Source organism: Carcharhinus amblyrhynchos, chromosome 1 (assembly GCF_965287045.1).
Source record: "Carcharhinus amblyrhynchos chromosome 1, sCarAmb.v2.hapA, whole genome shotgun sequence".
Classification (NCBI taxonomy): domain Eukaryota; kingdom Metazoa; phylum Chordata; class Chondrichthyes; order Carcharhiniformes; family Carcharhinidae; genus Carcharhinus; species Carcharhinus amblyrhynchos.
The window spans coordinates 178,108,789-178,237,633 of NC_137324.1; the positions used below are offsets into that span (position 1 = coordinate 178,108,789).

The following is a 128,845-nucleotide window of genomic DNA, read 5'->3' on the forward strand; positions in this document are numbered from 1 at the left end:
CAATATTCATCCTCTGGCGCTGTCTGTGGCGCTGTTGGTGGAGGTCAATTCCCTGTCTCCCGCGTTGAGGGTGACGCTGTTTGCGGAGGTCAGTGTTCAACCTTCCGAGCCGCTGGTGACACTGTTGGCGGAGGTCAATGTTCAACTCCTAAGCTGCGGGTGGCGCTGTATGTGGAGGCCAGTGCTCGAGCTCCCGAGCTGCGGGTGACGTTGTGTCTGGAGGCGAATTCTCGACCTCCCGAGCTGCGGGTGACGCTGTGTGTGGATGACAATCTCGACCTCCCAAACTGCCAGTGGCGCTGTACGTGGAGGCCAATTCTCGACCTCCAGAGCTGCGGGTGACGCTGTGTGCGGATGACAATTCTCGACCTCCCGAGCTGCGGGTGGCGCTGTGTGCGGATGACAATTCTCGACCTCCCGAGCTGCGGGTGGCGCTGTGTGCGGATGACAATTCTCGACCTCCCGAGCTGCGGGTGGCGCTGTGTGCGGATGACAAATGTCGACCTCCCGAGCTGCGGGTGGCGCTGTGTGCGGAGGACCGTAGCCGATGCTGGCTTTCAGTGAGTGCGGGGAGCGGCTGCTGGCGGTCGGTCACCGGCGAGAGATTCGTTCCGGGCTCCGATCCGGTCTCCATGGCCGTCAGCTCCAGGCTCGGGGTCTTCCTGAATCTGCGCGCCCTGTCCCGGGCTTATAGCCTTTTGGTGGCCGGAGGCCGGAGTCCCTGCTTCCCCTCAGTGTCAGTGAAGGAGCCGCAGGCCCGGAGCGGGGCCTCGGCCTCGAGTACAGTCAGGGCCGGGCTCCACCCGCGGTACTCGCATCAGGTAAGGATCTGCCACCGGAAATCTGAATTCAGTCCAAATATTTGCACCAGGCACAACCTAATCATTACAACACAAAGAGGCACCTTTTAAATCCATAGAAACATGTTTTGAAATATATAGTTACATTTTACATCTGTATGTTTGTACACAAGAACATAAGAACTAGGAGCAGGAGAAGCCCATCTGGCCCCTCGAGCTTGCTCCGCCATTCAGTAAGATCATGGCTGATATTTTTGTGGACTCAGCTCCACTTACCCACCCGCTCACCATAACCCTTAATTTATTTACTGTTCAAAAATCTTTCTATCCTTGCTTTAAAAACATTCAATGAGGGAGCCTCAACTGTTCACTGGGCCGGGAATTCCACAGATTCACAACCCTTTGGGTGAAGAAGTTCCTCCTCAACTCATTCCTAAATCTGCTTCCCCTTATGTTGAGGCTGTACCTGCTCCCCCCCCCCCCCCCCAACAAGTTCCAGTTTCACCCACCAGTGGAAACAACTTCCCTGCTTCTGTCTTATCTATTCCCTTCATTATCTTATATGTTTCTATAAGATCTGCCCTCATTCTTCCGAATTCCAATGAGTATAGCCCCCAGTCTACTCAGTCTCCTCATAAACCAACCCTCTCAACTCCAGAATCAACCTAGTGAATCTCCTCTGCACCCCCTCCAGTGCCAGTATATCCTCCTTGAAATAAGGAGACCAAAACTGTACACAGTACTCTAGGTGTGGCCTCACTAGCACCTTATATAGGTGCAACATAACCTCTCAGTTTTTTAACTCTATCCTCTAGCAATCAAGGACAAAATTCCATTTGCCGCCTTAATTTGGGGTGGCACGGTAACATAGTGGTCAGCACTGTTGCTTCACAGCTCCAGGGATGTGGGTTCAATTCCCGGCTCAGGTTGCCGTCTGTACGGAGTTTGCACATTCTCTCTGTGTCTACGTGGGTTTCCTCTGGATGCTCCGGTTTCCTCCCACAGTCCAAAGATGTGCTGGTTAGGTGGATTGGCCAAGCTAAATTTCCCCTTAGTGTCCTGGGATGCATAGGTTAGAGGCATTAGCAGGTAAATACAGGGATAGGGCCTGGGTGGGATTGTTGTTGGTGCAGACTGGATGGGCCAAATGGCCTCTTTCTGCACTGTAGGGTTTCTGTGGTTTTTAATTACCTGTTTAATTAAATGTGTAAACAGCCTTAGAATGCATTTACATTGTTACAAATATATAACTATTAAGTGAAGGATTTCCTGAACTAAATATTGTATATTTAATATAGAATCATCGAATTCTACAGTGCAGAAGGAGATTTTTTGGCCCACTGAATCTGCACCAACCACAATCCCATTCAGGGCCTATCTCCATAACCCCGTGCATTTACCCTGGCTCGTCCCCCTGACACTACGGGGCAATTTAGCGTGGCCAATCTACCTAACCTGCACATCTTTGAACTGTATATATGTTTAATATATTTAAGCATTGTGTGTAATATCTATTCTTATTCCTGTATGTTTGATAAATGTTGTTTATATAACTGCGACTTGTATTTATGTATAAACTTAATGTTGTAACATGTCAGAGCACCCCAACAGAGCAAATATCAAAGAAAATTGCACATGGAGCTACAAAAGGAGATAGTAGGACAGACAGATGGTCAGAAGTTTGGTTAAATGGGCAGTTTTTAAGGAGCCTCCTAAAGGAGGAGAGGTGTTCAGGGAGCATGTTGTGGGGTTTGGGCCCCAGGCAGCTGAAGGCATGGTCGCCAATAGTGGAGCAATTAAAATTATAGAAGCCCAAGAGGCCAGAATTAGTAGAGTGCAGAGATCTGAGGGTTGTGGCATTGGTGGAGATTATTGAGATAGAGAGAGAGTCAAGGCTCTGGAGGCAGTTAAAGACAGGATGAGCATTTTAAAATAGATGTGTTGTCAGACCAGGAACTAATGCAACAAGTACAGGGGTAATGTGTTAATATGTTAGTGTGTTCATTCGTGTTGTTATATAACAGTAGCTAATGGATGCAGCAACCTGACTATTTCTGTGTAAGACCCTTCGCCTGTTTGTCAAATTGTTGCAGCTTTTCCTCCTGATCTACATTTGGTTTACTCCAGGGCTCCATCCTCCTTCATCTCCTCATTCCCCTCTGCACTATTGTCCGGAAGTACTTCTCCGTGTAACACTCAACTCTAATTTTTTGCCTTCTTAATTCATTACCAATCCTTTTTATTTGCCCTTGGGATGTGATTGTTTATTGTCCATCCCTAACTGACCTTGAGAAGGTGGTGGTGAGCTGCCTTCTTCATACGCTGCCATCTATGCGGTGTTGGTACATCCACAGCGCTGTCAGGGAGGGAATTCCAGGATTTTGACCCAGCAACAATGAAGGAACGGTGATTTTTTTTTTCGAAGTCAGGATGATGAGTGGCTTGGATGGACATTTCAGGTGGTGGTGTTCCCAGGTATCTGCTGCCCTTTGATTGTGGGTTTGGAAAGTGCTGCCTAAGGAGCCTTGGTGAGTTGCTACTGTGCATCTTGTAGATGGTACACTTTGCTGCTACTGTGTGTTGATGGTGGAGGGAGAGAATGTTTACGGTGGTAGCTGGGGTTCCAACCAAGCGGGCTGCTTTATCCTGGATAGTGTTGAGCTTTTTGATTGTTGTTGAAGTTGCACCCATCCAAGCAAGTGGAAAATTTTCCATCACGCTCCTTCCATTTTGAGATGCTATGCATAAGTCATGACTCTCAAACCCACAAACTTCAGCGTATTTCCACCATCAACATCTAAGGCTCTTGGTTCAAGTTAAGCCCCTGTATATCACCAAATTCAGCTTCCTCCCCCAAATCTGAACCCTTACATGGAATGCCTTTATTCAAGCTATCTGAGCTGTAGTCTGCCTCTGCCTGATTTATCAGTCCTAATCTACGCCTTTAACATCTCCAAACTAAGTTTTGTTATCCTCTCCCCTTCAGTTGTCACCCTCCATAAACTTCAGTTTGTTCAGAATGCCTCACTTAATGTGTTGACCCACACTATACCTCACACCGATTACATTGCCCTTTTGGATCCAGTTCAATCTAACATTCTTGCCTTTGCATTCACTTCCCTTCCTGATCTCTCTCCCTGACCTCTGAGATCTTGCATGTTAGTACACCAGCTCTCTCACCACCAGCTTCCTGATCATCTCCTGCTGCATTGTCAACAACTGACCCTTCTACAGCAGGACCTGGCCGACGCAAAGTTTACATTCAGTCTGGATAAATGATGACATCTCTGAACTAGGAATCCAAAGGTTAATGTTCTGAGTTCGTATCCCATTGTGGAATTTAAATTCAGTTAATAAGTCTGGAATATACAGCTAGTCTCTGGATTCTGGAAAGGTTCCAGGTGGTTTGAAAAGGGCTAATGTAATGCCCGTGTTCAAACAGGGAGGGAGGCAGACAGTAGGAAATTGTAGACCATTTAGTTTAACATCTGTTGTTGGGAAGCTGCTGGAATCCATTGTTAAGGCAATAGTAATGGGGATTTGGAAAGTCAAAACATCATCCATCAGAATCAGCATGGCTTTATGAAGGTAAATTGTGCTGGACTAATTTTCTGGAGCTCAGAAGATGTAACAAGCCACATGGAGAACAAAGTGGAGCTGTAGTATATCTGGATTTCTAGATGGTATTTGATAAGGTACTGCACAAAATACACAGGGTAAGATTCTACAGGGTTGAGGGTAATATGGATTTAATGGAGAATTGGCTAACAGACAGAAAGCAGAGAATCGGGATGAATGGGTCTTTTTCTGGTTGGCAAGATGTAACAAGTGGAGTGCCACAGGGTTCAGTCCTCGGGCCCCAACTATTTGCAATCTATATTAATAACGTGGATACGGGGCTAGGAAGTACTATAGCCAGGTTTGTAGATGACACTAAAATAGATGGGATAGTAAGTTGCAACGACGAAATCAGAAATTTACAAATGGATATGGATAGATTAAGTGAGTGGGCCAAAATTTGGCAGTTGGAGTTTAATGTTGATAAATGTGAGGTTATCCATTTTGATCAGAGGAATAAAAAGCCAACTTGTTATCTAAATGGAGAGAGACTTCAAAATGCTTCAGCGCAGAGGGATCTGGCTGTCCCTGTGCACGAATCACAGAAAGGTGCAGCAGGTAATAAGCGGATGTTTCCCCTTGTTGGACATTCTGGATCGAGAGGCCACGGTTTTAGTCTAAGGGGTGACAGATTTAAAACAGAAATGAGAGGAATTACTTCATCCAAAGGGTGTGAATCTGGTGTGGTGGACGCAGAACATTAAACACATTTAAAGAGGAGATGGACAGTTTTTAATTAGTAACGGGATGAAGTGTTACGAGGAGCATGCAGGAAGGTGGAATTGAGGCCAAGATGAGATCAGCCATCTTCAGCAGGCGCGAGGAGCTGAATTGCCTCCTCCTGCTCCTAGTTCTTATGTCTCACTAATGGTGAGCATGAAGACATTGTCAATTGTAAAAACCCATCTGTTTCACTAATGTCTTTTAAGGAACAAAATCTGTTGTCTTTACTTGGCCGGACCATGTAACTCCAGACCCATGGCAATGTGGTTGACTCTGAACTGCTCTCTGAAATGGCAATGCCTGCCACTCAGTTCAAGGGCATTTAGGGATGGGCAGCAAATGCTAGTCTTGCCAGCGATGCCCATACCCCAAGAGAGAATAAAGAAAAACAGAATCTATAATGACGGAATGTGAGGGGTGATCTACGTCTCAGTGCGTCCGATGAAACCCATTCCTACGCAGTTTGATTGTGAAGTTTTAAGTCAGCACGTTGCAGAACAAGCTTCTATCTCCTGGCATTGTTTGGGAAACTTGTTAATGCAGCACCATGGCTGCCCGCTTATAATGCTCACTTCCGTCCCTACCTTATCTCTACTGCTGCCCAAGCACTTACACATACTTTCCTCTCTCTAGACTGAATTTCATCAGAGCACAGCTGCCCAATTTCCTGTTGGCTATCTTTCCAAATCTTCAAATCTCTGCTTCCTGCAACCTGTTCTGAATTCCTGTTTCCCCATCACTGTCTTCACTGACTGACACTTACTCCAAGGTTGAGTTTTAAACCTTCCCTCAACTGCAAATCCCTTTGTAATCTTGTCGCCACCTCCCTCACCCTCTGACTCTTTCATCATCATAGAATCCCTACAGTGCAAAACAAGGTCATTCAGCCCATCGAGCCTGCACTGGCAACAAGCCCACCCATGCCCTATACCTGTAACCTCATATGTTTACCCTGTTAGTCGCCTTGATGCTAGGGTCAATTTAGCATGGCCAATCAACCTAACCCACACATCTTTGGACTGTGGGAGGAAACCAGAGCACCCAGAGGAAACCCACGCAGACATCTTCCCTTCAGTGTTGTGGTAATTTGATTAGTTTGAAAAGCAAAATGGATGCAGTTACAAGAGCTGCACTTTTCAATCCACACAAGTGTACCCTGGAGATCAACTGGCCACAAAGTTTGGATGAATTATGGGGCTACTCTCGGTATTTGTAACTGTGGTTGGCGAATGGAATGAAATGCTGGAGTTGTTGACTGTACGTTGGCAGTTTGCTGTGTTGATTGTTGATTGTAGCCAGTAGCCGTGCTTTATTTCTTTTTTGTGTTTTCTTTTAATCTCACGCAGGACACATTCCAACCGTACCAAGACGAAGAATATCCCCCACTTTCTGACTATGTCCCACCTGCAGTAGAAATGGAGAGCAATGTGTTTGTAGTGAGGGCGCGAGGTCTGCCGTGGTCCTGCTCTGCGGAAGATGTGCTGGGGTTTTTCTCGGGTAAGGTATTCACTAAAATCTAGCTACCTTATTTACTTTCCCTCCCTTGAGACTGGTGGCAGCTGGTTAATGAAGAGCTGTTTTTTGGATTCTGTTATGCCGTGTAGTTTTTCTGGTGATGTTTTGCTGATCAATGTGTAAGCACCTCGCTGTCTAACTAGGTTCCTGTTCCAACAATGTTATCATTCTTATCCATATACACACATCTCATCAGACCCTTACCCAATACAATTTTCTGAAACTTTCTCCAGCCCTACAACCAACGTTCCCTCTACGCTTCTGGGGTTTTGCATGGGCAGGGTTTTTTTGCAATTGAGCATGATTCAGAGAGGCTGACCTATGAGTGCCCTGTGTGGGGACATGCAGTTTATACTCTATGGCTGCACGGCTCGAGAGGACATTTCCTACAACCTGCTAAGCTCCTCTAGTTTGCACTTTTGAGCATTCCCCACTTTGTTCATGCAACTATTGGCAGCTGGCTATACCTTTAGCTGACAAGGCCCCTGACTCTGCGATTCATTCTTGAAAGTCCCCTTTCTCATAAAAGATAATGTTTAAAACTTACTCTCTCTGCCTCTGTGTGCGTGGCATGGTGTCAGGTTTTGGTCACGTTCTTGTGAAGCTAGATAAATGCAGGCTTTCTGACACTGCTAGCAATATTTAGACATTTATAAACCAGGACTTTTTGTTGCTCCCAGAATTAGCTCGGCATTTCGGAAAGTCCCAGCGATAATCATCAATCTCTGCGGAGTTGGTAGATCTTTAGTCCTCTATTGCTCTTGGTTCTCCTTGGCTAATAATCCAGATTACTACCTAATAACGCATGCTGAAATTCAACAAGATACGTGGGCAAATAATTGAACGTTTTGATTTGATTTATTATTATTGTCTCATGTAGTAGTGTACCGTGAAAAGTATTATACAGTGAAAGGTTGACACGTCAGTGAAGTAGTGAGGGAATGCTGCACTGTTGAAGGTGCTGTTCTTATCAAACAAAACTGAGGCCCTTGTAGCTTCCTTGGGTGCTTGGGAAAGGTCCCATGGGTGATAAGAGCAGTAGAGTTCTTGTGGTATCCTGGCTGAAATCTATTCCTCAACTAACACCACAAAACAGATAAACAGTTATTTATCACCTTGCAGTTTGTGGAATCTTGCTGTGCAAAAACTGGTTGCAACATTTCCTACATTACAACAGTGCAAGTATTTAATTGGCTGTGAAGCACTGTGGGACATCTTGAGTTTCTGATGGGTGCTATATACAGCACTAGGGATCTGAGTTTGATTCCAGTCTCAGATCACTGTCTGTGCAGAGTCTGCACTTTCTCCCCGTATCTGCATGGGTTTCATTCGGGTGCTCTGGTTTCCTCCCATGGTCCAAAGATGCGCAGGGTAGGTGGATTGACCATGCTAAATTGCTCCCTTGTGTCCAAAGATGTGTAGGTTGGGTAGATTAGCCATGCTAAATTGCCCCTTAGTGTCTAAAGATGTGCAGTCTGGGTGGATTAGCCATGGTAAATGCTTGGAGTTACAGAGATAGAGCAGGATGGTGGATCTTTCAGAGAGTCAGTGCAAACTCGATGGGCCAAATGGCCTCCTGCACAGTAGGGATTCCGTGGATAATATGCTGTTTGAAGATAATTTGTAAATTTTTTTATACAGTGGAGATCATGAGTGATTTCCTCAGTCTGCAGGGTGCAAAACAAGGGACGAAAATTTAAAATTTCCGGATTAGAAGCCAATGTAGACCAATAAGTCCAGGGAGTAATGGATGAACAGGACTGTGTGGGTTAATATAGGGATGGCGGAGTGGGCAGGCTGTCAGAGAGCACTGAATAGCAAACACGTGCATGAGGATTTCAGCGGCAGATGAGCTGAAGCAAGGGCAGAATTGGTGCTGTTTCAGAGGTGGATATGGGGTGGGATTCTCAGTCGGAGATCAGACAATGATATCAAGGCTACAAACAATTTGGTTCAGCTTCGGACTGTGGCCGGGAGAGAGGTGGGAGGCAGAGACTGCGGAATGGAGTTTGTGACGGGGATCAAAGCCAATGGATTTGGTAAGAGAAGTGCTCACCAGTCACAGTACTTAATGGGGAACTCCGTTGGCTCTGTATCTTGTCATTTAGTTCTTTTGCATTAATGATTTCTGGCCATCAGTGTGAGTCTGCAAGCAATGTGCTAGCTATATTAGATATGAATGAGCTTGGTTTGATTAATTTTGTGATCTGATAGTCAATTTCCTGTCCAGACTGTAGAGTTTGTTCCTGTTTGCTACCATTGATAATAATGAGAAAAATGTACACTGGATAAACCAAGCGAGTATTAGGCAGACTGAGGACATGGTAGGAAGAGTGTCTGCCAGGCAGTGCAGTACGGTGCATAACGGTGTCAATCCTACAATTGAAGAATTTTGTAGAATTTATAGCATCTGCACATTTATAGCTCCACTGCTCAGTATCCATTCTCTCTTCAGCTTATCATATCTGTGTAACTTTCCAAACAACCATCATGTTACTCCCAATTAGTCATTAATAATCTGTGTACACACATTTGGATATTTATAAATATATAGATCTTATGTAAAAGATATTTCATTGTAAAATCTGTTTTGCTTGCTGGGTGTCTTGTTGTATGCTGGATCTCGATGTTTAAAGTTTATAAGCTGTTTATTAAAGTGAGAAGTAGGCTTATATTAACACTGCAATGAAGTTTTTATGAAAATCCCCTAGTTGCCACACTCTGGCATCTGTTCGGATATACTGAGGGAGAATTTAGCATGGCCAATGCACCTAACCAGTACATCTTTCGGACTATGGGAGGAAACTGGAGCACCCAGAGAAAACCTGTGCAGACACGGGGAGAACGTGCAGACTCCACACAGACAGTGACTCAAGCCGGGAATCAAACCCGGGTCCTTGGCGCTGTGAGGCAGCAGTGCTTGCCACTGTGCCGCCCTAGATGTTATAGAATGGAATCATGTTTTTCTTCATGTTTCCTTTTGTTTGTGTGAATTAGATTGCGGTGTTGTGGATGGTGTGAAAGGTGTGCACTTCCTGTGCAGCAGAGGTGGCAAGCCAAGTGGAGAAGCAATTATTGAACTCAAATCTGCGGATGATGTGAAGAAGGCTCTGGAGAAGCATCGGAAGTACTTGGGGCAGCGTTACATCGAAGGTACATTCAAAATGTACTTCAGAATGTTGGATTACCTGAGCCGCATGTTTGTGAAATCTGTTCTTCTCCATTAGAACCACACAGCACAGAAGGAGGCCATTCAGCCCACTTTTCTGCTTTGTAGCAGCCATCTAGTAGGTGCATTCTGGTTCTTTTGTCAATTACCATAACACTACATACAAACATAGAAATTACTAGCAGGAGACGGCCACTCGACTTCTCGAATCTGCTCCACCAATCTGATTGTAAACTCAGCTCCACGTTCCTATCCACCCTGATAACCTTTTACCCTCTTGCTTATCAAGAATCTATCTAGCTCTGCATTAAAAATATTCAAAGACTCTGCTTCCACTGCCTTTTGAGGAAGTAATCCCATGAGCACCTTAAAGAAAATACTCACTGTCTTAAATGGGCGACCCTTTATTTTTAAACAGTGACCCCTAGTTCTAGCTTCTCCCACAAGAGGAAACATCCTCTTATGCTCTGTCCTCCTGTATAGTTACAATTCTGGAGCCTATACACCACTCTCACAAGTGACTCCTTGCCTTCATTGCTTCTCATCTCAACCCAAACTGCTTCTACATCCTGGTTTTCTGAACTTTGCTCTCTAATGTGCTAATATTATCTTTAATTAGCAGAGCCATTTTTAGTTGGTGGCATGGAGTAAAAGGCTGCCAGAGACCAGTTGGACTGAATGGCCTGTTTCTGTTGTGCTGGTATTGTCATGGATTCAAGTAGAGTCACCAACAAACGCCTTGCTTTGGAACGCAAAGCATTCTGCTCAACAGTAAAGGGTCAAACGTACACAATCTTTAAAACAGAAACAAGATGCTAGAAATGACATAAAAGAATGTGCGGCTCTAGGTGTGGCCTACAACAGGCAAGGCAGATCTGTCGAGAGAGAACCCTACAGATGTTGCCTGATTTGCTGAGGATTTCAATTTATGTTTGAGCGTTTCACCATCTGTAGTATCTTGCCATTGTACAGGATATCCACACCACTGTGGTGGTATTTTGAACGGGGGAGCTTTACGCCTGACCCGCATTTAAACATCATTAACCACTGGTCACATTAAACTGCTGATGTAACATCAGTACTTTAATATCATTGCCTAGTCCCAGTACAGGTATGCTGTTGCCTGGACACTAATAGAATGATACTGAAACTGAGAGGATATGAATCAGTTATTTATCACATTGCCGTTTGGGCAGTGAATATCAGGAATGACTGTGGGGGAAGGGGCTCATTCCTATCGAAAGGAGCAGACCAAGGGGGATGGATCCAGATCTTTTACAATTATGAAAAGATTTGATAGGGTGGATGTGGAAAGATTGTGAGGAGTGCAGAACCAGGGTTATAAGCATGAGAGTCAGTAATAAATCCAATCAGGAATTTAAGAGAAATTTCTTTACCCAGAGAGAATATGGAACTCACTCCAACAGGGAGTTGGGGGTGACAAAAACAGAAAATGCTGGAAAATCTCAGCGGGGAGAGACTAGAGCCAGTGTTTAGGGTCAGGGTGGCCTTTTGTCTGGATGACCCTTCGTCTGACAAAGGATCACCCAGACCTGAAATGTTGGCTCTATTCTCTCTCCACAGAGGCTGCCAGACCCACTGAGATATTCCAGCACTTCCTGTTTCTGTTTTGGATTCCAGCAATAGCAGTATTTTATCTTCATCTGAGTGGCTGAGGTGAGTTGCTTTGATGCATTTAAGGGAAAGATTGATAAATACATGAGGGAGAAAGGAATAGACTAATACACTGAGGTAAAGAGGGCGTGCGAGTAGGCTCGTATGGAGCAGAAATGCTCAGAGCTGTTGGACCAAATGGGCTCTTTGGGTGCTGTACATTCTATGAAGTTTCGTTCAAGGGACATGGGTGTCGCTGGTTGGCCAGCATTTATTGCCCATCCCTAGTTGCCCTAGGGCAGTTGAGAGTCAGCCACATTGCTGTGGCTCTGGAGTCACGCGTAGGCCAGACCAGGTAAGGACGGCAGATTTCCTTCCCTAAAGGACATTAGTGAACCAGATGGGTTTTTCCAACAAACGACAATAGTTTCATGGTCATCAGCAGATCCTTAATTCCAGATACTTTTTATTGAATTTAAATCCCACCATCTGCTGTGGCAGGATTCGAACCCCGCTCCTCAGAACATTAGCTGAGTGTCTGGATTAATAATCTACCGATAATACCACTAGGCCATTGCCTCCCATTTATGACAGTAGGCCAATTCCCACAAGAATGTGGCTGCATTATCCGCTTAAATCTTTAAAGTAGTTCAATCTCTCAGATATTGTTACGTTTATCAATTCTCAAGTATATTCAAGCTTCTGTTTAGATAGTGATTATATCAGAAAACCTCAAATCTTCCAATAAATGTTTCTGCCAGTGTCCTTAATACTTAGTCAACATCAACATGTGACTGGTTCACATTCTCAACAAATAGCAGTTTATCACATAAACTATCAGGTGATATGGACCGTGCTACCTTTAAAGGTAAGTATTTCAGATAGTTGCACTGAAATACATTGCCTTTACGCTTCTTCAGTTTATTTTGTCCTTCTTTCTGTTGCCCTATTTCACAAGAGAATTAAACTCTCAAACCTTGAAGCACAGCTGTATTTTGGTGGGAATTTCAATTTTGAACCTCTAAGATGCCACTGAAAGTGAGTGAGCTGGAGTGAAGCACTGCACTGATGATATTTCATCCGCATGTGGGGAATAATAACAACATTAATTTTCTTCCAAACTCTTGGGTTTGATTTAGTAACGCCTGCAGGTTTTGTTGCTGTAATGTCATATTGTTCTCTATAGATTTTTAATTGTTCCTCCATTGACGCGTGTGCCATCAGCCATCTGGGCCCCCCAAGCTCTGGAGCTCCCTCCCTAAACTGCTCTGTCTCCCTCGTCACCTTTGAATCACTCCTTAAAACCTAGTTCATTGAGCATGTCAGCTGTCCCTAATCTCCTTATGTGGCTTAGTGTCAAATTTATGCTCCTGTGATGCACCTTGGGGTATCTTACTGCTAGCTATATGAATGTCCCAAGTTGTTGCCTAGCTCACTGTAATCAGAGCAAAGCACGAGTGCCTGAATTCCTCACTCTTAGCTTCTCCTGAGCTCCTTATCTCAGCCATGTGGCTGTAGGGGGAACACTGATCAAATTGATCCCTCTATTGTTCACTTTGTAAGCAATCATGGAACAAGGTGGGAGGAGCATGTTATTTATTTTCAGGGTAAAGCAGAGAAAACAAAACACAAAAAGGAGAAATGTTGAGAGTGAGACATGAAGCATGCATAATAAAAGCAAATTACTGCGGATGCTGGAACCTGAAACCAAAAGAGAAAATGCTGGAAAATCTCAGCCGGCTGTGACAAAGAGTCATTTGGACTCGAAAGGTCAGCTCTTTTCTCTGCTTACAGATACTGCCAGACCTGCCGAGATTTTCCAGCATTTTCTCTTTTGGTTATATAAAATATATAGACTGGAGAAAAGCATTTGTGTCTGAGTGTAATTCCCACGTGAGAGATTTAAATAATCAGACATTTCATCTCACTTTAGTGTTTGAACTGAGTAACGATGATGTGAACACCCTTCTGAAACGTCTCCACTCCAGTGAAAAGGAACTGACAGATGGTTGTGTCGTGCGTCTGAGAGGATTGCCCTTCAGCTGCACCGCCGAGGATGTCACTCAGTTCTTTGCCGGTTTGTTGACATTTTTTACATGTCCTTGTCAGTACTTAGCCTGTGGTTGTCCTTTATGTTCACTGTCCTTTGTGGACCTCCTCATCATAGAGCGAGGAGGCCATTCAATCCCTCATGCCTGTGCCAGCTCTTTGTAGGAGATATCTGACTAATCCTCGTATTCTTTCCCCATCACCCTGCAAATGACTGCCTTTACAAATATTTATCCAGTTCCCCTTTTGAAAGTTACTGTTGAATATGTTTTTAATGCTCTCTATGCTGTTGCATCCTGGATCATAACTAGTATTAGTAGGTTTTAATTTTGAAGTGGAATTATTCTGATTGCTGCACCATTGTGTAGTCCTGAGATTCAGGGTGCCCTGGCCATTTATCCCTTGGTTCATTATTTTAATGTGTTCTTGTTTAAAGTGAAAGTACTCTTTAGTCTTTTATGTATCACACCCATTGTACTGGAAACCTCTTCAATCCTGTCTCTGAAATGAGAATTAAAAGAGGGAGGGTTTAAAGTTTCTTTATTGGTGTCACAAGTAGGCTTACATTAACACTGCAATGAAGTCACTGTGAAAATTCCCTGGGAGAGGGAGACTTCAAGTCTCTTTTTTTATGCAAAGAACCGAGTCCAATTCAGAGACAGGAGAATAAGGGGAGTTATTCTGTTTAAGAAAAAAGATTGAGAGAGCACAGCAATTTTGTTCAATTTTCTTACGCAAAAATCAGTTCATTAAAATAAGCAAATTGTATCTGCTGACCTAGATTTTCCCACCTGTTCTAAATAAAACAACCAAACAATTTCTATTGAGTCCCAACTCACTAATTATTCCCACAGCATGCTTCTGGAAAGATTGAAGATGTAATTATTGTCTTGCAGTCTGTATAGTTATTGCACTGTGTACAGGGAACCTAATTAACGTTCTGTACATCCAGCACAATTAATGTTGTGCTGATCACATACTGATTGATGTTTTTCTAATTATAGCACCTAGTGCTGTTATCAATCAATCCCAATTGTGCCGATTAGATTAAAGCACCCTTGCTGATTCCCAAAATTACAATCACACTTGGTCATGGTGCAGGCCCTCTAGCACACCTTTTGAGAAGTAGCCGCCTTCACAAGCTCTAAGTATGCACTTCCAGAACTTTAGTGGACGTATATATGTGTTCCAGGCTGTGTTCCCACTGGGACCTGGCTCAAGTACGTCCAGACTCACTTCACTTGCAGTTAGCAGAGGGTGAAGTCTTCAAACTCTCTGTATGAGCAGGTTCCAGAAGACCATAAGACATTGGAGCAGAATAAGGCCATTTGGCCCATTGAGCCTGCTCCGCCATTCAGTCGTGGCTGATGTTTTTCTCATCCCCATAAAGAGAGAGGAAGCTTTTGTAACCTGGTTTATGTCACTGTGTTGTCTGCGAGTGAAGAAGTTTCTTTACTGCATGTTATTAATTGTAGGGCTGGAGATTGTAGAAGATGGTGTAACTATAACGAGGGATTATCGTGGAAGGAATACTGGGGATGCTTTTGTCCAGTTTATGTCTCAGGAAGCCGCAGAGCAGGCCCTGACTAAAGACCGGCAGATGATGGGGTCCAGGTGAGTGGATGAGTGAAGTTACACTTTGGGTGGAATCACCTTCTGTTCTCAGGTGGTTATGAAGTGTTTCAGAAACAACAAGTAAATCTTTTTTTGAAGTGTTGAAGTGCAGCTAGTTTGTGAACATCAAGGACCTACAGACAAGAATAAACTGAGAGCAAGAATTAATTTTAGATTTGACACCCTGATGTGGGGTGTGAGGAGGTGGGGTCAGTTGTCTCACTGCAGATGAAAGGCAAAATCCTAAGGAAGATTCGTGCCTGAACCCTGAGTCTACTGATAGCGAGCTAAGCAATATGGATGGGAGCAAACTGGACATCTTTACCCCACCAGGACTAGATGATCTGAAATAAAAGCAGAAAATGCTGATGGGCACTCTGGATCACAAATGATCTGTGAAAGAGAAGGAAACAGGTGAAACATTTCATGTCGCTGAGCTATTGTCAAAACTGGAAGCTATTGGAGGGTGAGGGAATAGAAACAAACTGAAACCCCCATTGTCTTCAAGGTGGAAGAGAAATATCAAAACAAAAATGGAATCCAGCCACTGCTGATAGAATATACTGTAGGATCTGAAGCGGCATTGGAAAATTGCATCAAAAAATAGCCATTACCTTTTTCCAATATTTACATTTGTCATCTCACTAATACCCTGACTAAAGTTAGAAACTCATGGTTTGGGGAATTATGGGCAAATAACTATCCTGTAATTTCTTGTCTCAATTCCTGGCAAGAGATCAGTGGGGAATGGCATAACATTACTGGTGAGGGTGGCACAGTGGGTTAGCACTGCTACCTCACAGCGCCAGGGACCTGGTTTCAATTCCAGCCTTGTGTTACAGTCTGTGTGGAGTTTGCACGTTCTCCCCGTGTCTGTGTGGGTTTCCTTCGGGTGCACAGGTTTCCTCCCACAGTCTGAAGATGTGCGGGTTAGGTTGATTGGCCGTGCTGAATTGCCCCTTACTGTCGGGGGGGGACTAGCTAGGGTAAATACATGGGTTGTGGGGATAGGATCTGGGTGGGATTGTGGTTGGTGCAGATTTGATGGACTGAATGGTCTCCTTCTGCACTGTAGGGATTCTCTGATAGTGTACAAATATCCTTTTTAGCAATTTGCAAGAAACAGTTTCAACTTTACTGTGGTGTCAAAACTGTGAAATTTTTCACTGTTCCCTCAGCGTGATTTGATCAAATGAAGAAGTAAGAAAGAATTTGTAACTAAATTGTGCCATTCTTCAAATTGCTTCATGACCAATGAGTTATCTACCTCTGAAACGTAGTCACTTGTTGTGTAAACAAGCAGGGAAGCCACTTTCACAATTATATCTAATTCTGCGTAATCCTTAAATTGAATTCTGCAGCCCCTCAACTCTGTGTAAAGAGGTCTTTTTCTTGTCCTTTGTTCTGAATGTCACATCTAATGTGTCTGCCTAAATGTCCTTGATCCCCATAACTGCTGAAACCCATCTCCCATGTCTCATCTTTTTGTATTTCTAAATATTTCTGCCATATCACTTGGTAGTCTTGGTTCTAACAGCAAATGGCCCAGTTTTTTAACAAAGCAGCATTTGAGTGAACTAGTGCTGTAGTCCCTCTAAAGATTCCATCCATCCTATAGTGCAAGATGTATGAGGCAAGTGTTTTTACACACTGGGTGCCTGAAACACTCTGCTGGGGGAGGTCGTGGAAGCAAATGCGATATTGACTTTTAAGGGGTGTCTGGATAGATACATTAAAAGGATGGGAATGGAGGGATCTGGTCCCCGGAAGGGTCGGGGGCTTTAGTTCAGTTAGCTGCAGGGCCTGTTCCTGTATTGTAATTTTCTTTGTTCTCTGTTCTTATTCTCACTGAGGTCTTAATTAGGTTCACAGGCTCATCAATACCTCTTGTACTCTGTATGTCTAGAAATAAGAATTAAAACTTTCTTAAAATTTTGTTAGTCTTATTAGCCAGTGTACTGCCTTCCAAGTCTTGTAAGTTTCCAAATTCCGCTATTCTCCCAGAGCACCAACCCTGCTCCTGTTCGGCAGAAGTCTCGGGGTAGGTAGACAGAAGATTAATTTGCCAATAAGGGTGACAACAAACAAAAGAACAATATGGACCCTTTTGTATCTCTTCCCTCTCACCTTAAACCTCTAGTTTTAACTCCCCTACCTTTGGGAAAAGATAGTGACTAGCTGATCTTTCCCCCTTGTTATTTTATAGACCTCTATAAGATCACCCCTCTACCTTCTATGCTTCAAAGAAAAAAGTCTGTCTATCCAGCCTCTCCTTATAACTCAAACCATCAAGTCCTGGTAGCATCCTAGTAAATCTTTTTTGCACTCTTTCTAGTTTAATAATATCCTTTCTATAATAGGGTGACCAGAACGTCACACAGTATTCCAAGTGTGGCCTTACCAATGTCTTGTTCAACTTCAACAAGACATCCCAACTCCTGTATTCAATGTTCTGATCAATATGGCAATGGTGGCAGAGAACCACGTGCCAGAGAAAGCATCATTTTAGTGTTCTGTAAGCACCACTGGTTTGGAATGATCTCCTACACTGTGTTTCTCTGTTTTCGGTTAGGTACATTGAAATATTCCGAAGCACCAGGAATGATCTCCGTTTGTACATCAGCCCCTCAAAGAGGCTGCCTCGTATTCCTATGGCACGGGATATTGTAACGGAGGATGAGAGCTGTACTGAAGCTAACAGTAATAACGGTGTTATTGAAGAGACTGTCCAGAATGGTAAGAAATGTTAATAAGCTGAATGAGAAAATGAACAATATGCTGTAGCGATTGTGCATCAGTCAGTCGGTTCTGAGAATCTCATGAACTTGCAAGAGCATTACTGTCATTTGAGCTGTGGGTTTGGATTATATGCTTGACAATGGGCAGCACGGCGACGCAGTTTTAGCACTGCTGTCTCTCAGCGCCGGGGACCCGGGTTTGATTCCTGGCTTGGGTGACTGTCTGTGGAGTCTGCACGTTCTCGTAGTATCTGCATGGATTTCCTCCAGGTGCTCCAGTTTTCCCCCACACTCCATAGATGTGCAGATGGATTGGCCATGTTCAATTGCCCCTTAGTGTCCAAAGATGTGTAGGTTAGGGGGATTAGCCATGGGAATTATGTAGGATTATGGAGATAGGGTGGGGAAGAGGGCCTGGGTAACACTCGATGTGGAGATGCTGGCATTGGACTGGAGTAAGCTCAGTAAGTAGCCTCACAACACCAGGTTAAGAACATAAAATAAAAGAACATAAAAGAACATAACATAAAATAGGGGCAGGAGTAGGCCATCTAGCCCTTCGAGCCTGCTCCGCCATTCAATAAGATCATGGCTGATCTGTCGTGGCTCAGTTCCACATTCCCGCCCTCTCCCCATAACCCTTAATCCCCTCGCTTATCAAAAACCCATCAACCCGCGTCTTAAAAATATTTAGCGAGACAGCCTCCACCACCTCAACGGGCAGAGAATTCCAGAGATTCACCACCCTTTGAGTGAAGAAGTTCCTCCTCAACTCCATTCTAAACCGCCCCCCCTTTATCTTGAGGCTGTGCCCCCTAGTCCTACTGTCCTTTCTGAGCGGGAAGAGTCTCAACAGGTTTATTTGGCAGCACAAGCTTTCGGAGCGCTGCTCCTTCATCACGAGTGAGGACTTGTGTTCACAAACAGGGCATATACGGACACAAACTCAATTTACAAGATAATGGTTGGAGTATGAGCCTTTATGGGTAATCAAGTCTTAAAGGTACAGACAGTGTGAATGGAGAGAGGGTTAAGCACAGGTTAAAGAGATGTGTGTTGTCTCAAGACAGGACAGTTGGTGAGATTTTGCAAGTCCCGGCAAGTCATGGGGGTTACAGATAGTGAGACATGAACCCAAGATCTCCGTTGAGGCTGTCGTTGTGTGCAGAACTGATAGCAAACTAACTGTCCTGTCTGGAGACAATACATATCTCTTTAACCTGTGCTTAACCCTCTCTCCATTCACATTGTCTGTACCTTTAACACTTGATTACCTGTAAAGACTTATATTCCAACCATTATCTTGTAAATTGAGTTTGTGTCCGTATATGCCCTGTTTGTGAACGCAAGTCCTCATTCACCTGATGAAGGAGCAGCGCTCCAAAAGCTTGTGCTGCCAAATAAACCTGTTGGACTTTAGCCTTGTGTTGTGAGGCTACTTACTAACATAGTCTTGTCAGAGAGTTGGCGCAGACTTGAAGGGCTGAATGGCCTCCCACACTATAGGGATTCTATGATAACCACCTCTGGAAATCTTCATATTTTAAGCAACAACAAAAGTTTTCAATCTATTTTGGATCCTTTTGTTCAGAGGAGATGTGGAAAGGCAGTGGAGTTGATACTAACTTGTGCTGCTCTGTTTGAACAAGAAAATACCAGGAAACCCCGGGCCCATAATGTGTCGTAACTGAGTCTTGTATTTGTTGGGTGAGAGGATTACGGGGTTTGAGACCGAGGTGGGATGTATAATTATAACATGGATCAGCCATGGTCTAGCTGACTGGTGGAACAGACTTGATGAGCTGGACATGTATTAGATTGTACTGCTGCATGATGACTTCCCCTGTCTTGGTGCATCACCTTTGTAACTTAAGTAAGAACATAAGAATACGAGCTGCAGTAGATTAGATGCCCCTCCAAGCCACTCATCATCCTGACTTGGAAATGTATCGCTGTTCTTTCTGTCGCTGGGTCAAAATCCTGGAATTCCCTCCTTAACGGCATTGTGGGTGAACCCACAGAACGTGGACTGCAGCGGTTCAAGAAGATAGCTCATCACTGCCTTCTCAAGGGCAACTAGGGGTGGGCAATAAATGATGGCCCAGCTAGCGACACCCATGTCCCATGAATGAATAAAACATGATGCCTTTCAAACCTGCTCCAGCATTCGACAAGATCACAGCTGATTTCTGCCACTACTCCAGTTTCCAGTGTGGAACTTGGTGCTGAATGTACTCAATGACTGAACATCCATGGCTCTCTGGGACAGCAAATTCCAAAGATTCACAATCCTTAAAGAAATTCCTCCTCCTACCAATCCAGCAGATGACTCCTTATCCTGATCCCTGGTTTTCGATCCTGGAGCCTGGAGAAACATCCTCCCCAGCATCTTCTCTGCTAAGCTCCTAAATAATTTTATATACTTCAGTGAGATCAACCTTTGCCCTTCTAAAGTCTAGGGAATATAGTCCGAGTCTACTCAATTTCTCCTCATAGGACAATCCCTTCATCCTAGAAATCAGTCCTTTTGCCACGCTCCCTCAGGGTAAGGAAACCAGGAGTTATCATACCAAGGCCCCAAGTCCATAAGACTTCCTTACTCCAATCCCTGTGGAGTGAAGGCTATCATTGCGTTTGCTTACATGTTGCCCCAATTCCTACCTTTGGTATTTTGCAGATGATTTGATAGGTAGTTTTATGGCCAGTACAGTGGTTAGCAAGGGACCTGGGTTCAATTCCGGTCTTTTGACTATCTCTGTGGGCCTGAGTGGGATGCTCTTTTGGAGAGTTGGTGCAGACATGATGGGCTGAATGGTCTCCTGCACTGTTAGGGTTCTATGGAGAGTGTGACCAACTACATTTGTAAGATGTTTGACATTTTAATATTCATGCTCAGTTGGTAATTATTATTTAACCAAATCGTGATTTTTTTTTTCTTTTTAATAGTGCAGCTGTCTACAAATGATTTGGTATCCAATCACTGTGTTCAAAGATCCGAAGTGCATAATGTTCATATGCGGGGCCTCCCATTTCGTGTTAATGGACAGGACATTGTGAAAGTAAGTGTCTGGTTCATTAAAAATAAATTCTACATTTGCCACGTTCTGTCACACACTTCCAATCTGCTGTCTATTCAAATGTTGATCTGCATCATGGCAATATTTATCTCAGTTCAACTTAATGAACTGAGTGCTACAGTGCCCCATCATTCACGCCGTCTCTGCCTATCCAAGAACGCTGCCTCTTTTGTGTGAATTGTGCTCAGAGGTTTGCTATCAGCTATTTGCTGTCAGTTACCAAAATGCAGCTGGAACCATATGAACTGTGTGGGCTATTTTGGGCAGTTTGGCATGTTCATACCTCATGGTTACCTTTGTTGTCCTAACCCCACCTACTCACCCCCACCCAGTGGCCTCCTGCCACTGCTGTGAGCCTTTCCTGCCAGCTGTGGATCTGACACCTCCTGATCCCAAAGAATAGTGCAGTAACAGGCCCTTCAGCCCACCAAGTCTGCTCCAACACACACTTTAATATTTTCTTACCTCTACTTGGTTCATATCCCTCTATTCCCTGCCTATTCATGTATCTGTCCAGATGCCTCTTGAATGTTGCTATAGAATCTGTTTCCACCACCTCCTCCAGAAGTACATTCCAGGCATTCACCACCCTCTGTCTGAAAAACTTGCCCCATACATCACTTTAAACTTTCCCCCTCTCACTTTCAACCTATGCCCCCAAGTAATTGTCCGTTCAGCCCTGGGAAAAAGACTTCGACTATCCACTCTATTCAAGCCTATGATAATCTTGTAAACCTCTATCGGATCCCCCTCATCCTCCGATGCTCCAGTGAAAACAATCCGAGTTTGTTCAACCTTTCTTCATGGTCCATATCCTCCAAACCAGGCAACGTCCTGGTAAATCTCTTCTGCAACCTTCCCAATGCATTAACGTCCTTCTGGTAGTATGGCAGCCAGAATTGTACACAATACTCCAAGTGCAGCCTAACCAAAGTCTTATACAGTTGCAACATGATTTTCCAACTCCTATACTCAACACCCCGACCGATGAAGGCCAACATGTCATACACTTTTGAGACCACCTGAGTTGCCACTTTCAGGGAACTGTGGATCTGTACACCTAGATCCCTCTGTATGCTAATGTTTCTAAGAGCTCTACCATTTACTGTATACTTTCCTTCTGTGGTAGACCTTCCAAATCACATCACCTCACACTTGTCCATCTGCCATCTTTTGGCCTGGTCTCCAGCCAATTTATATCCTGCTGTATCCTCTGACAATCCTCCTCACTATCTGCTACTCCCCAAATTTTTGTATCATCTGCAAATATACTAATCAGCCAACTTACATTTTCATCCATATTACAAACAACAGAGGCCCCAGCACTGATCCTTGTGGAACACTCTTGTTACAGACCTCCAGTTGGCAAAGTACCCTTCCACTGCTACTCTCTGCTTTCTATGCTCAAGCCAGTTTTGCATCCACTTGCCAGCTCATGGATTCCATATGACTTCACCTTCTGTATCAGCCTGCCATGGGGAACCTTATCAAAGGCTTTACTAAAATCCATGTATACAACATCCACTGCCCTGCCCTGGTCAATCTTTCTTGTCACTTCCTCAAAGAGCTCAATCAAGTTTTTGAGACTTTACCCCTCCTTCACAAAACCATGCTGCTATCGATAATAAGCTATTCTCTTCCAGATGAGTGTACATCTTGACCCTAAGAATCTTCTCTGATAATTTTCCTACCACTGATGTAAGGCTCACAGGCCTTCTTAAACAGAGGAACAATGTTAGCTGCTCTCCAATCCTCTGGTACCTTGCCCTGGCTGAAGACGATACAAAGATTTTGGCCTAGGCCTCAGCAGTTTCTTCCCTCATGCCTCTCAGTTTTCTGGGATAGACCCTATCTGGCCCTAGGGATTTGTTCACCTTAATGTTTTTCAAAACCTCCAATACCTCCTCCCTTTTTATCTCAGCATGTCCTAGAATGTCAACTATGGCAGTGTTGGGGAGGCAGGGGGAGGTGAAAGTGACTGGGAGGCAGGGGGAGGTGACTGTAGGATGGGGCAGGATGAGACCATAGAGGTGATTTGAAAACTAGGATGAGAATTTTAAAGTTAAGACTTAATTTGACTGCAGGCCAGTGTGAGTCAGCAAGCACAGGGAGTGATGGGAGAACAGGGTTTGGTGCAAGTTCAGACTTGGGCAAGTTTGGACGACCTCAAGTTTAGGAAGGATAGAATGTGGCAGACAAACCAGGTGTTGTGGTTAGAGATAACAACGGCAGGGGTGAGTTTCAGTAACGGTTAGTGCAGTGAAGTAAATGACAGAGATTGAAAACACTGAGGCTGATGAGGCTTATTCCTGCAGGAGTAAGGAATGCAGCCAGTGAGTGGTGGCATGTTCATTTCATGCGGGGGTGTGTGTGTGTGTGTGTGTGTGTGGGGAGGGGGGGGGCGCGGGGCGGTGTGTGTGTGTGTTTATGTTTCTTTTAATATGCTATAAACTGAGAGGCATTTTTTTGTGTGGGAGCGTTAGTTTAAAAAGCCTCTGGAGGTTGTTATGATGTAGAGTTGCCGGCGTTGGACTGTAACTGTGAAACTATTTCTCCTCTAGTTCTTCCAGCCTTTGAGGCCAGTGCGGATTATTGTGGAGTATGGCCCTGATGGAAAAGCTACTGGAGAGGCTGACGTCCATTTTGCTACGCATGACGATGCTGTTGCTGCCATGACTAAAGATAAATCTCATATGCGTAAGCACATTCCTCATTCTCACACATCAATAATGCAGTGCCACAGGGGAAAACCATCTTGCTGAATGTGTACTCATTCATAGCAGACCACACGATACTGATGTTCAGTAAAGTGTAGAATTGTACAGCACAGGAGGAGGCCATTTGGCCCATCATTTCCTGTGCCGTCTGTTTGAAAGACCTATCCAATTAGATCTTTCTCCCAAAGCCCTGCAGAGTTTCCCAGTACGAGTATTTATCCAATTCCCTTTGGAAAGTTGCTGTTGAATCAGCTTCCACTGCCCTTTCCAGTAGCACATTGCACATCACAGCTCATTGCATAAAAACATTCTCATCTCCAACCTGTTTCTTCTGCCAGTTACCTTAAATCTGTATCCTCTGGTTAGAGTCAGAGGTTTACAGCATGGAAACAGGCCCTTCAGCCCAACTTGTCCATGCTGCCCAGTTTTTACTATTAGGTGATTCCCAATTGCCCACGTTTGACCCATATCTGTCTACACCAATCTTACCCACAGAACTGTCTAAATGCGTTCTAAAAGATAAAATTGTACCTGCCTCTACAACTGCCTCTGACAGCTCATCCCAGACACTCACCACCCTTTGCGTGGAAAAAAATTGCTACTTTGGACCCTTTTGTATCTCTCCCCTCTCACCTTGATCCTCTTCCTAGTGGAAGCAGTTTCTCCTAATCCACCTGTTAAACTCCATTGTAAAACGCCTCTATTATTGTAGATCGATTATTCTGAATTTTACTTCTGGTCTTGACTGAGAACTGACCTGGTTTCCCCTCACAAGTGAGCAGTGAATTGCGTTGGAACTTGTATCTCGAGAGTCAGCCCTAGGGCGTGACCAATCTTTGAAATGCCCAACTGTGTGTGTGACGAAAGCACATGACTCCCAATACAGATTCCACTCTGCAATAGAATTTCTCCACCCTTTTCCACTCTGATACTTATTGTAAAATTGATTTTCTTTTTACATTTTTTTTTGTTTTAAGAACTAAGCTTAAATTCTTGTAATAAAAGTCAAGTTCTTTTAGTTTTGTAGTCTATAAATGTTTCTGTGTGCACATGCCAGCTCAGTTATTTGTCTAAAACTCAAGCCACAATCTGGAAATGTGCCTTTGGTCCTTTGGAACTGGCTATTAAAACGATTGTGAACATGTAAAGGGGAGTAGGCCATTCAGCACCATTTGGTGTGATCATAGATAACTGTGTCCACCCAGCTTGGCCCTACACCCCTCTCGCAAAAACCTATCTTAGAATCCTTATAGTGCAGAAGGCCATGCAGCCCATTGAGTCTGCACCGACCACAACCCCACTCGTGCCCTATACCTGTAACTTCACATATTTACCCCGCTAATCCCTGACACCAGGGTCAATTAAAGTTAAAGTTTATTTATTAGTGTCACAAGTAAGCTTACATTAACACTGCAGTGAAGTTACTGTGAAAATCCCCTCGTCGCCACACTCCGGCGCCTATTTGATACACTGAGGGAGAATTTAGCACAGCCAATCAACCTAGGTGTCCTCCTACAGTCTTTGGACTGTAGGAGGACACCTACACACACGGGGAGAACGTGCAAACTCTACATACACAGTGACCTAAACCGGGAATCAAACCTGGGTCCCTGGCGCTGTGAGGCAGCAGTGCTAACCACTGTGCCGCTTGGCCAATGAACCTAACCCACACATCTTTGGACTGTGGGAGGAACCCAGAGCACCCGGCGGAAACCCACGCAGACACGGGGAGAACATGCAAACTCCACACAGAGTTTAGAATCTCTGCCGTGCAGAAGGTGGTCGTTCAGTCCATTGAGTCTGCACCGAATCTCCGACAGAGCATCCCATCCAGACCCTCTTCCTGCAACCCCATTAATCCCCCTAACCTGCACATGTTGGGACTGTGCGAGGAAACTGGAGCACCCGGAGGGCACAGATCTCGGATTCAAAATGATTTAATCAAGCTGCTACCTTTTGTGGGAGAGCATTCCACTCCTGTCACCTTTTGGTTCTGAGAATAACACCTGATGTGTTGACCAGGGAAATCAAATAAAAAGATAAGGCTTCAGTTATCTTTTGGTAGCTGTCAAACTGCTAACATGCAAAGTAATTCCAGGGATATTATCACCAGGTTAATTGGCTGCATGAGCTGGCTCAGATTGTGCCTCCTGCCCCCTAAAAAGGAATTTGAAAAGAAGAGTAATCCCTTAATTATTTTCTGTGATTATTATTTGATAAACTTTGTGTGGAAACTGAAGTCTCTTTTCACCGACCTGGTGGTTTTATTGAGTGGAAATGTGATGTGTTTTCAGGAAGACAGAACTTCACTCCTGGAACCCATCAATTGCAGTTAAATTTGTATGGGTTTGGGTATGTTAGACAAGACACAAAACTTCCAGTCACAGTGCTCAATACCACACCTGCTAACTTCTGATTTTGTTTGCTGCAGAACATCGTTACATAGAACTTTACCTGAATTCATCATGTGCTGGGATCAGCACCGGACACACTGACCAGGGAGATCAACTAAAGGGTAAAGTTTCAGTTATTTAGTTAACCGTTAAACTGCATTTCATACAGAAATTCCACAGACCCAGTGCTGAGTAAATATTGCTAAGGTTCAGATTAATGTATTGATGCAGTGCTGGATTTGATCTTTATTTGTACGAACATGTTTTGATGTCAGTTACTTGTTTTTGTAAATGAGGAGGTTGGTGTGCGGTAATTTTGCTGTAGAGTGCAGCAATCAGGAATGTGCCTTGCAGAAGACAAATGGCCTGTGTCCAAGCAGCTATCCCTTTAAGACGCACTGTCACATGGCAATCTGAAAGGGATCACACATTCTGGGGGAATGGGCAGTGCGTGGTGAAGGGAAATTAGAGGGAACGTTGTTTGACGTCAATAGCAGGTAAATTATTGGAAGGAGTACTAAGAGATAGGATCTACGAATACTTGGATGGACAGGGGCTTATTAGGGAGAGTCAACATGACTTTGTGCGTGGTAGGTCATGTTTAACCAATCTATTAGAGTTTTTCGACAAGGTTACCAGGAAAGTGGATGAAGGGAAGGCAGTGGATGTTGTCTACATGGACTTCAGTAAGCCTTTGACAAGGTCCCGCATGGGAGGTTAGTTACGAAGTTTCAGTCACTAGGTATACATGGAGGGGTAGTAAATTGGATTAGACATTGGCTCAGTGGAAGAAGCCAACGAGTGGTAGTGGAGGATTGCTTCTCTGACCGGAGGCCGGTGACTAGTGGTGTGCCACAGGGATCAGTGTTGGGTCCATTGTTGTTTGACATCTGTATCAATGATCTGGATGATAATGTGGTAAATTGGATCAGCAAATTTGCTGATGATACAAAGATTGGAGAAGGAGTGGACAATGAGGAAGGTTTTCAAAGCTTGCGAAGGGATTTGGACCAGCTAGAAAAATGGGCTGAAAAATGGCAGATGGAGTTTATTGCAGACAAGTGTCAGGTATTGCACTTTGGAAGGACAAACCAAGGTAGAATATACAAGGTAAATGGTAGGACACTGCAGAGTGCTGTAGAACAGAGGAATCTGGGAATACAGATACATAATTCCCTAAAAGTGACATCACAGGTAGCTAGGGTCGTAAAGACTGCTTTTGGAACATTGGCCTTTATAAATCAAAGTATTGAGTATAAGAGTTGGAATGTTATGGTGAGGTTGTATAAGACGTTGGTGAGGCCGCATTTAGGGTACTGTGTGCAGTTTTGGTCACCAAATTACAGGAAGGATATTAATAAGGTTGAAAGAGTGCCGAGAAGGTTTACAAGGATGTTGCCGGGACTTGAGAAACTGAGTTACAGAGAGAGATTGAATAGGTTAGGACTTTATTCCCTGGAGCGTAGAAGAATGAGGGAAGATTTGATGGAGGTGTATAAAATTATGATGGGTATAGATAGAGTGAAAGCAAGCAGGCTTTTTCCACTGAGGCTAGGGGAGAAAAAAAACTAGAGGACATGGGTTAAGGGTGAAGGGGGAAAAGTTTAAAGGGAATATTGCTGTTGGTGGGGGGAGTTGGGGGTGGTGGTTCTTCACACACACAGTAGTGGGAGTGTGGAATGAGCTGCCAGATGAAGTGGTGAAAGCGGGCTTACTTTTAACATTTAAGAAAAACTTGGAGGGGTGTAGAGGGATATGGTCCAGGTGCAGGTCTAGGCAAAAAATGGTTCGGCACAGCCAAGAAGGGCCAAAAGGCCTGTTTCTGTGCTGTAATGTTCTATGGTTCTACTGGGGTGCGGCATAACACTGGCACGGATCTGGGTGGAATGGGTGGTTTCTGTCCCTGCTATAAATATAATGTAACCTGTGTCACAGGTTGAAAATAGACCAACTTCTGTTCAAAGTCTGGGACAGCGAGACTAGAAAAGGTATTTTTCATGTTTCATGTATTTTTCTCATATACACAAAATCGGAAATCACAGAAACACCATAGTGCGGAAGGAGGCAATTTGGCCCATCGAAATCGCACTGACAGCAAACCCATCCAGGCCTTATTCCCTTAACCCCACATGTTTACTCCACTAATCCCTCTCACCTACACATCCCAGGACACTAAGGGGCAGTTTAGCATGGCCAATCCACCTGACCAGCATGTCTTTCAGACTGTGGGAAGAAACCAGAGCATCCGGAGGAAACCTACGCAGACACGGGGAGAATGTGCAGACTGCACACAGACAGTGACCCAAACTGGGCTTCAAACCCAGGTCTCTGGAGCTGTGAGGCAGCAGTGCTAGCCACTGTGCAACTATGCCGCCCAGTCTCAGAGAATCCTTGGGGAGATTGAAGAGGCAATTACGCCCATTGTCTGGGTTTAGGGCTTTAAATAAATGTCACCAGTAGGCTTACATTAACACTGCAATGAAGTTACTGTGAAAATCCACTAGTTGCCACACTCTGGCGCCTGTTCAGGTACACTGAGGGAGAATTTAGCATGGCCAAATAATCTAACCCGCATATCTTTGTACTGGAGGAGGAAACTGGAGTACTCAGCGGAAACCCACGCAGACACGGGGAGAACACCACACACGGTGACCCAAGCCGAGAATTGATCCCAGTGCTCTGGCACCATGAGGCAGCAGTGCTAACCATTTTGCCACCGGGATGCACTATAAACTAAAATGTTAAATGGCTGATTGACTTAGTAAATCTTTTCCTTCCAGATCCTCAAACAAGTTAAAATAGTCGATGCTTTCAGAACATCACTTGTCTTGGAAATTAAACTTTCTGATGAAGCAACTTAGCCAAACACTAGGACAACTAATGGGAAAGTGGCGCAGGAGCTCATTGCTGCATTGAGGCCTGATACAGCAATTGTGATGGACCCACTGACAGATGAATTGCACTGATGTCATCACTGGTAATGAAGCAGGAATCAAGGTCCTTCTCTTGCTGCCCAAGTGTAACCTGTATTCAGAATTATGCGTCTTGTAACACGTTTTAATGTTACATTACCCGATAAAAAAATGCAGGTATTTTAACAAGTTACATGCTTAACAGTTTGAGTGCATGACTGTAATCTGTGATTGGCAGCAATGTAAAATATTTAGGATGAAATTGTTAATTTCTGTGTCCTTATTATTGTGAACTAACACTTTTTAATGTATTGAAATGTTAGTTGGACAGGGCTTATTCCGGCCGTAATCTTATTTGATTAGAAAAGGAAAAGTGGATTCGATGTGATTCCCTGTGAAGTACCTTGTTTTTTTTGCCGTGAGTAACTGCAAGGTGCAGCGCACTGACTGAAGAAGATCCCCAGCAGTGATTGTTTAGTCTTTCAAAATCAATTAACTGGCCAAAAAAAAAGGAATTAAGTTTGTAAACTCAATAAAATGTTCATTGCGTTTGCATTTAAAACACAAAATGGTGTGTTCCAAGTTGGTCCTCTGGTTCTGAAATGGCTTCCCCAGCTGAAAGAGAACGCCATCACATTCAGCTCCAGTGGGCTGACTGTGGTGTGTCATACCACAAACAATATCACAGCCATGGATCCAGTCCCCTTGGAAAAGAAAGACCAGCATTTACATAGCACCTTTCACCACCTCAGGACATCCCAGTGGAGCAAGCCAATCTGCACACAGCAAGCTCCCAGCTGGGGGGGTGGCAGTGTGAAAAATAAGCAATTTTTTGGTGGTGATAGAGGTGTGAACATTGGTCAAGGCACTGGGGAGAACCCCCACCCCACCCCACCCCTCCCCTCCCCTCCTCTTGCTGTTCAAAATAATGTCTTTTGATCTTCTGTTTCCAACCAAGTTATTATAGTCTCAAGTTGGCTTATATTCACACTGCAACTAAGTTACTGTGAAGTTCCCTAGTCGTCACACTCTGGTGCCTCTTCGGGCACAGTAAGTAATCTCACAACACCAGGTTAAAGTTCAACAGGTTTATTTGGTAGCATGAGCTTTTGGAGTGTTATCCCTTCATCAGGTGAATCCTTGACTCATCTTTGAAAGCTCATGCTACCAAATAACCAGTTGGACTTTAACCTAGTGTTGTGAGACTACTTATTGTGCCTACCCCAGTCCAATGCAGGCAACTCCACATCTTCAGATACATAGGGAGAGTTTAGTATGGCAAATGCACCTAACCAGCATGTCTTTCAGAGTGGCTTAGTGTCTGATGTGAAAGATAGCACCTGGGACAGTGTGGCATTCCCTCAGTAGTGCACTGGGAGTGTCAACTTGACTTTTTGTTCACAGTCCTGGAGTGAAACTCGAATGCCCAAGCTTCACTTGAGTGTGTTACCTCACTGAGCCACAGCTCACTTAAAGATGAAACTGATCTCTTCCTAGTTTCTGTGTATTGAGGGTCCCCTATAATTTTTTGACTGTGTAACTCCTCAGATTAGTGATTTTAGCTCTATTTATGGCAGTCACCTGAGGCATATAAAAGTACCCTCATATCATCCAATACAGTATCAAGATACATTGTTCCTTTCTCTGTATGTTTATCCAACTTCTCGGTTGGTGTAAAGTTTCTCCAGAATGCCCTATTGGATTTTTTTTAGTGGTTATCTTATTATGACTTCCTAGTTTTAGTGTGTACCACCACCCCAAAGTGGAAGTATTTTCTCTACATCAAACTCTCATATTCTTAGACATCAATCAGATCACTCATTTGTTTTGTTGTTCTAGCAGAACAAACCATAGCCTTTCCTGATTGGTATCAGCTCTCAGTTCTGATATAATCCTTGTTGCAACACCTCCAGTGTCTCTGTTTTAGCCCAGAGTTTCAATAATAGAGATCAGAACTATCCACTGTACATGATAACTTAGGAATGTATAAATACATGCAAATCAAATGCAATCAGTAAGATGAACACAAGAGCTCCTTCTAACCCCCATTGTATTCTTTTGTCTGTTTCTCTAGCTTTTCAAGTATCTATACTTTCATCTCACACACTCCCTGTGGTGAAGTGTTCCACATTCTCACCACTCTGAAGAATTCCTTTGCAAGTTTTCCTTGGGAAGTTTTAATTATTTAAGGTAATGCCTCCATCAGGTTAAGCTTGGCAGTGACCCTGTATCCTCCCTCAAGACTGTGATATGTATAAATTGCACATTAGATTGAGTGCATGCCCTAAACAGTCGAGCTTTATTTAATTAGCACTCAAAGGTTTATTAGTGTCACAAGCAGGATACATTAACACTGCAATGAAGTTACTGTAAAAATCCCCAGTTACCACGCACCGGTGCCTGTTCACATACACTGAGGGTGAATTTAATGTGGCCAATGCACTTAAGACCTCAGCAGGTCTTTTGGACTGTGGGTGGAAACCCATGCAGACACAAGAAGAACTTGCAGACTCCACCCAGACAGTGATCCAAGCCAGGAATTGAACCCAGGTCCCTAGCAGTGAGGCAGCAGTGCTAACCACTATGCCTATGGTTTCTTTACTGAATGTTCTGGAAGTTTGAGTGTGTGTGTTTGTATTGAACTGGATTGTGCCTCATGACGCTATTGTTCCATGTCAGGGCCCTGACTGTTTATGCTGCTTCCCCCCTCCCACTGACTGTACCATAGACAAAACTTGCACTTAGCATGAAGAGAGAAACTCTTCTTGGCTTAGATTTAGCCTACCCATTAACAGCACAATGCTGTAAGATAATTGGAAACAACATTCAGAAATGGGTCACAGAGGAGACTTGGTGTTTAAATACATTTGATGAGTTCCTGCAGAATGTAAATACCGCAGTAACATGAGGGTGAATATTCAGAGTGTTCAATGCTGGATAGATGTTGCACTGGTGTTCTGTTTTGCTGCCATCTGCCAATGCAAGCAAACTGCCTTCCAAACAACATTTTGAATGTACCCACAAGTGGTTCGAGGGCAGCTCACCCTTCTCAAGAGTCAGAGGAGAGGGCAATGTGCACAAGTAAACATTTATTCAAATACTATTAACAGAAAAATAAATCAGGCGATCCAGTTAAATCCAGACAGTAAACAAACAAAATTCTATCATATTTTTCACACAGACCAATACTCCAGACCCCAATACAGTTCAGGTTTCTTTACCAGATGATAATGCAACAATTGCCTGATGCTGAACAGCCAGTGTAACAGGTTGTGCATGACCGTGGGATATACCAGCTACTTTCAAACAACAAGAATTGACCGAGTAGAAATCCAAACTGATCACTGTATCAAACACAAGTCATTAAATCTTATAATAAATTGGCCTGTGTACCTTCAGTGTGTGAGCACCCTGGAAAAACAGAAACATTTATCACAAAAATACCTTGTGTTTTAGAACCTACTTGAACCACAGATTGTAGTAAACATGGTTATCAGTTAGATATAGCCTCTGAAACTGATAAATCATGTCTGATCATCTCATTAAAGAACTTCCATCTTCTATCCCATATCTGGTTCATCAAAATAAAACTCTGATCACAAGATTCAGTTTAATTAAACCCAGGCCATCCCAGTTCTAAACTTGAAGGCTTGTATACATAAACATAAATAATCAATTTCCCTGATGCGCTAAACCATAAATTAGGATTGTGGAACGCTATTCAAATCACAGTTGATCAAAGGATTATCTATTGCAACACAATTTTCCAAAAGCACTGCCCATTCCAAAAGGATGATTACAGCCTCCTCGACACCCCAGATCCACGGTGCAGCATGGGAGGCATAAGTGGGGTGTTGGCGGGGAGGGGAGTCTGAGGACCTCCAAGTCTTCAGCACCTGAGTCAAGGTGACTAACCCCAGGTTGGGTGTGGGGACCACAGCCTGGACGTTCTAGCTGCCTGCTTCTGCACCTAAAGGTGGCCCCCAGAAAGCGAGCACGAGGCCTCCTGTTTCTAACTGTAGCGGGGTGGGGGGAAGTGCTATAACAGGCAGAGGCAGTTTGATGGGACACTAATAATAACTGCTCAAGTTCTTCATTCATTTCCTTCCTTAAATTATTTGATCCCTTTTTAAGAAGGGGACACTCCTATTTGATGACCCTGATGGAACCACCAGTGTCCCTTTATCCTTTACATTAAGAAAGGTAACTAAGAAACCACACTGTGGACGGATCTCAGATGTCTATTTGGTTTTTTTTGCCTACCATTACTATTGGCCGCACACAATGGCTTCTGCATCTGCAGATGGTCTCGATGAAAAGAAGCACGAACAAGTGTGCAGCCACATCACCTGGAACAGAATCAAGCCATGATCTTACGACTGGGGAGGAAATGTGGAATGTTACACAAATTTGTGCGTTATCGCATGAAAAAACAAAAATCGAAGGATGCCCCTGGTTCCCCAGGCTCCCAGGTTATTGGCTGGTCAGGTAGATTCACACTACCTCAGGGCGGAGGGGTTGTTGAGTACTGTTGCAGCAGCAGCCTGTGACAAGGGTTACACACACACACTGGCTGGATGGACCATGGGAGCGGCAATTCATTGATGGCACACTGATTGCAGAAGATGGCTTGGCAATTGTTGCAGCGTTTCTGTAAGGAAATTGAAACCATTGTTTAGATCCACAGAAAAGAGAAGACACGGAGGACTGGAGATCAGGTGTCCCAGTTTTGAAGAAACGCAACGCTTGGGAGTCTAGCAGGTAAACCGATCTAACAGTGAGTTATAGTAAGAGGTAAGCTTGTCCCACTATTTCCATGGGTCAGGTATTCAACATAAAATTAAGTAGCTGCAATGAGAAGGAAGGGAGGTTAGAAAAAAACGTTTACACAGCATATCAGAACGTGCAATTTACTGCAAACTGGAGAACCAGGAGAGTGTTTGCTGTAAAAAGGGAATCAAGCAGAAACGTAAGACTAATTGGATCATGGAGGAAAACTAACGCACACTTGAAGGGCCAAATGATCTGATCTCAATGTGTTCTCCATCAACAAACCAGTTATATTCCATCGAAAACAGCTAATGTGGAATTCTCTCTAACTTGGATTTTCCACCCAAAGGAACCATCTGGGTTCAGCTTGCAAGCCTAATATGCTGGAATTTTAAAACACTGCACCAGAATCTCCTCAATTTTTAACACTCGCCACCTGGACGGCATTTGGCCTTTCCCTTTTCTCTAATCTCCTGCCCCACGATCTTTGCAATCCCCTAATTCATCCACATTTCCAATTTCCTTTGCTCCACTGAGGGATTGTGTCCTCCGCTGCCTGGGTCCTAAACTCTGGAGTTCCCTCCCTAAACCTTTCTCATGCCAGTGCAGATGAGATTCACGAGGCTGCTACCGGGACTTGATGGTTTGAGTTATAAGGACAGGCTGGATAGACTGGGACATTTTGCCTCTGGAAAAGGCTGAGGGGTGATCTTATAGAGGTTTATAAAATAATGAGGGGCACAGATCAGCTAAATAGTCAATATCTTTTCCCAAAGCTAGGGGAGTCTAAAACTAGAGGGCAGAGATACAAAAGGGTCCAGAGGGGCAATTTTTTTTTTTACGCAGAGGGTGGTGACTGTCTGGAACAAGCTGCCAGGGACAGTAGTAGATTTTTGTCTTTTAAAAATTTAGACAGTTACATGGGTAAGATGGGTATAGAGGGACATGGGCCAAATGCGAACAATTGGGACTAACTTCATGGTTTTAAAAAAAAGTGTGGCATGGACAAGTTGGGCCGAAGTGCCTGTTCCCATGCTGTAAACCTCTATGAGTCTCTCCCCCACAACACTCCTTAAAACCCAGCACTTTGACTTAGCTTTTAGTCATCGGTGGCACAGTAGTACAGTGGTTAGCACTGTTGCCTCAGCGCCAGGGACCTGGATTCGATTCCCGGCTTGGGTCACTGTCTGTGTGGAGTTTGTATGTTCTCCCCTGTCTATATGTGTTTCGATGTGGGTATGCCGGCATTGGACTGGCGTAAACACAGTAAAAAAGTCTGACAACACCAGGTTTTAGTCCAACCGATTTGATATGTGTTTCCTCTGGGTGCTCCAGTTTCCTCCCATAGTCTGAAAGTTGTGCACTGACTCAAATAGGCACCGGAGTGTGGCAACTGGGGGAGTTTCACAGTAACTTACTTGTGACACTAATAAATAAACTTTAACCTTTCCTAATATCTCTCCTTGCGTGTCTTGGCGTCAAACTCAGTTTATTGGTCTTCAAGATGCTTCACAAGTTAAAGGGTGCTATGTAAGTGCAAGTTGTTGCCTGCCAACACCACCATCCCACTCACTGATTCAGACATTTGCCTCTGTGTTATGGGCACTGAATACTGCAATCCAACAGATTTCTCCAACAGTGTTCTCACTGGAACAACGGACGTTCCAGGGAGACTTGATAGAAGTCTACAATATTATGACAGGCATACACAGAGTGGATAGTCAGAAGCTTTTTCCCAGGGTGGAAGAGTCATTTATTAGGGGTCATTTACTGGAGGGTTTAAGGTGTGAGGGGCAAGGTTTAAAGGAGATGTGCGAGGCAAGTTTTCACAGAGTGGTGGGTGCCTGGAACTTGCTGCCGGGGGAGGTAGTGGAAGCAGATACAATAGTGACTTAAGAGGTGTCTTAACAAATATATGAACAGGATGGGAATAGAGGGATATGGTCCCCAGAAGGGTTTTAGTTCAGTCAGAAAGCATGGTCAGTGCAGGCTTGGAGGGCCGAAGGGCCTGTTCCTGTGCTGTAATTTTCTTTGTTCTAAAACAAGGTCATTGCTTCCTCCATTGAAATGAAATTTTTGGAGGATTTTTTAAAAAAAAGTTCACTGATTATTTCATAGTTTCATGTTCTATGTACCAGTCACATTAAACATGGAGAGACTTCCCTAAGTGCAGGACTTTAAACATTCTCTCTATACTGGAATGATAGTCAAATGAGTTGGAAGTTTAAATTTGAAGCTTTATGCGCAAAGTATCCATGTGGATTTGCCTTTTCTGGGGCCCTGGTTCTTTCTGAGGATTTATTTTCATTTGTTCTGAGTATCTCAGCAGTGGACACTGGCCTCACGTCAGTATCTAACATCCAGATTGTCTCAGACCAAGTTCCTGGTCTCTATAATTAAAACTTCAAAGTGCAATTTCCCCATTTTGGTTCCTTACATTAGTAACAACATATTTATTCAGAACTTTATCATAATAAAACTAATCACTACACAGCCACAAAAGGATTAGGAGGAGGAGTGACCAAAATCTTTGTCAAAGAGGATAAAGTAGAGGGGCAGGGAAGCTCCAGGAGGGAATACCATAGTTGGGGGGGGGGGGGGGGGGCGAGGAGTGATTAAAATCACATTAGGAAGCCAGAATTGCAGGACAAGCTCCGGAAGGCTGTGTGGCTGGAGGAAGTTTCAGAGATAGAGACAGCTGTAGCAGCTAAAGGAGGTTACAGATGGGGAGGATAGAACATAGAACATTACAGCGCAGAACAGGCCCTTCGGCCCACGATGTTGCGCCGACCAGTTAAAAAAACAATGACCCTCTAACCTAAACCAATCCCTTTTCGTCCATAAACCTATCCACGGATCTCTTAAACGCCCCCAAACTAGGCGCATTTACAACCGCAGCAGGCAGGGCATTCCAATCCCTCACCACCCTCTGGGTAAAGAATCTACCCCTTACATCCGTCCTATAACTACCCCCCCCTTAATTTAAAGCCATGTCCCCTCGTGCTAGCTTTCTCCATCCGAGGAAAAAGGCTATCACTGTCCGCCCTATCTAAACCTCTAATCATCTTATATGTTTCAATAAGATCCCCTCTTAGCCGCCTTCTTTCCAGCGAAAACAACCCCAAATCCCTCAGTCTCTCCTCATAGGACCTCCCCTCCATACCAGGCAACATCCTGGTAAACCTCCTCTGCACCCTCTCCAAAGCCTCCACATCCTTACTGTAATGTGGGGACCAGAACTGCACACAGTACTCCAAGTGCGGCTGCACCAGAGTTGTGTGCAGTTGCAACATGACACTGCGACTCCTAAATTCAATCCCCCTACCAATAAACGCCAAGACACCGTATGCCTTCTTAACAACCCTATCTACTTGATTCCCAACTTTCAGGGATCTATGTACACATACACCTAGATCCCTCTGTTCATCCACACTATTCGAAGTCCTCCCGTTAGCCCTATACTCAACACATCTGTTATTCCTACCAAAGTGAATTACCTCACACTTCTCCGCATTAAACTCCATCTGCCACCTCTCGGCCCAGCTCTGCAACCTGTCCAAGTCTTCCTGCAAACTATGACACCCTTCCTCACAATCTACCACACCTCTGACTTTGATGTCATCAGCAAATTTACTAATCCACCCAACTATACCCTCATCCAGATCATTAATAAAAATTACAAACAGCAGTGGCCCCAAAACAGATCCCTGAGGCACACCACTCGTAACCGAACTCCATGACGAATATTTACCATCAACCACCACCCTCTGTCTCCTATCTGCTAGCCAATTCCTGATCCAATTTCCTAGATTACCCTCAATCCCATACATCTGCATTTTCTGCAGAAGCCTACCATGGTGAACCTTATCAAACGCCTTACTAAAATCCATATATACCACGTCAACTGCCTTACCCCCATCCACCTCTTTGGAGATCGTAGAGGCTGGAAGAGGTTACACAGATAGGAAGGGTTATAGGAGCTGGGAGGTGGTTAGAGATAGGGAGAAGGTTTAATCAATTGAGGAATTGAGTTTAGGAGTCAGGAGATAATACTGCAGATGTATAAAGACCCTGGTCAGACCCCACTTGCAGTACTGTGCTCAGTTCTGGTCGCCTCATTACAGAAAGGATGCGGAAGCTATTGAGAGGGTGCAGAGGAGATTTACAAGGATGTTGCCTGGATTGGGTGGCCTGCCTTATGAGGATAGGTTGAGAGAGCTCAGTCTTTTCTCCTTGGAGAGACGAAGGATGAGAGGGGACCTGATAGAGGTATAGAAGATGTTGAGAGATATTGATCGAATGGATTCTCAGAGGCTTTTTCCCAGCGCTGAAATGGTTGCCACAAAAGGACACAGGTTTAGGGTGCTGGGGAGTAGGTACAGAGGAGATGTCAGGGTAAGTTTTTCACGTGGAATGGGCTGCCGGCAGTGGTGGTGGAGGTGGATTCGATAGGGTCTTTTAAGAGACTTTTGGATAAGAACATGGGACTTAGTAAGATAGAGGGTTATAGGTAAGCCTAATAGGTAGGGACACATTTGGTGCAACTTAACATATGAACATAAGAAATAGGAGCAGGAGTAGGCCATCTAGCCCTTCGAGCCTGCCCCGCCATTCAATAAGATCATGGCTGATCTGAAGTGGATCAATTCCACTTTCCCGCTTTCTCCCCATAACCCTTAATTCCCCTGTCTATCAAAAACCTATCTACCCGTGACTTAAATATATTTAGCGAGGTAGCCTCCACCACTAGGATGCTACCAGGACTTGATGGTTTGAGTTATAAGGAGGGGCTGGATAGACTGGGACTTTTTTCCTCTGGAAACGGCTGAGGGTTGGTCTATAAGATAATGAGGGGCACAGATCAGCTAAATAGTCAATATCTTTTCCCAAAGCTAGGGGAGCCTAAAACTAGAGGGCATAGGTTTAAAGTGAGAGGGGTGAGATACAAAAGGGTCCAGAGGGGCAATTTTTTTTTTTTACGCAGAGGGTGGTGACTGTCTGGAACAAGCTGCCAGGGACAGTAGTAGATTTTTGTCTTTTAAAAATTTAGACAGTTACATGGGTAAGATGGGTAAAGAGGGGCATGGGCCAAATACGTATAATTGGGACTAACTTCGTGGTTTTAAAAAAAAAGTGTGGCATGGACAACTTGTGGGCCAAAGGGCCTGTTTGTGCTGTAGTTTTTCTATGTTTCTACATTTCTAAGGTGTAGGGACTGAAGGAGGTTGCAGAGATAGGAAGGGGTGTAGAGGATGGAAAAGGTTACAGAGCTAAGGAGAGCTGTAGGAGGTTACAGAGATAAAAGACACATGTAGCAGCTAAAGGAGGTTAGAGGTAGGGAGGGTTGTAGGGGCTGGAGGAGGCTAGAGAGATAGGGAGATGTGTAGGGGCTGAAGGAGATTACAGATGGGGGTGGGGAGGTTACAGACGTAGGCAGATGGAGAGATTTGAAAGCAAGGAAGAGTATTTATAATCAAGTGGTTGCCAGCACAGGAGGTCAGTGAGCACAGGGCCAAACGCAGGCAGCAGAATATTAGGCACAGTAATGTTTAATGTACCTTCAATCTGGTTACTGAGGCTTCCTCCTCACATAGTTTGCACATTACATTCTGTCTCTCCAATATTGACTTTTCAGATTCCTGTGAGACACAATTTGGATAATTACAAAATCTGCCTCTTTCAAAAACTGTGCATAATTCTGAGGGTAACAGACAAAAATCACTACTAACCTTTTCAACTTCTGTACTTGACCTGGAAATATATGAAAGAACATTTTGAGTTCAGCTACAACTTGCACCATCATCACGCTCATTATAGAGCAAAGATTACAATCCAGAGAGCGTACACCAGCCTGATTAGCAGCTGGAAAGAGACACGTAAACAGGGGACAGCAAGAGAGAAAACAAGCCATGGGGGAGGACGGTGGAGAGAGAGGCACACAACACAGATGGGAAAGAGAAAGTGGAGTGCAGAGAGAGAGAGAGACAGACATAAAATCCCTACAGTACAGAAAGAGGCCATTTGGCCCATCAAGTCTGCACCAACCAAAATCCCACCCAGGCCCCATTCCAATTACCCAACATATTTACCTTGCTAATCCCCCTGACACTAAGGGACAATTTACCATGGCCAATCAACCTAACCTACACAACTTTGGAATGCGGGAGGAAACCGGAGGAAACTCATGGGGAAAATGTGCAAATTCCGCAGTGACCTGAGGTTGGAATCGAACCCAGGCCCCCAGTGCTGTGAGGCAGCAGTGCTAACCACTGTGCCACCGTGCTGCCCAAAATACCAATTAAACACTGAATCGGGCACTGGAACAGAGAAAGAGAGGAGGTGGTCAGAGAAAGAAAGAGAGGATGAGGACAGAGAGAGGTGCAGAAGGAGGGGCAGGGATGAGATACAATGGATGGAAGGGGCTGGAGGCAGAAGGAGAAAGTAATTAAATTTACTTTTGGGGCAGTGTTTCCTTCAGCTGCCAGGGATCAATGTTAAGTGGGTGAGTGAGCAGCCCACCCTGGGTATAGAGAATGTTCGATGCTGATACTGTGCACCAACAAGAGGAATGGGAAGTCCCCCCCAACAACATTTAACTTCCCTCGTCCTGAGCACCACTAAAGCCCAAGGTTCTCAGAACACTTTGTAGTTTTTTTTGTAGCAGGAAAATCCTTTTTATTTCGTTCGGAGCATGTGTTCACACTGTCGAACGTTTTCACTTCAATCTGATTTGAGTTGTCAGATACAGAAGGAGCAGTTCAGTTGGGGGAGCTGGGGGCAAATCATTTTCCAACTCATAGAATCCCTACAGTGCAGAAGGAGGCCATTCGGCCCATCGAGTCTGCACTGACCATAACCCCAGGCATTTACCCTAGGCAGTCTCCCTGACACTAAGGGGCAATTTAGCATGGCCAATTCACCTAGCCTACTCATTGTTCAATAATTCCTCCAGAATCTTCCAATAAATAAATCATTTAACCCATTTACATAACTCGACAACATGCAACTGTTTAATAAATAAACGAAACTGTGACATTAACTAAACCCTCTATTGTCTATAACAGAGTATCAAATTACCTCCTTGGCTGGTAGGTCCCATTTGTCTGTCTGTCCTCTCCTGCTTGCCGGAGCCTCAGGTTTTCTTCTCGAAGCTGCTCCAATTCCTGAGAAATTTCCACCCAACCAGAAATAATTAGTACACAAAAAACAGCACGACCAGACTGGGAAGAAACAAAACTTTCTGCAAGTGCAGCAACGTGACAACAACATTAATACCACAATCATCTTACCAATCACACAAAGTGTATCAAAGAACCCCTACAGTGCAGAAAAAAGTCATTCGGCGCATAATCCCACCCAAGCTCTATCTCCGTACCCCCACATATTTACCGCACAAATCCCTCTAACCTACGCATCCCAGTGCGCTAAAGGGTCAACTTAGCACGGCCAATGCACATAATCCACACATCTTTGGATGGTGGGAGGAAACCGGAGCACCCGGAGGAAACCCACACAGACACGGGCAGACTCCGCACAGACGAGAATATAACTGCCATTTAACTGTTCTGCTACTGGCTTGTCTGTTTACCAGACGGGATAGGCCAAGGCAGAGAATAGCAATCTCTATAGTTTAATTGCAGTCATTAATGCTCTTCAGCAATAACCACACACCTAACTGGTCATACCATAGAGACAGCCGAGTCTTCATTTAAACAACATGCTCTGCATTATGGGGAGGGGGGGGACTCTCACTCGTCACCATCCAGTAAGCCCAATGTCATTCAGGAGAAAGCTAAGCCACTTGGTCACCCGGACTCAATATCCAAATCTTCCAAAATTGCTGACCTGACAACAGGGTTCTCAGCACACCCTCACTCTCAGCAGAACGTTCAGGGGCAGCAGTAATCCAATATGGTCAAAGTTACCACCCATCCTCACCTGGAACAACTACTACAAGACTCTCAATAAAGCCAATCAGCACAAGTCACACAAAGGGATGATAAAACTGGCGACTAAAAGCTTGATCCAAAAAACTTAGGGTTTAAGGAAGATGGGGAGAAATGGAGGACTTTAGGAGTGAATTCCAGGGCTTAGGGCCCAAATCACGAAGGTGGAATAATTAAAATCATGAATGCCTGAATTGAGAAAGCGTGGGGATCTTGGATGGTTGAGGAGATGGAGATGGGAGAAGAGTAAGGTCAGAAAAATCAAACCATTGACAGACCAGGTGCCAGGAGTAGATCAGCGCGATGTTTGGGGCTGGTGGTGAATGAGCAAATGCTCCAAATTAGGACAGGAGGAGGAATGTTTTAGACAGAGAGTGGAAGACAGGTCAGTCAGAAGACTCCTGCTCACTGGTCCAAAGTCCTGGAATTCCTGATCTGAGCAGCTCTTCAATGAGAAAGCTCACCAGAACCATCTCGGGTCAACCTGGAGCAGACAATAAACACCAGCCTTGCTAAAGTATTATCAGCCAAAACCACTGTGCACAGGGCTTTCAGAGTTTCAGCTGCTCCGCCTATCAGATCACTTTCAATTTTGTGCTTGGGGGCAGACCCACAGAATCAGCTCACACACACGAGAAGGCATTTGGCTCATTCAGTGCTGTTAACCCACTTGTTTAAGCTTAGTATTCAACAACAACCTGCAATCTCCCTGCCGCTGCACATAATTTACATTTATGGACCAAACCCAGCTATCACTTCACGTTCTGCTTGGTGAGGTTATCAGGGATCGGCTGAGATTGAAGGTTAATTCAGTTTCTGACAATATTTGAACCCAATGTCTTTGCTCATCTTTTACCTTCTTCATATCGACCATTTGTTGCTGATGAATCTTTATTTGTTCTGAGCAGTTATCGCGATGGGGACCACTGTGCAAATTCTGTCTCTGCTCCTTTAAGCCCATTTCATACTGAGAACTGCAGACAGAGGAAGGTAATCAGAGTGATGGACAAACCATTGTGATTACATGGTTTATGGTAATTAACTTGTGACATGTATTGTCAAGCGGGGAGCGCGATAAATTGGCATGAAATTCAGAACTGTCTGCAAAACAGGGCATGAAAAACTCAAAAAGGCACCTTGCTTCCACTTTGATGAACTTTAAGTCAACTGGGCACGTTTCCAAATTGGATTTAGTTTGGGCCTGATGGAATATTGGCCTTCTTCTCAAAAAGGCTAGAATATAAAAGCCAGGAAGCGACACTTCGATTGAACAGTCTGATCCCAGCTGGAGGAACCGTGTGCAGTTCTGGGCACCATACCTCAGGGACAATTTGGGGGAAGGTGCAATGCAGGTTCACCATAAAGATATCAGGAATAAAAGATTTAACTTGGAAAACAGTTTGCAAGAACATGCCTCACAATTCCTTTCTTTTAAAAGATTAGATCTAATCTAAATGGTTAAAATGATGGATAGGGTAGCTCTCCAAACTCCCCCCTGACCCCCTCCCTTCTGAAATGCTGTTGAGGCTGGGGTGGGCAGCGGGGAGGTATATTTGAAAATTTCAACATCAAGGCGAATAAACACATGAAGGAATATGGAACCCAGATGGGAACAGGAGTTAAGGTACAGGTCAGCCATGATCTACTTGAATGCCCTAACAGAATGGAGGGGCTGAATGGCCTCCTGCTATATTCCCCAGCTAGCGAGATTGAAAGTCACGGGCAGTGGCATGGGGAGGACACTGACCCCCTGCAGCAGAGTGAACAGGCTGGGATTGGGACCCCACGGTGGAGAGGTTCGTGTTTCCCCTGAGAGTCACCTCCTGTCCCTCAATCCATATAAAATTAAATATTTAATAATTATCACTTGCTGTCTCCACCCACAGTTCGCAGCATGGAAACCACACAACATAAAAATTCATTATCAGAAAAGAAGTCATGATGGCAACAGGCCCAGACTTTTCAATCTTAACCATCATTACCAACCTCGCTGAATGGTTGGGACAATGCCCTGGGTCAAGCTGTCTTAATCAAAACGCCCTGACTCTCTCTGATGCACTGGTGGATTCAGTGACAGCGACAATCGTAACTCTCGAGCCCGCAAGAGGGAGAGAGAAGTTCACACAACATCCAAAACGTTCCCATTGAAGCAGCCTTCAACATGAAGTCGGAGAGCTGTGACTTGACCCCCAACCCCAGATTGTCATGCAGATCTAGTCTGGCAGGGCCAACAGTTCTAACGCTCTGTTCTTAAAAACAAACTTCAAACGGTGAGCCATACGGAATTACTATCGCTGGACAATAAAAGAGTAGCAGAGCAGAGGGGATCTGACTAAAGGCTGAACAAACTGGGGCTCTTTTCTCCAGAGAAGGAGACTGGGGGAAGACCTGATAGAGGTCTTTAGCCAGAGTGTGGCGGGAATGTCAAACTCACCAACACAGAGAGTAGTTAAGATGAACAGTTAACAGATACATTTAACGGGAAGCTGGATCAACATCTGGGAGGATGGAATAGAAGGATATGCTGACAGGTCAAAATAAACAGCGATGTGATTCACTGAGCTAAAGCCTCGATTTGAAAAATATTCTCTCATTTTTAATCGGCCAAAAAAAACACGATAATTACTTATCCAATTATTTTAATGAAGCAATGTAATAATTAATTAGCAAACATGAAGGAAGACATTTTGACTTGAGCCTGAATGCATTAAACTCAAATCCTGATTTTTACCAGCCTTCCATCACCCAAACTGTTGAACCCTGAAATTTCTCTAAACATTACTGCGGCCTGCTTTACTAACATTTCTAATGTTACTTCCCACAGAGTGTTTGTCTATCACACTCATCAAGTTAAGTAGGGGACTCAACCAATGAAGGAGAGCTGCATAATTTGGAAATTAACAAGAGTTTTACACAAATGGTCTATTCAGCCCAGTTGTTGCATATTGGTGTATATATTTGCCCCCTCCCCCACCCTACTTCATCTCAACTCATTGATGTATCTTCCTATTTCTTTTTCTCCCTCATGTGCTTCACAGAGTGGTAAAGCACAGGAGGCCATTCAACCCACCCAGCTGATGTCAGCTCTTTGAAAGAGCAACTTAGTCATCAGGAGAAATTTGCATGCAAAACAAATTCCTCAACATCAGCTTTAGTCTAACAAAAACAGGATTTCACAAGGAATAATGAAAATAGCATTTTTCTTCCTTCCCCTGTCTTTCTTTATCTGGGCATCTCCTTCCATTTTCATTAACTAGTCTCCACTCCCTCAACACCTCTCACTAAACATAAACTGGATGAAGAAACTTGCAGGGATGTGCTGCTCAATAAGGTGCTCACATGATTGGCTGGGCTAGGGTGTGATGATGGCGAGTATTTCATACGTAGAAATGAACTGAGTGCAGGTCAAGACTGTCTTCTCTGGGGTTTAAAAGTCACTATTCTGCCAAGGTTTCAAGAGAGTTTGTTATAGAAACTTCATCAAGATCACACAGGGATGGTCTATTCTTGATATGCAACAGTAGCTGGAGGTATTGAAGAGTTGGTGAAAAGTTGTGGTGTGTCTCAGTGAGAAATGATCCAATCGAAGTTCCTTTCATTCCATGGGCAAACTCGAGAAAACCGTGAGGACGACTGTGTGTGAATCTGTTTGAAGTGGATGGGGAAGAGTATCACACTTTGGATAGTTACAGCAAACAGACAAATGTTGAGTTCATTCAAGAATGAATGGTTGGGACAATGCCCTGGGTTGATTTGTCTTAATCAAAGGCCCTGACTCACTTTGATGTACTGGTGGGTTCTGCAATACCGACAAAACTCCAGTCTCAGGAGAAATTTGGACTACAGCAGGTTTGTCCTGCTCGCCCTTGGTCAGATTTCCTTTCAAGGAAGTTACCTGTGACACTGACAGAATCACTCTCCAATCTTCACTGGACATATGAATGCATCTGATCTCTTTGCCAGGACACTGATCACACTCTGATCCCCATCTCATCTTCTGACCCTCTTACATTGCCTGGTGCATCATTACATCTTCATTTTGTTTAAACTGGACGTCGATAGCAAAGAAATTAAAAAGCAGGACCAGCTAAACCTTGTCTTAAGAGAGTGTGTTTTAAGATTGCATTTAAAAACTAACTTGTGAGAAATCTGTTGTAGGCTGTTGTGTTAGTCTGTAAGCGAACAGAAAATTGTCCAACCTGAGTCAAAGTATGAGAGTTACCACTTGGCATTTATTATTTCCTAATGTTTGCTCTTCTTTCTGTTGCACCATTAGATGCTGGGTGATATGCTGATACTAGAGTATGCCTCAGTTCCATTCTTATTTGGGATTTGGACCAAACTATACACCATTATCTGACACCTGCACCTCTGCAAACCAAAAATCTCAAGAATCTCAATTTTGGCATCTGTGCCATGAACTCAACATTTGTCCGTTTGCTGTAACTATCCAAAGTGTGATACTCTTCCCCATCCACTTCAAACAGATTCACACGCCGTCGTCCTCACGGTTTTCTCGAGTTTGCCCATGGAATGATAGGAACTTCGATTGGATCATTTCTCACTGAGACACACCACAACTTTTCACCAACTCTTCAATACCTCCAGCTACTGTTGCATACCAAGAATAGCTCCTTGCTGCTGCTTTCATAGACCATCCCTGTGTGATCTTGTTGAAGTTTCTGTAACAAACTCTCTTGAAATCTTAGCAGAATACTGACTTTTAAACCCCAGAGGAGACAGTCTCGACCTGCACTCAGTTCACTTCTACGTGTGAAATGCTTGCCATCATCACACTCTAGACCAGCCAATCATGTGAGCACCTTACTGAGCAGCACATCCCGGCAAGTTTCTTCATTAATTTCTCTGGCAGACACTGGCGTGTCATTTGTATATATGAACTAATGTGCTGGTAACTCACTGGCTTGAAGTGAATCATTCTTCACAGGAAAACCCGGCATTTGTGTGAATGAGGGGCCAGATGGCCTACTCCTGCTCCTGGTTCTTATGATCTGCTGACTTTAGACTCATACAGATGGACCATCAAAATCTGAAGGCATGCTGGCCCGCCACTTATGGCATTCCCTTGTTTGAACCAAATATGATCACAATGGCACATCCTACTGTTTAAAGTACTTGTGGAACTGCGTAACATCATAAATGATCATTAATGCTCCAGAATAATGTGCTCTGGTTCATTTCATACCCAAACACAATTTGCTCATCCAACAATCTTTTAAACTACTCAAACTTTTTTTAAAATTAATTTCTACAGGATTGAGGGCGCCGCTGGCTGGCCAGCATTTATTACCCATCCCTAGTTGCCCTTGGAGGGCAGTTGAAAGTCAGCCAGATTGCTGCGGCTCTGAAGTCACATACAGGCCAGACTGGGTAACGACGGCAGATTTCCATCCTAAAAGGACGTTAGTGAACCAGATGGGTTTTTTCTATGGTTTCAGTAGATTCTTAATTTCAGATATTTTATTGAATTCAAAATTGCACTGTCAGCGGTGGTGGGATTCGAACCCAGGTGCCCTAATGTCCGGGGTCTCTGGATTGCTAGTCCAGTGACAATATCACTACACCACTGCCTCCCCTTACTCAAAAAGGTCAGCTTCGGAGGATCTAAGAATGTGTCGGTGTTCTTCTTAATGTCCCAAATGAATCATAAAAGAAGAATTCCATCCCAGCCTCTTTCTGTTGTGTGTTATACACCTCCCCAAGGGCAACAAAACAAAATGCTCAGACCTTGCAACATACTACACAGGAGACCACTTTTAAGTTTCAGTGTCACATAGGGGTTATATTTACACTGCAATGAAGTTTCTGTGAAAATCCCCGAGTGGCCACATTCTGGCACCTGTTCAGGCAGACAGAGCTGCCAATGCACCTAATCAGCACGTCTTTCAGACTGTGGGAGACGCAGACACGGGGAGAACACGCAGACTCTGCACAGACAGTGACCCAAACAAGGAATCTAACCCAGGTCCTGGCGCAGCGAGGCACCAGGTGCTAACCACTGTGCCATGGACTTAGGACTGTCTTTATTCAAAGTGTTGTGAATCTTTAGCATTTCTCTAGTCCAGTGTTTGGACGCTCCATCGTTTTTATATTTAGGTCGTCTGAAGATTTTTGGGTACTAAGGCAATTAAGGAATATGAGATGATGCTGAGGTCTTGATCGAGGACTGAGAGAAGATCAGTCTTGATTGGTGGGGCCTAATGGCCAACCTAAGCTCTAATTTCTTGCCTTTTCTTACTAGTTCACGAAGTGTACTGGATTGTCCATACAAAGCACTCAGCAACTTTACTCGCACAAATCTACATCCCTATTGTTTGGCCCTCTGCCCTATCGACAGTGCAGTCATGTGGTCACCTACCGTTGCTTGGTGAGCAGTTCCACCTCGTTCTGCAAGCTGAAGATCTTCTCGCCAAACTCCTGCTTGAAGAGATAGTTGGCTTCCTCAGCCGACTGCCAGTTGTTCTGTGTCTGTCGCAATCTGGGATTTGAGCCAGATGAGTTTGTGGTAAAACAAAAAGGCCCGGTGGAGATAGCAGGGTCAAGGTGGAGGGTGGAGGGGGTGGGAAAAGATCAAGTTCAAACAAAACAAAAGAAAACTCAATGATGGTTAGAGACAACAAAAAAAAACAAATGGCAGTCTCGCAAAAGGAAAGGGGATTCAGGCAAAGAGATGGTTTTCTTCCCAAGTGTTTATTTTGATCTATTACTACACAGTTCACAATAATGATGGTTAATTAACAAAACATTTCTTTTTTTTTGACATTTCTTTACCCCCAGCACAAACGTATCTTTGCACCAGAATTAAGTCCAGCGCAACAGCCAACGTATCATTAATGCATTCAATCTAAATATTTTTAAATAAAAAATAATTTCCACAGCATAGTGCAAAAGCAGGTATTGGTTGCACAATAAACTCCCGTATTACCTAATTAGTTGACAATTGGTTTGTCTCTGAAAGCCAACCATTTATCGTCCCACACACTTTTCAATTATTTTCACAGATGCTACTTGGTTCTGGGTCCTCTAATGGGCAGGTTAAAATCTGATCACATTTTGGCAACTGCCCACCTCAAGATTCAGGTTGTTGTGTTGGAACACCCAGACATGTGCACTAGTTAGGTCAAATTTAGCCAAGATCTCATTAAGTTGTGGAGCAGGAAAAAGGGGCTGAATGGCCTCCTCCTGTTCCTACTGTATTTCACAGAGCAGTTTAGGCACCTAATCCCTTACAACAGAATTTACCCCAAACAGGATTGTCTGGTTTAAGCACAGAGGACTCCAAGATTACAATTTTTGCAAAGGAAGAAATCCCAGTGATGATTCTTGACAACGTACAGTTTTATATCACAGCTCAATTGCTTGAATGCTGTCACGGCAAACTGTTTAATGTGCATATCTCAAAGTATAAAACTCATGCACACCTGTTCTCAGCAGAAGCATCTGTTTGCCCAATAACACTATCAAGTTAAGTCTGGCTGCAAATTACCCCAGCATTAATCACATGAACTGTTGTGTCCATCACCCCATCTCTTACAACATTCTCAAAACTAATTTCATTTAACTTGATCCTATATAGCATCCATCACCCCCACCTTCATCCTGTTTTTTATTTAAATATAAGCTTCTGGACTATCACGTTCATACATTGTTTTATAGGATGAATCCTTAATCTAGCAATCCTGCTATCAATCTACACTTACTGAAACCAATAACAATTGGTAATGCTGCTATTCTTAACCTAGGAATGTGTCTGCAATAGATTCAAACCCACTAGCCCACTCCTACACATCTCACTTGCCTCTTGCGAAGTGCTTTTAATAAGCTCAGGTCGATCCAAAGATGTGTGGGTTAGATTGATTGGCCATGCTAAACTGCTTCTTACTATCAGGATTAGCAGGGTAAATCTGTGGGGATAGGGCCTGGGTGGGATTGTTGTCAGTGCACGCTTGATGGGCCGAACGGCCTCCTTCTGCACTGTAGGGATTCTATGATTCCAAAACACTTCCCAACATGTTGAACAGGTGACATCTGGCAAAACATAAAAAAGGCCAAACTCAACTGGCCAAGGGGCAAAACAGAGAGACAGGGATTTGGGGTTGAAATTCAGAGCCTTGATCGGTCTGTATCTGTGAAGTCCAGCCCACTCAAAACTAAAACCACTGGGCATCCCTGTGACCCTACGACAAAGCTGAAGGGTAAAAAAATGAAAGGCTCATCACTGCATTGTAGTTTGTGGCTGGGAAGTCTGCCAACACGGAGATCACTCTCAACACAAAGCCAAGCTTTTCAAATAAAAACTGTCAACTGAAACTTTATCAAGGATAACGGTGAAAGATGTATGATAATAAGGCAAATTCACTGTACTCGTTTCATTCTATTATCTTGGTCATTTAAGGTTCCAACGATGTATCAAGTTGGTTAAGGCCAACAAGGGTGACAACACATGGACCCCGACTCAAAAACCAAACAAATTGACAACTACTTTGAAAGGGAAGCTTTCTGTTGAAGGTGGCAAAGTATTCTTGAGGAAACCATACCATTCTCACACCAGTAAAGAAACTAGGCCATGTAAATGGCGGCAAAAAAGGGCCACCTGTGAAACATGAATTATTCAAATACTATAATAATAAACTTCTTTGTGGTTGATTTTTAATTGGAAAAAAATGCTTCACTGCAAACTGCAACCACAACTTTATATAGGTTTTCTCCTCCGTTGCCAGGTTAGTAGAATGTCTTCTCTCTCTCGATGCCTAGTGTTTCTGCACCAGCTTCCCAGCTGCAATGTTTAGATTCCTAGCTTGTTTCACCAAATCATTTTCACTTTTTGAGAGACAGGGTCATCAGCAGGGCAGGAGGTAGGTAAAAACATCGCAAAAATCAGAGGAGCAGGGATGATGAAGAAAATAACAAAAAAAAAGTTAAAGGAACAGGAGAAAGAAAAAAGAAACAAACACAGTAAAGAGCACTTTCATTAGCAAATCTGCAGGTTGAAATTCTTTTTCCATTGTACTTAAGCAGTCATATTTCAAATCAGCAATTCCTGCACACTTGCAGTCCCGGATATTTACAAGGTAAACCTGATCAACTTTCTCTGTTACCTCCACACGTCCCGGGGTGGTTTCCTCTCCCGCAGGAAGCACAGAGGAGTCTAAAACTAGAGGGCATAGCTTTAAGGTGAGAGGGGAGAGATACAAAAGGATCCAGAGGAGCAATTCTTTTCACACAGAGGGTGGTAAGTGTCTGGAACAAGCTGCCAGAGGTAGTAATAGAGGTGGGTACAATTTTGTCTTTTAAAAAGCATTTAGACAATTACACAAGAAAGATGGGTATGGAGGGGTATGGGCCAAATGTGGGCAGTTGGGACTAGCTTAGGGGTTTTAAAAAAAAGCGCAGCATGGACAAGTTGGGCCGAAGGGTCTGTTTCCATGCTGTAAACCTCTATGACTCTATATAAAGCTTGGTAGGGGAGAAACAAGGGGACGGCACTGACAACGAAGATAAATTATTTTACCATATTTACATTTCCAGAGTTCGATATTCGATGTTGATACTGCAATGTCTCTGGTTGCAAACAGATCTCCGTTGTTACTGGCCAGAATGGAGGACGGCCGATGGGGAAATTATCCAATCATTGCTGACAGGGATTGAGATTATACACTTTTTGTTACAATCCTCCGCTGACTGTATTTTGCTGCAGAAGTCACTTTGCAGTTATTTGCTGCAGCTTTAGTCATTTGTTGCAGCTCACAGGGATTCTTTTTCAATAAACTCTACAGAGTGCTGTTTAAATAGAATCAGTTTTCTCAGTAAATGGACTTCTGTAGAACAGACTGGTTGTTGTGAATTTGGCTCTCAGCCTTGTCCCACTGCCGAATGACTGGCCAACACAGCGGCATTGAAGGAAACTCTGTACAAAGCATGATCCATCTGGGTAAGCAGGCTAAAGCTCTCTTTTACAGGCAAGAAAATAAATCGGACAATAATGAAATACTACAACAAGTCCTTGTAAAAGCTGGTGTGCACAAACCCCCAGTGTGTTCATGCAACAGGTGGTGGTGTTTGGATTAAATTCACTAGGACAAGCATGGGTGCAGCCATAAGAGAGAAAAGGCTGGAAAATCTCAGCAGGTCTGGCAGCATCTGCAAGGAGAGAAAAGAGCCAATGTTTTGAGTCCAGATGACCCTTTGACAAAGCTGGACTCAACACATCAGCTCTTTTCTCTCCTTACAGATGCTGCCAGACCTGCTGAGATTTTCCAGCATTTTCTCTTTAGGTTTCAGATTCCAGCATCCACAGAAATTTGCTTTTATTTCGTGAGTGCAGCCACGTCCACTAAGACTGAAGACGGAGGGAGAGCTAAGAATCATTAAAAAATAAAAAAAACTTGTTCACTCGCCTCCTCAAAAGGAGCAAAAAAATGTGGAGCCCATCTCTCAGAACTCGGCCTATATCATAACCACTCCTTTATAACAATACCATCATTGAAGAGAACCAACGCAAGCTGATCAGGCCCCCTCTGGGGTGATGTGACCAGAACGCTTTTAGGCCAGTTCGCTTCGGTCAGAGTTCACGATCAAGCTGCACTCTGGCACCAGTTCGGGTTGGTTTACACAGCATCTAACTTTCAGGTTTGGTTTGTTGCTAGCAGAATGAGGTGGAAGCGGGAACAGGGCAGCGAGCTTAGTAGTGTAGAAAGATTTGCAGAGCGATGGGGAAGGAGCGAGATTAATCAAGGTGGCTCTTTCTGGTCAGCACAGACACAATGGGCCAAATGGCCTCCTCGTGTGTTACACGATTCCATGTCAGCTACCAATGAAATTACAATGGAGAAATCCAGGTGGGATCTGGAATTGAAAAACTTGTGACAGCACTTAAAGGGAAATAACTTTAGACAAAATGCTTTTGAAGGGGAGATCATTTATTTTGCTTCCTTTTAGCTAAAAGTAACACTGAACTTTGTTAGATTTTTCCTAACCCTGTGTCATATTTCATCTTTTTAGTTCCACAGTTACACACGCAGAACATCATTCCCTTGTGATCCCAGGCTTAGTTTACGTCATTCCCATGCTGGGATAACTTCAAAAGTAATTTCTTGGATTAAGGCTGATAACACAGTGATGTGTGGTCACAGAGCACGAGGGGTAAAGTGGGATTTGGAGAATCCGAGAGGCACTCAGTGGGCCATGACCCTGACTGCACGCACAATGAAGAGATGGGGAACAATAAAATAAATCAAACGAATCTGTACCACACCTCCGTGATGCCGATATCTTCTCATTCTTTGCCTGTCTCATTCACTTCCTTGACAATTACAGTTAAAGTGTAGGTGAGTACTAAAAACATCGGAGGCACCACACTGCTTTGTTTATTCAAATAAACATTTCCAGCCCTGGTGATTATTCCACCTGGGATTATCTGAGTTTTTATTATTGAAGCCAGCATTCCCAAGTGGAAAATCACCCAACTCCTGTTTGCATATCTAAACATTCATGTTTAGGCACCAGCAAGTTAGCAATGTGAAACCGTGCATTCACAGCACCTGGTGTTCAAAGGATGGGCTGAAAGCCACTTACTGAGCAACAGTACACTCTGATCATTTACCTTTGTTCCAGCTGTTTAATGGTACAGTTCATCTGGTTTGCTTTCTCCTCCAAGCGAGCAATGATTTCATTCTTCTGTCTAATCACATTATCAGAGCCCTGTGACATTTAAAATAAATTGCAATTCACAATAAAGTGGGAAACTTTATGCTGTGCATCCTGTGCACCCCCCTCAATTGCATACATTTCCCCCCCACCCCCACACATGTACATGCACACATCCCCCAGCGCCCAAATCCTCCCATGCCCCCCGACAATATAAGACCCTTGTGAGACCCCACTTGGAGTACTGTGCGCAGTTCTGGTCGCCTCACTACAGGAAGGATGTGGAAGCTATCGAGAGGGTGCAGAGGAGATTTACAAGGATGTTGCCTGGATTGGGAGGCACGCCTTATGAAGATAGGTTGAGGGAGCTCGGTCTCTTCTCCCTGGAGAGACGAAGGTTGAGAGGTGACCTGATAGAGGTTTATAAAACGTTGAGAGGAATAGATAGGGTGGATTCTCAGAGGCTATTTCCCAGGGCTGAAATGGTCGCTACGAGAGCACACAAGTTTAAGGTTCTGGGAAGCAAGTACAGATGAGATGTCAGGGGTAAATTTTTCACTCAGAGGGTGGTGAGTGAGTGGAATCGGCTGCCATCGGTGGTGGTGGAGACGAACTCGCTGGGGTCTTTTAAAAGACTTCTGGATGAGTATATGGGATTTAATGGGATTGGGAGTTACAGATAGTTCTACGGCCCAGTAGTTATGGATACGATCAGCGCAACTTGTGGGCCGAAGGGCCTGTTTGTGCTGTAGTTAAAAAAAAAGCACACATCCCCCCGTGCTCACCCACATCGCCACGCACCCTCTCCCCCACATCCCCCCCAACTCGCACACATTTCCCTACGCTCCCCCCACATGCACACATCCCCCACCACTTGCACACATCCTCCTCCCTGCCCCTCCACATGCACACATCTGCCCGCACCCTCCACACGCAACCCCTCCTCCCCGTTCCTCCACACACACGCACACACACCACCCCCCGTCCTCCCTGTCCTGCCCCCCACACACACCCCCTCCTCACGCACACATCCTCCACCTCGCCCCTTCACATGCACACAGGCTGCCCACCCTCATTCCCCCTGGAATCCCCCACTCGCACACACCCTCCAACACAGAAATCACCCAGAGATCCCTCACCCCCACCCACACAAGTCTGTTTATCTGCAATAGAAATCAATAGCTGAAAATTTAATTTTCTTCAAATCAAAAGGCTGAAATCCATTGCTGGTCAGAAGGGAAATGTTTGAGCAATTTCTCCAGTTAACCACACCCAGAGATTACACGGCTTTAAGTGACAATGATTGATTTTACACTGTTATCTGCGTCATCTAACTATCCTTCACTGATTAAGTAAAGTTTATTTCTTAGTTATAAGCAGGCTTATAGTAACACTGAAAATCCCCTGATTGCCACACGCTGGTGCCTGTTCCGGTACACTAAGGGAGAAATTAGCATGGCCAATGCACCTAACCAGCACATCTTTCAGACTGTGGGAGAAACCAAAACACCTGGAGGAAACCCATGCAGACATGAGGAGAATGTGCAAACTCCACACAGTGACCCAATCTGGGAATCAAATCCAGGTCCCCGGTGCTGTGAGGCAGCAGTGCTAACCACTGTGCCGCCGTGCTGCCCCTGGATGACTATACAGGAGGAATTGTTCTTTTTAATATCTAGAAATAGATCCCTTCCAGGTGAAACAGTGATTTACACGTACATCTTTCAATTTCGGTAACAATTTTCACTGCTCAACCTGTAAGCATGATGCCGAGTCTCTGGTCACCTGTCACTATTTCTCCACCTTGCTCCCACTAACTTCACTGTCCTCAGCATCCTGCAGCTCTCCAACGATGCACAGACAGCCGAAATAACAACCCCCCTCCTTTCGATCGAGCGCTTTACAGCCTTCTAGAATTTAACAGATTGTTAAATCTCTGCCCCCATTTGCTTCCTTTCACTCTTCAGGTTTCAGTTTAATTTCCCCCTTGTGTTCTTTTTGCTTCTGAACAGCAGCTGTTAATTATTCTGCCATTTACACCTCCTCTGGACACATCCTTCGTTTGTCCCACTCCCATCATTGACTCCCCCCAACACCCCGTCTGCTGTCCTATCACAGACCATCTCTTTGTTCTTTCTCCAACTTCCTCTTCCATTTTCATATGCTTAAAACCAGATGTGGTTTCCATCCAGCAGTGAGAGTTCAGAGAGACAGAACTGTTACCTATCTCACTCTCCCCACAGGTGTTGCCTTCACATTTCCAGCATTCTCTATATTTATTCTGAACAGACACCATTTCCTGTTAAGACGGACTGCTTGAGGCAAATGGGTGGCATACGGGTTAGCACTGCTACTGCACAGTGCCAGGGACCCAGGTTTGATTCCTGTCTTGGGTCACTGTCTGTGTGGAGTTTGCACATTCTCCCTGTATCTGCATGGGGTTCCTCCGGGTGCTCCAGTTTCCTCCCACAGTCTGAAATGTGTGCTGGTTAGGTGCGTTGGCCACGCTAAATTCTCCCTTAGTGTACCGGAGTGTGGTGACTAGAGGAATTTCACAGTAACTTCACTGCAGTGTTAGTCTTACTTACGGTTAATCAATAAATAAATTTATTATATATAGTTATATTTATAAATAAATAAAATAAATCCTACCTAGGTCCTGCTCACTCTAACTCATTGGTCAACAGAGTGGTGTTCCACAGACACTATGCACAAAGTCTGCTTGGATTTTTCAATTTCTTGGGTGAAACTGGCTGGACTAGCATTTACTGCCCATTCCTAATCACGTTTGAGAAGGTGGTGGCGAGCTGCTTTCATGAACTGCAGTTTATACATGTACAGTGCTGCTAAGAGGAGAAATTCAGGACCCAGTGTTTGAAAACTGGAGAATAATGAAATACTAAACAGGATTCTAACCACTGGTGAAGAAAAGCTCTCATGGTCATTGTCCTCCAGCACACTAGAGCAGTGTGAGGTGGTATCTGGATTCACTTATTGGCAACAGTCCATTTACTAAATTAGAAAGAGTGCAGAAGAGATTTACGAGGATGCCACCAGGGCTTGATGGTTTGAGTTATAAGGAGAGGCGGGATAGACTGGGACTCTTTTCCCTGGAGTGTAGGAGGCTTGGGGGTGGTCTTATGGAGGTCTACAAAATGATGAGGGACACAGATCAGCTAGATAGCAACATCTTTTTTCAAAGGTGTGGGAGTCCAGAACTAGAGGGTTTAAAATGAGAGGAGAAAGATACAAAAGGGTCCAGAGGGACAGTTTCTTTCATACAGAGGGTGATGAGTGTCTGGAATGAGTTGCCAATAGTAGTAGAGGCAGGTACAATTTTGTCTTTTAAAAAGCATTTAGACAGTTACATGGGTCAGATGGGTATAGAGGGATATGGGCCAAATGCAGGCAGTTGGAACAAGCTTAATGGTTAAAAAGGGCAGCATGGACAAGTTGGGCCAAAGGGCCTGTTTCCATGCTGTAAACCTACAGACTCTATTAAGACTAAAAGTAAGGGGATGGCTAATGGGGACAGTAAGATATAACCCTCGTTTGGTGCCTTTACAAAAGACAAAATGGACAAAAACATTAACATCCATCTTTTATTTTTGCATCAGAAAATTTGGATCATCGAGTTGAGACTGATCTGCTTCCTTTTGTGAAGAGTTTCAGCAACTTAATATCTGATGTGGGAGTGTAGTGGGTGAGAAATAGCAAAATTAATTCTCCTTCTACCTCAGCACGTCTATTAGTTGGGAGCGAAGTATCTGTCGAGGTGACTACCTTGCAGGCTAATGGAAACTTTCAAAACAAGCTGATGTTAGCTTCTGGGTATTAAAGGTTACAGAATCAAGGCAGTTAGATGGAGTTGAGATTCTGATCAGCTGTGATTTAACTGAGAGGGTGGAATGGGGTTAAGGGCTGAATGGCCTCCTTTGGTGTCAGTATTTCAATGTGGAGCATCCATACCCATACAATACTGACCTCTGGTCAAGGAGATACTCATTAGACTGTCAATTCTTTTATCATGAATGTAACTACTGATGAGAGTTGCTTGTAAGAACATTTAGACAATTGCAGCCTGGTTCATTTGTTTTAAGTACCTAAAAGGTACACTGATAATTCTTTTATTCTACACTTATCTCAGCTAACACTTCACCCATAGCCCCGTGCACTCTTTGACACTGTGGCAGCTCCTGATCCTGCAATGCTTCAATTATGAAATTCTCATCCTGGTTTCCAAACCCTTCCCTCCTCTGTAACCATCTCTCAGCCCTACAACCCTCTGAGATCTCTGCACCCCTTGGATTTTAATCGCTCCATCTCTTGTGGTCCTGCCTTCAGTTGTCTGGGCTCCAAGCTCCTGAGGTCCCTCCCTGAACTTCTGCGCCTCTCCCTCCTTGAATATGATCCTGAAAAGCTAACTCTTTGACCAGGCTAACGGAAACTGGAGGGAAGTGATGGCCTAGTGGTGTTATCGCTACACTATTAAATCCAGAAAGAATCCCGCCATGGCAGATGGTGGAATGTGAATCCAATTTTTTAAAAATCCAGAATTAAGAATCTACTGATGGCCATGAAACCATTCTTGATTGTCAGGAAAACCCATCTGGTTCACTAATGTCCTTTAGGGAAGGAAATGTGCCGTCCTTACCCGATCTGGCCTATGTGACTCCAGAGCCACAGCAATGTGGTCGGCTTTCAACTGCCCTTGGACAAGTAGGGATGGGCAATAAATGCTGGCCAACCAACGGCGCCCACGTCCCATGAATGAATTAAAAAAGCTTTTTGTCACCAATACATATGTCTCCTTCCAGCTTGGTGTTAAATTTGACTTGACAATAGCTGCTGTGAAGCAGTGTCTGACTACATTAAACAACATACAAAATAGAAGTCATTTGCAGTGTTGTCTCACTGTGTTTCTTACCTGAACCTTTTGGGAGAGTTCGTGGTTGAGAGACTGAACATCATCCAGTTGCTGTCTAAATGTTACCAACACATCTTGCTTGTCACAGATGTCTTTTTCCAGCATTTTCATGGCCAGTTCCATCTCCTGTTTCATACCAATCTGAACTTCCAGCTCTTTTTCAACATCCTAAACCCACAGAGACACACAAAGTGAATATTCTCCTCATCCGTTACTGGTTCTTCATTTGGTATTTCGGCCAAGCTGGTACAGCACAGGAGGAGATGCCATTTGGCCCACAATGTCTGTGCTATCTCTTTGAAGGAGTTATCAAATTAGTCCCAATCAGTGCCCCCTTCCCAGTCCCAACTCTTTCTCATAACCCCCAATTTTCTTCCTTTTCAAGTACTTATGCAATTTCTTATTGAAATAAATTACTGAATCTACTCACACCAGAGTAAATTCAGACAGAATCTTCCAGTTTAACAGTTTGTATGTGGGGAAAATAACTCATCTCCCCCCTCCAGATCTTTTGCCGATTATCTGAAATCTCAGCCCTCTGTTTACCAAACTCCTAGCAAATCTTTGCTTATTATATACAAAGTAATTACTATTTGACCATTTCATAAAAATTACATTCCTGAAAGAACACTGTCACCATGAAAATTACTCAGTGTTGCAAATCACAAACTTGTTACACAATTCTCCCCCCTTCCATCAATTTCAGCCTAGTCCCTAACCCAAAAGACACAAAATGGTTTTGTACCCAAGAGCGTAGCTTCCTGTAGATAAAACCCAAACAGAAGCTTTGTTTCAAAACCTATTACGTTGAGTGTGACTGCAGTAAAGATAACTCTAAACGTGTCTGAGACTCAGTGCAAGGGTTTCGGTGAACGGTAAGGGGTGTAGCTGACTCTCTCATGTACCAAGATTTGATTTTGATTCGATTTATTATTGTCACATGTATTAACATACTGTGAAAAGTATAGTTTCCTGAATGGCATACAGACAAAGCAGACTGTTCGTAGAGAAGGAAAGGACAGAATGCAGAATGTAGTGTTACAGTCACAGCTAGGGTGGAGAGAAAGATCAACTTAATGCAAGGTAAGTCCATTCAAAAGTCTGACAGCAGCAGGGAAGAAACTGTTCTTGATGAAATTGAATTAAAGCATTGTTAGAGAGTTTAAAAGAATGAAGTTTCAGAAGGATAGAACGAGAATAAAAAATAGAATTAGAAGTTATGCTGGGCACAGTTGCAAGAAGTCGTCTCGCTCCGGCACCATCTTGGGAAAATAAAAAGCTGCTAGATTAGCACTCAAAATGAGACTGAACTCGAGTGCGATACCTGGGCTATCCCATTCCAGATATAGAGATGGTGGACTCTGCTCCCTGCTAACACATTTCAACAATAACTATGTAAGGGTTACGTTACTGGGCTAGTTAATCCAGAGAGTAACAAGTTCATGTCCCACAATGGGCAATTTCAAGATTTAAAGTCACTTTGACAAAGCTGTTGGGATTGTTGTTTAAAAAACACACCAACGTACCTCTAAAGGCAAGAAAGCTGTCCTCAGCTGGTCTGGTTGTATCTCTGACTTTAGTCTGCCCTGTGAAATGGCCTGGCAAGCCACTCAATTTATTAAGTGGATTTTCAAGGCAGCTGGAGGTGAACAATAAATTACCAGAGACTCACCCATTCTGAGAACAAATTTAAGTTAAAACTAACGAACTCACGCAGAGGTGAAGTGCAGTTCGTAAAACCCCACTGACAAATCCATGCAAATTCAACATGAGCAGCTGAAAACAAAACGGTGACAACAGATCACATAAGAAATAGGAACAGTACATCATTCAGCCCTTCAAGCCTGCTCCACCACTCAATAAGATCTCAGCTGATCCCACTGCGGCCTTAACTCCTCCTTTGTCTGTCCTCTTAACCCTCGACTCCCTTGTCGATCAAAAATCTGTCTAACTCAGCCTTGAATATCTTCAATGATCCAGCCTCCATTGCCTCTCTGGGACTGGGTGAGGGGGAGAAGAAAGAGAAATTCCAAACCCAACAACTCCCAGAATAAAACTTCTCATTTCAAAGGTAGGGGAGTCTAAAACTAGAGAGCATAGGCTTAAGGTGAGAGGGGAGAGATACAAAAGTGTCCAGAGGGGCAATTTTTTCACACAGAGGGGGTCGAGTGTCTGGGACAAGCTGCCAGAGGCAATGGTAGAGGCGGATATAATTTTGTCTTTTAAAAAGCATTTAGACAGTTACATGGGTAAGGTGGGTATAGAGGGATATGGGCCAAATGCAGGCAATTGGGACTAGCTTAGTGGTTTTAAAAAAAGGGCGGCAGGGACAAGTTGGGTGGAAGGGCTGTTTCCATGCTGTAAACCTCTATGACTATTTCCAACTTAAGTGGGAGGTATCTTATTTTTAAGCTGGTTCCCCCAGATCTAGACACCCTCAAGGGGAAACATCCTCTCAGCATCTACCCCATCAAGCGATTTAAGAATCTTATGCGTCAATAAGATCATCTCTCATTCTTCTCTTAAGATTTAAAGATCTCTAATTTACCATTGTACAAATCACCAGTTAAGATGGGAAAAGTCTGTGTGGTGGAGGCAGGTTCAATCGAGGTGTACTCGCTAGAGTTTAGAAGAATGAGGGGAGATCTCATTGAGACGTATAAGATGATGAATGGGATGGATAGGATAGAGGTGGAGAGACTCTTCCCGCTCAAAAAAGACAGCAGGACTAGGGGGCACAGCCTCAAGATAAAGGGGAGGCGGTTTAGAACGGAGTTGAGGAGGAACTTCTTCACTCAAAGGGTGGTGAATCTCTGGAATTCTCTGCCCGTTGAAGTGGTGGAGGCTGCCTCGCTAAATATTTTTAAGAAGCGGGTTGATGGGTTCTTGATAAGAGAGGGGATTAAGGGTTATGGGGAGAGGGCGGGAAAGTGGAACTGAGCCACAACAGATCAGCCATGATCTTATTGAATGGCGGGGCAGGCTCGAAGGGCTAGATGGCCTACTCCTGCTCCTATTTCTTATGTTCTTATGTTCTTATGTATCTGAGAGAGAATCAGAATTATTTGAAGAGAAAGCAAACTGCATAGTTAAAGGGAAATGGGACTGGCTGAGTTGCTCTTGTAGAGTGAGCTGGCATTGACATGATGGGCTGGATGGCCATCTTCTGTGCAGTACCCGTACTATGATCATTGAAAGGGTGTTTCCCCTCGTGGAAGCGACTGGTACAAAGGAACAGAGATTAAAAATAAGGAGTCTCCTATTTTAAGGCAGAAGGGGTCATTTAGAACATAGAACATTACAGCGCAGAACAGGCCCTTCAGCCCACGATGTTGCGCCAACCAGTTAAAAAACAATGACCCTCTAACCTAAACCAATCCCTTTTCATCCATAAACCTATCCACGGATCTCTTAATTTGTCTGTGGAATTCTCTTTCCCAGAGAGCAGCGGAGGTGGAACACTGAATACTTTGTGACGAGTTGGATAAATGCTTGCCTGACGAGGGCGTCACACGTTATTGGGGGTAGGCAGAACGTGCAGCTGAGACCACAATCAGATCAGCCATGATCGTATCAAGTGGCAGAGCAGGACTGAGGGGCTGAATAGGCCGCTCTGATTCTATCACAGTGCAGTGACCTACCAGCCTTAACTGGGTCTCCTCCTTCAGCTGTTTCCTGGTCTCAGTGTGTGCATCATCCGTCCCCTGGCGGGATTGTCTATGTGCCTGTCCCTCGGCATTCCCATCCAGCTTTCCAACCTAGACAAAGAAACCCGTTTCACTGTAAGACATCAGAAATTCAGCTGTTTTGTTACCGTAAGATGATTTTTTTTATTACCAGTTGACATGAAGTCTATCCCGTGAGAGAGCTGATCTGCTTTCGACATTAGTTTTCATAGAATCCTACAGTACAGGAGGAGGCCATTTGGCCCATTGAGTCGGCACTGACCACAATCCCATCCAGGCCCCATCCCCGGAACCCCACATATTTGCCCTGCTAATCCCCTGATGCTAAGATCAATTTAGCATGGTCAATCAACCCAATCCACACATCTTTGGATTGTGGGAGGAAACCCGCACAGACACGGGTAGAATGTGCAGACTCCGCACAGACAGTGATCCGAGGTCGGAATTGAACCTGGATCCCTGGGGCTGTGAGGCAGCAGTGTTAACCGCTGTGCCACCATGCCACCCTGGAGAGTTTTCCCAGATCTAGGTTCATACTAATCAACACGTGAATGAACAGATTAATTGTGAACTGCAACATCATCTGGAGTAATGGGCTGGGCCTAGCCAGAATGAGGCAACTCAATGTGTGCTCTTAAATTAGACTCTCCAATGCGTCTTGCTCTGTAACCTTTTGGGTGTGTGAGCTGACAGCACTGTGTCAGGAACGTCCATGAACAATGGGACTAATTGTCCATCTCCTGAACCAATGAAATTGAAAGGATTGAGAAAGAAATTGAGGGATGACGGAGAAGAAACACCAGGTGAATTCAAGTCAAGTCAAAACATGTACAGAGAGAGACAGAAAAGGAAGGAACAGGCAGATTGCGTGAGAGAAAGAAGAAATGAATTGGACATTTGTATAATCTCAGGAAGAGACTTCACAGTTTAAACAGTTCCCTTTCTGACCCAGATGGGTTGATTATAATTAGTTAGCGTGGATAGAGGATTAGCGTGGATAGGGTGTTAGCGTGGATAGAGGATTGGTTGTCAAATAGGAGGCAGAGAGTGGGGATCAACGGGTGCTATTCGGATTGGCGGATGGTGACTAGTGGAGTGCCCCAGGGGTCGGTGCTGGGGCCTCAGCTTTTTACCATTTATATAGATGATCTGGAGGAGGGAACCGAGTGTAGGGTGTCGAAATTTGCTGATGACACCAAGATTGGGGGAACGGCAAATTGTGCGGAGGGTGTGGAGAGTCTGCAGAAGGATCTAGATAGGCTGGGCGAATGGGCCAGGAAATGGCAAATGGAACTTAATGTTGGCAAGTGTGAGGTGGTCCACTTTGGTAGGAAGAATGGTAGGAAGGACTATTACTTACGCGGCGAAAAACTGCAGCAGGCGACGGTGCAGAGGGACCTCAGGGTCCTTGTGCATGAGTCGCAAAAACCCAGCTTGCAGGTGCAGCAGGTGGTCAGGAAGGCGAATGGGATGCTGGCCTTCATAGCGAGGGGGATTGAATATAAAAGTAGGGAGGTCTTGCTGCAGCTGTACAGGGCATTGGTGAGGCCGCAGCTGGAGTACTGTGTGCAGTTTTGGGCGCCGCACCTGCGCAAAGATATTTTGGCCTTGGAGGGAGCGCAGAGGAGGTTTACTAGGCTGATACCGGAGTTGAGGGGGTTGAGCTATGAGGAGAGGCTGAATAAACTGGGCTTGTACTCGTTAGAGTTTAGAAGAATGAGGGGAGATCTCATTGAGACGTATAAGATGATGAATGGGATGGATAAGATAGAGGTGGAGGGACTCTTCCCGCTCAAAAAAGACAGTAGGACTAGGGGGCACAACCTCAAGATAAAAGGGGGGCGGTTTAGAACAGAGTTGAGGAGGAACTTCTTCACTCAAAGGGTGGTGAATCTCTGGAATTCTCTGCCCGTTGAAGTGGTGGAGGCTGCCTCGCTAAATATTTTTAAGACGCGGGTTGATGGGTTTTTGATAAGAGAGGGGATTAAGGGTTATGGGGAGAGGGCGGGAAAGTGGAACTGAGCAGCGACAGATCAGCCATGATCTTATTGAATGGCAGGGCAGGCTCGAAGGGCTAGATGGCCTACTCCTGCTCCTAGTTCTTATGTTCTTAGCACAGCAGCTAAAGGGGCCTGATGATATGAACAAAAAACAAAGAAAAACAATTAACTCTGCATCATTAAACCCTATTGTTCAATCAAGATCTGGCTTCTGATCACTTGTTCACATATCTCAATGTGCCACATTTTGAGCGTTTTATATTTCTGTAAGCATCTTCCCACACCAATCCCGTATTAACGATTCTATATAAATGCAAGCTGTTATTGAAATTAATCTCCTTTTTATAGAAAGGAAAACCTTCTAAGTGGGACTCTGAATCAAATACTAATTTTCACAGATTAGGCAGTGATTTCCTCCCATTGTACCTACTTCCATCTTCTTTCGAGTCGAGTCAGAGTAATAAGCATTTTCCTGTTTTATTCGCTCGGTCTCCTCCTGTAAGGTGATGATCCTGTTGTTGGCTACAGCAAGCTGTAATTGAGGGAGAGAGAGAGAGAACAATGGAATCTTCCAGCTTCTATAAAAAAAATGAAGTACCACTAAAACAGGTGGCATAAAAGCTGCAACAGTTAAATTCTTCCAACTGTCTGAAAACTGGAAGTTGAAATGTTCAGATCTTAATATGCACAGATTTCAGAACACTGAGACTGGGTCCATGTGTACAGGAAGAAAGGACAGGGAGTCACAAACACAATTACCCTCTCCAACTTCCAGCCATCCCCCTATTGTCCCCAGAGGTCAAAGGCAGGAGCCATGAGGAAGGTAATGGGAAAGCTCCACAACTGCTTGTGGCATTAGAATCTGGAGAGGGTTATACCCAAGTTATGAGCATTCCAAGGGGCAAGACACAATAGATTAATAAACCCACGCGAGCACGATTGTCAGTCCAAACTATTACGCTCATCAACCCAACCCATCAGCCACCAATAGGGGGGAAATATATTTACAAAGGTCTCATCCTAGTTTTCAAACCTTAGAATCGTAGAATCAAACAGCAGATGAGATTCTTTGGCCCATATGGTCTGCACCAACACTTGAGAAACACATAACTTCCCACCGAATCCCATTTACCTCCCCATCTTTGTAACCTGCCCAGACCTTCAATGCTCCGAGAACTTTATGTTGCTCCAATTCTGGCCACATGGTGCACCGCTCCACCACTGGGAGCCGTGCCTTCAACTGCAAAAGGCCAAATCTCTGAAATTCTCTCCTTTAACCCCTCCCTCTTCCTCCAAAACACTCAGCGAATAATAACAATCGTTTTAACATTTGCTTCCGTTAGACAAGCAGTGGGCATGTAAATCAAATTTCTGCCGAAACTGAAAAGATATATAAAATTTGACAACAGATTTGACCTAGTCCTGCCACTATTTCCTTTCTGCCCGTGATTCACCTTTAGACCCACATCAGAAACAATATCAGTTTCTGTTAATTCATTACTCAACACATCCAATCAGCAATAGAAATGCAACACATCCAGCTCCTCTGGTAAAATACTAGTCAGAAGCAGGATGCGGCCGCTCAGCCCCTTCGAGCCCACTCCACCATTCAGTGAGATCATGGCTGATCTTCTATTTCCAACACCAGTTTTCTGCACTACTCCTGTATCACTTGATATTTTTAATATGTAACCATCTATTGATCTTGGCCCTGAACACACGATGACTGAGCTTCCACAGCTGGCTGGGCCGGGAATTCCAAAGATTCACAACCTCCTGCAGAAGAAATTCCAACTTATCTCTGTCCCAAATGGTCAGTCCCTTATGCTGAGAGACTGTGTCCTCTGGTTCTAGAACATTCTGATGTAGATCGCCAGGTCCAGGGCATTGTATCAACTTTTAAGTCCCATTAATTTCTTTATCATACAATCCCTTATTTCCACAGATTCTCACGGCACATTTTGTCTGATTCTCCTTCAAACACCCAGTTTGCTAATCTTTGTAGGACAGACTGGATAACGAGGCTGTGCATTTAGCCAACATTCACTAACCTCTTCAGTAAGCTTAGTGTTTGATTTTTCCAATGCATCCACTTTCGCTTGTAGATTATTTACTGTTGCACTGCAAGCAAAAATATACAAAGTAAGCAAATGTTTTACAACACAAATGAGAACTTACAGCACAGAAACAGGCCATTCGGCCCTACAGGCTGGTGGTGCTGCGTCACAACAGCCTCCTCCCACCATACTTAATTCCACCCTATCAACAAATCCTTTTATCCATAGAAAATAAATGGAGTAGGCCATTCGGCCCTTCGAGCCTGCTCCATCGTTCATTGTGATCATCCAATTCAATATCACGATCTTGCCTCCCCCTTGATCCCTTTAGCCCCAAGAGCAAAATCCTTTCTCCCTCTTGTTTTATCCAGCTTTCCCCTTAAACGTATCGAAACAATTCACGTCAGCCACTCCTGCTGGCAGCGACTTCCACATTCTCCCCACTCTCTGGATAAAGAAGATTCTTCCAAATTCCCCATTGGATTTATTAGTGACTGCCTGTTTATTGTCTACGGTCTCTCCCAAGTGAAACACCTCCTCTATGTCTACACTATTAAAACTCTTGCATAATTTCAAAGAGTTCAATGAGGTCACCCCTCAGCCTTACATCCTCCAAACAGCTGAAGCTGTTTTTTAAAATTCATTCCTGGGACATGGGCATCGCTGGCTGGGCTAGCATCTGTTGCCCATCCTTAGTTGCCCGCTAAACCATTTCAGAGGGCAGCTGAAAGCCAATCCCGTTGCTGTGACTCGGGAGTTACCTGTAGGCTAGACCAGGTAAGGATGGCAGATTTCCTTCCCTAAAAGGCATTACTGAACCAGATGGGTTTTTCCAACAATTGGCAATGGTTTCATGGTCATTTTTTTTTTATTAAAAATCACCATCTGCCGTGGCGGGATTCGAACCCAGGTCCCCAGAACATTAGCTGAGTTTCTGGATTAATAATCTAGCCATAATACCACTAGGCCTTCGCCTCCCCTCAGCCGTTTGCTGATAGTTGAAACCCCTCAATCGTATCGTTCTTATCAATCTTTTTGTTCTGGCAGCCTCTATTGTTTTTATAATATGGAAACTAGAACAGTTAAGTTTTAATAGCTCTGGTAATCACTTTTCTTTGTTCACAGACCGGGTGGAGGTGTTGTATAGGTAGGGCTGTTCAATGACTGACAATTTCAGAAAACTCCGAGCGTTACGCTGAAGTAGAACTCTGAAGTAGAACTATGCAAGGAGTCTTGCGTATCAATAGTCCGTTTCATACCTTAGATGTCGATTGAGTTCTTCCACATAGTTTTTTTGGTCCAAAATGGCAGTAATTTGTCCATCCCTAGGAAAAGGAGATAATTCCGGTCTTTAAAATTGGAAGGTAGCAGTTAAGCAAATATTAATATGTGGCAAGAAAACGGATTAATTAATCCGTTATTAACATTTCATTATAGCACTCAGTGGCTATACAGTCTGAAAGATGTGGATTTAAGTCATCATTTTACAAGAAAGATCACATCCAGGCTAATTCTCCAACGCAGCACTGAAGGAATACTGCAGTGTCAGAGATACAGCCTTCTGGCTGAGGAAATAAACCTAGGACCATTTATCATCAGGGGAGGATGTAAAACTGCCTATAGCACTATTTTAAAGAGCAGCAAGGAAAGTTATTCCCAATGGTCTAGCCAATATTTATCTATCAAACATCACTATAAATAGATTTTCTGCATTATCACATTGTGGTATCTTGCTGTGCACAAACTGGCTGCTGTATTTTCTAAACTACAACCATAACTCCTCTTCAAAAATGATGCAGTCACTGTAAAGTGCTTCTGGGGACTGTGCGGCTATGACAAGCATCAAAAGAAATGCAAGTCTCTCTTACAATGTACAAGTTTTCTCCCATAATTCAAGAATTATTTTCAACTACGTACAACAAAGATTTGGAGAGACAGTTTATTTAAGAATCCACTCAAGCTTTTTAGCAAAGATTGTGTTTGACTTTTCAAGATATTTGGCAAATATCTATTTACTCTGCCACATAGAACATTATAAACAGGTTTTTCAGTCATTCGTCTGGAATCTTGCAAGGCATTTGTCCACAAAACAAAGTTCAAAACACCATTAATTGATTGTGAAAGTTCTTGGGACGTCCCAGGATTGTGAAACGTGGCCAGATTTTGTCGCCAAGGAGAGCCAGGACAAAGTGACAAGAGGACTACTCACCCCTCAGTGCTTTTACTGCTATGGCCTCCATCCTTCAAGTAGAGAGAGAAATCGATCACACCGACCTGAGAAAGACAGGACTTGCATTAGGATGACATTACACTGAGTCACAACACTGTGCAAAATAAGATGGGGTTTACATGAGCCCGTGTCCAACTAACTGGAATTAGCAGTTACAACTTGGGGAGATGGGTGTAATGGTAACATCACTGAACTCCCAATCCAGAAGCCAGGCTAATGCCCTGGAAACATGGGTTCAAATCTCTATACCAGGGCAGTTGGTGGAATTTAAATTAATAAATAAAACCTGGATTATAATAAAAGATAGTCTCAGTAACGATAGCTATGAATCCACCATCGATTGTTGCAAAAACCCATCTGGTTCACTAACACCCTTTAGGAAATCTGTCAGATCTGGCCTACATGTGACTCCAGAGTCACAGCAATGGGGCTGACTAGCAAACCACTCAGTTCAAGGGCAATTAGGGATTGGCAACAAATGCTGGCCTTGCCAGTGACACCCACGACCCATGAATGAGTTAAAAAAATGCTGCAATTTGTTAGCTTAAAGCAAAATTTATAATTAAGATGCAGGACTCTGACAAATCAAATCAACTTTACAATTATGAAAGATATGTGTAGAGAAAATGTTTCTAATTGTGGGAGAGTCCTTAACTAGGGGCCACAAATATAAAACAACAAAATAAAAGCTTGAAAAACTCAGCAGGTCATGTAGCATCCATGGAGAGAAATAGAATTAACATTTCAAACTGATGACCAGGGGTGGCACAGTGGTTAGCACTGCTGCTTCATAGCATTAGGGATCCAGGTTCAATGCCTGGTTTGGGTCCTTGTCTGTGTGGAGTTTGCACATTCTCCCAGTGTCTGCATGGGTTTCCTCCAGGTGCTCCAGTTTCCTCCCATATTCTGAAAGATGCGTGGGTTAGGTGCACTGACCCGAAAAGGCACCAGAGTGTGGCGACTAGGGGAATTTCACAGTAACTCCATTGCAGTGTTAATGTGAGTCTTAGTTGTGACTAATAAACCTTAACTTTGACAGATATGCTAGATTCTTAAGCCAGTGGATATAATTATCAAAGTCACTCATAAATCCAATGGGGAATTCAGGAAAAAGCATCTTTTCCCAGGGAGTGGTGGGAATATGGAACTCACTCCCACAGGGAGTGATTGAGGTGAAAAAGAATAGTATTGATACATGGACAAGTTAGGCCGAAGGGCCTGTTTCTATGTTGTATATATCTATGATTTTATTTAAAGGAAAGCCAGATAAACAAGGGAGGGAGACAGGAATAGATGGATAGGCTGATATATACAGGGGATGGGAAGACACTTATGTGGAGCATTAACACCATCACAAACCCATTGGGCTGAATGGCATGTAAACTCCATGTAATATTTCACTTGCATTGATTTACATTGAAATTTTATGTAATCATTGTCCATCTGAAGTTACAGATATCTATGGAGTTTATGCATTTTGACATTCATTCATTGTAAAAATATACAGACTGTGCAAGATTACTGTACACCATGTAACGAATGTAGTTACTGTGAATATTTTCCAGTGCTATTATTTGCATGATTACGGTATGTTATGGGACTCATTATCCTGTACCTACTTATTTAATCTCAAAGAGCAAATAAAGCACATTTCACATGGGTGTTTTTTTCCTATTCATTCACTGGAAGTGTAGTCATTGGCAAGGCCAGCAAAGAAACAAAACATTTTAGCAGTTAACAAGCATGCAAATTTCAAGACATTAGGTACTCAAAAAAAAATCAACCTGCTCCGTTTCATTTCAGTAAGATCTACCTGTGACAAAACACTTGCTTTTTTTCTTTGTTTATTGCCCACCCTCTCTTTCCTTGAGAAGATGCTGGTGAGCTGCCTTCTTTGAACTGTTGCAATCCATGCAGTGTAGGTACAACCACAGTGCTGTTAGGGAGGGAATTCCAGGATTTTGACTCAGCAACAATGAAGGAACAGCCAATATATTTCCAAGTCAGGATGGTGAGTGACTTGAAAGGGAACTTGCAAGTGATGGCGTTCCCAAGTATTTGCTGCCCTTGAATGCCTAGGTGATAGAGATCATGGGCTTGGAAGATGCTGCTGAAGGAACCTTGATGAGTTGCGGCAATGCATCATATAGATGGTACAATAAGGCTGCTTCTGTGCATCGATGATGGAGGGAGTGAATGTTTAAGATGGTGGATGGGATGTCAATCAAGTAGTCTACGTTATCCTTGAGGGTACAGAGCAGCGGGAGTGTTGTTGGAACTGCACTCATCCACGCAAGTGGACGGTATTCTATTACACTCCTGACTCGTGCCTTGAAGATAGTGGGCAGGCTTCAGGGAGTTGGGGTGAGATACTCGCCACAGGATCCATTCTCTGCAAATATTTTCAAACCTTGTGCCTTTTTTAAATTACCTAGGAGCTTAAGGAACCTGTAGTTTCTCAGGGCTTACTCCATGGCAACTCCTTGGTCAATCACGGGCACTGTTTTCTCCTGATGAGTACAAAATGAGAAACTTCGACTATACCCTGCTTCCCTGTTTTCAGCAATAGTAAGACTTGTGCTAGTCTGGACTAGTCATATAGAGCACCATTCAAACACAGCACCAGTACTACCTAGAAGGACAAGGGGCAGCAGATACCTGGGAACACCACCAGCTGGAGGCTCTCCTCCAAGTCACTCACACCGTGACTTGGAAATATATCGCCATTCCTTCACTGTTGCTGGGTCAAAATCCTGGAACACCCTAACAGCACTGATGGTGTACCTACACCACAGGGACTGCAGCGATTCAAGATGGCAGCTCACCACTACCTTCAAGGGCAGCCTGAACCGGCAAAAAATGCGGTCCTAGCCAGCGACTTCCACAATCCAAAAAAAAGGTTTATAAAAAGGGTTATGGAGCTAAAGTAGGTGGAGATAGTCAGGACACAGATCAGAGACGATCTCACTGAATGGGAGAACAGACTGATGGGACTTGAAGATCTCCTGTTCCCAAGGTCCTACCTGAGTGTCTAGATCTTCACCCTTCATACAAAGATTGACATCAATCACATTGAGCCCAACGAGGAGTCCAGCAATCACTGCTCCTTCCTCTTCCATCATCAAAGCATTCGGCTCATAGAATTCACTGGTGAAGAAGAATAGAGGGTCACCACAAAAACATGAGAAATAGGTGCAGTCAGCCAATTGGCACCCCTTCAATCCCATTCAATGAACTCCTACATCAACTCCACTTTCCCCTCCGATCCCAGCTCCCTTGATTCCCTTAACGTCTGAAAATTTATATCATTTCAATCTTGAATACACTTAACGCCGGAACACTCTACCCCAGGGCAGCGAATTCTCCAAGATTCACAACCCATCAGGTGAAGAAAACTCTCCTCTCAGTCCAAAGCTACCTTCCCCATAATCCTGACATCGTGAAACTTGGCAGCTTAATAGGGCAATCAGTCACTATTCCAGCAGTGGATTGGAATTTTCCTGATGGAATACAGGCAATGCAGCTTCACAACAGGAAGGTGCAAGATGTAAAACATCCGAGGCAGTTTAATAAGTTTCTCCGCAGTAAAGTGCTATGTTCAGGTCTCCCCGGGCAGAAGGCACACCCCTACGGCCACTCTGAGGAGACAGATGTTGCCACTAATGTTGGATCCACGGCAACACCAACTATTTACCTACTACTGTAGGCTTTCCTACCAATGACCCCTCAGTACCATCCACAATTCAAAGGACACCAGAGATCCTGTCCCAAATTGCCCGTTGCTGAAATCCAGCCACCCTACTCCAGCCAGATCAGGTAGGTCTCCCAAAAGCCGTCTCCAGGAATACTGCACCTGACATCTCTGTGGGAGCATTTCCAGCTTCCTGACCTGAAACTGAGGCAGAAGTTATTAGCCAGGGCAGAGTTTAAGAGCAGGGAGGTTATGCCACAGCTAGAGTATTATATGCAGTTCTGGAATCCACCTTTTGGAGAGTTGCGATAACACTGGAAAGGGTTCAGAGGAGATTTAGCAGGATGTTGCCTGGGCTGGAAAATGCGTAATGAAGAGAGATTGGATAGACTGGGGTCATTTTCCTTGGAGCACAGGAGAGCGAGAGGGGTATAATTGACAAGTATCAAATTATGAGGGACATGGATAAAGTAGATAGGAAGAAATGTTTCCCCTTGGTGGAAGGATCAATGACTAGGGGACATAGATTTAAGGTAAGAGTCAGGAGGTTCAGAGAGGACATGAAGAAAAGCTTTTTCCTGGGAGTCTGGAACTCACTGCCTGAAAGGGTGGCAGAGACCCTCATAACATTTAAGAAGTGTTTAGATGTGCACTTGCGATGCCAAGGCAGGCAAGACTATGGGCCAAGTTTTGAAAAATGGCATTAGAATAGTTAAGTGGTTTGTCTTTGACCAGCACTGACGCAGTGGGCCAAAGGGCCTTCTTTCTATACTGAAATACCTCTATAATTCTACGTTATGCCGAGACCTCCACCCGATGGAGAAAATCCAGCCCTAAAAATCTTGAGTTAGAGAGCAGCAGTGATTTTAAAACAAAGCTGGCTCTGGGTGAGATTTTGAAACATTAACAGGGATCCACTTGCTCAATGTGCTTGGAATCATCGTAAACCCCATAAACTGAGCAAGCACTATTAAAATACTAACCTGAGAAGATCCTTCCGATTAATCAAAGCTTTCATGTAATCTGACAGCTTTTTCTGCATCAGAGCCAGACGCAGCCATGCTCTCCCTCTGCCAACAGGAGTCCTACAAAACATTCAAAGGCTGACGTTACTATGTGAAAGGTGCTACATAAATGAACAGTAGGAAGATGGTGGTATAGTGCTAATGTTACTGGACCAGTAAGCCAGGGCAGCTGGTAAAACTTACATTAATAAATCTGGAATTGAAAAGTTAGTCTCAGTAATCAACTATCATTGATTGCTGTAAAAATCCCATCTGGTTCACCAATGTCCTTTACGGAAAGGAATCTTTCCGCCTTTACCCAGTCTGGCTTACATGCGACTCCAGATCCACTGCAATGTATTGACTCTCAACTGCCTTCTGAATTGGCCTAGCAAGCCACTTAGTTCAAGGACAATTAGGGATAGGTAATAAATGGTGACCCTGCCCACAATGCCCTCATCCCAAGAAGGAATACATTTAAAACAATGCTTTAGGAGCAGTTATGGTCAGGGAACTCTATCAAATGTCGCAAGCAATTTGACTGGGGCAACACCTTACTTTAAGGGAACATAATAGGAGTCAGCCACTCAGCCCCTTGAGCCTGGTCCACCACTGAACAAGTTCATTGACAATCTTCAACCTCGACTCCACTATGAGTGGCACAGTGGTTAGAACTGCTGCCTCACGGCACCAGGGACTCGGGTTTGGTTCCGATCTTGGGTGACTGTGCAAACTCCACAGACATTCTTCCTGTGTCTGCATGTGTTTCCTCCAGTGCTCCTGCTTCCTCCCTATAGCACAAAAGATGTGCAGGTGAATTGGCCATGCTAAATGCAGGGCTTTATGGGAGGTTGGGCAGGAAGGATCTTCTGCACTGTAGAGATTCTATGGTTCTGACAATATTCGTCAATTTCTTTCACGTTCAAACCTCCTTATTCTAAGACCATTCCCCAGCCAGAGGAAACATTGCCTCAGTACCTATCCTGTCATTTACATGCTGCAAATACATCACCTCCTATTTTTCAAAACTCCAGAGAAAGATACTCACTTAAGACCTGGAAGGTCCTTGACACTGACGGTAATTTCACCAGCTTCAGGACACAGCTTTTCCACCAACTCCAATGCACCCCAGAATGACTTGTTCTGCCCGAGGAATGTTTTCTTAACTGGTCAAAATACAACATACAACACTGGAGTAAAGTTCGCACATTTTTGAAGTTCTATCAAATGTAGGCACACCAAAGAGGTGGATAGGGGTAAGGCAGTAGATGTGGTATATATGGATTTTAGTAAGGCGTTTGATAAGGTTCACCATGGTATGCTTCTGCAGAAAATGCAGATGTATGGGATTGGTGGTAATTTAGGTACTTGGATCAGGAATTGGTTAGCAGATAGGAGACAGAGGGTGGTGGTTGATGGTAATTATTCATCATGGAGTTCGGTTACGAGTGGTGTGCCTCAGGGATCTGTTTTGGGGCCACTGCTGTTCGTAATCTTTATTAATGATCTGGATGAGGGTATAGTTGGGTGGATTAGTAAGTTTGCTGATGACACCAAAGTCGGAGGTGTGGTAGATTGTGAGGAAGGGTGTCGAAGTTTGCAGGGTGACTTGGACAGGTTGCAGAGCTGGGCCGCGAGGTGGCGGATGGAGTTTAATGCGGAGAAGTGTGAGGTAATCCATTTCGGTAGGAATAACAGATGTGTTGAGTATAGGGCTAACGGGAGGACTTTGAATAGAGTGGAGGAGCAGAGGGATCTAGGTGTATGTGTACATAGATCCCTGAAAGTTGGGAATCAAGTAGATAAGGTTGTTAAGAAGGCATACGGTGTCTTGGCGTTTATTGGTAGGGGGATTGAATTTAGGAGTCGCAGCGTCATGTTGCAACTGTACACAACTCTGGTGCGGCCGCACTTGGAGTACTGTGTGCAGTTTTGGTCCCCACATTACAGGAAGGATGTGGAGGCTTTGGAGAGGGTGCAGAGGAGGTTTACCAGGATGTTGCCTGGTATGCAGGGGAGGTCCTATGAGGAGAGACTGAGGGATTTGGGGTTGTTTTCACTGGAAAGAAGGCGGCTAAGAGGGGATCTTATAGAAACATATAAGATGATTAGAGGTTTAGATAGGGTGGATGGTGATAGCCTGTTTCCTCGGATGGAGAAATCTAGCACGAGGGGGCATGGCTTTAAATTAAGGGGGGGTAGTTATAGGACGGATGTCAGGGGCAGGTTCTTTACCCAGAGGGTGGTGAGGGACTGGAATGCCCTGCCTGCTGCAGTTGTAAATGCGCCTAGTTTGGGGGCGTTTAAGAGATTGGTGGATAGGTTTATGGACGAAAAAGGAGTGGTTTAGATTAGTGGGTCAATGTTTTTTTTTAAAAATAAGACTGGTCGGCGCAACATTGTGGGCCGAAGGGCCTGTTCCGCGCTGTAATGTTCTATGTTCTATGTTCTAAACTGTTTGTGATAAGCCCAAAGTTAAAAATCAAGATCGCTTCAGAAGGGCGACTCCTGCAAAACTACTTATCAAGACATGGGACGTGTTGGCCATAGTGCGACTCACCTTTAAGACCATGCTTCAGACAGTGTTCCATTACCACAAAGAACTGTTGGAGAGGAGCATAGTCAGAATCCAGAGATCTTCCCAGGTTTAAGGCAGACTCAATTAGACCCTTTATGCTGAGTTTTGCCATATTCATTAAGTTCAGCCGCTCTATCGCAATGGGATCCTTGGGGTCTGGAAAAGATAGATAAATATTTACACCCTGAACGCAGAGCAAAACACACCAGTAAAATACATTCAGAAAAGCACAAGTCATTTGTGAAATATTGCTCATTCAACACATTGATGCCGGTTCCTGGGTGCTTACTCATTATATCTTACAGAGGTCAGACTATAACACATCTGGAAGTACCTTATAACTGTGGAATAGAAAAGCAAGAGGGGTCGTCCACTTGGTCCATTTAAGTGTGTGCTGACTCTTTCCAACAGCAATCCAGTTAGGAACATAGGAATTAGGAGCAGAAGTAGGCAAATTCAGCCCTTTTGAGCCTGCTCTGTCATTCATTCAGACCATGGCTGATCTCTCCCTGGTCTCAAATCCATCTCCCTACCTGTTCCCCATAATCCATGTTTTATTACATCTATCTCCTCGATCTCCTTGAAACCTTTTAATGATTCAGACTCCGCTATGCTATGGAGCAGCGAGTTCCACAAATTCACCACCCTCTGCAAATAGTAGTTCCTCCTCCTCAGTTTTAAATCTACCACCTCTCAACCGATATCCGTGACCTCTTGTTCTAAACTGCCCCGTAAGGGGAAACATTTGGCCTACATTTACTTTACCAATCACTTAAAAATTTTATATACCTCGATCAGATCCCCTCTCTTCCTTCTAAACTCAGTTAATCCGCTCCTTTTCCATATTCCTGCATTCATTTCCTTCTTCACATATTTATCCAATTCCCTTTCAAAAACTACTGTTGAATTCATATCTGCTTCTCTATCAGGCCGTGCTTTTCAAATCCTAATCACTTGCTCAAAGATGTGTCCTTATGTTGCTGGAGGTTCTTCTGCCAACGATCTTGCGTCTTGTCCTCTAGTTACTGATCACTGAAAACAGTAAATAAAGAGAAACTATCATAATTGGTCTTTCAAAATACTTTCTGCGATTTGAAACACTTCCCATCAAGTCACCTCTTAACCTTGTCTTGAAGGAGAACAACATCAGCTTCTCCAAACTATTCACGGGATGGAACTTCCTCACCCTTGACAAAACCCAGCTTCTCCACACAACCGTAGTTCCTCAGCCCTGGAACTATTCCTGTAAATTATTTATTTGCATTCTCTCAAAGGCCTTCACAATCTTCCTGAACTGTGGGGCCCAGAAATGGACTCAATATTCCAAAAAAGTGTTTTACGCAAGTTCACCATAACATCTTGGCTTCCGTAGTATATGCTTGTGTGTATAAAGCCCAGGGGCCAGCTCACATCTGGATTAAATGGGAAACCTACCCACCCACCCATTGATGTGTTCCCGCCAAAACTCTTCATTGGAACTGGGGCCAAGTACATTTTGGATCCCGTCGCCCTGGTTACCAATTTCCAGCAAAAGCAATTGTGTTTTAATTAGGATTAATTTGCCCTCAACAATCAAAACAGAAGCAAAATTTGTGCTCAGTAGCCCACACTGGCACCTGGTCAAGCAACATCTTGATTTTAAAATTCCCATCCTGATTTTCAAATCCATCCACAGTCTCACTGCTCCCAGCTCTGTAATCTCCTCCAGCTCCAAAACCCTCCTGTGATCTCTGCATTCATCCAATACAGGCCTCTTACATATTCCCAGTTTCTATCACTCCACCACTGGCAGCCCTGCACCTTCAGCTGCCTGGGCCCAAGCTCTGGAATTCCCTCCTTAAACATCTCCATTTCTCTCTTCTCCTTCAAGACTCTCTGTAAAACTGATGACTGACCAAGCTTTCAATCACCTTACACTGACGCACTGTCAAAGTTTGTTTAATGATGCTCCAGTGAAGCACCTTGAAATGCTTCACTGACTTGAAGATGCTATGCAAATACAAGTTGCTGTTGTTTCAGCTCAAAACAATCTTCTGAACGTGTTAATCCCTGCTCAGAGCCACAGGTTTTCCAGATGCGAACAACATACTAAAAATATTACATCTTGCTGTAATCTGTCCCAGCTACAGTTTAACATCCACCACGTTTCTCCCTCTCAAGTTCTGACGAAGGATCATCCAGGCTCAAAACATTAGCTCTCTCTCCACAGATGCTGCCAGACTTGCTGAGTTTTTCCAGCATTCTCCGTTCCTGTTTCAGCTTCCAGCATCTGCAATGTTTTGATTACTAAAAAGATTGCCTGGTCAGTATCATATTGCTGTTTGTGAAAATTTACTGTCACATTTCCTACTTTTCAACAAGTTGTTAATGCCAATGGCATTAATTGGAAAGAATTTTGGGACATTCCCAGGCTGTGAAAGGTGCTATACAAATGCAACTCTTTCTTTTACTCCAATTTAGCACAACTTAGGTCAACACAGCTGCATTGTATCTCGCACTCCAATGTGTTAATTTTGTGGTTCTGATTTACTTTACTTCCCAGCTACGAGTTTGCTTGGTCACAATGCTTTACTCCATTGTCTACAGGACCAAAGGTTTAAGCTTCATCAAATGGCCTCAAACCCCACAGGATAATCACTATCCCATTAAAAAGTTAGCCATTTTGCCATCTTAAACCAGTCACTCCCTCCAACACCATGACAGCAGCAGCGTACTATCTACAAGATGCAATACCATGATTTACCAAGGCTCCTTTGGCAACATCTTCCAAACCCTCAAAGCATAGGAACAGCACCACCTGAAGTTCCCCTCCAAGTCACTCACCATCCTGACTTGGAAATATATCGCCGTTCTTTCACAATGGCTGGGTAAAAATCCTGGAACTCTCTCCCTAATATCACTGTGGGAGTACCTACACCACATGGGCTGCAGCGGTTCAAGAAGGCAGCTCACCACCGCCTTCCCTGGGTAATTAGGGATAGGCAATAAATACGGCCTAGCCAGATGTCCACCTCCAAATAATTAATAATTTAAAATACATATAGGCTTCTGTAAATTTTTGGCTTTATGTTTTATACACGGGTTTTAGATGTTGCATCAATGCCACAAGATGTTTTTAATTCCCTGAAAAATGTAAAAAGGCAAGCATACAAACACATATACTGTTGAATTAGCATGCCAGAGTTATCACAGAATCAGAGTGCAGGTGGTGCTCACTCAGCCACTGTGTCTATACCAGCTCTTTGAAAGAGCCATCTGATAGTCACTCCCCGTGCTCCCTTGCTCTTCTCCTCCAGATCTGAAAATTGAATCTTCCCTCCCAGTATTTATCTAATTCCCTTTTGAAAGTCCCTATTGAATCCGCTTCCCTTTCCGACACCACCGTCCTAACTGCAACAATTCTCCGTGTAAAAATATTTCTCTTCTGTCCCCCTCTGGTTCCATTATCAGTTACCTGAAATCTGTCTCCCTCTGGGGGGACAGTATATAGTTTCTCCTTATTTAGATAATCACAACTCCAAATAATGGGTTTTAAAGCCTTAGATTATTTGAATCAATTTTATACACCCACTCTGTGATTTTTAAATCCAAAGCTATTGGAAGACAAAAATGCTCTGGTAACTTCCAAATCTGCTAACATCCGGTGTTTCTAAGAGACTGTTGCTGTGGTAATAAGTATTTCTTTCAAAGTTTTAATTAATAGTCGTTTGGTAATACAAAACTTGAGCGTTCCTGAAAAAATGACATACTATCAAAGCTTTTTGTCTCGCACTCTTCTTGTGCAGTACAAATCGTTGTTCCCTTTACTGTTGGTAATCTTACGACTTGCCCTGATGAGTGCAAAATGAAAAACTTCAACAGCATATCGTTTTTTTCAGGAATACGTATTAATTTATCTGGAAAGAATTTAGAGCACCAACAACTTGCATTTATGTAACATCTTCAATGGCTTGTGGTGAAAAACACAGCCAGGGATTTCCTAGTCCAGTTCCCGCACTGAAAAGACCGATCCAGACTGTCACACATCATTTTATTCCTTTCTCCCTCGTGTTTATTCAGCTTCCCCTTAAATGCATTCCAACTATTCACCTCAACCACTCTCTGTGAAGGAGGTCTGATGTCACAGTGGGTAGTGTCCCTATCTGAGCAGAACTTCACCCATTTCAGAACTTAACAGCCGAGCAGGTGAATTAATAACGCAGCAAAACAAGTTGGGTGTCAACCTGCAAAATCCTTCCATTGGTTGGTGGCAAGAGCTGGAGAAACTCCTGGTCAACCACGCTTGATGTGGAGTGGCGCCCCTCAAGCTGTAAGCCTCTGGCAACAGACTAATGACTCGTTCACGGAAGAAAAGTTTGCCTCGTGGGCCCCGAGTGCGAGAAGACAAACAGCAACAACCACCACCCCCCGAGATAGCAAGTTTCACATTCTCATTACTGTCTGGGTAAAAATGTTTCTCCCAAATTCTCTGTTGGATTTATTAGTGATTATCTACTTTTCCACAAAACTGGCTTTGTTTTGTCAAAGATTGATTTTAATTTTGGTTTGTTCTGTGCTCAGGTGAAGGTAATGTGGCAATCAGCAGCAGATTGCCACTCCTTAGCCATTTACCCACACTGGAAAGCACCCATCTTACCTGACCTTCCTGACTCAGGCCAGGTGACACAGGGACAGAGAAGCAGGTCAGTGGCTCCATAGTGAAGCAGAAAAGGGGCAGAGTGAAGGAGAACAAGCTCCTTTTTACAGCATTCACTACTATAAAGCAGGAGAGTTTAAAGGGACCACTGAAAGGGAGGTGGTGAGTTTCTAAGTTAGGTGATTGGGATGTGAAAGTTCGGATATTGTTGGTTGGAGATGCAAGATCAAGGAGGAAACTGTGTGCGTGTGCTCGCGCATCTGTCTGCGTGTACGTCTCTCTGCATGTGTTTGTGTGGGGATGGGAAAAGGTGGGGGGGGGGGGTGGTTGTCCAATGTGGGGCTCAGTCTGGTGTTTAAAATAGTTACTCTGAAGTTAGAAATGTTTTTTTCCCTTCTAACTCTTTGAGTAACTAAAGGCAAAACTGACAGAACCATTCAGAGTTAGTAATTTAAAATCACTGACTGATGGGCTCTCAGCCCAGTGTAACTGTCCAGGGGAAGTTAGCACTTGTGGACAACTGCCGGGTAAACCCTTACCTGGGAACTTCCAAGGGGGATTCCCCACCTTTCCCCAAATCCTAAGCCAGGAAGTTATGGCCCACAACTGGTTTCAGTACAAGCTTCCCTATTAAACACAAGATTGTCTCTCTAACATTACGAGCCCAAGTAGCGTGTTACCATCAAAGCTACAGGACATCAAATACAACAGTTGGTAGTTTGTGCAACAGGTGACGGTCTATGTTTAGATACGGTTTAATCAGCATGGTTTTCCCCACAATAACTGTTATCTCAAACTAAAAAAAGTGTTAATTTTACAACTAGTGAAAGCAAAAACAAGAAGTGCAAAAAGGTTGAAAATCTGCCAAGCATAACTTCACAAGCAGACTTTGATGAAAGAGGCTTCACATTTTAGGTACGGAAACATATTTTGCACATATTAAAATATGAAGTAGACACAAACCACGAAGATCAAACTGCTGCTCACGCAACATCTGTTGAGCACTCAAAACAGATTCTGATATATTACTGTCTGTGTCTTAGGCTGAGCAGTTATGGTCTCCCTATTACTAAGAATGACAGAGGCACTGGAGAAAATATAACAAAGTTTTACATGAACCAGAGCAAGTTCTACCCATCAGGAAGGCTTGAACAGGCAAAGGCTCTGTTCTCTAAAAAAAAAGGCAAGATTGAGGGATGACCCAACAGGGTAGATGTAGAGATGGCTTCACTTGTGGAGGAGGCCAAAGCTACAGCTCATAAATATCAGATAGTCATGAATAAAGCTGAAAGGGTAGAAAGAGGGATACTATTTCCTCTGGTGGGGGGACTCGAGAACATGAGGGCAGAACCTTAAAATTACAGCGAGGCTGTACAGAGGCTGAGGGACCTGGGTATAAATGTCCTGCCACCAATGACTTTGCACAAGTTGAAAGCATGGTTAATAAAGCTCATAGTATCCTTAGTTTTATTAACAGGGGCACAGAGTTAAAGAGCAAGAAGGTTATGTTGAATTTGTACAAGTCACTGGTTTGAAGTATGGGCTCAGTTCTGGGCACCACACTTTAGGAAGGGATGTAAAAGCATTAGAGAGAGTGTGTGGAAAGGATTCACCAGAATGAAAAGGGTTACAGGTAGAAGACAGGAGAACGGCACTAGGCAAGTTGCTCATTCAGACTGCCAGTGCAGACACGATGAGCCTGTTGGCCATTTTCTGTGCTGTAACAATTCTGTGATGCCAGGAAGCACTTCCTCACAGAGAGGAGTGACAATCCGAAACCCTCTCCCCAAAAAGTGGCCTGGGATTAACAACATTTCATATTGATAAATTTTTGTGGTGCAAGGAAACAAGGGGGTTAGATCAAGCCAAGATGCAGATCAGCCATGATCTGAGTAGAAGAAACAGACAAGGAGGACTGAATGACCTCCTCCTGTCCCACGGATTGATCCATTTCTGCACTGTAATGTCATTTAAGTTAGAACTCTTCAGTGCAATTTTACATTCTTTTAAAGATTATGGTAACATCACTTGCATTTACATAGTACTATTATTGTATTGTACTAAAAACCTCCCCAGGCGTTTCACAGGAACAGTATCAAAACCGAGACACAGAAGGAGATCTTAGGGCAGATAACCAAAAGCTTGGTCAAATAATGTTTTAAAATGGCTCTTAAAAAGACAGCAATGTAGAGAGGCGTCCAGGGAGAGAATTCCAGAGCTAGAGGCCCAAGCACCTGAAGGAATGGCTGTCAATGATGGAGCAATCGAAATCAGGGATGCTGAAGAGGCCAGAATCAGGGAGACGTGATCTTGGTGGAGGTTGCAGAGACAGGGGTCCATGATTACCCATCCACTGTGTATTTGTGATCTCTGTAAATGGCTGTACTACATCAGTGATGTCAACACAAAATTGGGGAATGTGGCAATGGCTGAAGCCCCAGCACACAATGTACAAGAGCTGATAAACAATCCTGTTACCCACCTTCAGCCTCCTCAAGCATCTGATCCACCCAAACTGTTAAATCCTCCCAAGAGTCTTTGCAAAGAGCAGCAAAAAGGTAAAAAGAAAAAAAAGGACAAAATGTCATGCAAATAAAAGCACCACCAAAAAAAACTGTTTTCTTTTTTAAATTAGGGAAAAATAAAGAGGGAAACTGCAAAGATTATATAATAAGACTGGCAATGTTTGTGACACGATGGCTCAGGTGGAGCACAAATAGGTCTGATGGGTCAAGTGGCCCATTTGAGTGTTGTGCATCATACTGCAAGAACAGAGTTCCCACTCTAACTCAGCACACTGCCCGAGCGCTTTCAATGGTTAGAGAAAGGGACGAAACCGGTTCCAGCGCAATCGACAATGTACAGGAAATAGAAGCTGTCGTATATACACAGCTCCATCACACCCAGAAGTACATGATGCAATGGTGGAATCAGAAAATAATACCACTCTCCAATGTTGGATTTGTATCTGTGCCCTTAGAAACAGTTGCAAGGTACGACAATAACGTTTAGAGACACTCACTATCAACTCAAGTGCTGGGTTTGAAGCAGTGTGGTTCAAGGCAGTTTAATCAGGGCTCCTACACTCTCAATTATACTGCTTTAATGAGAGATTTCTTTTTCAACCTCAACTCCAACTCCTTTGAGAAAGGGTGAAGGAAGATCAACACCACTCCAGTCCTAAGAAGTATTTACTTGTCTTGATCCAGGTTCACCATGAGGTGTTGAGAACACATTCAGAGAGAAAATGATCTCTCTGGCCAGAACTGAAAGAAAACATTACCCCTCCCCGGGGCATTAAGTTAGATGACTGTGACAGATATATGAATAGGATGGGAATAGAGGGATAAGATCCCCAGAATGGTTGGAGATTTTAGTTCAGTTGGGCAGCATGGTCGGTGCAGGCTTGGAGGGCCGAAGGACCTGCTGTAATTTTCTTTGTCCTATGACATGGTGGTGGCACCACATCTATCACCTACTGACCTCTGCAGGGTAGCTTGGAAAGCCAGAACAGGGACCGAACCCATGACTTTGGCTATACTAGCACCACACCCAGCAGAAGGATATCTGCCCACTGTCCTGGAGCCAACTGAGGCCCTTAAATGGCCCTAACTCCTCCACTGCTGATTCTTTTTTTTGGTCAGGGATTGACTACAGTACCTGCAATTGCCTCCCTCCCAAGGGTGCTGTTGGGGACTGGAGAACTGTCAGGCCTCTGACTGTCATATTGCCAAGAGCTGAGAGCCATTCTCAACATGGGGACAGGAACCACAACCTCAGGGGGCCAACAGCCCAACGACTGTAAAACATGGCTGTGGCTTCCCAGCCCCATGGAAGCAAGCCTGTCCCCACCTTTTCAGCTGAGGGGTGGGGGGGTTCGCCATCTCTGCAAAGGATTCCAAGAAGTGATTTCCCCTCCTCCAATACTCTTAATACTCGCCATCTGCTTCCTCCGTGACGCTGACTCCTACATGCATCGGTAACATTGCCACGTCTCATTCGTCTCTCGCACAACCACAATTTCTATCATTCTGCCACAGTAGCACAGTGGTTAGCGCTGCTGCTTCACAGCTCCAGGGACCTCGGTTTGATTCCCGACTCGGATCACTGTCTCTGTGGAGTTTGCACGTTCTCCTCGTGTCTTCGTGGATTTCTCTCAATGCTTCAGTTTCCTCCCATAGTCCAAAGATGCGAAGGTTAGGTTGATTGGCCATGCTAAAATTGCCCCTTAGTGTCCTGAGATGTGTAGGTTAGAAGGATTAGTGGGTAATGTATGAAGGGATATAGGGGTAGCGCCTGGGTGGGATTGCGGTCGGTGCAAACTCAATGGGCCAAATGGTCTCTTGCTGCACTGTAGGGTTTCTACGATTACACCATCGATGGCTGCACCTTCAGCTACCTCCCCACTAAGCTCTGGAATTCCTTCCCTAAACCTCTCTACATCTCTTCTTCCTTAAGACATGCTTTTAAAAACATATCTCTTTGACCAAGCTTTTGATCACCGATCCTTGTAGCTCATGTGACTGTGTCAAATTCTGTTTGTTAACATTCCTGTGAAACACCTTGAGGCACGTGTTAAAGGTGCTATATAAATGCAAGCTGTTCTTGGAAAGTCACTAAATAAGTGGGAATTCTAATTTATATTCCCTGCCGCCACTGCTCTTTAAATCAGGAAGCCAACAATGGGGGCCTCTTTTGTTAAGAAGCTTTTTAAAAACTAGGAATCCTAGAATGTGAAAAAGTTATATTCATTTCAAACTTAAGTATCAATGGCTGCATTAGCAGGTTTGTGTGTGAAACATGGGGGCAGAACCTTTAGGGATGATAATCAGGAAGCACTCTTCACACAAGGTGGAGAAATGGAGGGAATCTGGAACTCTCCCCCAAAAGCTGCAAGACTGGGAGAAAAATTGAAAAATTCAGAACCAAGATTTTTGTTGGGGTATGGGAATAAAGGGTAACAGAACCGCAACAGTTAATCGGAGTTAAGAAACGGATTAGCCATCATCTAATTTAGCAGAGGAAGGGACTTAATGGCCTCTTCCTGTTCCAATGATACTTTCATTTTTCAAAATTGAAAATCCAATACCAAATACTTTGAAAAATAATCTCAATTTGCAGGGTGCTTGCATATAGATTAGACAGTGTGCAGCTAAAGCCAAGTATTGATCTGAAACCATCAACTGAATTAGTTCAGTGTTAAATGATCATAAACCTCTCTGTGACAACATTAAGGTGATGTAATGCTGAGGAGGAAGGGCAATGATTAAAGAAAGGTCCAAACTCCAATAGACATATTCTAAAGTACCATGAAAGTATCACAAAATCCCTACAGTGCAGAAGGAGGCCATTTGGCCCATCAAGTCTTCACCAACCACAATCCCACCCAGGCCCTATCCCCATAACCCCATGCATGTACCCTAGCTATTCCCCTGACACTAAGGGGCAATTTAGCACAGCCAATCCACCTAACCCGCACATCTTTGGACTGTGCGAGGAAACCGGATCACCTAGAGGAAACCCATGCAGACACAGGGAGAACGTGCAAACTCCGCACAAACAATGACACAAGCTAGGAATCGAACCCGGATCCCTGGCACTGTTAAGGCAGCAGTGCCATTTTGATGCTGCCTTTGATTTTACATCAATTAGAAAGATAATGAAACACCTTTACATTCCAGCCCTCCTCAGATTCACACCTGAAAGGCACTTGAGATAGTTAAAAGAAAAGAGTTCAAGCTTTGTTCCAGCTTACGCTGGGATATTTTGCTGTTTGAAAAGAGTTATCTGCAGAAGAGGTGGAAGGAATTGAAGCACAAAGCCTGGTAGAAAAAACCATGATACTAAAATCAAGCTGTTACTGCCCCTAGGGCAACTCAAAACTGCAGTAAAATATAATCCAGATTACCTGTTTGGCTGGCCCTGGGCAGTAGTTAATGTTGCCACTGACTTCACAGAATCACACAGCAAGAATAAGGCCATTTGGCCCATTGAGCCGGTGCTGCTTTTTTGAAGAGCTAGCCAATGAGGCCCACTCTTCCTGCTCCTAGCCCGGGCAGAGCCCTGCAAAATAATTATCCAATTTCCTTCTTCCACTGTCCTTTCACAGATTTCCAATAATCTGTGGCCTCTGGTTCCTGACACTTACCTGTGGAAACAGTTCCTCTCCATCTACTTTTGTCCAAACCATCAAATGATTTTGGACACATCTATTATATCACCCCTAAACCTTCTCTAAGGAACACAGTCCCAGCTTCTTTTGCCTCTCCACGTTATCTGGAACCATTCTAGTAAATCTCCGCCACACCCTCTCGAAGGCATTGACATCCTTCCTGAAGTGCGGTGCCCGGAATGGGCTCTCTAAGCTGTACTTTATAAAGGATCCTTGCTTTTGCAGTCTAGAATCCTGTTTTTTTCTGTATTTTTAAAAAGATCATTAACTTGTCTTTTCACCTTTAAGGATTTCTGTACATAAACCTTCAGATCCCCAATTCCTGGACCCTTTGAAACTGTTCCATTTAGTTTATATTGCCTCTCCCCATTCTTCCTCACAACTTGTCTGCTGCAAATCACCATCTTAACCTTGGAAATACCACTGTTAAAATGATTACAGAACCTTAATAAGCATAACTGCTCAGAGACTCGCTTGCCTCTTGAAAATAATAAAGTCTCAAGTCGGAAGCACATCTTTGAAAGAAAATGATTTTCAGCTAGAAATGCAAACCAAATCAGTGTTTCTAAACCTAAAACCTTTTTTACACAAATAAAGCTTTCAGTACATCCTAAACCTCAATCTGTGGAAACCCTGCATCTATGCCAGAGTTATGGAGGTGAAAGAGTTAATGCTGGCGATGAGGAGATATCCAGACTAAACAAGATGATCAAAAACCTGACTCAAGCAATGAGCAAGTGCATCGTTTTTGCCCTGCCCCTCCCCCTCCCAGTACAGACAGCAGTGAAAATATATGGCTTTTGTATTGTGCAGTACAACTGATGCAGTTCAAGGGTCAAGCATCAGGAATGGGGGGGCGGGCAGGGGTTTGGGAAGAGAGGCAGACAGGAAAGGCAGCAATAGAGGGCAGTCATCACACCAGCAGGACCACGGATCAGCACATTCTTTCCAAGATGGCCTTCCTGATTTGCTTTGAATAGGAAGTTTGACTGGCTGTGCACTAGCTAACGTTCCTCTTGACATCAACCGGGCTTTGTGTCGTTGCATAGTTTCTGACGTTGCAATTTTTAATGTCGCTTTCTTTAAACGACCCTTTGTAGATCTGAAAGGATAGTTACATCAGCTCACTGCATCTATACACAGGAAGGCTAGCTGCAAAAATCAAGATGTTTTTAAATGCAAACTGCTGGGGGGGGAAGGGTACATATAAAAGCTGCACCAATTATTAAATTAAAAACTATATTGGATTACATCCAGCACATGATACAATATGCCCACATTGAAAGCCAATTTGGAAAGAAATGATTTAGATTTAAAATTGACTTTAAAATTTAAAGCAGTGTGACACACCAGAAATTTGTAGATTTTTGTCTGTGTGCACTGTCAACATTTAAACAGTAAAAACAATGGGCAGGGTTTCAGAATCATAAACAGATTTTCAATAATGACATTATTCACTATACAAAGCAGCTGCCATGGTTACGAGGATGGGAGGTGGGGGGAAAAGAATGAAATATAAGAAAGAGCAGCTTGTAGCGCCTGAACATCACTGTTACCTTCATGGGTGGGTTCTGGGTCAGGCGTAAGAGAGATGTCATTCAGTTCCCGCAGACAGAGCCACTCTCCATCAACAGAGACGCGAAAGTTACACAGGTAGATGGTTTCTCTGGCAGCCTGGGTGATCTTGTCTGTGGTGGGGGTTGGAGCATCACTCTGGGGAGTCAGGTCAGACATGATGACTCAGCTGGCAGCAAGCAAGAGGGGGAAAAAAAAATCCTGCAGCAAAAAAAAGGCTAGCTTCGCAGGACAAGAATCACAGCGCAGACAGAGGGAGAGCGAAGGATGCTTTGTACTGAGACTGCAGTAGCCACTCAGAGACAGCCTCAAGAGCAAGGGTAGGTTAGTGTGACCAGAATGGCAGTTCACCCTTTAAGCCCTCTCTCTCCAACCCTTTGGGATAGCAAGACAGGCAAATCAAACCCCTCTGCAAATCCGCAATGTTACCCAGCTCCAGATCTCCACTGAAAGGTGTCTGGTTGTTAAAGGTTCCGAGATGTACAGCAGCTGCGTAAACGGATTTCTCAGCTAACCCTTGATTCAGGCAGCACCATTCTCAATAATAAAAGAGGAGATCAGTTCTCTGCGCAGTTTGGGTGTAGACCAAAATGGCTGGCTAAATGCAACCCTGTAGTGAAAATTCAGCATCACATGACGTCGAACCTATATGCATAAACAATTCCTGACACAGCTCTGGGATGCTGCAACAGACAGTACAATTGGTGCTCACTGCCTCCTGGTTCCATCCCCTCAGCTCAGCCCCAATTAACCACACACATTTCCAATCAGGCAAAACGCAAAGCACATCGTCATCAGACACCTCGAGTCGAACACAAATACTCTCTGCCTGATGCAGTCCCCACAAAAAAAAATGATGCAATGGATGATTTAAAGCGAAATTATATCACATGACATTATCCTTGTATTTAAAAAAAACACTAGCCTGGGCATAAAGACATAATTTCAAAGTTTGCAAATATGAAATTCAGAAATGCAGTAACCTGAGGGATAGAATGTGTTCAAAAGGATTGTGTGTGAAACAAGCAGAGATACAGCAAATGGAATTTTATCCAGAGAATCGTGAAATAACTAATTTTGGGAGATAATATGAGTGGCAATATAAACTAAAATTTAAAGGTCAGGAGTGGGGAGAAGCACATACACAAATCATTAAGGGTGGCAGAACAAGTTCAGAAAATGTTTTTTAAAACGAAAGTGTCAAGGATTCTGGCTTTTATAGAGACATAGAATTAATATAAATGCAATGCAAGCAAACAACATACTTCTAATTCTTTATCATACGCTGACTAAAGGTCTCATTGTGCGAAGGATGTTAAGGCCTTGAAATTAGTACAGTGGGAAGTTATTCAAATGGCAGCAAGGATGAGGGACTTCAGTTAACGTGGGAAGCCTGGAGAAGGTGGGATTGATCTCCTTAAGAGCACAGGAAGTTAAGGGGGGAGTTAATGAAAGTGCTCAAAATTACTATGAGTTTTAATTGTGTAAATAAAGAGAAACTGACAGGAGAGTCAGTAATCAGACAAGTGAGATTAAAGGTAATTAGCTGGAATGGAGAAAGATAAATGCTTTCCTCAGTCAGTTGTTGTGATCTGAAAGGGTTGGTGAAATCCAATAGTAACTACTTCAGAAAGGAAATGAGATAAATATTTGAAAAAGGTAAAAATTTGCAAGCAATAGAAAAGGGAAGGAGCTGTAGAGGCACCAAGGGTTGAATGGCCTTCTTCTCTGCTGCAAGACTCCCGATTACAATTCACACACCACAGCCATCAGAAAAAACAGGAGGAGGCCATTCAGCCCTGACAGGATCATCACTAGTTGGCATTTTAACCCCATAAACCTACCATCATTCCATAACCCTCAAAACCCTTGTCTAGCAAAAATCTGGCAACAGATTTTAATTTGTTAGCATTGACTGTTCCAGGACCTACCAATCTGTCAAAATGTTGCAGTTAATTCTAAGATACTGATTTATCTGTACAATTACGTGTGGGTCTAAGAACATAAGAAATAGGAGCAGGAGTAGGCCATCTAGCCCCTCGAGCCTGCCCCGCCATTCAATAAGATCATGGCTGATCTGTTGTGGCTCAGTTCCACCTTCCCACCCTCTCCCCATAACCCTTAATCCCCTCTCTTATCAAAAACCCATCAACCCGCGTCTTAAAAATATTTAGTGAGGCAGCCTCCACCACTTCAACGGGCAGAGAATTCCAGAGATTCACCACCCTTTGAGTGAAGAAGTTCCTCCTCAACTCCGTTCTAAACCGCCCCCCCCTTTATCTTGAGGCTGTGCCCCCTAGTCCTACTGTCTTTTTTGAGCGGGAAGAGTCTCTCCACCTCTATCCTATCCATCCCATTCATCATCTTATACATCTCAATGAGATCTCCCCTCATTCTTCTAAACTCCAACGAGTACAAGCCTAGTTTATTCAGCCTCTCCTCATAGCTCAACCCCCTCAACTCCGGTATCAGCCTACATCACACCCAATATTCCCTCCAAACTGCATGGCCACGTTCCAGCTCATGCATTATTATTCATGGGGGCTGCGCATTAAAAGGAGAGAGGTATGTTGGTCATATCCCAGCAGAGGATTAGATCACAGAATCCCTACAGTGCAGAAAGAGCCCATCAAGTCTGCAGTGACCACAATCTCACGCAGACCCTATCCCCAAAACCCCACATATTTACCCTGCTAATCCCCCTGACACTAGGGTCAATTTAGCATGACCAATCAACCTAGCCGGCGCATCTTCAGATGATTGTTTCACTAAGATAGAAGGAAAATTGAGACAAACTGGCCATAACTTTCAAAGAGCCAGCGCTAGACTTGATGGGTCAAATGGCTTCCTGCTATGTGGTACCATTCTGCAGAAGGAAACGAATAAGCAGCAAAAGAAAAACTTCTGTTAACCCAAAAGCTATCCATCGCAAATCGTTGAGTGCAGAAAGTAATTACTCAGGGTCTTAAGGACAGCACAAACTCCCATCTTGAACTTCCCACCCAAATTTCAGGGCTTGTATCTGAAGTATCGACTGACACAGTCAGCGGGAAGCACTCTCACCTAAAGAGGGAGGAGGTTGTAGGTGCACACCCCACTCCAGGGATCAGAATAAGAAGTGGCACAGTGGTTAGCACTGCTGCCTCACAGCACCAGGGACCTGGGTTCAATTCCCTGTTTGGGTCACTGTCTGTGCAGAGTCTGCATGTTCTCCTCATGTCTGCGTGGGTTTCCTCCCACCGTCTGAAAGACATGCTGGGTAGGCACGTTGACCTGAACAGGCGGAATGTGGCAACTAGGGGAATTTCACAGTAACTTCATTGCAGTGTTAATGTAAGCCTACTTGTGACTAATAAATAAACTTCAAAACTAAAAATTTAGACTGCGCTCCCAGTTCTGTAACTGAAGGAGCAAGCAATGCCAAAGGTGCCATCTTTCAACAGGAGGCCTTAGGCTGCCCACTTAGATGGATGTGAAAGTCAGTGTAGCATTTCCAAGAGCAAGGCCATGCCTCCTGGTTTCCTTGAGGCAATATTTACCCCTCAAATCATAATTGAAACTGATCAGGTCGTTATTTCATTGCTGCTCCTGAGATCTTGCTGTGCACAAATTGGTTGCTATGTTTCCTAAATTACAATACCTCAAAACCGGGCTGAAAAGTGCTCCCTGTTGTTGTGAAGGAAACTTTATAATGCAATCTTTTTCATTCCTGAGATTTCCCCAGGAGGTTAATGTCTCTAGATTTTCCTGTTTTTCAAGTTTGCTGAATTGTGTGTTTTGAATATTGTCCTTATTCTTTAATTTACTGTCATTCCTTTTCCTGGCACGTTCGTGATTAAAAAAAAGTGACAGATCTTTAAAGTCATTTCTAAGATGTAGACATCGCAGATAGATATAGCCCCCGTGCTGTTAGGGAGGGTGCGCCAGGATTTTGACCCAGCGACAGTGAGGAAACAGCTGTTATATTTCCAAGTCAAGATGGTGTGTGTCTTTCGGAGGAGAATTTACAGGTGGTGGTGTTCCCATTTGACTGTTGCCCTGAGCTGCTGGATAGCAGAGTCATGGGTTTGGAAGGCGCTGTTGAAGGAACCTTGGGGAGTTACTACAATGCATTTTGTAGATTGTACACATGGCTGCCACTGTGTGTCAATGGTGAAGGAGTGAATGTTTAAAGGTGGCGGATATCAAGTGAGCTGATTTGTGCTGGGAATATCTAGTGTCAAAGCCACGCTAGTACTGATGACTCACACTCTAGGAGTTGCTGCGCCCCTAGCCAAGCTGTTCCAGTACAGCTACAATGCTGGCATCTACCCAACAAATATGGAAAATTGCCTAGGTGTATCCTGCCCATAAAAAGCAGTCAGGAGGTGGATGTGCCGGTGTTGGACTGGGGGAAACACAGTAAGAAGTCTGACAACACCAGGTTTTAGTCCAACCGATTTATTTGATAGTAAACTCACAAGCTTTCGAGGGGACTCCCTCTTCCCCTCGAAAGCTTGTGAGTTTACTATCAAATAAATCGGTTGGACTAAAACCTGGTGTTGTCAGACTTTTTACCACAAAAAGCAGAACAGTTCAACTTGGCCAATTACCACCTCATTAGTTCACTCTTCATCAGCATGGAAGGGGGAGTCAACAGTGTTATCAATTATTCAACAATAGCTTGCTTGTTGATGCTCCGTTTGAGTTCTGCCAGAGCCACTCAGCTCCTGAACTCATTAGAGCTCTCATCAAACATGGACAAAAGAGCTGAACTTCTGTGAGGCGAGAGTGACAGCCCTTGACATCACAGCCGCATTTGACCAAGTGTGGCATAAAGGGGCAAAACTGGAGTCAATCAGAACTGGGGGATAAACTCGCCAATTGTTGAAATCATACCCGGCACAAATGATGATGATTGTGGGAGTTAATCATCTCAGTCCTAAGACATCACTGCACAAGTTACTCCGGGTTACTGTTCTAGGTCCAACCTGCTGCTTCATCAATGACTTTCCCTCCAAAATAAGGTCAGAAGTGGGGATGTTCACTGATGACTGCACAATGTTCAGCATTATTTGTGACTCCTCAGATACTGAAGCAGTTCACGTCCAAATGCAGAAAGACCTGAACAACAGCCAGGCTTGGGCAGATAAGTGGTGAGAAGCACTGGTACCACACAAGTACCAGGCAATGATCATAAACAAGAAAATTCTCCTTGACACTCAATTGCATTACCATCGCTGACACCCCCACCATCAACATCCTTGAGTTTACTATTGACCAGAAACTGAACCAGATTAGCCACGTAAATACAGTGACTATGAGAGCAGGTTAAAGACTGAGAATTCTGCAGTGAGTAACTCATCTCCTGATTTCCAAAAGTCTGTCCATCTACAAGGCACAAATCAGGAGTGTAATGGAATACTCCCACTTGTTTGGACAGGTGCGGCTCCAACAATACTCAAGAAGCTCAACACCAACCAGGACAAAACCATGATTGGCACCACATCCATCAACTTAAACATTCACTCCCTCCAACACCAACGCAGAGTGGCAGCCCTGTGTACCATCTACGAGATGCACTACACCAAGTTGTCAAGGTTCCTTCAACAACACTTTCCAAACCCATGACACTGACAACCCAGAAAGTCAAGGGCAGATGAATGGGAACATCAACACTAGCAAATTCCCCTCCCAACTACACATGATTCGGAGTTGTACCACATTGCTGTTCCTTCACTGTCGCTGGCTCAAAATTTTGGAACTGCCTCCCTAACAGTACTGTGGATGTACCTACACCACATGGACTGCAGAGGTTATAGAAAGCAGCTCACCATCATCTTTTCAAGGGCAATTAGAGACAGACAATAAATACTGGTCTAGCCAGTGATGCCCACATGCTATAAATGCCAAGTGGTTAGTCAAGGTAGTTGCCATGGAGAATGCACCAGGAAACTACTGTCCCCCAAGCTTCTGATGCACTTTTTTAATTAAACAAAAGCGTGCATTCAGTTTCCGTGGCAATGCCTTGACCAGAGTCGGCTTGCCAACCAATCAGCACTTTTGCCTCAACTTGTTGCTCCTTTTGAAATTTGATATTCTTGCATCTGTCCAGATGAGTGCAAGTTGAAAAACTTTGACAATGTGTCTTTTTTGTTTAGCAATAGTGTGCAATGTATTCCACTTAACTGCCTGTGAAATATCAAATAGTTTTTTGGTGATTGTATCTCGTATCTTTTTGTTTCTTGCAGCTCATCCTTCCTCCTCACTTTTTATCTCTCTCTTCACACCTTAGCGCACTCATGCTTCTTCCTCACACTACATACGTTATATTGTACAAAGGATTCCTGTTATTATAAAACATAACATCTGACTCACAGTAACATAAAAGGCCATAAGCGTATCCAGATAATATTCATCCCTCAGTAAAGGTCACTAAGACCGATTATCTTGTCATAATCACAACCACTGGGATCAGATTGTGCACAAAGTAGCTGTCATGTTTCCTACATCATAACAAGGCAAGTGGAGATAACTCCTTTACACAACTGACTGGTGTCTTGTAGATGCTGGACAGGCTTTTGGGAGTCAGGAGCTAAATTACTCACTGCAGAATTCCCATGTTTCTTTCAGAGAGTCGGTACAGACTCAATGGGTCAGATGACCTCTTTCCACACTGCAGGGATTCAATGGTAAATTTCACCATCTGCCAAGGTGAGATTTGAACCCAGGCCCCACATGTATTGCCCTGGGTCTCTGGATTACCAGTCAGCGACGATACCACTATGCCACTGCCTCCCAGAGGCTCAAAAGGTAGAGACAAGTAGCCACTGCGACACAAGACCTCCTTCTCCCTTAACCAAAACCTCCCCCCCAAAAAATAAGATTAGCTGCTCATTTCACTGACAGTCTGTGGGATCTTGCTGTGTGCAAAATTGGTTGCCACATTTCCTTACACAACAATTACTCAAGTTAGGGTGAGAGTATTTTACAATACCTTGGGGAAAGAAAGCCATTTGTGTGATCTTTATTAACGCTAAACATTCCAGCATTATTAATCAATAACAGTACACTGTAAAATATTCCAATAGCACCGATGTAAAAAACAGGACAAGGCACTTGCAGATTTGCTTTCGATAATACCAATCCCCGTCGTACACTTTTAACCACAAAAAACTGTAAAGATTATTGACCCAAATAGCAGAGCTACAGGATACGGCAACCCTAATCACTCAAACCAACATCACAGGACATCTGACATTCATTCCCACGTGCAGCAAGAGGCCACTTTTTGCAAAATCCATACCGTGCAATGGCTGCAAAATCATGACCAGAGTCTCTGTCTTACTCCCACATCCCGATGGCCAGGTTTCAACCCATCTCACTTACTCCTGTCCAAATTTACCTCACTCCCACTGAGATATCACTAAAAAAATTAAATTAAAAATTGCACTTGCCATTCTACTCAAAACAAACAACCAGCGAAAGTCAGGAAAATTATGTTAATTCTTTGCCATTACTGAAGCCATCAATTATAAAGATTCTCTTTATAATATACGTTCAGCACACTGGCCCTGTTGAAAACGTGTTTGGGAAGAGGGAGCTTCCCACACTGTCGGAGGGGTTAGCACCAAGGGAGTGCCACACTGTCTTGTGGGGGCAGCGCTGCACTGGCAGAGGGGCAGGTATTCATTAATAATCCAATAACATAGGGCAGATGTTTCCGTTTAGGAAGAGCTCTCCCAGACAGTGGAAGTCTAGTCCAGAACTAAAGGCCATAAATATAAGATTGTCATGAATAGAGAAAATTGGGGATTTAGTTAGACTCGTCTTCCCCTAGAGCGGTGAAAGTGTGGAACTCATTACCGTGGGGTATAGCTGGAAACGAACGGAATGGAAGGAACTGCTGAAAGAGCGAGATTAGCAAGGGCAGCAGACACAGGGGAACACCACCACTGGCGAGTTCTCCTCCAAGCCATACATCATCCTGACTTGGAAATATAGTGCCGTTCCTTCCCTGTCACTGGGTCAAAATCGTGGAACACCCTCCCTAACAGCACTGCAGGTGTACCTACACCTCAGGGACTACAGCAGTTTTCAAAGAGGTGGCTCACTACCATCTTCTCAAGGGCAATTAAGGATGGGCAATCAATGCTGGCCCATACCATACCCCAAGAGTATTTAAAAAATAAAATGATTGGGGAATTTGGTGAACTCAGTGTATAATTTAATTTGGGGCATTCTGTCAAGCTAATGGAGTATATCGTTGTTTGATCATTGCAACACTATTGAAATTCAGGTATCTGTGTCTAAAGTTCAGATCTCGTCAGATGTCGAGATTTTCTGTAGAATTTGTTCTAAAGGTTTATTTTTGTGTGTGTAAGAGGAGGGGGTGGTTTGACAGATCCAGTTTTACACAGGAATAGTAACATTCAGCCATGACTCACTGGCAGCATGCTCTCTGCTGAGTCAGATTACACGATCTGAAGTACACAAAATCCAGTCTGACATCTGGGAAGTACCAAGGGAGTGCCGCACTGTTGAAGGTGCCATGTTTCAGATGAAGCATTAAACTGAGGCAACGTCTGCTCTCTAGGGTGGATGTGAAAGATCCCATGGACCTACTATTTTGAAGAATGGTGGGGTGGGATGGGTTCTCCCTCGGTGTCCTGGCCAACATTTATTCCTCAACCAACGCCATGAAAGAGGATCCCATGTGGTTGGTGGGATCTTGCTGTGTGCAAATTGGCTGCTTTGCTCTCTTACAACAGCGAGGACACTTTGATGAAGTACTTCGCTGGCTCTAAACCGAACAGCCTGCTTCATGCTCCTTGTGGTGTAAGAGCGCCTTGGGATGTCATGAGGTTGTGAAAGGTGCTATATTAATGCAATTTTAAATGAACAACCCCATTCCAATCCCCTCACTGTTTTGAGGGGGGAGGGCAGGCAGGAAAAAGACACAACAACATTCACCTTAGACTTGCACAGAAAGACCAGGTGAGAGCAGCAACACCCCCCTACCCCACCCCCAAGACACTGGGACCCTGAAACCCCACCACGAGAAAGGGTGGGGAATTACAGAAAGGTTCTAAAACCCAGCAATTAAACCATCTTCCCCCCTTCATCAAACACAAATGGCAATCATTGGCTCTTTGCCCCACCTCCCTCATCCCTCACCCCCTCCACCCACCACCCCTCAACATCCAACATCCCCCATCACCCCCTGGCTCACCCCCCCCACTACTCACTCCCCAGCACCCCCTGGCTCACCCCCCCCCCACTACTCACTCCCCAGCACCCCCTGGCTCACCCCCCCCACTACTCACTCCCCAGCACCCCCTGGCTCACCCCCCCCCCCACTACTCACTCCCCAGCACCCCCTGGCTCACCCCCCCCACTACTCACTCCCCAGCACCCCCTGGCTCACCCCCCCCCAACTACTTACTCCCCAGCACCCCCTGGCTCACCTCCCCCCGCACGACTCACTCCCCAGCACCCCCTGGCTCACCCCCCCCCAACTACTTACTCCCCAGCACCCCCTGGCTCACCCCCCCGCACGACTCACTCCCCAACACCCCCTGGCTCACCCCCCCCACTACTCACTCCCCAGCACCCCCTGGTTCACCCCCCCCGCACGACTCACTCCCCAACACCCCCTGGCTCACCCCCCCCCCACTACTCACTCCCCAACACCCCCTGGCTCACCCCCCCCCCCCACTACTCACTCCCCAACACCCCCTGGCTCACCCCCCCCCCACTACTCACTCCCCAGCACCCCCTGGCTCACCCCCCCACCCTCACTCAAACCCCTAACAACCCTCCACCCTCCTTACCCCTCGCTCCCCCTCCCCACCCCCTCGCTCCCCCTCCCCACCCCCTCGCTCCCCCTCCCCACCCCCTCGCTCCCCCTCCCCACCCCCTCGCTCCCCCTCCCCACCCCCTCGCTCCCCCTCCCTCAGGGTGTAATTGGGGGTGGGGGTGGGGGGGGGGTTGATCTGCTCTCTCTGGGTTTCTCACACACACTCAGGTGGCACTCACATCGCCGGGGCCTGTTGTTGTTGTTGCTGCTGATGGGGGAGCCCGGCCCCGGCCCCGACTCCGACCCCGGCTGCAGCCGCAGCTCCAGCTGCTCGGCCTCCCCCTCGCCGCCGCCACCGCCACCGCCTTTATTCCGGACGAAGTAGATGACCGGGTCTTGTTCGGAGCTGCCCGCCGGGCAAGGGTCATGGTGCTGGCGGCGGTGCGCTTCTCCGTTCACCGCGCCGGACAGCGGCGGCAGAACTGGCGCCAACCCCGGCGCTGCTGCACACTCCTCGGCCATGGTCAGCGCGGCTGCAGCGGCGGCGGCTCCAGCGCGGGACAGTGGCCGGGGCCGCAGCCCGGGGGCGCTTGGAACGTTGGCCCGGGGATTTGGAACGTTGGCCCGGGAATCCCGGGGGATTTGGAACGTTGACCCTGGAGCTCGAGCCGCCCGCTCTGCACCAGCTGCAAACTAACCACTCCTGTTGCTCCCCAAATGCATCCAATCCTCAACTCTTCATAAATTTTGCTTTTTTATAAAAAGAGCAGTTTCTTTTTTCCCCTTTTTGCATGCTTGATTCTTCTTGTTGCACTATCTAGCAACTTAGCCAATGGCGTCAGTTTCATTAACATAGCTCCCGCCTCCTTCTTAGTTTTGTTTTGAAAAATAACAAAACCCTCCTTCCTAGGGGTGTGTGTGTGTGTGTTTTATTATATATTATTTTTTAGAGTTGCCATTGGCATCGATGCAGAGACACGCGGGGAGTTCTTCGATTGTCACTCCGTGTTCCGCTGAAGCATTGCAAGCTCTTGCAATTGTATATTACTGGTGAAATATTGCAGCTGGAAAATAATTGTCCAACAGCTTCGCCTATTTCCATCAATAAACAGTGTGCTGTTGTGGGGGGGCGGGACGTGATACAACAGGATTGAGGTTTGCAGAGCTCAATCCAACTTCTAAATTTCAAACCTGCAACCTTACTTTTGGTTGATGTGCAACGTAAAGCCGGCTGTGTGTATGTGGATTGCAATCTCCTTACACAGATCCCAGCACTCGTAGTTATTATGGAGCACTCTAAGCTGTTCCTAAATTGTGCAATCCCCCCGTCCCCAGTAACACCTCAATCCATCATTCTCTGCATCCTGGGGAAATGAGCAAATGTGATGGATGGGTTAAACATGCTGCATTCATTTATCTGGGGTACATCGTGCTCCAATTCACGTTGCACACTGATAGGAGGCAGAGTTCCTTTTTTTTATTATACTGCCCATGCTTTCACTGTTTCATTACATGGGACATTATCTAAAATGCATTCTTGCTGATTAATAGTTATGATAGGCTGGAGTCACGGTATAAAATGGGACTAAGTTATTTATTTAATGTCATTTATTTAAACTGTGTGGCACAGTGGTTAGCACTGCACAGCGCCAGGAACCCGGGGTTCACTTTGGCCTTGGGTAACTATGTGGAGTTTGCACGTTCTCCCCATGTCTGCATGGGTTTCCTCCCGGTTTGAAGGATGTGCAGGTTAGGCCTCTTTTTTAGGGCAAACGAAATAAACCAACTCAAATTAACTCAGGGGTAAAGTAAAAGGGGCAGCTCCCCAAAAGGAGGAGGAACAGCCCAAACAGAAGTACGAAGCAAACTTAAAACATCAAATCATAATATGACTATCGAGGTCTACAATGCACCCCCGTCCCTGGGGTGCCCAATAGGGGCAGGAGGCGAGAACTGCGCCCACGAACACAGCACGGTCCCTCTCCAGGGACACCTGGCCCCAAAGGTAGCCACGGTAGAGGGCCAGATAGTCAGGATGGACAACCCCGTCGATCGCCCACTGCCTGGACCTGTTAATGGTGAGTTTTGCCAGGCTCAGGAGCATGTGTGAGTTAGGTGGATTGAGCAGGGTAAATTGCCCCTGGGTGTCCCAAGATGTGTAGGTTAGAGGGATTAGCCATAGTAAATGTGTGGGGTGATGGGGATAGGGTGAGGGAGAGGGCCTGGGAAAGATACTTTGTCAGAGAGTCTACAAACGCGATGTGCTGAATGACATCTTCAGTGTGGGGTTTCTATGATTCTATGAAATAAAAGTAGAAAATGTTAAGTAAAAGAGTAATTTGGACTCAAGACACTTCTCCCAACAGAAGCTGTCTGACCTGCAGAGACTACCCAGCATTTTCTGTTTTTATTTCCTATTTCCAGTATCCACAGTATTTTTATTATATTTAATTAATTCATTTTACTTTGGGCTTTTGTCTGCTAAATGAGCTTTTGTTAGAAGGTTGCATAAACAGAGAGGCAGTAATTGTTCTCGTTTTTTGATGGAACAAATAAGGGGAAGCTGGTTCCACTGGCAGTCAGTGACCGGTGGACAGAGCAGCACAGGAACAGGCCCTTCGGCCCTCCAAACCTGCGCCAATCACATTATCCTATGCAGACCAACTGCTAAGATCCCTCTATTCTGATCCTACGCAGATCAGCTGGTGGGGATATTCACAGACATCTTCAACCTCTCTTTACACCAATCTGAGGTCCCTATCTGCTTCAAGAAGATGACCATCATCCTGATACCTAAGAAAAACCAAGCAGCGTGCCTTAATGACCATCATTATGAAGTGCTTTGAAAGGCTAGTCATGGCACAAATCAATTCCAGACTCCCAGGCAACCTGGATCCACTACAGTTCGCCTACCACCACAACAGGTTCACAGCAGACACCACTTCCCTGGCCCTGTACTGAACCTTGGAACACCTAGATAACAAGGACACCTATGTCAGACTCCGATTTATTGACTGCAGCTCAGCCTTCAACTCCATTATTCCCACAAAACTCATCTCTGTGCCCCGGGCCTCAACACCTCCCCGTGTGACTGGATCCTGAACTTCCAAACCCACAGACCACAATCAGTAAGGAAAGGCAACAACACCTCCTCCACCATCATCCTCAACACGGTGCCCCACAAGGTTGTGTTCTCAGCCTCCTACTATACCCCTTATACACCTGTGACTGTGTGAACAAATTCCTCTCCAATTCGATTTTCAAGTTTGCTGATGACACCAACGTAGTGGGTTGATCTCAAACAATGAAGAGACAGAGTACAGGAATGAGATAGAGAATCTGGTGAACTGGTGCGGCAACAATAATCTCTCCCTCAATGTCAACAAAATAAAGGGGATTGTCATCCTCTTCAGGAAGTGTAAAGGAGAACGTGCCCCTGTCTACATCAACAGTGTCGAAGTAGAAAGGGTCAAGAGCTTCAAGTTTTTAGGTGTCCAGGTCACCAACAACTTGTCCTGGTCCCCTCACGCTGAAACTGTAATTAAGGAAGTCCCACCAATATCTCTACTTTCTCAGAAGACTAAGGAAATTTGACATGTCAGCAACGATTGTCACCAACTTTTACAGATGCACCATAGAAAGCATTCTTTCTGGTTGTATCACAGCTTGGTATGGGCTCCTGCTCTGCCCAAGAACCGCAAGGAACTACAAAAGGTCATGAACGTAGCCCAATCCATCACGCAAACAAATTTTCCATCCATTGACTCTATCTACACTTTCTGCTGCCTCAGCAAAGCAGCCTTTCCTGTCTTGCCTTGAACTTGTGCCCCCTTGTAATTGTCATTTCTGCCCTGGGAAAAAGCTTCCAAATATTCAGCCTATCTATACTTCTCATAATTTTATAAACTTCAATCAGGTTGCCCCTCAGCCTCCGTGTGTCCATGAAGAACAATTTAAGTTTATTTAATCTCTCCTCAGGGCTAATACCCAGGCAACATCCTGGTAAACCTTTTCTGTACTCTCTCTAAAATTTAAGTCTAATATAATTTACCAAATAAATGTCCATCAGCTGCGGAACTGAGCCACGACAGATCAGTCATGATCTTATTGAATGGCGGGGCAGGCTCGAGGGGCTAGATGGCCTACTCCTGCTCCTATTTCTTATGTTCTTAAAAATGGTGGGGTGGTGGGTGATTGGATGAGGAGAGGTTTATTTAAATAGGGAGTTGCTGAGATCTGGAATGCACAGCCTGAAAGGGCGGTGGAACCAGATTCAATAAGAGGATTGGATAAATATTTGAAAAAGGAAGATGCAGGGTTATCGGGGGAGCAGAGTGAGTGTGACCAGTTAGATTGCTGATTCAAGCTGACAGTATGTGCATGTTGGGTTGAGTTGTCCCCTCCTGCACTGAAAGATTCTATCACAATGCTGGTTTTGTTTCCAGTGAAGAAATAAACAAGGGTGGTGGTTTATCTGTAGTGGTAGTGTAGTTCTACCTTCTACACACAAACTCCCAGGGGCATTACCTATCACTGCCCAGCCTGAGCACCCCATCTGCTCACCCATTTCCTGTTATTGACTGGTCCCAAAACCTGTCTCCAACCTGATGCCTCTTGTCTGACATTGTCGCTGTTCACTTTGAGGAAGCAATGGGTTAAAACCAAGGATCAAAGTCAATGGACAGAAGTGCAAGACAAGCCATCAATAATTGGTGCACACCCATCTTTGGGTGAACAGCAAGGAGAAGACTGTCAAAGGATGGTTTAACACAGGCACGGTTTGATATTGATGTGGTATCAGGGATCCTCATGGAGATCTCTCAGTCCTGTTTAAAGAGGACATTTCTTACACTCAAATACTTTCATGCCAAAGCAAATTGCAGAATCAATACACCACTAAATTAATTCCAAAATAAAAGTGCAAGCCCCTTGTTTCCACACATTGGAAAACATTTCTTCCCTGCTGCTGTCAGACTTTTGAATGGGTCGATCTTGCATTAGGTTGAACTTTCTCTACACACCAGCTATGACTGTAACATTACATTCTGCACCCTTTCGTTTCCTTCTCTATGAATATGAATATCTTGTCAGTATAATGCATAAGAAGCAATACTATTTACTGTATTCTAATATACATGGCAATAATAAATCAAATCATCTCAGGCCCAGCGAGACGCCGATCCATTTTCTGATGCCGGGAATAACTCTTCAGAGCATCAGGGAAAATCCACATTCTTGAACCAAAGTTTGAATTCTCCCAATTGTTGCCTTATGACAGTAATAACAACACTTGTTTTATTTGGTGTTATGATCCCAGCTGATGCTAACACTTGGATAAATCACATCCTAGGGTGAAACCTGGATTGATTCTAACCTTTATGTTTAAAAACTGTGGAGTAAAATTACTGAATACATTTCTAGGAGTCTGCTGATAAACCTTAACACAAAGAATCAAGCAATTATGAAACAAGAAAAATAAATTATATTACACCAGACAAAAAGGTTGGGCAGATCTTAATACAACACCAGAAAATAATCAAAATATTTACTATTCTTTCACTCCAGCTATAACTTTACAGCGTGCATATTTGGGAAGATTAGAAGCAATTTACGATATCTATTTTATACTCTAATATCTATGGTATGAGGTACATTGTGAACCAATCCAGAAAATTGTAGACATGTACACCACACTCCAAAGTAAACGACAGATGCGATCAAAACAAATTCTATAGATTTCCTTAACAATGCACCCGAATGCTTATTACACTGTGAGCCAATTGGTCTCACTTGTCTTTCTTATGAGGGGTTCCAATCTCCACATTTGAAGAACTTTCTTTAGAATTCTGCTGAAGTGTTGCTCCCACTTGGATTGCTTCAACAAGGATCCACCTCCATAGTTTCAACCTCACCTGATTCTTCACCTTCACCTAAGCTTCACCTTCCAAGCACACTTCCAGACGTTAGGCTGTACCAAGCAGAATGCCACTGCTCCCAAATGATGCCTTTGCTCCTACGGCTCACAGCACTAACCTTTCACAGAATCATAGAGTCCCTGTAGTGCAGAAACAGGCCATTCGGCCCATTGAGTCTGCAGCAACTGTCTGAAAGAATATCTTACCCAGACCCTATCCCCATACCTCCATGTATTTAGTCAGCTAATCCCCTTAATCTACACATCTTGGGACATGAAGGGGCAACTTAGTGTGATCAATCCACATACCTGCTCATCTTTGGAGTGTGGGAGGGAACCAGGGCACCTGGAGAAAGTCTACACATACACGGGGAGAATGTGCAAACTCCACACAGGCAGTCTCCCAAGGCTGGAATTGAACCCAGGTCCCTGGCACTGTGAGGCAGCAATGCTAACCACTGCTGCCTCACAGGATGTCACCTTCTTCGATCTGCAGGCTTCTCTCAAGCCCACTTTGCTTCAAGTCTGCTCCCCCCAGCCTTTCTCTTTAATTTGCAGCCTATTGCTCTATCTTTTCTCAACTTAGCAGGGTATGTTTCTGATCTCTGTCCTTGCCCCTTACCTGGGATCTGTTTCTGCTCCTTTCCCTGGTTTGGAACCCTCTTTCTTTGGGACCTTCTCCCTGCCCGCTTCCCCCTGTCCTAGTCTCTGGGGCACCTGGTTTCGAATGGTGCTTAAATTCAGATCACCTGAGCTGCCATTTGTGCTGTTTCACGTTTCTTTGGGACCTCTGCGTGTGCACATTGCCAGCTCCCGGCCTGAAGACAAGAAAGTCTGCGTGTGTGTGGCCACTTTCTGTCTCCGAGGTCCACGCACAGAAGGTCTGAGATCCCACTGCCCATTTAAAAGTAAGCATCACATTTCATCTCAATAGCACCTATTAACAATGGAAAATCTCCAAGGTTGTTCTGCAGGGAAGGTCATTAAACATTGAGTCTCATAACGATATGTTAAGATGAATGACCAAAAGCTTGGTCAAAGAGAGAAGTTTCAGAAATATCTGAGAGGAGGAGTGAGATATAGAGAAGTGGAGAGGAATTGAAGAAATGATTTGCATTTCTATAGCATCTTTCTCAACCACAGGACTTCCCAAAGTACATTACAGCCAATGAAGTACTTTTTGAAGTGTACTCCCTGCTGCAGTTCAGAAACATGGCAACCAATTAGTGCTCAGCAAGATCCCAATGTCAGAATGCAGATAATTTGTTTCATTTGGTGTTGATTGAGGGATAAATATTGGCCAGGACACTGAAGCAGTGTCCCTGCTCTTCTTCACATCGTAATACTTTAGGACTTGAACAGCAGGTTAGGTGTAAAGATTCACATTCCAGTCAGTAATCTGTAAACTGTCTGTGCTTTATATGCTCTGTCTGAGGCCAGAACTCTCCATTCACCTGACGAAGAGGGAAACCCCTCGAAAGCTTGTGAGTTTACTATCAAATAAATCGGTTGGACTAAAACCTGGTGTTGTCAGACTTTTTACTGTGTTTACCCCAGTCCAACACCGGCACATCCACATCATCACTTCTTCACATCGTGCCGTGGGAACTTTTATATTCACCCAAGGAGGCAGATGGGACCAGAGGGTAGGATACTGCCAGCTAAAGACATGGTCACCAACGATGGGGAAATGAAAATGCGGGATCTTCAAACAGCCAGGGGAGTACAGTAACGTTGAAGGCTTCTAAGGTTAGAGAAAGCTACGTAAGAAATAGGAGCAGGAGGAGGTAATTCAGTCCCTCAAGCCTGCTCCGTCTTTCAGTACGATCATGGCTGATCTAATCTCAGCTTCAACTCCACCTCCCTGCCCGTTCTCCATTACCCATTACTAATTAAAAATCCACATTAAATTTACTCAATGTCCCAGTATCCACTGCACTCTGGGGTAGTGAATTATACAGATTCACAGCCTTTTAAGAGAAGTAGCCTCTCCTCATCTCTGTCTTAAATCTGCTACGATGTGGATGTGCTGGCGTTGGACTGGGGTAGACACAGTAAAAAGTCTGACAACACCAGGTTTAAGTCTAACAGGTTTATTTGATAGTCAACTCACAAGCTTTCGAGGGGTTTCCCTCTTTGTCAGGTGAATGGAGAGTTCTGGCCTCAGACAGAGCATATAAAGCACAGACGGTTTACAGATTACTGATTAGAATGCGAATCCTTACACCTAACCTGCTGTTCAAGTCCTAAAGTGGCTGACAATGTGAGTGGAAGGAGCACTGATCACAGTTTAAAGAGATGTGTATTGTCTCCAGACAGGACAGTAAGTGAGGTTTTGCAAACCCAGGCAAGTCACGGGGGGTTACAGATAGTGCGACATGAACCCAAGATCCCTGTTGAGACCTGCTGCCCCCTCTGCCACCCCCTCTCCTAAAAATATGACCTCTTGTTTTAAATTGCCCCACAAGAGGAAACATCCTCTCTGCATCTCCCCATCAATATCTTTTATCATCTTATATACCTTAATTAGATCATGCCTTCTTCTTCTAAACTCCAGACAATACAGGCCTAAATTGCCCTATCTCTCTTCATACAACAACCCCTCATCTCCGGAATCAATCTAGTGAACCTCCTCTGAAACGCTTCTAATGTTATTACATCCCTCCTCAAGTAAGGGGATCAGAACCGTGCAAAAGCACACCCGGTGTGGTCTCACCAATACCTTGTGTAGTTGCAGCAACACTCCCTTACTTTTACATTCTATTCTTTTAGCTATAAATGCCAAGATCCCATTTGCTTTCCTTATTACCTGCTATACGGACAGAGGGAAGAAGCAAGAAGATGGAGGACTTTGGAGAACAAGGGATGAGATTCTGAGAACAAGAAGTGATGCACAGAAAGAGACTAAAAGGAGAGAAATAACAAGGAGAGATGGGCCAGAGAGGAGCTGAGAGTGGGAAAGAAATATATGGAATAGAAGGGCCAGGCTTGGGGGCATGTCGGGAATTTGAATTCCCTAAACATGGCATCAATTAGTTGGGACGTTTGGATCAAAAATGGCCAAGCAAGGCTAGCCCCCATACTAATTATAATCCACCTGACACTGCTGTTCACCTCATCGAAATCAACTACTCTTTCATGTCAGTTTTAAATAGTATCCAGATTGAAACTTTAACGTCAGTTGCCTCCATGCCAAAAATTATACTGACTCCCATTGTTATAGTGATGGAAAAAAGAATGTGGAATTATACACAGCAATATTGGACTTTCAAAAATACCTGGGTTTTCTATGAAACCCCTTGATTTATAACCACCAGTCTGTAATACCCCCAAATTGTTATAAACCTGGGTGGGGGATTGGAGAACACTGCTGCCAGAATTGATTTCAGTTTTGGGTGGCACGATGACACAGTGGTTAGCACTGCTGCCTCACAGCACCAGGGACCCGGGTTCGATTCCCGGCTTGGGTCACTGTCTCTGTGGAGTTTGCATGTTCTCCCCGTGTCTGCGTGGGTTTCCCCCGGGTGTTCCAGTTTCCTCCCACAGTCCAAAGGTGTGTGGGTTAGGCGCATTGGCCATGCTGAATTGCCCCTTAGTGTCCCAGGATGTGTAGTTTAGAGGGGTTAGTGGGGTAGATATGGGTATAGGACCTAGGTTGTCGGTGCAGAATTGATGGGCCGAATTGCCTCATTCACACGATAGGGTTTCTACGATTCTATTTGAAAAATGGACACATACCCCAGCCACTGACAGGAATATCTGCGGATACGAGGGAGGGGTTTGTAAGGGACAATGAACCCCTCCCTATGATTCCAGACAAGGTACTTGTAAAATTGGTACGTGTGTGAGCAATAGCCACAGAAATAGCCAGCTTTTTCCGGAACAGCTAAAACTCTCTCTCTCTCGGACTGTGAAACCCAACAGCCATCAGAACAATTGCAGCTGGAAAAATAACCGAAATCTCGAGAAACCACAGAACATCTGGACCGAATAACAAACCACTCGCCAGCCGAAATCAACTCCTGGAATCAATCTGTATCGGCCGCAAAGTGTCACCATCCTCACTTCACAACTCAAAACCTGTTTTGACCTTATCTCTTTACTTTTAAACATAGCAATTGGATCTGAAAATGGTATCTAAGGGAAACAGAACCTTTTAGATTAAACTTTTCTTTTTCCCAGCAGAGGGTGGGTTGAATAACTTCATGGAGCCAATCACCTCTCCCCATCCAGGTTTGTAACAATTTGTGGATAATCACAGTCTGAAGGTGACAAATCGAGGGGTTTCATAGAAACTAGAAGCAGGAGGTCTACACGGTCACAGGTTCAGTGCTGAGGGAGCGCCGCACTGTCAGAGGGTCAGTGCTGAGGGAGTGCCGCACTGTCAGAGGGTCAGTGCTGAGGGAGTGCCGCACTGTCAGAGGGTCAGTGCTGAGGGAGTGCCGCACTGTCAGAGGGTCAGTGCTGAGGGAGTGCCGCACTGTCAGAGGGTCAGTGCTGAGGGAGTGCCGCACTGTCAGAGGGTCAGTGCTGAGGGAGTGCCGCACTGTCAGAGGGTCAGCGCTGAGGGAGTGCCGCACTGTCAGAGGGTCAGTGCTGAGGGAGTGCCGCACTGTCAGAGGGTCAGTGCTGAGGGAGTGCCGCACTGTCAGAGGGTCAGTACTGAGGGTGTGCCGCACTGTCAGAGGGTCAGTGCTGAGGGAGTGCCGCACTGTCAGAGGGTCAGTGCCGAGGGAGTGCCGCACTGTCAGAGGGTCAGTACTGAGGGAGTGCCACACTGTCAGAGGGTCAGTGCCGAGGGAGTGCCGCACTGTCAGAGGGTCAGTGCCGAGGGAGTGCCGCACTGTCAGAGGGTCAGTACTGAGGGAGCGTCGCACTGTCAGAGGGTCAGTACTGAGGGAGTGCCGCACTGTCAGAGGGTCAGTACTGAGGGAGTGCCACACTGTCAGAGGGTCAGTGCCGAGGGAGTGCCGCACTGTCAGAGGATCAGTGCCGAGGGAGTGCCGCACTGTCAGAGGATCAGTGCCGAGGGAGTGCCACACTGTCAGAGGGTCAGTGCCGAGGGAGTGCCGCACTGTCAGAGGGTCAGTGCCGAGGGAGCGCCACAACTTTGCTAAACTCTGTAACAAGAACTGGACACTATTGTGGTACTATGGCCCAAATTCCAGTTCTTTATCCAAGACAATACTTGGATCAGACTCTTGCTGATATGTTCTGGAGGGAGAGAAGTGGAGAAGCAGAACCCCAGTGGCCAGTCCTTCTCCCCTCTCTACCTGTTTCCAAGCATGGCCTGATGTTCTGAAGGATGATACAGCCAATCGGAAGAGTGAGTTTTATAGACATAAAGAGCATAGATATGAATTGATCCCGGCAATGTCAGCTATGTGAGGTCACTGGTCACCAGATCACTTCTAGCAGATCCTGAGTGTCTCAGGAGTTTTGTCGAGTGATAATGGGACCAAGCGGATATTGTGTAGCTCTGATACCTTGTCTTGTGATGGAGAGACAGTGGGGGGAGAGTGAGAGAGAGGTGGGGGAAAATGCAAACTCATTTGTTTTATGTGAAATTAAGGAAAGAAAATGTGGCAGGGCCCAGCTCCTCCTGGTGGCGCTGTTGAACTTTCTAGATTCACAAGATAATTTAGTAGAACCCTTTAGAAAAAATGAAAATGAGGTTGAGAACCTAACCAGATATTGAAGAGAGATTGAACAGTTCAGGCCTATACTCATTGGAATTTAAAAGAATGAGGGGAAATCAAATTGAGGTATTCAGGATGAAAAAAGGTACGGATAAAGTCAATGTGGAACAGATAAGAACATAAGAAATAGGAGCAGGAGTAGGCCATCTAGCCCTTCGAGCCTGCCCCGCCATTCAATAAGATCATGGCTGATCTGAAGTGGATCAGTTCCACTTTCCCACTTTCTCCCCATAACCCTTAATCCCCTTGCCTATCAAAAACCTATCTACCCGTATCTTAAATATATTTAGCGAGGTAGCCTCTACCACATCAACGGGCAGAGAATTCCAGAGATTCACCACCCTTTGAGTGAAGAAGTTCCTCCTCAACTCCATTCTAAACTGCACCCCCCCCCTTATCTTGAGGCTGTGCCCTCTAGTCCTGCTGTCCTTTCTGAGCGGGAAGAATCTCTCTACCTCTACCCTATCCATCCCTTTCATTATCTTATACATCTCTATAAGATCCCCCCTCATCCTGCTAAACTCCAACGAGTACAGACCCAGTCTATTCAGTCTCTCTTCATAGTTCAACCCCCTCATCTCTGGTATCAGCCTAGTGAACCTCCTCTGCACTCCCTCCAAGGCCAAAATATCCTTGCGTAAGTGTGGCGACCAAAACTGCACACAGTACTCCAGCTGCGGCCTCACCAGTGCCCTGTACAGTTGCAGCAAGACCTCCCTACTTTTATATTCAATCCCCCTCGCTATAAAGGCCAACATCCCATTCGCCTTCTTGATCACCTGCTGCACCTGCAGACTGGGTTTTTGCAATTCGTGCACAAGGACCCCCAGGTCCCTCTGCACCGTAGCATGCTGCAGCTTTTCGCCCTGTAAATAATAATCCCTCCTACTATTATTCCTGCCAAAGTGGATAACCTCACACTTGCTAACATTATACTCCATCTGCCAGGTCCTCGCCCACTCGCTCAGCCTATCCAGGTCTCTCTGCAGACTTTCCACACCCTCCGCACAATTTGCTTTTCCACTCATCTTCGTGTCATCAGCAAATTTTGTTACCCTACACTCAGCCCCCTCCTCCAGATCATCTATGTAAATGGTAAACCGTTGAGGCCCCAGCACCGATCCCTGGGACACTCCACTAGTCACCAACCGCAAATCCGAAGAGCACCCATTGATACCAACTCTCTGCCTCCTATTAGACAGCCAATCCTCTATCCACGCTAACACCTCACCCCCAACTCCATGCACCCTAACCTTCCGCAGTAGATGCTTCCTCTTGTGGGGTATTCTAGGAGGGGAGGTCCTAGCCTTATGATAAGCAAACTTAAAACAGAGTTGAGGAGAAACTACTTCTCCCAAAGGGTTGTGAATCTGTGGAATTCACTCTGCCAAAGTGCGGTGGGTGCTGGGACAGTGAGTAAACTTAAGGAGGAGTTAGACAGATATTTAATCGGTAATGGGGTTGACAGGTTATGGGGAGAAGGCAGGAAAATTGAGATGAGGAGCATATCAGCCATGATCGAATGGTGGAGCGGACTCAATGGGCTGAATGGCCTAATTCTGCTCCTATATCTTATGAACTTATGAATCTGCCATAATCTTACTGAATGTTGGAGCAGCCTCAAAGTACCAAATGGCCTACTCTCGTTCCTATGTTCTTTCCAATGGTTCCAGCTGCAGTGACCATGAAGGAACCTGGCTTTGGGTGGTACAGTTGGCTTCCAGAGAGATGGAGTGGTGGGCACAGGTGAAGAGAGGAGAAATGTTCAAATAAAGAAAGTTAGAAGTGAATTAACTAAATAGAGAGGGTTTTGCGAAGGCCACGCTCTCTGGTATTTATTCTCAGCCACCAGGACTTTGAGCTCTTCAATGTGGCCTAACATAGGATACATTTTTCACAAACCTCTTGTACTTTTAGAGGGTATTTAATGGCTCCCAGATGCCTCAAAATGCTTTACATCAATGGGGTACTTAAGTTGAAGTGCAGTCACTGTTGTAACTTAGGAAATATGGCAGCTAGGCTTGTGTACAGCAAGATCCCACAAACAGAAATGTGACATGGGCTAAGTCATCTAATTTTTTTATATATTGGTTGAGGGATAATTGTTGGCCAAGACACGGGGAGATCCCTCCTGCTCTTCTATGGCAGGGTGAATGTGGTGGAGTTACAGCAATGGGGTCTGGGTGGAATTGTCAATGGGCCAAATGGTCTCCTTCTGCCCTGTAGGGATTCTATGATTGTTTGAAATGGTGCCTGGGATCTACCTAGGAGGAAAGAGGGGGGTCTTGAACTGACACCTCATCTGGAAAGCAGAACCTCCGGCAATGCAACCCGCCCTCAGTACCCCACTGGAGTTTCAGCTCTGATTGTGCGCTCCACTTTCTGGAGTGGGACGTAAGTTTCTGACCCCCTTTTGATTCGGAGTACAAGCATTAGCAACTGAGTTATGTCCAACACCTAAGTGGTCCTTTTTAAAACATTCTCAATCCCGGAGTTAGAGGTGAACTTTGTGGATTGTGCTAGATCTTTTCTCCACGTGGTGTGTTGTTAGTGTCACACAGATATAGCGGTAGATTACTTGAAATAAAGTTGCACACAAGAGAAAAATGAAGTGAGAAGATTTGATTATTTTACTTGTTGAGTGTCACTTAAGATGGAAGAAAGCTTCAAAAGTACAAGAATTCCCTAAATCTTTGCTTGGAAGTCAAATGCCAGTTTGCCAAAATGTGCACAATATTGTGGTGCTAACACCAGTGAACTGATCACACTGTCAGTCCAGTAGTAAGCTCATCCTGAAATGAAACTCTAGTTAGACTCCAACTGTGGTCTTGTGTTCAGTTCTGATTGTTGAGGAAGGAGATATTGACCTTGGAGAGGGTTCGGTTCACCAGAATGATTGTTTCTGGAGTAATTATGAACACAGCTTGCATATGTATTAGGTTCATATTTCCTCAGAAGATTAAAATGTTTAAGATACACAGCCTCAAGATAAAGTTAAGGCACAGCTTCAAGATAAAGGGGGGGGCGGTTTAGAACAGAGTTGAGGAGGAACTTCTTCACTCAAAGGGTGGTGAATCTCTGGAATTCTCTGCCCGTTGAAGTGGTGGAGGCTGCCTCGCTAAATATTTTTAAGACGCGGGTTGATAGGTTTTTGAGAGGCAAGGGGATTAAGGGTTATGGGGAGAAAGCAGGAAAGGGGAACTGAGACACGACAGATCAGCCATGATCTTATTGAATGGCAGGGCAGGCTCGAGGGGCTAGATGGCCAACTCCTGCTCCTATTTCTTATGTTCTTAAGATGGTTAAAACTGTTATAATATGACTTTAGGGAATATCAGTGCGACATCACTAGAAGGAAAGTGTATCATGTGATCCAGTCTTAGTTTCACTATTGTTTGGAGCAGAGCACATACGCACAAGTCTGATGTCTCCAAGCTTCTTACCTATGTATAACCATTCTTAGAACAAAGAACAAAGAACGACACAGCACAGGAAACAGGCCCTTCAGCCCAATGAGCCCACACCGCCATTTTAACATTATGAGTGCCCTCCTCTACCCTTGACCTTTGTCTACACCTATTGGAGAAGACTGAGGGAAGACTAATTTAGGGACAATTTGTTACACCAATCATCCTAAGAGCACGTTTTTTGGGATGTGGGAGGAAACCGGAGCACCCGGAGAAAATCCACGCAATCACGGGGAGAATGTACAAACTCCCGCAGACACCAGCCCAAATCCATGTATCTGTACAGCAAATAGTGATAGTCACTGGGCTGTCATATTGCCCGTCAGATGGTCCAGTTTAAGCATACACTAACAACATGAAGCACTAGACAACTCTCGAAGCAACATCCAAGAGCAGCCATTGCTGAAATGAACACACAATGTGTCTAACCAATCTCTGATGAGCAATTAGTACCTTGTGTCTTGTATAGTAAATAAGCTGAAGGTATTATACCAGAAAAGATGATCTATAATACACGACTCCTTCGCTCACAGCTCTTGTTATATACAGATTCATAAGAATAACACAAACTGCAAAATTTAGCTTGTACTCTAAAGTTCAGAGTAAGTACAGTTCATGTAAACTAAAGGTAATCTGTGGTCAGACACACCACTTTGCAAAACCCAAGTGACAGATGCCAACCAAAGAAGCTTGTATGGATTTCTCATCAACTCCCCCAAGATGTTTATCAGACTGTGAGCCAACTTTTAACTTTTAAGTTGGATTTCTGATCTCTACTGTCAAAGAACTTGACATGGAATTTCCTCCAAAGTTATGCTTTGACTTCATCTTCAACAAGGATCCACCTACAGGGTTTCGATCTCTCCTGATGTTCCTCTCCCCTTGACTCATTGAAAATGTCAAGATTGAGATCCATAGATTTACGCTCAGTAAGGGTGGTAAGGATTACGATACCAAGGCAGTTGTGTAATGTTAAAATATAGATCAGTCATAATCAAACTGAATGGTGGAACAGACTTAAAGGGCTGAATGGCCTCTTACTGTTGAAATGGAATTATGATTCTAATTGCAGACACCCCCCTATCTGCCCAGGTCACATTTAATCCAAGAAATTTAAATCGAATTGGAGATTGAGGGGATCTAATTGAAACTTACAGAATATTGAGAGGCCTAGATAGAGTGGACGTGGAGAGGATGTTTCCACCAGTGGGAGAGACAAGAACTTGAGAGCACAACCTCAGAGTGAAGGGACACTTCTTTAAAACTGAGGTAAGGAGGAATTTCTTCAGCCAGAGAGTGGTGAATCTGTGGAACTCTTTGCCGCAGAAGGCTGTGGAGGCCGGGTCATTGAGTGTCTTTAAGGCAGAGATTCTTGATCAATAAGAGGATCAAGGATTATGGGGAGAAGGCAAGAGAATGGGGATGAGAATCATATCAGCCATATCGAATGGCAGAACAGACTCGTTGGGCCAAAAGGCCTAATCTTGCTCCCATATCTTATGGTCTTATAGAGTTTCAGCTTTTATTTTCCTATTTCCCAGTTAACATAAGAACATAAGAAATAGGAGCAGGAGTCCGCCATCTAGCCCCTTGAGCCTGCCCCGCCATTCAATAAGATCATGGCTGATCTGAAGTGGATCAGTTCCACTTTCCCGCTTTCTCCCCATAACCCTTAATTCCCTTGCCTACCAATTATTTTGTTTAAATAAGAAATTTCTCCTCTTCCTGGTCTGTCACCTTGAATAATTATTGTCACTAATTATTTATTATTAATCTGATTTTGACTTACTAAAGAGTGTTAGCAAGATACAATAGATAGGGGGATACTAGGGGGGAAATGTGATGTGAATGAAGAGTTATGAAAGTTAGGAATTATGATTACAAAGTTTCCACATACTGATGGAAGGAACAAGGACCTGGTGATAAGTGAAAGAAAAAAGACTTATATGACACCTTTCTTATCTCAAGAGACCACTGCACTCTTTCAATTCTGGCCTCTTGAGCTTTCCTGATTTTAACTGCTCTACCATTAGCGGCCATTCCTTCAGCTGCCTGAGTCCGAGCCATCGGAATTCCTTCCTGTCTCCCCTTAATTTACATTAATGATTTGAATGAGAGTTTAGTAGGCATGGCTAGTAAGTTTGCAGATGACACCAAGTTTGGTGGCATAATGGACAGTGAAGAAGGTTATCTAGGATTGCATTGGGATCTTGATCAATTGGGCCAGTGGGCTGACAAATGGCAGATGGACTTTAATTTAGATAAATACGAAGTGATGCATTTTGGTTCATTGAACCAGGGCAGGACTTACTCAGTCAATGGTAGGGTGTTGGGGAGATTTATAGAACAAAGAGATCTGGGGTATAGGTTCATAGCTCCTTGAAAGTGGAGTCACAGGTGGACAGAGTGGTGAAGAAGGCATTCAGCATGTTTGATTTCATTGGTCAGAACATTGAATACAGGAGTTGGGACATCTTGTTGAAGTTGTACAAGACATTGGTAAGGCTGCACTTGGAATACTGTGTGCAGTTCTGGTCACCCTATTATAGAAAGGATATGGATTGAATTATAAGGAGAGGCTGGATAGACTGGCATTTTTTCTCTGGAGCGTAGGAGGCTGAGGGGTGATCTTATAGAGGTTGATAAAATAATGAGTGGCAAAAGTAGGGGAGTCTAAAACTAGAGGGCATAGGTTTAAGGTGAGAGGGGAGAGATACAAAAGTGTCCAGAGGGGCAATTTTTTCGCACAGAGAATGGTGAGTGTCTGGAACAAGCTGCCAGGGATAAGTAGTAGAGGGGGGTACAGTTTTGTCTTTTAAAAAGCATTTAGGCAATTACATGGGTATGATGGGTATAGAGGGACATGGGGCCAAATGCGGGCAATTGGGATGAGCTTCAGGGTTTAAAAAGAAAAGGGTGGCATGGACAAGTTGGGCCGAAGGGCCTGTTTCCCTGCTGTAAACCTCTATGACTCTATGACCATTAGTGGCCATTCCTTCAGCTGCCTGGGTCCTAACCTTTGGAATTCCCTCCCTACACCTCTCTGTCTCTCCCTATCGGACTGTCCTTAGAGCTTAGCTTTTTGCCAAGCTTTCGATCGCCTGTGGTAATATCTCCTCACGTATCTCAGTGCTACGTTTTTTGAGGACGGTCCTGTGAAGCACAGTGGAATGTTTTACTCTGCTAAGTGCGCTTTATAAATGCAGGTTGCTGATAGGAATGTGTTAATCACTGCACTAAAGAGAAAAGATTGAGGAATTTCAACTCAGTGATTGCCTTGTATGGATCTTGGTGGAGATGACACAAGTAAAGTAGAATGAGTTATCGATGAGTGTTAGATGTGGCAATTACTGGACAAATGTGTACATCTAATGCCAAAGCTGATGAAGAAATTAAACATTGCACCCACCTTCCTCTCTGTCTCAAAACTCAGGAATGTGATGGAAAGTTATTTGCGTGTGTTAACAGGGTGCAGGTACAAAGCTGTGGGCTTTAAACATTGCGTGTGTGATTGCACTCCTCCCTGTGCGTTAAACCACACACCCTGCAATGCTCGCCCCATGCCAGGAAACACTCACAGGTATCTCACTGCTGCACAAGTGGAGTCCTGCCTCAGTTAGACTTGCCTCCGCATCTTGTGTACAGGTGTCGTCGCTGGATGTTGTTTCTTTTTAAATTTACAATTAAAGTTACAACCTTTAAAGTTGTGAAACGTGGAAATGGGCAGCACGGTGGCACAGTGGTCAGCACTGCTACCTCACAGTGCCACGGACCTGGGTTCAATTCCCGGCTTAGGTCCCAGTATGTGCGGAGTTTGCACATTCTCCCCGTGTCTGCGTGGGTTTCCTCCAGGTGCTCCTGTTTCCTCCCATGGTCCAAAGAGGTACAGGTCAGGTGGATTGGCCGTGCTAAAATGCTCCTTAATGTCAGGGGAACTGGCTAGGGTAAGTGCATGGGATTGTGGGGATAGGGTCTGGATGGGATTGTGGTCAGTGCAGACTCGATGGGCCAAATGGTCTCCTTCTGCACTGTAGGATTCTGTGATTGTGGAAGGAAAATAATACCAGGAGTAGGCCATTCAGCCCTTCAAGCCTGCTCCACCATTCAGTAAGATCATCGCTGACCCACTTTCTCAATTCCAAACTCTCCCCATATCCCTTAAAGCCTTTAGAGTTTAGACATCTGTCATATCCTTCTTAAATATGTTCAGTGATTTGGTTTCCACACCCATCTGTGTAGAGAACGCCACATGTCCACCACCCTATGAGTGAATACGTTTCACCTCATCTCAATCCTAAATGGCCTCTCCCTACCCTGGGACTGTGACCCCTTGTTCTAGACAACCCCCAGCCAGAGGAAACAACATAGAGTCATAGAGTCATCGAGCTTTACAGGCCCTTCGGCCCAACTTGTCCATGCCACCCTTTTTTTTTAAACCCCTAAGCTAATCGCAATTGCCCGCATGTGGCCAATATCTCTCTATACCCCTCGTACCCATGTAACTATCTAAATGCTTTTTAAAAGACAAGATTGTACCCGCCTCTACTACTGCCTCTGACACCTTGTTCCAGACACTCACCACCCTCTGTGTGAAAAAAAATTGCCCCTCTGGACACTTCTGTATCTCTCCCCTCTCACCTTCAACCTATGCCCTTTAGTTTTAGACTCCCTTACCTTTGGGAAAGGATATTGACTATCTAGCTTATCTCTGCCTCTCATTATTTTACAGATCTCAATAAGATCACCCCTCAGCCTCCTATGCTCCAGAGAAAAAAGTCCCAATCTATCCAGCCTCTCCGTATAACTCAATCCATCAAGTCCCAGTAGCATCCTAGTAAATCTTTTCTGCATTCTTTCTAGTTTAATAATATCCTTGTTATGATTGGGTGATCAGAATTGCACACAGTATTCCAAGTGTGGCCTTACCAATGTCTTGTACAACTTCAACAAGACGTCTCAACTCCTGTATTCAATGTTCTGACCAATGAAACCAAGCATGCCGAATGCCTTCTTCACCACTCTGTCCACCTGTGACTCCACTTTCAAGGAGCTATGAACCTGTACCCCTAGATCTCTTAGCATCCAGAATGTCCAGCGCTGTCAGAATTCTATTTGTTTCAATGTCTCTCTCATATGGACAAGGAGAGTCTGACGTTTGTTACGATCCTGGATCAAACTCCGATATTTTTAGGGTGATCCAGTTAGGATCGGGTATCTTTCTGTGTGAAGTAGACAAAGTTTGAGATCTCTATGACTACTAACTATTGACTAAAAGAACCAAACTATACCTTGTCCCATGTTCTGCGACACCCTTCATTATGTTGCCCAAACCCTGGATCCCATGATCAGGATGCTCTATCTAAACTTTTCACTCTTTTACACATCTATTATCAAACGCCCTCTTAATCTTCTGTGCTCTGAGGAGAACAATCCCAGCTTCTCCAGTCTCTCCACATTCACTGAAGTCCCTCAAACCTGGAACCGTGATGTGGAAATGCCGATGTTGGATTGGGATGGACACAGTAAGAAGTCTCACACGTTAAAGTCCAACAGGTTTATTTGGAACCACAAGCTTTCGGAGCGCTGCTCCTTTATCACTCCAGAAGCTCCTGATTCCAAATAAACCTGTTGGACTTTAACTTGGTATTGTGAGACTCCTTACTGAATCCTTGGAACCATTCTAGTAGATCTCCTCCGCACTCTCTCATGATCAAGTTTTTGTATGTATTTTCCCACATCAGCACACTAAGCACTTCTCCAGCCCAAAAATCTTACAGCTCATGGGCAAAAATGTGTATTGAATGTTGGGACTTCTAGCTCACAGGCTTGGATCAGAAATCAGGTACATTTGGATGCTTAATGGGTTGTTTGTACACAAGTCTACGAAGGTGGCGGAACCATGGGTGAAGCAGTTAATGGTACCATGGGCTTTATAAATAGAATACAAAAGGGAGGAGATTTTGCAGAATTGATATAGAAAACATTAGCTCGGCCTAGAGAGGATTGAGCCTAATTTCGGGCTCCACTCTTCTGGAAGAACACCAAGGCTTTGGAAAGGGTTTGGAGGAGATTTATTCCACTGGTTCCAGAGATGAGCATCTTCAGTGAATGTGGAGAGGTTGGAGAGCCTGGGATTGTTCTTCTAGAGTGGAGAAGGTTAAGGGGACTTTTGATAGTATAGTTTAGACAGAGCAAGTAAGAAGAAATTATGTCCAATGGTTGAAGCTCAATTTTCTTCTAAAATTCTCCTTCTTGTAACCAGAAGTGGGAAGTTATACTGAACATTTATAAACCTCTGCTTTGGCCCCATCTGGAACATTGTGTCCCATTCTGGTCACCACGGGAAACAAGTGAAGTTCTTGAGATGCTGAGGAGCAGACACCAGAACAGTTCCAGGGATGGTGAGGTATGCTGCGAATGCAGGGAGGGGCTGTTGCAGTGCAGTGAATAGTTTTTAGTTTTACTTTATTTATTAATATCACAAGTAGGCTTACATTAACACAGCAATGAAGTTATTGTGAAAATCGCTACACTCCAGCGCCTGTTCAGATACACTGAGGGAGAATTTAGCACCGTCAATGCTAATCTTTCAGACTGTGGGAGGAAACCGGACCATCCGGGGGAAACCCATGCAGTCACAGGGAGAACATGCAGACTCCACACAGGCAGTGACCCAAGCCAGGAATTGAACCTGGGCCCCTGGCACTGTGAGGCAGCAGTTCTAACCACTGTGCCACTGTGTCACACATGAGTTACAAGTTTAGTTACAAGGTTAGGATTGGAGAAGCTGGGATTATCCTCCTTGGAGCTAAAGGGGATTGAGGAGATTTGATAGAGGAATACAAGATGATGACAGGCTTAGATAAGGCAAACAAGGTAAATCTCTTCCCATTGGCCAATGGTCCAAGGGCGAGGGACAGAGATATCAGATTTTGGGTAAGAGGTGGAAGGGATGAACATTTTTAAGCAGCGAGTGATGATGACCTAAACCAGGTAGAAACAGAATGATCAGTAATTTCAAAAGGAAATCATCTTGGAGGATTACAAGGATCAAATGGGCCAATGGGATTGATTGGATTGCTTCACGGGGAGTTGGTCTGGATTTGTTGGGTCAGATAGCCTCCTGCTGTGTTGTAAAGGACTCTTTGGCACAAATCCTCTCCCCCTAGATATCTCTGTAACCTCCCCCAACCCAACAACCTATTCACGATCTCAGCTCCCCGCCAATTTTGGTACTTTGAACATAGTTTAAACTTCTTTCAGTCTCCTTCCCGCTTTAAGATGGCCATTTAAAAGCCACCTCTTTGACCAAGCTTTTGGTCACCTGTGTGACCAAAATCTCCTGGTGTAGCCTAGTGTCAAATCTTGTTTGCTAATGATCTGGTGAAGCGCCTCGGCATACTTTACATTATTAAAGCGGATATATAGATGCAAATTGTTATTGCTGATCTATTTGCAACATGTTAGTACAATGCATTTGTGATGTAGCTAATGTAGTGGTGAACCGCAGATTAGCCTATCCTTGCCAAGAGTCTTCTCATCACCTGGCTACAGACTTGGGCAAAGAAAGTTGAATATTGTTATCACTTTAACCATCACCAACAGTGAAATGTTGGAGTATTGCTCACAAGTATGGGTTTTATTTCAGGGTGTTCCACAACATAGAGATGACCTGGAGTAATAGAGGATTTTGGATCTTCTCCAATCGGATTCTAACTCGGTGACCTCCATCCCCCTCCCACCTCCTTCCTCCCTTTACAGCCTCTCCAGTTCCTTCTTCATTAATTACATGGTAAAACATCACAGGAGTGTTATCAGACAGAATTTGACACCAAGCCGTATAAGGAGATATAAAGACATGTGAAGGTCAATGAGAGTGGTGTTCGGGGGCATCTTAAATGATGAGTGAGAGGCAGAGAGGTTTAAGGAGGGAATTACAATATACAGTAAATGGCAGAACCCTTAAGAGGGATCTGGGTGTACAGGTACACAGGTCACTGACAGTGGCAATGCAGGTGGAGAAGGTAGTCAGGAAGGCATACAGCATGCTTGCCTTCATCGGCCGGAGTATTGAGTTTAAAAGTTGGCAAGTCATTTTACAGCTTTATAGAACCTTAGTCAGGCCACACTTGGAATATAGTGTTCAATTCTGGTTGCCACACTACCAGAAGGATGTGGAGGCTTTGGAGAGGGTACAGAAAAGATTTACCAGGATGTTGCCTGGTATGGAGGGCATTAGCTATGAAGAGAGGTTGGAAAAATTTGACTTGTTCTCATTGGGGTGACCCGATTGAAGTCTACAAGATTATGAGGGGCATGGAAAGAGTGGATAGTCAGAAGCTTTTTCCTAGGGTGGAAGAGTCAATTACTGGGGGCACAGGTTTAACGCATGAGGGGCAAGGTTTAAAGGAGATGTACGAGGCAGATTTTTTGCACAGAGAGTAGTGGGTGCCTGGAACCCATTGCCGGGGGAGAACATAAGAAGTAGGAGGAGGAGTAGGCCATCTAGCCCCTCGAGGTAGTGGAAGCAGATATGGTACTGACTTCTAAGGGGCGTCTTGACAGATGACTAAGATGGGAATAGAGGGATATGAGGGATATAGGAATAGAGGGATATCTTTACAATGAGAAGAAATTGATGCTGATTTCTCTGTTCATTCCTGGAAGTATTAGGATTTAGAAAAAGGCTGTTTTAGTAGCCAGGGAGGAAATGTGTTCACATTGAATGAAGAAACATCTTGCAGCCTCTCCCAAACATTGTCATAGCATGTTGGAAATTCAGGAGAGAGCAAGCTTTGGTTATTTTGTCACATTCCAGGGAGGGGATGGAGTCGCCCCTTGGTCTTGTTATGACTGGTCCATCAGAATTACCTAAAAAGCCGTTTCCTCCAGAGACGAGTGAAGTGGGATCTATTTCATCCACATCATGAAATATAAAGTCCTTATAGCACCAGCATTAAAGTAGGAAGTACTGGCATTGACAAGGCTGTGGACCAAGTGCTGAGATTAGAATAGATAGATGCTCGATGGGCTGAAGGGCCTCATTCCATGCTATAAAACTCTATGAGTGCAGGCTCGATGGGCCAAATGGCCTCCTTCTGCACTGTCAGGGTTCTATGACCACGTTTTGTGTCATCTGTAAATTTGGTAACTAAACAAAATGAGACAAAAATTTAAACGCTGGACACCAAGAAGCAAATCTATCATGATCAACACAGGCAGTAAAAAAGGACCCACATTTCAATCATAGAATCCCCACAGTACAGAAGGAGACCATTCGGCCCATCCAGTTTTTCCCAACACATCAAGTCCCAAAGCATCTCACAGCCAATGAAACACTTTCAAAGTGGAGTTGTTAATTGTGATTAAGTCTTGGAGATGACTTGTCCCTCATCCTTCAGCAGCTAATTGGCCAACACATCCATCCTTGTGAGACACTGACCTCTGACACCAATCAGAGACTCATTACCCAATTGTATGATGCTTGACTGTTGGCCAAACAGCCATTTTCCCTCATTGTCAACGCTTTTCTGGTAAAGAGAAATCTTCAAAGAAATTTACCAAACACACAATCTTTTTTGAATGTCTGGCTGGTTTTTCCCCAGGGTGGCGCGTGCACAGCAATGTCCTGGAGATTAACCTTCAATTCCTGGAGACTCCAGGCTGATGCTGGAGGGTTGGCAATCCTTATTTTGGAGTGAAGTCATTGTAGTCATTTGGAAAAAATGGCAAACAGTTTGCACACAGCAAGATCCCACAAACAGCAATGTGATCAGTGACGACATAACCTATTTTCTACTAAAGAACAAAGATTAGTACAGCACAGGAACAGGTCCTTCAGCCCTCCCAGCCTGTGCCGATCATGATGCCTGCCTAAACTAAAACCGTATGCACTTACAGAGTCCGTATACTTCCATTCCTGTCCTATTCACGTATTCGCCCCTTAAATGCTGCTATCCTACCTGTTCCCACCACCTCCCCGGACAGCGCCTTCCAGACACTCACCATTCTCTGCGTTAAAAACTTGCCTCTGCATCTCCTCTAAACTTCTCCCCATGCACCTTAAACCTAACTCTCCTATTACTTGACCTTTCTACCCAGGAAAGAGATTGATGATGGCTGAGGGGTAAATATTGATCAGAACAATATTCTTCTTTGACACAGTGGAATGGGATTTATTGTGTCCATATGAGGGGATAGGTGGAGTTTTGGTTTAACATCTCCTAACATGGGAGGCATGGAGGCACAGTAGTTAGCACTGCTGCCTCAGAGTGTCAGGGACTCGGGGTTCAATTCCAGGCTCGGGTGGCTGCATGTGTGTAGTCGCACATTCTCCCCGTGTCTGTGTGGGTTTCCTCCAGGTGCTCTGGTTTCCTCCCTGAGTTCAAAGATGTGCCAGTTAGATGGATTAGCCATGGTAAATTGCCCCTTACTATACAAAGATGTGAAGGCTAGGCGGATTAGTGGGGTAAATACGTGGGGTTATGGAGATAGGTCCTCGGTAAGATGTCAAAGAGTTGTTGCAGACATGATGGGCAGAATGGCCTCCTTCTGCACTGTCTGGGTTCTATGCTTCTCTCTCACTGGGAGTGCCCGCCTAGATTGTAAAACATGAACCTACGAACTGAGAACTGAGGATACTATTCCACTGAGTCACCGCTGTGTCTTTACCTCATCGCAATACAGGAGCACAATACTGCAGATGCAGGAATTCTGAGATAAAAACACTGGAAACACTGGGCAGGTCTGGCAGTATCTGTGGTGCGAGAAACAGAGTTAATGGATGGAATTTAACATCCACTGACTGGGAGAACAGCAGCAGCTCTATGTCACCTCCTTTGCTGAAGGACTACCCCAGTGTAAGCAGGCGTTCCCTGGGATGCAGAAACCTGGGAGGAGGGAATTCTGCTCTCTCCCTCCCACCGTGTATTTTCCCACTCACGCAACTTGTCTAAATCTCCTGGAAGCCTCTTAACATCATCCGCACCACTCACATTCCCACCAAGCTTTGTGTCGTCAGCAAACTTGGAGATTTGGGTCCTTACTCATCACCCTCCTGCCTGAATATGGAGCGGGGAGCTCGATACTTGTCCTGGGGAAGGGAGGTATAGAGATCCCCATCTTAATACTGGCCAACATTACAGCTCTCTGACCTTTTCATTGGAACTCTAAAATGTTATTGCTGTGACATGGAATCATAGAATCCCTACGGTGCAGAAGGAGGCCATTCAGTCCATCAAGTCTGCACCAATCACAATCCCACCCAGCTCCATCCCCATGCACTTACCCAAGCTAGTCCCCCTCACACTAAGGGGAAATTTTAGCACGGTCAATCTACCTAACCCACACATCTTTGGACTGTGGGAGGAAACCAGAGCACCCGGAGGAAACCCACGCAGACACGGGGAGAATGTGCAAACTCCGCACAGACAGTGACCCAAGGCTGGGAATCGAACCCGAGTCCCTGACGCTGTGAGGCAGCAGTGCTAACCACTGTGCCACCGTGCCACCCCTTAGTGCGAAGTACAGAGGGAGGGAAAGGTGGTGGGGGAGGCGTTGGAATAGAACAGAATGATTAGCTGGATGACAGGGGGGATTAAATGATTCAAGGCAAAAGAAGATGGTATTGAACAAATAAAAGAACAGAAACTGTGGCTGGAACAGATGTGAATGGGGAAAGTAACATTATCGCTAACAGCTGCTGAAAATGGGGACGGAGGATCTGATCTGAAATTGTGGAACTCTGTGTTGAGTCCAGAAGGGGGTAAAGGACTCGATTGGAGGACAGTTCATTGAGCTTCTACTGAGCTTCATTGGAAGAGGTCAACAGGCCAAGGATGGAGAGATCAGAACGGGAGTGGGACGGAGAATTAAAATGACCAGAGGCTCAGGGTCATGCTTGTGGACTGAATGGAGGTGTTCCCCACACAACTCTCCCACTCTGCCTTGGGTTTCCTCAGTATAGACCATGCTGGCAGGGTGACTGGCCAAACTTTCCTATTGGTAAATGTGGAGGAAGGTTTATTCAAATCGGAATCTTTTCATCTCAAATCACAAGTCTCACATGTAGTAACCTGTATCCCTGTATCTCTGACTCCAAAGGAAGCAATGTTAAATTTCTAATCAGATCATTTGTTTCAAAATCAACATTTAGTTTTGCAACTGTAAAGAGCAGATACATTCCTGGAGTTCCATTACAAGTACGGTTTTGTAGCCTTGGATGTTTCTGTAGTCAGTATAGGATGGGGCCGTGGGAGGATAATTGGCTAAAAGAAACTATTTCATAACATCTGTCTGAACCAACTCAACAACCTGGACATTATTTGATTTATGATTTTGCTTTGATTTATTATTGTCACATGTATTATTATACAGTGGAAAGCATTGTTTCTTGCACACTATACAGACAAATCATACCATTGATAGAGAAGGAAAGGAGAGAGTGCAGAATGTAGTGTTATAGTCATAGCTAGGGTGTAGTGGAACGCCTGCTTACACTAGGGCAGTCCTTCAGATCTATCAAATCTCCCCTCATTCTTCTGTGCCCCATGTTCACTCGGGGGGTTGTGAATCTTTGGAATTCTCTAAACTAGCTAGCTGTGGATGTTCAGAATATATTCCACACTGAGATTTTGGATGCTGAGATTTTGAAGGCATACGGGGAAGTGAGGAATGGTGGAGTTGATATAAAAGGTCAGCCATGATCTCGGTGAATTGTGGAGCAGGTTTGAAGAGCCAAATGGGCAACTCCGGCTCTTACTTCTTCACCGGAACTGTACCACTCCGCCCACCACAGAATAGGAGCGGGTGAGAGGCGGACAGTAGAAACGTTGTTGTGGTGAGAGATTTTAACTTCCCCAATATTTAGTGAGACTCACTTAGTGCTAGGGGCGTGGATAGGACAGAATTTGTAGGGAGCGTCCGGGAGGACTTCTTGAAACAGTATGTAGATAGTCCAACTAGGGAAGGGGCTGAACTGGACCTGATATTGAGGAATGAGCCTGGGCAGGTGGTTGACATTTCAGAAGGGGAGCAACTGGGGAACAGTGACCACAATTCAGTAAGCTTTAAGATACTGATGAATAAATGAAGGTGTTGTCCTTAAGTGAAGGTGCTAAACTCAGGGAAGGCTAATTACAATATTAGGTAGGAACTGAAGAATGTGGACTGGGGGGAGATATTTGATGGCAAATCAACATCTGGCATGTGGGAGGCTTTCAAATGTAAGTTGGTAGGGATTCAGGACCGGCATATTCCTATAAGGATGAAAAATAAGTGTGGCAAGTTTTGGGAACCTTGGATAACAAAAGATATTGTAAGCCTAGTCAAAGAGAAAAAGGAAGCATTTCTCAAAGCTAGGAGGCTGGGAACACACAAAGCAAGTGTGGAATACAGGAAAAGTAAGAGAGAAACCGAAGCAAGGAGTAAGAAGTGGTAAAAGGGGTCACGAAAAATCATTGGCCAGCAGGATTAAGGAAAATCCCAAGGCTTTTTATACATATATAAAGAGCAAGAGGGTAGCCAGGGAGAGGGTTGGCCACTCAAGGACAAGGGAGTGAATCTATGCGTGGAGCCAGAGGAAATGGGTGAGGTATTAAATGAGAACTTTGCATTACTATTCACCAAAGAGAAAGACTTGGTGGATGAGTCTGGGAAAGGATGTGTAGATAGTTTGAGTCATGTTGAGATTAAAAAGGTGGTGGTATTGGGGTTCTTGAGAAACATTAAGGTAGACAAGTCCCCAGGGCTTGATGGGGTATATCCCAGAATATTGAGGAGGAAAGGAAAGAAATTGCTGGGGCCTTGAGAGAAATCTTTGTATCCTCACTAGCTACAGGGGAGGTCCCAAAGGACTGGAGAATAGCCAATGTTGTTCCTTTGTTTCAGAAAGGTAGCAAGAATAATCCAGGTAATTACAGGCTGGTGAGCCTTACATCAGTGGTAGGGAAATTATTGGAGAGGATTCTTCGAGACAGGATTTACTCCCACTTGGAAATAAGTAGACATATTAGGGAGGGGCAACATGGTTTTGTGAAGGGGAGGTTCGTGTCTCACGAACTTGATGAAGATGATTGATGAGGGTAGGGCAGTGGATGTTGTCTACATGAACTTCAGTAAGGCCTTTGACAAGGTTCCTCATGGCAGACTGGTGCAGAAGGTGAAGTCGCATGGGATCAGAGGTGAGCTGGCAGGGTGAATACAGAACTGGCTCGGTCAAAGAAGACAGAGGGTAGCAGTGGAAGGGTGTGTTTCTGAATGGAGGGCTGTGACAAGTGGTGTTCCGCGGGGATCAGTGCTGGGACCTTTGCTGTTTGTAATATCTACAAATGATTTGGAGGAAAATGTAACTGGATTGATTAGTAAGTTTGTGGATGATACAAAGTTGGTGGATTTGTGGACAGTGATGAGGATACAGCAGGATATAGGTCAGTTGGAAACTTGGGCGGAGAGATGCAGTTGGAGTTTAATCCGGACAAGTGTGAGGTAATGCATTTTGGAAGGTCCAATACAGATAGGAAATATATAGTAAATGGCAGAACTCTTAAGAGTATTGATAGGCAGAGGGATCTGGGTGTACAGGTACACAGGTCACTGAAAGTGGCAATGCAGGTGGAGAAGGTAGTCAAGAAGGCATACGGCATGCTTGCCTTCATTGACTGGGGTATTGTGTTTAAAAATTGGCAAGTCATGTTGCAGCTTTATAGAACTTTTATTCAGCCACTCTTGGAATATAGTGTTCAATTCTGGTCGCCACACTACCAGAAGAATGTGGAGCCTTTGGAGAGGGTACAGAAAAGATTTACCAGTATGGAGGGCATTAGCTATCAGGAGAGGTTGGAGAAACTTGGTTTGTTCTCATTGGAATGTCAGGGCTTGAGGGGAGACCTGATTGAAGTCTACAAGATTATGAGAGGCATGCACAGAGTGGGTAGTCAGAAGCTTTTTCCCCAGGGTGGAAGAGTCAATTACTACGGGGGCACAGGTTTAAGGTGAGAGGGGCAAGGTTTAAAGGAGATGTACGAGGTAAATTTTTTTTTTACACAGAGGGTGGTGGGTGCCTGGAACTCACTGCTGGAGGAGGTAGTGGAAGCAGATACAATAGTGAGTTTTAAGGGGTATCTGGACAAATACATGAATAGGATGGGAATAGAGGGATATGATCCCCGGAAAGGTAGGAGGTTTCACTTCAGTCGGGCAGCATGGTTGGTGCAGGCTTGGAGGGCCGAAGGGCCTGTCCCTGTGCTGTTGCCTGGGTGGAGTGTTTCAGCTGTGTAGAGAGGCTGGTTAGACTGGGGCTGTTTTCCTTGGAGCAGAGAAGGCTGAGGGTGGGCCTGATTGAGGTGTACAAAATAATGAGGCACATAGATAGAGTAAATAGGAAGAAATGTTCCCCCTTGGTAAGCGGGTCAATCGGGGGGCATGGATTTAAAGTAAGCGGCAGGAGGTTTAGAGGGGATTTGATGAAAAATCTTTTTTATCCAGAAGGTGGTGGGAATCTGGAACTCGCTGCCTGAAAAGGTGGTGGAGGCGGGAACCCTCTCAATATTTAAGAAGCATTTAGATGGGCGCTCAAAATACCACACGTACAAAGTTACAGACCATGTGCTGGAAAATGGAACTGGAATGGATAAAGGCAAAATACTGCGGATGCTGGAACATGAAACAGAAACAGCAAATGCTGGAAAATCTTAGTGAGTCTGACAGCGTCTGTGGAGAGAGAATAGAGCCAATGTTTCGAGTCTAGATGACCCTTTGTCAGAGCGGGAATAGAGAGGTATTTGATGGCTGGGCTTTCTCCTGTCAGGTGAATACGCTCAAAGGGGCACCTTATACAGCAGACTGTTCACAGACAGGCTGGGGCAGCATTGGAGAAGAGGCTGCAAGGCCACTGTACAGGAGATTTACACTGAACTTTTCAGCAGTAAATTATTCACAATTACAAGTAAGTTATTAACAACTGAAATAGTCAGATTGAGACACAGTGAAAGTTTTACAGGAGATTCTTACCAGATAGGGACATTTCAACAAAGCTGCATTAAGAAGGGAAACTGATGCAAGACAGATGGCAGAATGAGATTGCGGTATTCGAGTCCAGACATATTTATTAC

General features: G+C 44.5%; 2 protein-coding genes across 8 annotated transcripts; one reads left to right on the forward strand and one right to left on the reverse strand.

The window, feature by feature from the left end:
- Positions 1-548: 548 nt before the first annotated feature.
- On the forward strand, positions 549-29,508 carry LOC145347932 (G-rich sequence factor 1-like). The gene is made up of 10 exons (XM_080195923.1): positions 549-821; positions 6,488-6,638; positions 9,654-9,809; positions 13,373-13,516; positions 14,964-15,102; positions 17,675-17,838; positions 20,787-20,899; positions 23,479-23,614; positions 26,066-26,149; positions 28,808-29,508. Exons 1-10 carry the CDS (start codon positions 633-635, stop codon positions 28,822-28,824), a joined length of 1,293 nt encoding a protein of 430 aa, XP_080052049.1. The 5' UTR covers positions 549-632; the 3' UTR covers positions 28,825-29,508.
- Positions 29,509-32,015: 2,507 nt separating this feature from the next.
- Positions 32,016-98,481, reverse strand: rufy3 (RUN and FYVE domain containing 3). 7 transcript variants are annotated; one of them, XM_080195933.1, is made up of 19 exons: positions 97,896-98,481; positions 82,614-82,667; positions 75,478-75,651; positions 73,966-74,083; positions 72,897-72,998; positions 71,246-71,369; positions 68,202-68,266; positions 67,252-67,317; positions 65,987-66,056; positions 64,366-64,467; positions 61,891-62,007; positions 58,250-58,417; positions 53,279-53,376; positions 48,035-48,154; positions 42,512-42,629; positions 40,787-40,872; positions 39,439-39,460; positions 39,268-39,348; positions 32,016-33,590 (listed from the first exon to the last, which is right to left on the reverse strand). In XM_080195933.1, exons 1-19 carry the CDS (start codon positions 98,176-98,178, stop codon positions 33,444-33,446), a joined length of 2,115 nt encoding a protein of 704 aa, XP_080052059.1. In that variant the 5' UTR covers positions 98,179-98,481; the 3' UTR covers positions 32,016-33,443. The 7 variants fall into 7 exon arrangements, with proteins under 7 accessions (XP_080052059.1, XP_080052079.1, XP_080052068.1 ...); XM_080195953.1 differs by lacking the exon at positions 97,896-98,481 and adding an exon at positions 87,860-88,613; XM_080195942.1 differs by lacking the exon at positions 82,614-82,667.
- Positions 98,482-128,845: the final 30,364 nt, after the last annotated feature.

Coding starts and splice junctions, on each gene's coding strand:
- LOC145347932 (XM_080195923.1), top strand. CDS start 633: ATGGCCGTCAGCTCCAGGCTCGGGGTCTTCCTGAATCTGCGCGCCCTG. Junction 9,810..13,372: donor GGGGCAGCGTTACATCGAAG/GTACATTCAAAA, acceptor ATCTCACTTTAG/TGTTTGAACTGAGTAACGAT. Junction 17,839..20,786: donor TGAAGAGACTGTCCAGAATG/GTAAGAAATGTT, acceptor TCTTTTTAATAG/TGCAGCTGTCTACAAATGAT.
- rufy3 (XM_080195933.1), bottom strand. CDS start 98,178: ATGGCCGAGGAGTGTGCAGCAGCGCCGGGGTTGGCGCCAGTTCTGCCG. Junction 82,668..97,895: donor CAACAACAGGCCCCGGCGAT/GTGAGTGCCACC, acceptor CTCTTTGCAAAG/ACTCTTGGGAGGATTTAACA. Junction 48,155..53,278: donor ATTAAACAGCTGGAACAAAG/GTAAATGATCAG, acceptor CTCAAATCCCAG/ATTGCGACAGACACAGAACA.